This window comes from Chamaea fasciata, unplaced genomic scaffold (genome assembly GCF_029207755.1).
Source record: "Chamaea fasciata isolate MVZ Bird 193981 ecotype frontalis unplaced genomic scaffold, bChaFas1.0.hap1 SCAF_1, whole genome shotgun sequence".
Lineage (NCBI taxonomy): Eukaryota > Metazoa > Chordata > Aves > Passeriformes > Sylviidae > Chamaea > Chamaea fasciata.
In genome coordinates, this window is record NW_027094086.1 from 24,617,931 (window position 1) to 24,762,109 (window position 144,179).

Genomic DNA, 144,179 nt, shown 5'->3' on the forward strand with positions numbered 1-144,179 from the left:
AGTGTAACTCAAACAAACATCTAATTGTTAATGCAGAGCTGATTGGCATAAACAAAAGTGCCTGTAGTCAGATGGAGGGTCCAACAAGGCTCCATGTATAATTGCCTCCAAAGCAAAAACAGATGACCAGAAGATCTGTCCTATAAAATTTATAAATTTAGTAAATACAACTTTTGTATCAGAGATCAAGTACTCCCCATTAACACTGGAGCACATGACAAAACCAATTGTTTCTGGCAAGCTTTTCTCAATTCTGTCTTTCTAATAATGGCTAAAGTGATGAAAGTATCCTTTGATGGAAGGAAAGGAGATAAACTCGAGCAAAGCAGAAGCTCCAAGGAGAACATGTTATTTCCAAAGGGCTTGCCTTCCTGAGCTTTAACAAAACAGCCTAGTTTTCATTATAAAATGTTGCCAAATTTGAAGAAAAACATATCTCAAAATGCTCTTTGCTCTGTGAATGCATGTTTGTGTAACAGCAGCATCTTTATTCTGTGTCATCCCTTGTAGACAAGCCTGTTTAAGTTCCAATAATGAAAAACTATCATGTTGATTTGCTTCAGATTAACCTCATCTTCTTGTCATACTGCAGGTATTTTCCATTACAGGAAACAAATATATGGTGATAGGTAAAGGATTTTGATAAAGACTGACAAATATTTTAAAACAGCTGCATAGCTGCTTACTTTATTTTAGAAAAAGACAATAGCATCACAAAATAGCATCTGTCAGATGTCTTTGGTAATTTTATCATTAGGTGTTGTCATGACTTTCTACATCTGGCTAAAAGCTACAAATGCTTTTTTTTCTGTGTTATAAACATAATTTTGAATATCTTAGAATTCTAAACCAATCAGTAAAAAGAGCTGAAAACAGTGAAATCACCAGCAAAACTAACATTAAGGACTGTAAATAATTGCTCTAACCAATTATAATAAGTTAGCTTCACACTACAATGACTTTGTATCCTGGCACGGAGCTGCTGATTGCTTCTTTTATGTTTTCCCCTTCAGATGTAGGACATGGGAAAAGTGAATTATTCTGATCCTGTAAGGACAGTACTAATGTCACAGTGCAGAAAGTATCAAAGCATACAGAGGTACACACTTGTATGGTGTTTACTTTATAGTTAGCAGCCACCAGAAGAGACTCAAAGTCAGCACTATTTTTGGTTGTAACAAGACTTACCTCTTCAGTCCTTTCCAACACAACAATAACTTGCGCAATTGAGACTTTGGAATTGTGTTTCAGAAGACTTAAAATTACACTTAAAATGTGTAAATGTTGCAAGCTTCTATTTATCCACACCCACTGCCTGTTAGGCAAATAAAATACAAACCCACTTGCGCTAAATGCTACCAGGACAGGGCTGAAATTTGAAGACAGTCTCTGCTCTTTTTCTACAAATTTATCCTTTTAACACATTTTGTTTATCAAGGGATAGAGAATGCTTGGCTGGTAACAGACTCTTGTGGTTTAACCCCTTTGGACTGAAGTGTGGAGCAGAATGTTGCATTGTGTTTGGCTGGGTTCAAGTCAAGTAACTGAGAGGAGAGCTTGAACAAAAATGGAACTGTGGGACTATGTGAAAATCCTTGAGATGTCCTCTACATTCCATAATAATACTGACTTCAGAGATTTTGAAACTACCAGTAAAGCTTGCCAGGGAATCTGCAGGTCTTGGTCTGGTATGGGAAAAAAATACCCAAACAAACAAAACCCATGTGCCTAAATGACAAACCTTATCTCCACTACAAACATAGAAGGAGCTGGTGGTTTAATGCAGAGTGTTTTAAACCTGAACCCTATTGCTGTCTGATGACTAGTTGGTCCATGTGATAACATTTTCTGGTCTCTTTCCAACTATGATCAGAGAAATGGTCCATCTAAAAATTCCAGTACCATGATTAACATTTAATGAGCCATCCTCAGAAAAACAGGAGAAGGGCTGAACAGCCAGCAAGGCAGAGCTGAGTCCTCTGATGCGATACCTCTGAAACAGGATCTCCATCCCTTGACTAAGAACAGGAACGAGATTTACCTTGTCTCCATCCTCTTCATGGTATCACCGTCATGCAATACCAGCTGACCAGCTCATGGGATGTAAGATGGACAGACACCCATCACAGACCACAGCAGCTGAGAATGGGACTCCTCCTCTTGTTCTCACGATGTCCACAATCTCTGGGCACTCAACCCAGCTTGCTCCTTCAGTTTTATGAGCATCCTCTCACACATCCATGATCCCACTCTAGCATCCATTTCCTTTGTCCTACCTGCGTGAGGGAAGCACTTGGAATCACACGACGGTTTCTATTATTTCCACCATGGGAGATTTAGTGCATTTTTAGTGGCATTATCTGTCAGTCCAGGCACGAAAGTAAGGTCAGATCTATTCCTAGGGCCCCGTTGGCATCCATAACTTCCTGATTTGTGCTCTAACCATATGTGACACCCACTGAGTGAATTTATTGTAGCAATCACTTTGAGCATATCTCAAGGATTTCATCATGATATTTTCTTGCTTGCAATGCCAGAGAGAGTACAAGAGCATGGAATGCAATGCACAGAACTTCCCCTCTTATGAAAGAGAAATGAAGGAACAGAAAACAGGCTGAATTTCTCCAGGGTAATTTTATGTAAAAAAAAGACCAGCAACATCCTTTAAGGCCTGAAATGTCAAGCTTGTAAAAATAGTATTCTTGGGAGTTGTATTTGATCATTTGTTAAATACTGTGATATAAAATGTAGAAATCCATGTGTAATGCTTCAAATCCCTAATCTGGTTTAAAAGGTCAGTTGAAGCCTAAAAGGACTTGACATTTTCCCTTTAAAAATCTGACTTTTTGACTCAGAGCTAACAACATTTGAGCCTGAATGACCTGAAGGATAAATACAAAAGCTGATTTCAATTGAACTATTTAGAAAGCAGGGGATCTTCTAATTTGTAAGATAGCATTCAGGGAGGTTTTTCCATTAAGAACTCAATCGACTGAAAAATTATTTCCTTGGGTATTCCACAATCTTTCAATGCTTGTGTAAATTTTACACAGGAGGGGGCAGCGAGTGAGGCTGAAGATATACGTAACACAATGCCAAGAGAGCAGAAAGCCTCTTATGAAACACAGGTAACTGGTATTTGCCTCAAAATGATGTAGTCTTTTCACCTCCTCCTTCACAGCTTTGGCAGACTGGGTCTGCTTCAAAATCTTTTGTGTCCGGTGCAAATGAGGGTTGCAAGTGAGTACTATTGTCTTGATAAGCATGAGCAGAGTCCTTTCCAGCAACACCCCTTCCCACAGACTTCATTTGGGTTGCAGTGAGGGCTCCATGGGGGTTTGATGGCTGCTTTCATGGAGGTGTGCACTAACCGCCTCCCTGGCTGTGTGGGTGAGGTTCCATGCAGAGCCTCTGGCTCTCCTGTCTGGCTCCAGTGGCACCCCAGGTTCACTGTAGCAAATGAAAGCACAGTAACTTTCTCTTCCCCAAGCTTCCACTGTTCTCTGATGGCCTCCCACCCTTGTGCCCTGCAGTGCCAGACCTCTTCCTGCCTGCCTCACACCCTCTCAGCCGATTTTTCCGATGCAATGCTGGAGAAAGTAGGGATGCCTGGTGGTGGGTCAGTCCCAGCCCCTGGGCCACTCACACTCATGGGTGTTGGCCCTGCTTGTGCACAGTCCCCTAAGTGCCCTGTGAGGCAGAGGGTGATGGAGGGGTGACATGCTGTGACATCTCACAAATCCCCCCCAGAGGCTCTGCTCAGCTCGGGCAGGGTGTGAGGGTGCCTGCCTTCCCTGGACAATCACCACATGGCTCCCTGAGGTGTTGGACCAGGACCATTGTGCCACACTGACACCCGTTAGACAGGGCACACCCATCAGTCACTCGCTGGAACAGAAATACCATTGATTTAACAGAGTGTTGTCCCAGGATGAATGTTTCCCAGCTTCCCCTGGTATTTGTTTTTGATAAATGCCTCAGTTTCGGCTCACATCCACCCAGCAGCTGGGAACTATTATGCTGTGACAACCTTCTATTCGATTGTCACAGTGTCAGATGCCTGAAAAGGATAATAGGTAGATATTTCTGCTCTTTGGATATTAAGAAGTAAGTGGCATTCCTAGTCCTTATTTAGTTACTTCTTAATTTTAATTAATGGCTTTAGTGATAATTACCAGATTCCTATATTGATAAAAACTGGCACATTCTGCACGTTAATAATAGCACAAATTTGATATTTATGAACTGCTGTTCTTTTGCAAATACAGACATTTGGTAATCATCATTATGGTGATAAAATTCATTAGAATTTGAGAAACAACCTATTATCCCTTCTGCCCATCATCTTTTAATTAAGTAACACAAAAAGATTTTATAAGACTTTTCTACTCACGCTGCAGAATATTCTTTCTCTAAGGGAGTCTTTCTCTATCAAAACACCTCCCTTTCAGTTTTCATAGACTTAATGAAAAGACCAAAAGAAGACTGACAGTATATTTATTCAAAAATGTATTTCAGACATTTCAAAAATTCTAGCCATGCTTAGTTCAGCACACATTTGAATCTTGTTTGGAGTAGACTGGAGTTTGTGTGTAAACTGGAGACTAACAATGTTGAGGTCTGAAATACGAAATGGTGGTTTGTAATAGGGGAAAACTTACATGATAAATTATTTTTCAGAAATTTCTACCAGTATGAATGCCGGAAAAATTGAAAACTCACTAAACACATTAAAAGTTCACTTGTATCTTAGTAAGACTCTCTTTTAATGTGGATTTGGCCAAAAAACAAAAAAGTATTAGGATGGATTAGATTCAGACACATTTAAACAGTGCAGGCATTTGATGAGATTCAGTCAGAGTTTTCAGTCCTCATCTCCTTCTGAACAACAAGATACTTAAATATTGTACTCTGAATTTTGAATGACAAAAATATAAACTGCATTAAAATAATTATTAATTTTTAAAATATATCTTATATAGTAATATCTGAACAGAATAGATTTCTTAAGTAGTAGGAGTGTTTTGTTATTATGACCATGACCTTTAGAACTACCTCCACAATAGACACAGATTTTTTAATTTGATAATATCCTAAATTCAAGTTTCATCTTGTCAACATACACCTGAAGTTACATTTTTAGAGCACGTATTTATGTGGCTTAACCGAAGACTTATACTAATTTCCTTTGCTGCTTCCTTCTACTGTAATCAGTAGAACTGTCAAAAGTACTGCTGAGAACTTATTTTTAGAGTTCTTTTGTATTTTCCTTTTATTCTTGATCACTTTGGTGCTGAAGAATACTTATGTGGGTAGCACACCACATGGAAATGTTTCAGGGAAAGATGCAGGCTGTGCCTACCCTATCTTTGCCTTTTTTTCTTAACCAGGGCCTAATATACTAACACATCTCGGCAGATTCTCATGCATAGTGTGATATATCATCACTGTGTTTAGCCAAGAGTGAAGGAAGCAATTTTGTGAGGTCACAGGATGGTCAAAGCTCTTCTATTTGAGTTTTTCTTGGGTTCATCCAGGCAATTTTAATCTCAAAAGGTTGTTCCCCTTTACATAGTTAATTCCTTCCTCTAAAAATCTGACATAACTCAGTTGAAGAAAGCTACATAGGCGTTTCTTCTTCCAGAAACAACCTGGTGTCATAGAGAAACTATGAGGACACAGTAACAGGAAAAATATTACAAAAAAATCCATGAAAGTGAGGAACAAAAAATTTCCTCCTGCTTACTCCAAACTTCACTCTCGTGTTTGTTTAAAAATTACTGAGGATTGCTAGGGAAGGAAAATTCCCAATAAAAACAAACAAACAAACAAGGAAATCACAATCATCCACCCACCCAAGAAAAAAGAAACAACAAACAAAACAACAAACTCTCCCCACTATTTTAATAAAAAATAAATAAAAACTCAAGAACTGAAATACTTTGTCCTAAATGCAAGGATTTAAAACAGAATATGATTTTACACCTGGGATTTGCTTCCTTTCTGTTCCCACCATTTTCTGAGGGTTGAATTTCTCTGGAAAACAGGAGCATTCAGTAATGCATGAGAGCTACTTCTGTTTTTGAAGAGTAATGATATTTTCACGGAAAATACCACCCTGTCCCTCCAAACACCAGAATGAAGCAACTGGACTGCAACATTCAGGATGTGCTAAAATTGTACCACAGGCATGGGGTAGGAAAAGAAACCAAAAGAGTTTGATCCCCAAATTGGGATCTCTTCTGAAACATCAAATCAAAGCACAGTTAGTTTTCTCAGCCTTTCTCTAAAAATCATGTAAAATCACAAATTTTAGATGAATTCTGTGATAATCTGCACATCAAGAGAAACCTGATGGATGAAAACTTTCCCATCCCTAAATTTCAGAGTCTAAAGTTACCTGGAATAATGATGAATTTCTGTGCAAACATTTTTTTACAATTCTTGGTAAATACACAATTTCGTTGCTTTGAAATGGCAGATAAAACAAGCTACTTTAGCATAGACAGTCTGTTCAAGTACCATCTTTCACTAATAATAATAAAAAGTGATGGAAATATGATTTATATCTCCAGAAATTTCCAAAGCACTGCCAAATGTTGCCTTCAAGCACCCTGCTTGCAGGCAGCCACTACAGTGAAAACATTCCCAACATCTTTCCAATGCAGCAAGCAGGAATAATGTAATACTCTTCCTCCAGATGCATTACATTGTTAAGCACTTAATCTCAAGGACCTTTTTGAAGTTCAGATAGTCCTACTTTATTCATCATCTAGTGTTTAGTTTAAAGTAACAAATGATTGAGCTGAAAGTCTTTCAGAAACAAAATTCCTTTTTTTCCCATACATAAACAGAGTTGCAGCCTTTGCATTTTTCGCCATCTGGCCCGCAGTGTGAAATGACATTAGTAGCATGTCAGGTTTATTCCCTTTTCAAAGAGAGAAATAAAGAAAGCAAAAGAAAGAAAAAGCATAATCCTAATCTATAGTATGAAGAGTATTAAAATGAAACATCTGCCTTGCTGAAATGAGTGGATGAACTCTGAAGTCTACTAACTGCTGGAGTTTGTCAAGTACATGTTTACATTGCTGACTGCTGTAAATTTGCAGGATGATGACAAGAAGTCCACAAACTGAAATATCTTATTCAAATGTTTTTAAGCATCTGTTTCAAACAGAAAAGGCCAGAACAATGAAGTGGCAGAGTGATCACAGACAGATTGGGGATGCAATAATGTAACTTGGGTTACATAATAAAAGACGATGGCAACAGAGGCTTGTAACAGCAGCCACCAACTTGTGCTCTGAAGTCAATCAACTGGAATGCAGAGGAGGTTGTGCCTTTTGTCAAACTATGTGACTCTACCCAGGGTAAGGACAAAATATGATCAAATTCTCCTTAAAAAGCCTGCTTTTGCTAGAACACCTGCTGATTACAAAGCCAAATAAATTCTGTGCTCAGGAGAACAGCTTTGAACACCTTCAAGAACAGCTTTGAACACCTTCAAGAATGAAAGATGTCAGATTTCTCAAGAGCTTTGAACAACCAAGAAGCACTTGACCAACGAGATTATATTGTTCAGCAAACAGATTTTGTCTTTGCTATTGAAGGGCTTTTGCTTTGCAGAACTTTAGATTAAAGTCCTAGGATACAGATCTTTTTTTGTCACCAACATGAACTTGAGATGTTGCCATGTGCTGAATAGTAATCTTTACTCTCACCCTAAAAAATACTGAGATGATTAAAAAGAAGGTGCTAGATTGTTTTGCTTCTCACTCTTTTGAGATGCAGCCAAGAATGAAGCAAGAAGTCACAGTATCTTCCTGGCTCTTTTATAAACCAATTTATTTAAAAAAAATATTATTACTCCTCTAATTGTCTTTGTGATATGACATAACATTCTTCTGAAAATCTCTGAAGTCCTTTGGAGAGTGCTGAGACCTAAGCACTTTTGATATGGACTAGGGATTGATATAAATCTTGGATTTTGATATAAATCTGGGATTTACATAAATCCTTAGCACTAGCAAAATTAAAATATTACACTGTCTTCAAAATAACTTTGAACCGATGGAGCACAGTACCAGGAAGCTAGGCGAAGTGATCATGGCAAAATATAGCCATGGCATAATTATGACCAGAGTTGTCTGTAGTATTTATTGTTAGCACATTCTCCCATCCATTTTTGGCACATGTCAGTCAGCAAATAGCATGCAGAGTACTGAGGGAGACTGAAAGGAACTGGGATTGCTCACTGAGTGATTATGTTGGACAAAACTGTTCCTTTTTTATTTTGGGAAATAGAAGGCAATGTGAATTAAATTTCATTATATGCATATGAGATGTGCCACTTGCTTGAAAGTTAGCAAATAGTCCTTGGCCCCTTTTATTTCCTAGTATCTGTACGATAATTTATTGCATCTAGCATTATCACATGCAAGGGAATTTCACTGTGCATTTGATTCATCTGAATGGTATAATGGTATATTTGCCCTGTTTCTCCCCCACATTCTCTTGGGAGGATTAATTCCCAGCAACTTCATGTTTATGCACCCGGGTAAGGACACTTGCTCATGTTTGTAAAGGAATGACAATATTACTGACCTCATCAGGACAGATCAGGGTGAACTCTCTACCTGCAAAGGGAGCATGTGTTCCAGGAGTCCTGTCCAGGCTGCTCCACCAGGATGCCCAACCTAGGTGCTAAAACATAAATACAGATGGAGTTTCTTGGGGCAGTCACATAGCAGCATGACCTAAATTGATGTCGGATCTTCAAGGAGAGGAAGTGAGATGAAAGCAGGAAAGCGAAGAGGGGTGATTTATAAGCTAATGATAAAGGAATGAATAAGGCTGCCTCACCCACGCCCATTACAGGGCAGTACAGGTCTTTGTTCTGGAGACATAACTCAAGTTACAATTTATACCAAAGAATGCAGTTAAGCCTCATAGTTGAGCTTAGTTAGCATAGTTGTCTGATTGGTTTCAGATAGCTTTTCTTATTATCTTTTTAATATTAGTGCCTGATTTACTGTATCTTCACATTATCTCAGTCTTGCTAAACTTACAGTTAGTACTATTGATCACAGGTTTTCTCTATTTTCAGGGTTGTTGCCGTAGAATTCCTTCCAAGAGGAAGATCCCAGTAGCCAGTCTTCATTAGACTATCTATGTAAAATAAATTATTTCTCAGGGACCCTGTATGACTAAAATTTTAAGAGTGTGGCTATCCCTTTAAAGCACATTTTCAGCTTCTTTGTGCTTTGTCACAGTCAGATCCAAGGCTAAGGATTTGGCTTCTGTAGCATTTCACTTCATCTTTCAGGGTCCCTACAAACCTGGGCTATATCACATACAGACAGCATAGAAAAATAACAGCCCATATAGGAAATAACACAAGCCTTATGAGTGGTTCAGATAAGGTATATCTAAAGTAACTTAAATGAAGAAATGACTGAAACAAATAATAATTACTTCTGTAAAGAACTTTTTTGTCTAGGAGATTCTTAATAGACTTAGGAGGCTTCTTCATAGACTTAATACCATTCTTCACACATTTAATACCATTACTTGGTCATGCAAATACTTTTTTAAGCTGACATTGAACAGAGAGGTGGTGGACATGTAATTGGAGAGGGAATTTTGGTGGAAAGCAAGCTATGGTTTCACAGAGATACGGGAATAGATTGTTTATAAAGGTGTTAGGGTCCAGCAGTCACTTAAGCAACTTGCTTAAAAGTCTTCAGCACCAGTAAGAACCACTGGTTTGTACTTACTGAAGCAAAAGACTGCAATTTTCAACTCTTCTGGTTAGCTGCCCCAGACTCAGCTCTGTTTCTGGTGAAATCATTGACTTTGAGCACATGATCCCAAGTTAATGTGGAAAAAATTTTCTCCATCAAGATGAAATTTGCTCCATCTCTTTTTTATTAATGTTTTTTATTTCAGTTGAATGTAGTACCCTCTTCTATCTAATTGTTCATTTATTAGGAAAAAGACTGTTATCACGAACTTACATACCAGATTTTCCAGCTCCTAGGTTGTCAGTGAGCAGTGTTCCTAATTTAGCCTATATTCTACCTCAGCTAAAAACACTGGAATAAAATCTTTCAGGGTGAAAATTTAAGAGCTTAAGGGATATGTGGAATCTTCACTCACTTAGTAAATCTATTGCTCAAAAAACCACAAAGCTTACACAATTACCAATGTGCAGGCATGCCTGATGATAGAAGCAACTTAAGCCTAGAAACAAATAATCACACTGTAGTTAATGATTTAAATGCTATTTAGATGGGAAAGAGAAGCTAGATACCCCAAAAAGAATTTTTATTTTCTACCTGGTTCTCACACCCAATGTAGTAATATAAAAATAAACAGCCTTTACACGCAGAGCACAACTTTCTTTAATAGGTCTTCTGGGTTCTCAGCTCATCAGAATGAAGTTCAAACAGAGGGCCAGAATAATGCAGAAAGTACAGCAAATGTACAATCACAGAATCATCTTCTGTGGCCATTATTCCAAGCAGTGGTAAAGTACTGCCTTATTCTGTATTGCGATATAGGGATATCATAGGTATATGTAAATACCCCTTGTGGAGACACGTGAGCACATTGTGTGCAGAATAGGCTTAAGAAAAGGTCATTTGTTGGACTGTATTTATACTGAGGGGAAAATTCACAGGGAAAGAATGAACAAGTGATCTCACTAAAAATATGTTTCCAGCACACTGCCTGGGAGAGAGTGTGACAAGCTCCCATGGTGCAGGGAGGCTAAACTGCATTTCATAAAGGGCTTTCTGAGAAGCTGTAGCAATGCTAACAAAGATTTGTCATTCTGAGCACTCAGAAGCTGCGTCAGCTCCACACAAATGCAAGTACGGCACAAAGCCCACTGGATCATCTGTTGAAGTCAGTGGAGTTACACAAATATATATTTTACTAAAATCTTTATCTAGACACAAGGTTTCTGTTGTAGTGAGGCTGCCAGAAGCATTGTTAGCTTCTCCACTTCACTCTTTGATAAAGTAAAAGGACTGATCAAGTATATCACATGCTTGGGTTCAACTGCTATACTGCATGGTTACAAAAGAACAAAAAATATTCATGAGAAGATAACGTTGTTGGAGAGTTTGCTCTTCATCTGTGAACAGAAAATTATTCCTCATCATTGCTGAAATAATTAAACAAATATTTAATGTTAGAACTGTATTTTGTGTATATGTTCAAAAATATTTGAACATAATTTGAATCAATACCAGCATATATTAACATTAACATTTTTTCTGCAAATTAAACAGAAAACATTTTTACATGAACAAATAGTGGAAGAAATTGTGAACATCAAGATAAAATAAGTAAGAAATCTCTCTTTCCTACTCACTGTTTCGGTTGGGAACAGGGAAGGCTGAGGAAGGTGTCTTTGAAACCCAAACTCCAGACCACAATTTGAATTCCACAGACTTTTAATCTACAGAATTTTGACCAAAAGAAAGCCAGCTGGCAATAGGGCAGCCCTTCAAAAGCATGAGTATTTGCAAAGAAGTGAAAAGTGCAGGGTTACTAAGACAGTTGAAGATGACAGTTTTCTGAATGAACAAGAATTGCATACAACGGAAAAAAATAACAAAATATTTAAAGTATAGTAAAAAAAGAAAATTGAGTTGTGACTAAATACTTTGGGAAATACTTCATCCTATCTAAAAATATTACAAAAGTTGAATAATTTAATGTACATCACTACTGGCAGTGCTCTTGTTAAGGAAAATATCCAATTTGCCAAGTGTCTTTTATTGAACATAGAAACCTTCAGCTTGACTTTAACACAGTAAAACTCTGAGTTTTCCTACAGAGTGTTTAATACTTCCCTGGTGGATTTCTGAGCTCTTCTCAAATGCAAAATATTTTGTGAAGGGACAAGCTTTTCTAATGAAGGTGCTTTTGCTTCCCATTTTATCTAAAAAGTGCATTATTGAAAACCTTTTCCCTTCACAGGAATTTTGTCTATTGTTTATATAGGTATCACAGAGAGATATGTTTGATACACATTGTTTCAGTTGGAAAGTGCTCTGCCAAAGAAAACAGACAGGCAGCTGTTTGCATTGCATATAAAAATTTTGTTAAATATGGCTGCACCTGTGTAAACACAAATTTATTTCCAAGAAATGCCCCTGCAGCTGCAAAAGCTTTCAGACGTTGCCAGAGAAGTTATTTTTATTAAACCATGTAACATACTAAATAGCTCTTTCAGTGGTTGTCATGCCGTAGGAACATGTAACATAAAAAAATCTTGTCCATTTTTAGAGAAGATTTATTTTGTTTTTATTTTACAAAATGCAACAGAGCAATGGATCCACTCTATAAATTAGCATTATGCTGTATTAGGATGAAAATTTAAAGCAACGCATTGATGTATATACTTTATGAACACTATGCATGTGTGTGCACACATATGTAGAATTTAATACTTTGTTAGAGCCTCAGTACCTGCCTGATCCAGAGTCAATCAGAGATGATAGGGAGATTTTTGCTGCCTGCAGCAGACTGTGAATCACAGTTAACTTGAAATGCCTGTATCTGGCATGGTATTGTATTTTCTGTGTTTCACCTCCAAAAAGCCTAAACCAGACATTAATTTAAAGACCAGGCAATGATCAGATGCCCTGTGGTGGGCAGAGATGGAATCTGGGGAAGCCACAGGGCTCCTACTTTCCAGCATTCACCAACATGCTCCTGCTTCAGCAAGACAGGAGAGAGAGCTAACAAACCTCCTGGGTGTACTGGAAACCTGCCTGGATTGTGAGGAACCTGCAACCAAATTAAATGGCCAAAGAAAGCAGCGTGTGCACACAGGACAAAAACAGGACAGTGCTTTCTAGCCATAAGGCAGAATTTCTTCCTCAGCTCTGGTCACCCTCGAAGACATAAAATCACCCTGCCAAAATGGGTAGAAAGGAGTCTCCAGGGAACACCTCAGTGAACAGAGGCCACAGTCCCTATTTACGAGTATACATTCTCCAACCTTTAGTAGCCTCTGGGGTAGGATTAATAGACATGGTGTGCCTCAGCTCTGGGTTTCCCTATGCAGATGCATATCATGTAATTTGTCTGGGATATTTGCACTCACTCTGAGGTCCATCCTGGTCGTGTGCCAAACTTAGGACTGAAAAGACATGTATCGTTATTTAAATCTATACATATCCACATTCAGTCTATGTGCAACACATCAAGAGGTCTACCTGTGCTTAATAAGTTCACAGATCTCCCACTGACATTTATTTTAGTTATTTTTACTAAATCATTTTTAGGGAGAAAATAAGCTCTTTTATGCACTCTGGGCTATATGAATGGCTTCTCTAGAAAGCCAAAATCAACAGTGTTTAGTGATTCAATCAGTGTTAGGTGCAGCACCAATTCAAGGGTTAGAGAACTTCACTGGATGGGGTAATATGGTGCCAATGAACCCGTGTGAGCTTAGCTCTCCTTTCTGTCTCTCCAGGAGGATGCAGGGCACAGGGTGCTAGAGGCACTGCTTCAATTATAAGGTGAAGTAAAGGCCAGTGTTTTAATTTATAAAGTGATCTAGCCATACATAATTATTTTTAAAGCATATTTCTGATAATCAATGTGCAAATGCAAACACACATAGACACACATTATAAAAATAGATTTTAAAGACATTTGTCAGTCATATCTCCCTTGACAGGTGTCTCTCTGCTACCAATTCAAGCACTAGGGAATGGGTCTAGTAAATGCCACAATACTTCTCAGCAGCCTCAATCTCACTACCCATGAAGATCTCAAAGGAAAACTAATTGGTAGGCAGGCTATTATGGACCTGCATTCATTGAGAAATGTAAGTATCAGAGCAGCTTCTTATGCATTTTAACACAAATGCAACCTGAATCAGTGGCACTATTAATTCATCTTTGCTGGAGGAACAAGCCTGAAGTACTGAGGGAAGCAGATTGGATAGAACTGGCATGTACCACCTTGAAATAAAGCAGCCACATTTCACATGCTGCTCCACTTCTGATCAGAAGCTCTAAAATTGCAGGGGTGATAGAGAAACCAGTTTGGAGAGGGGAAAAAAAATGAAGCCTACAGATGTAGGGAAGAAAGAAAAAGCAAAGTAAGCATGATGAAAGGTGATCACCAATGTTTGCTTCAATTCCAAAGGGATGCTTTTTCTGTTCTTCACAAGAAAGTTGCCTTTGGCTCCCACAAGCCTTTGGAGAATGATTTCTTTGAACGTGTCTGCAGCGACAAGCACTTGGATCTGCCAGGCTAGATCAGACAAGATAAGATACATGAGGAAAATGTATATGGAACCTACAAGAGGGAAAGTTAGAAATAATTTGACTTTCAGGAGATCTCAGGCAAGTCAAAAAGTAGGGATTCCTGTAATACTGAAGGCTGAATTTTCAGATTGCTGTAAGAATGAAGTACTGAAATACCGTGATTCTAGAGAATCTTGCTACTAAAGTGAGTTGCACATATGCAGAAAAACAAATAAAATTTATTGTTCACCACTGAGGAATTTTTTATTACTGTTTCCAAATTTCAACAGTTGGTCAAAGAAATGAAATAATGAAACAAGTAATAAAAAAATTTCAAACAAATAGATGTTGAAATAGGGTTATGAATTGAGCCACAATTGAAAAATGAATGTATAAAAATGATGAACCATACATTCACACAAAAAAAAAAAAAAGACAAAAACACAGAATCAGTAGGGGACAGGGGATGGGAGGAAAAATCTCTGATCCAAAGAAACACCCTCCTACATTCATGTTTCTGCTGGTAGGGGAAAAATATGAACCTGAGACTGTATGTGTAGCTCTCCTACCTTGTAACAGGTGAGTTCATGCAGTAAGTGTCCATCGAAGAATCAGACTGTAAATAAAGGAGCACAAGACTGAACTGAATTGTGTCCAGATCCTGGTACCACGATGAGCAAAGAATAACTGCTTTCTCTGCCATCAGTGTTTGAATGAAACTTTGGACCACGGTCTGGGAGTGGCTTACTCCATATCTATGCTGATGGCTATAATTTGATGTTTGAACTTGACTTTTTGTAAACAGCATATTCTTTAATAGTGTGTATGAGGCCGACTAGTTGGAAAATTGCACAAAGCTAACAGAAAAAAAAAAAAAAAAAGACAAGGTCAGTATGTTCCAGTATTCTTGCTAACGAAGACTAAGGAAGGAGGCTTGTCCCCCATTGAACAAACCTTCTTCCACATAGTGCTGTGTCAGGAGGCAGCAATAGGGTGCAATGTAGAGTTTCCTCAGTGGGAGGCATGATGGCATCTGTGATGGAAAAAATGTGGTCATCAGTTTTCCTGCTGAATAGGTAAGGAAACTGATGACAGCCATCAGTTCAGGGGTTTTGCTTTCCTGAAATAGGATAAGACATTTTTCTGACTGTCTCCTATGTCCAAATTGTACAGGAGTCATTTTGGGTTCCTTATTCCTGAGAGAAAGTGCAGCATGATTGCACAGCCAGCACTGTGGAAAGCAATCATGAAATGCATTGTCCATGTGATAATTCATATTTTATTGAAGAAAGCCCTAAAATATAAAGTGTTGGTTGATTATGGGTAACCAAATCATGCTAGATGTCCATAAGCAATTATAATAAAATATTAAAATAGTTTTATAGTCTAGCAGAAAAAAAGATAAAAATATAGAGCCACATACTTTTGATTTAGTTGCTTCAATTTCCATTTTTGTACATTAAAAATGTATACAGGAGCTGCCATTTCAGTTGCATAGGATATCAAGCCACTCTATTTTTTGAGAAACACCAACCTAAGTACAGCTGATTTGCCAAGTCACAAAGATTTGCCCCCACTAAGCTGCATATAACTGAGTTATGCTCATGATCTGTCCTTAAATAATAAATTTAGAATCCTTATTAGAAAAAGTGTTGCTGTCTAGCAGTTGGAGATAAACTATGCTGCAGAAGTCTCTCGAAAAAGATAGAAATAAGTCGCTTAATAAAGTCTAAATCATTCCTTAGGTTAGCTAATAGAAGCACCCGTGGTTATAAAATTAATCAGTCTCTGCTATTACAGCAAATTGGTGAAGATTGTATTGACACATCTTCATCTGCATGTCTCATCAGAGGTGTCCGTGCCATTTAGCTACAAAACCCTGGAGGCTTTACTCTGCACAGAATCTTATAATACTTCAATTAAGGGACACCAAGCTGCCAGCCAGACAGCAGAGCATTTATTTCTTGATGACTCCTTAAGTTGTGCCACAGGCCTATCATTAAGAGAATATTTTTCACAGCATGTTGCAAAGATCCTCACGCCATTAAAAGGAATTGAAAAAGCATCAATTTGTTGTTTCCACCTAACACAGATATTTTTCATTGCTGGAACAGCCATTAAAAACAATCTGTTTTATTGCGTTCTGAAAAGATCACAGGAAGTACACATTGTGATTTATTTTAAGTGTGACATTAGTATTAAAGGTATAGCAAATATGAAGTATTTGCAATAAATACTTAAAACCACAAAGTATTCAATATGTTTTCTTAAAAATTTTGCTAAAAAATCCTTTACTACAATTTCATATGAGACCTTCAGAGATTCTTAAATGACCTTGAGGGGATCTTTGTTTTTTGAGAGAAGATAAGAGTGTTTTGGCCCTATGATATTCAGAACTAATGAACCCCATATAATTATTACAAAACTTAAAAGTGAATTTTTGGTCTCATATGCCTCCTATGGCTATGGCCTCTCCTCGAGGTTAGGTAATACAACATCTAGACCAGGAAACAAGGAAACTTTACATGGAATATTATATATATATATACATATGTATATATACACATGCACATGCACACACACACACACATATATATAAAGATAAATTACATTTTCTCTAATAATTTAGAACTCATCTGTAAAGGGACTGAAGCATTGCTCAGCCACTTGAACTGCTTAAGTTCAATAGCAGGAAAGCAACTAAATCCCCAAGTGCCCACACTTCCTTAGACACCAAGGTTATCACCAATACATCTGTCAGTGTGAGAATGCAATTTAACCATACTGACCAGCTGTGTGCCCAACACCTGAGTAATCTTGAGAGCAGCAAGCCCACAATGATCTCTTACACAAACCCTAATCTAGGGCTCATTCCCAGACTTGCCTCCTCACTGGACTCAAGATGTTAGGGTCTAGCTGAGTAATGCATACTGCACTGACCACTGGGGCCCACAACATGGGAAGGACTTGGACAGGAGCAGGACATGCTGGAGCAGGTCCAGAGGAGGGTCATGAAGATGGTCACAGGGCTGGAGCACCTCTCCTATGAGGACAGGCTGAAAGAGCTGGGGTTGTTCAGCCTGGAGAACAAAAGACTCCAGAGAGACCTTACAGCACCTTCCAGCACCTAAAGGGAAGCCTACAAGAAGGCTGGAGAAGGGCTTTTGACAATGGCATGTAGTGGTAGGACAAGGGGTAATGGCTTTAGGGGGATAGGTTTAGATTTCATATTGGAAACCAATTCTTTACTGTGAGGGTGGTGAGGCACTGGAAGAGGTTGCACAGAGATGTGGATGCCCCATCTGTGGAAGTGTTCAAGGCCAGGCTGTATGAGGCTTTGAGCAACCTGGTCTACCGGAAGCTGTTGCTGCACATGGTAGAGGGGGTTTGGAACAGGATAACCTTTAAGGCCCCTTCCAACCTAAGCCATCCTATAATTCCTATATGATTTTATATGCTTGGTTTTACCAAATTGATGGGTGAATGGGGCTCCCCTGATTTTTCACAACATTCTGCCTGCTGTAAAGCATGAATGTAAGCACAATCATCTCACACATCCCCAGGGGAGTCCCCCATTTGCAAGGGTGTGCTCCCCTCTGGAGTGAGTCTTCTCTAGTGTCCCTTTTGGAGGTATTTTGCATTGCACTGCACTGTAAAGGCAAATAAATAAAGGAAGTGGCTGTCTTCCTAAACCTATGTGCTAGCTAGCACCTCAGGTAAGATTCCAAAACAATGGGGTCAATGGTCCAGATCAGGCAGTATGGAGATCTGAAGGATTCTGCATCCCCAGTGACTCAGTCCCTGTGCTGTTGTCATGGGTTAACCCAGGCTCAGTGACAGGTGACCATCAAAACTGCTCCATCACTCTGTCTCTCAGCACGACAGGGGAGAGAAAATATAATAAAAGGCTGATGGATTGAGATAAGGGCAGAGAAACATCACTCACCAGTTATAGTCACGGGCAAAAGAGACTTAGGGAAGTTAACTGAATTTATTACCAGTCAAATCAGAGCAGGAGAATGAGAAATAAACTGTATCTTAAAAATAAAGTATCATTTCCATTCCTCCTGGTCTTATCTTCACCCCCAGTTCTCTCTCCCTCTGTGCCAGTGCAAGGGGACAGGAAATGAAGGTTCATCACAGGTTGTCTCTCACACTCTTTCCTCATCAGAGAAACAGCTCTTCACACTCTGCTTCTGCTCCAGCACGGAATTGCTCCCATGGGTGACAGTCATCCACAAAGTTCTCTAATGTGAATTCATCCCATGGGCTACAGTTTTTCACAAACTGCTTCAGAGTGGGTCCGTTCCATGGGGTACAGTCCTTCAGGAACAGGCTGCTCCAGTGTTGGTCCCCTGCAGGGTCACAAGTCCTGCCAGCAAACCTGCTCCACATGGGCTGCTCACACCATGGGGCCACAGGTTCTGCCAGGGGCCTGCTCCAACGTGGGCTTTCCATGTGGTCACAGTCTCTTTCAGGAATCCACCTACTATGGGGGTTGCAGGTGGATCTCTGCATCCCTGTGGACCTCCATGGGCTGCAGGGGCACAGCTGCTACACCATGATTTGGACCACAGTCTGCAGGGGAATCACCACTCTGGCCCCTTCAGCACCTTCTCTCCTTCCTTTTTAACTGACCCTGGCAACTGCAGAGATGTTTCATATATTCTCACTCTGTCTCTCTCTCTCTCTCTCTGTCTCTCTCTCTCTCTCTCTCTCTGTCTCTCTCTGTCTCTCTCTCTCTCTGGATGCAGCTGTGCAGCAACTTCCCCCCCTTCTTAAATATGCCATCCCAGAGGTGCTACCACTGTTGCTGACAGGCTCAGCATTGGCCAGTGGTGGGTCCTTCTTCCCCTGGCTCAGCTGAACACAGGAGAAGCTTCTGGCAGCTTCTCACAGAAGTCACCCCTGTAGCCCCCCTGCTACCAGAACCTTGCCAAGGTTCAAGAGCTATGCTGCAGCTCTTGTTTGATCTTCACACTCTACCAGGCAGCTTCTCAAATTTTAATCCTGACTGTCCTAGGTACAGAGATGTGCGTAAGAGCCTCTTGAGAGCCCAAACAATGCTTAAGTTGCCATTTTCTCCTGAATACCACCACTGCTACTTCTGTGTCCTAGGATAGCTTTCCAAGACACCTCATTCTGCTTGTGTATGAGGGAAAACTGTCATGAGTATTAAAGCCTTTCCAATGCTCATGTCCTGGATGATCTCAGCCCTAGCACACTAATGCTGTAGTTTCACGGGCAATTTTGAAGGAAGTACTTCCCCCATTTTGCACTTTAAGAGGAGCATCACCTTCTCCCTGATGGTGGAACAGCTATTTATACAGTCATGGACTTCATCTGGACAAATAGTGGGGATAAAAGCTAAACTGGCCCCCAAAAAATAGTTGGTTAGTTTTCAGCCAGATTGGTCCTTGACATGACCAATGTATGACTCCACAACGGTGTGGGTAGACAGGGCAGGGTGGGCTGAGAAGGCAGGAACAAACAATGTCATGCAGAGCAGAGCAGTGTAGAAATCCTTTCACCAGAAACAGAGACGAATTTATTACTCTCAGGGAATTGTACTGCTGGTATGTTGTTTAATTAGAGCTGATTAAGTATCACATCCCAAATCTTACAAAAAGTTTGCTTCCTGAACACATCTAACACACAGAAATGAAAAGTAGAAGTGAGAGTGTTTGTCACCCAATTTTGATTCCCCAAATCACTGTTTCAGCGTAAAATGTTTGCTTAATATGGACCAAAGAGAAATCAATTATATTAGGCACTTGTTTATCTGGCCTTGATATTGATCCTGAATCTTAACTCATGAGCAATCCTAGTGAATGAAATAACATTCTTAATGTGATTAAAACCTACTTCCTGAAGTAAAAACTTCTGGGATTAAGCCCCTTATCTGTTGGAAGTTGTTTTGGGAGGAGCCATTAGCAAGAGATATCTTCATTTTCAATCAGCACTAAACTATTATGTTAATACATGAGAGATTAAATTATTTGGCCTCCATCCTTATTCATATATGTAAATTTCTGAAAACATATAGAAAGAAGTAGCATTTGCAATTTCATCTCCTCTGCAATTAAATAATTTAAAACTAACATGTATGGCGAATGACAATTTTGTTGAGAAAAAATACATTATATAATGAAGGCCAGACTCTGTAGCTCTAATTCATGTGAATAGCCTTGCTTGTGTGAATAGTCCCATTGGTTTCAATGGACTATTCACACCAGTTCAATGGGATTATTCATACACATAATACACTATGGTATTTGGGATGAAAGACGGTACATAAATGTAAACTGCTATAAAAATATTAATAATATGCATTTTTACTTACAGCAAAATGTGTTTATCCTGGTAGCCATTATAGCTGATAAGGTAAATCACGTTTGAGCTAAGAAACTCCTACTGTACATCCAAACCAATTATTTAACTGTGCTACTAATAAGTAGGGTTTTTTTTTGTGAAAATACAAATACACATTTACATGAATGAATATATGACATGTGTTTATGAAAAAGCTTTTGAGAGCTTTCAGGTAAATACTATGTATGTTTTCTTATTCCATAAAGGCATTATATTTTCTTTTTTCATTTTTAGAATAAACAAAATACAAAGGTCTAAATTCATCTCTGCAGTAGTCCTATTGACTTCAGTTGAGTTTACCCAAACCAGGAAGGCAATTTCACACAAAGGGTATCACAAAAAACCTCTACTGCCAACCATTTAAAGGACTAATTTGCAATGCGATGTATGCAAGCAGTTCTTCCAAACCAGCATGCAAACCCTTCAGCAACTTCAGAGAAGCTGAGCTGCACATTATGGCAACAGTCACATTTCTAATGCCAAAACCTAAAAATCCATAGTTATCATAAATCCATAGAAATTCATGGATATCATTCATAGATTGCAGTAATAACAATAATTAGAGAAAAGTTGACAGACAAGTTACATCTGAGGAACCTTTCCCCAATAAAATGGTGCATTAAAAAAAACTATGTGGGGGCACATCCACAGCCACTGTGGCTCTGCAGTCTTCAATTCAAAGTCAGCCAACTCCTTAAGAATAAAAAAAAGGTGAGAGAAAGCATGTGAGTGATGTACAGCCTTGTGCCTCCCAAACTAATAGCTGTGCAGTGAATTAATATCATATAGTCTAGGAAATTAATCACTGTCATGGAAACAGTATGCTAATTTATTAGCTTGTTATTAGTGTATTTTCTTATTTATTCATTTATTTATTGCCAATTCCTCAGGATGCCCAGTAACGCAGTGAGTATAATGCAAATACCAGCAGTACCCCTTTGGTCTGAGAGGCAGACCTTTTTAGGTAACTCTTACATATTGGTAAAGCCTTATAAAATAAGAGTCTTGTTACCCTTGTAAAATCATGGCTTAGGCCTGCTGCTTAGGCTAAGTAGAAAGGAACTATGGGAAGTGCCTCAGCTGGAATAGGAGTAGAGAGACATGAGAGATGTGCTGCATGACTGCCACATGTTCACACTGTGGTGTGTGGTGGTTGCCTGACTCGGGCTTGTTGTGCCTTAAAACTATGTAAACAGATAACTGGCTAACTGCTTTAAAAGGCATGGTTTTTGCAATAAAGGGGCTCTCCTTTGCACCTGCCTGGGGACTCTACATCATTTTGCTTTGTAAAGGTAACCAGCATGGCAACCTAGCACATGAAACTCAATGTTTGCGCTAGATGAGGCAGCTCCTCAGCTCTCTTCCCACTTCTTCATTCTGCAGAGGAGAGAAAATTGGTCAGAGATAAGAGGGTGATGACTGGGTTACTTCAAATTTGTCCTCCAAAATGCTGAGCACTGTTACTTCCGTTGGTGACACCACTTGGGTGTCAGCTCTTCTGCCAGTGTATTTCATCAGTGTGTTTTTTTGGTGTCTCTGTGTTGTGTTCTGACACATGTGGATTTACAAAGACATGAAAGAGAGGGAGCTGGGCCTGTTCAGCCTTGGGAAGACAACTGAAAGGGGACCTCATCAATATATGCAAGTATTTCAAGGGAAGGTATGAAGAAGATAGAGCCAGGCTCCTCTCAGTGGTGCCAAGCAATAGGACAAGAGGCAACTGGCAGAAATCTATGTATAGAAATTTTAACCTGAATATGACAACTTCTTTACTCTGTGGGTGACTAAGCACTGGAAAAGATTGTCTAAACAGGCTGTGGAGTCTCCCTGGCTGGAGATGTACAAGAAACTTCTGTATACAATCCATTTCATGTGCTCTGGGATGACTTTGCTTGAGCAGAGAGGTTGGACCAACCTGACCCACTCTGTGATTCTGTAATTACCATACATTAGTATGGCACAGAGTAGGAAGGGCTGAGGTTTGATTTGCTGGGGCCTTGAGTGGCTCCAGTATTATAAGTCCACATTTTAGCTTCAATGGTGAGGAGGTCTGGACAAATTTCCAGTCTAGGCACACACTATCTGCACAAAAAAACAAACTGGTGGAGGATTCTGAAGCCACACTGTAGGTGGACCACACCAATTTTGTCACTGTGTCTTCAACTGCCTCCAGTAAAAAGGGAAACTACAAGTGTAACAGTGTGTCTGAACACATGTTGTATTGCCCATGTACAGGTATAAGGCAAACTTACACCCAAAAGAAGTCCTCCAATTCACTATATTGACACTCTTGATTGAGACTTTAACCTTCTCCTTTCTTTCTTCCCTACTCCTGGTGCTGGTGCTGATATGGCTGTGGCACCAGACAATTTTCACATGTTTTGCTCTACTTCTTTCTAAAATCCTTCATCCCATGTGTCAGACTACAGAAGACAGAGAGAAGAAATGCACAAGGGTGAGAAGAAAAAAGCAGAAGCTTCTCCTTGCCATGTTATCTAGGTCCTGTCACTCTTACATTTTACAGGTACTAATTTTCCAAGCTCATTCAAACTATGCTGGACTTTGCAATCTGAGTGAGAGCTACAGCGGAATGACTTCATAGGAACAGCTGAGCTTGAACCAGAAGCATGCTGATCGACATCCCTCTATTTGTCTCCTTTTCTTGGCTTGCCTTGTCTTTGTTTTCTCCCTCCTCAGGCAAAGCATTTAATCTCATCTCTATGTTTTCTTTTCCAGTTTTCCATCTTATTTCTTCACAAAAAAAATCAACCAAAAAACCCCCCACCCCTCAAAAAAAACCCCACCAAAAAAAAGAAAACCCACCAAAAAACCCCCACCCAAACCAACAAACAAAAAAACCCAACCAAACAAACAAAAACCCAACCAAAAATCCCAACCCTCCAAAGTAATACATTATTCTTTAAGTACTTCACAGCAAAATTTACTGGTCTCTGGGACTATTTTTTCTTCCCCTTTCCCCATTTGCAGTGGGGAAAGATGATTGATCAACTGAAAAGAATGAAGTCAATAGGAGGGCTGAAAGTGAATGGAGACAACAAGGAGCTGCACAGCCCAGAGATGAGAAATCTCACACAGTTTCAGTCCTGAGCTTAGTGACTGGGGAAAGGCAGCTGGATGCCTGAGCTCTATCAGGACACAGGAAATGTGTTTTGTCCTGTCAGACACAGCTCAAAGTCTGGGCAGGCTACAGTCTCTCAGAAAGATCAGGCAGACCCATTCCAGTGGTTTCAAGAGGGCCCTTGAAAGCCTGGTATTTTCATCAGCATCCTAGAAAGACTGGTATGTTCATCATCTTTAGGGACTCTTTTTGCACAGGACTTCAACCTGAAATCAAAGTAATAAGCATGTGACAAGAAAAAAAATTAAATCCACCACTGTTCACTGACTTAAGCTAAAGGTCCCATTGGGTCAGTCATGTTTAACAAGTATGGATGAACCAATCTTATATAAAAGTCTAATATCTTTTGGGGAAACAAACAAACAAACAAACAAACAAAAAACCACAACCAAAAAACCCAACAAAAAAAACAGAACAAAAATGCACCACTTTTTAGTCATCACGCTCTTCTAGCAGTGAGCTCCTGAACTTAAATATGTATTTTATTTTAATTCCACTGCTTGATCTCCCCTAAGTCGCCCTAAAATAGTGACCTGAGAGTCACTCTTACTCTCTGCTTTTGGTTAATCTCATCTTCCCCTTTCATCTGAATATAAACCCAAATGTTTTTCCCATTTTAAAAGACTGCTCTTCAACTGTCACTGTACTTTTTTCTTGTCTCTTCCATTTCAAAAATCTTGAGCTTTTCCTGTTCAGACTTTTTTTCTGCATCCTCTTCAATCTGACTTCTACACCACTAAGCCTGGAAAATTGCACTTGAATTTCCCATGAGGCTGTTCTGACCACTGAGGTACTGCATAAGAAAGAAGCAGTGGCATTAATTCCTCTTCCAGATGTGCTTTCTCTGGGAAAAGCAAATTTTCACAAAGCTGCACCTTATTATTCTCTGCACAGCCAGTCTAGAATTCTCCTTTCTTTTTTCGTGAAACTTACAGCAAAAAATGCGAAGACTGCACCTTGTTTTAATGTTCCATTTCACTTCCTTACATCCATCTTACATATATTTTTTTCATCCTCTGAAACTTACTTACTTTTGGTTTTTTTGTCCTGTGCTTGTGCCTCTCTTTGTACACAGAACTGTGTTGTGCAGCTGAGACTCCCAAAAGCTACCAAGCTGCAAGCAGTACTAATAACTTCACATCCTGCAATCAGTTTTTGAATGTGGAACATATACAGGTTTCCTCCTCATATGCAACGGGAATCAAATTTCATCACAGGTAGAATGGTACATTTAAAAAAAGCCAGGCACCTATTGGGAGGATGCTAAGTACAAATGCCAATGTTTTTAACCAAGGGTTGGTGCTGCAGCTGGGTTGGGGAAAGCCACGGTGTCAACACAGGCTGGGGATGTTGAGAGTAGCCCTGCTGAGAATGACTTGGGAGTTCTGGTGGATGAGAGGCTGGACACGACCCAGCAATGTGAACTTACACCTGAGAAAGGCAAACATGTCCAAAGCAGTGTGGGCAGCAGGCCAAGGAGGGGATTCTGCCCCTCTGCTCTGCTCTGGTGAGATCCAGCCTGGAGTCCCCAGCACAGGAAGGAATGGATCTGTTTGAACAAGTCCAAAGGAGGCCATCAAGTGATCAGAGGGATGGAGCATCTCTCCTATGAGAAAAGACTGAGAGCATTAGGATTGTTCAGCCTGGAGAAAGGAGTATTTCAAGTGTGACCTAACTGCAGCCTTTCAGTACCTGAAGGGAGCCTACAAGAAAGATGGAGAGGGCCATCTTCCAAGAGCATGACAGACAAGGGGGAATGGGCTTCAAATGAAAGAGGAACAGAATAGGGAGGGTTTAGATTAGGTACTAGGAAAAGCTTCTTTACTGTGAGGGTGGTGAGGCACTGCAACAGGTTGCCTGGAGAAGTTGTGGATGCCCCATCTTTAGAAGTATTTAATGCCAGGTTGGATGGAGCTCTGAACAACTTGATCTACTGGACGGTGTCTTCACCTGTGGCAGAGGGGTTGGAACTGGATGATATTTAAGGTCACTTCCAGTCCAAACTATTCTATGACTCTGATTTTCTTCCATTCAGTCACTCATTTTTGCAATATTTTAGCCCTCTTTTCATGAAATGGATGAAGCTGAGACACTTTGACACTTTTCCTCCTTTAAAAATAGTTCTGGTGAGTGTACTAAACCATTTTTCATTCTTGGTGGAAGTTAAGGTCATTGTGACTACTTGACTGGGGCTACCACCAAACTAGAGACTAAACTAGGGCATGTTGACATGCTCATCATTCAGCTACTTATTTACATGCACACAATGAAATATGTGTGTTAATTTCAGAAGCTCAAACTCTATCTAGGTACAGAATAAGAATAGTAACATTATACAGTAAATAAACTGAAGAAAGAAAGATGTAAATACAGGTGTTTGTGGGAATTTTTGACACTGAAAGGAGAAAACATTATCAAGACAGACCCAAATCCTTCAGACATTGGTTGGAATTACTCGGGCCCTCAGTGCAAAAATTTGTTTCAGGATCTTAAGTTCTGTAACCAGAAATGTGTGATTTTTCAGCTGATTCTTTCTCTATAAGAAGGCACCATAACTGAGCCATGAAAACTTTTTAATCTCTGCAAAAATATGCTTGTAAGTAGAATAATACCATAAACATAGATGAATGCTCATTCATGCTGCACTTTTTGCAATAGACTTGCAGGTCACTGTCAGATGATTTGTTTCCCTGAGATATCTCATTTTTCTTATATAATTTAGGCAGCTCAAGGTCCGTGTATTATCTCAATCTAGAAGGTAAAAAAGCTCCATATACAGCATTTTGTCTTATTCTGGCAAAACTCCCCCATGAAAGAACTGATGTGTTTCAAACACCCCACTAATGGTACAGTAAATTACATTTTCACATTTGGAACATTGTAATAGATTTCTCTACAGAGTGATTTATCATGCAACAATTAGGAACCCTAGGGAATTAGATGACCATTTTAAATTTTATCAGCTTGTTTCAATAAACTGTTAATGTGACCCTAATGTTTGGGAAGCACTTTAATATAATCAGATTTCGGTTGTTCAATCTACTGACATTAATGGCTACCTCATTAATCATAGGATTCTCACTGAGACCTCAGAGGCTGCACTAAGTTCAGCAGACCAGTCCTTACAAGAATAAAACCAGGCAATTTTCAACGGGGGAAAACTCTAACTGAAAAACACTGGGTTTCCTCCAGGAGTTGACAAGGTCATTTAATAATCCCTGAAAGCATAGAAAAACATCATTTTTGTGTAGTTCATTTATTTGTAAAGCGGTCAATTAAAAATTGTAGTCATAAGAACTGTGATCTCATGCTTTAAACAAATAGTGCAGCCTAAGAGGTAAAACATGGGAGGAACACTATGTAACAAATGGTTCAGAAGGTGTGTACCACTTGTACCCAGCGACAGTGATGTTCCCACCCTGAAAGCACATGCATCCCACTCTGGTGGCTCTCACCTTGCCAAATACACTACTAATTACTAATAAAGCTTACCAATATGTGAGACATTACCAAAATATTGCAGTGGTTTCCCTACCATCACCAACAAAATATCTTCTTGTCCTGAGCCGTTTAATGGAAGACCAAGGGTTTGTATCAGATGGGGTGTTAGAATTTGTGTCTCAAAGTCTAGGGAAATTTTTATGACTGTCCTTATAAAGGTCTTGACTGTAGGTGTCCGTATGGAATATGTTAGGAAACACACAGAGATATTTCAGTGCAAACCCTGAAGAAAGCTGTGGGCAAAGGACTTGAGGAGCTAATTAAGCAATTTCTGAGAAACTAGAACTGCAACAAAAAATACTACTATCATAAAGAACTGTAAACTCATCTCAGTAGGACTTTTTCCCATCTTGCACAAGCAGATTTAGCAGCTGATGACCTGTCTGTCAGCCTTTGATGGACAAGCAGAATGGTGGAAACTTCCACTGCCTCTGAAAGAAAACCATTTTCCTAATGAAAGTGTCTTCTGTAAATGCAGGAGCCAATAATTGCTCTTAACTTACAGCCTGAGAGTATCAAATGGCAGTAAGCACTGAAACAGTTAATTTCAGAAGCTGATTTTAATAGGTCCTGGTTTCCTTATTGAACATGTAATCTATTTTTGTATATGTACTTGATACGTTATTCACCTGACAGTCAATACAGTTAGTGTGTACTTGCCTTACTTGCTGACTTAATCTGTCCAAAACAGGTACACAGTTGCAAGCTGAAGAGGGTATGTACAGTATTGACATACTTATCTAAAAGTTTGCTGGAGCTTCAATAAAATTGGTTTTACCAAGTTAGAGTGTCAGTTCTTTAAGACATTAACAAGAACATGCATTTTGATTCCACTTTGTTCAGTAATGAAGTTAACAAAGACCACTAAATTAAGTCTATTTTTCTAATACTCTTGAAATAGAAAAATATGACTTTGATCTTATCAGGGAGATGTGTTCAGGGGAGGAAATGTTACCAGCACTTTGAATAAACTGGAAGGCAGCAACACAAAGCCATACAGCAGAGGTAATTGTTTACACAGCACCCCAGAAAGGGATGTAGCAATTCACAGATATGTTTTCAAGGTCAGTGAAAAAAAGCAAGGAACAGTAAAAATCCCTGCATCACTAAGTCTACCTCCTGGCTATCCAAGCACCACACCAGGCCCTTGTTTGTCTTGAAAAAGGTCAGATTTCTTGCTATAAATGCTTTCATTGAAAGTTATTCCAGTCCTTCTGTTCTCAAATGGTTAGAAATTTTCTTAGTAATAAAATAAAAGTCATCCATGGCTAGTGTTACCATTGTATTACTCTTCCATAAGAGTATTACCATACTCCTTTTGCTATTTGACTAGCTTTGTAATCTAGCTTAAATGTTTTCCTACCAGGCATTCCCATTCTCTGGGCATACATCCCACCAAACATCAAGTCTTCTATTCCACTGCTATATATATATATATCTTATTTACAAAGTAAATAATTATCCAAAGAGGATCCAGAGAGTATCCAAAGCTTTTCCTTGTCTGTTCCACATTCACATAATTCTTCTGGAACATGGTTGATGAGTCTTGTAGAAGAATGTCATCAGAAGAGAACCCAATATAGGTGTGCAGAGGGTTATGACAAACACATAATGGTGGATTTGTAATCAGTATAGAGAAGAGGCCTCTGATTAAAGACCGAGAGCAGCTGTTCTGAACTAGCCAGATGGACATAGGTGTGGCTATAGAAAAAATTGTAGGAGGACAACAATTAGAGAAAGTAAATTCATGAGCTAAACTATTGTTTGACAAGTTCTCAAAACCTTATCTTCTAGTTCGGAAGAAGAAAAAATACATTTTTTTACCTATCAGAAAAAAATCCTATTAAAAAAACCTGGTTTATTTTAAAATTTATCATTTATAATTTATGTGTGAGAGTTGGGATTAGTGAGGGCAGAAGTAATTCTGTAACAGCCAGCATCAGAAGTTTGAAAGCTTCTTTAATACAGGACCTTTCTATAATACCCAACTGCAGGGACAAAGTGGAGGGAAGAATTTCCTGGAGGTGACTGGGAAGAGGAAAAAGAACTAGCAGAGAACATAGCACAGCGATGAAATAGATCAGAATGGAGATACAGGAAAATGAATGGCCCTACAAGATATGGAGAGATTAAGTAATTTTAATTTTGACTAAAATCCTTTAAAAAAATTTTCAAGACATAATCTGTTAGTGATTATGTATGTGGCCTTGGCTGATGGTCCAGTGCAGGAGTTACCTGATATATGGCTTTAGCATGAAAGGTTACATTTTTAGTACATGTTATCTGCAGTGATCCATCACAGCATAATACGTAAGATTACTCACTGGAACCTGGTCATTTTGCTTCAAGTGTCTATAGCATTATAGTGTATATAGTATTTATAGTTTGTGCAGATGCAAATGAAGAAGTGAGTCTAGGCTGGCATTGGAAGACATTAAAAAAAGAAGCACCTTCTTTCTGGATCATGCTTTGAGATAGAGAGGATACTGTCAGTTGAAGATCTCATGTTGAACAGCTATCGTAAGCTTTAAAGGGACACAACTCCAGGACACAGATCTGGCTGTTTGTGTTTTGAGAGGGAGGGAGTACAGTGAGTGTTGGTGTTTCAAGGGAGGATGGTATTGCTTGTATTTAATTTATTTTGCTCTTTCTCACTGCTGTTTGGGAAGGAATGGCTTTGAACTCTTAATTGTATATTTTGTTTTTACCAGAGCACAGACTTGTCCTGTCCTTTCTCACTCCCCCTCCTTTTCTCCTGCAGCCCTCACTTTACTGCTTTCTTCCTTCTCTCTCGCCTTTCATCTCCTACCCTGACAATAAACAGTCTGGAGCTCAATCCAGAGAGCAGAAATAGCTCCGATTCCCTTCCCATCCAATACAGATCCCAATAAAACTTTAAAATGGCATCCAGATCTTTGCTGCGTGGAATAGGGTCTGTCTCTAGTGCAAAAGAAAGCACACACCACAATTAGTCAAGGAGGGGGATTTTCTTCAAGCAGTCTTCCTCACTAAAGAAAGTGCTTGCTCCCACATTAGCAGGGATGTTTATGTATGAGGAAATGAGCACTAGGAATGGAAGCAACTGCAGCTTGGGAAGGGGTGGAGCTTGTGCAGAAAGGATGATGAAGATGCTAAGGATTAAGAGCCTGGATGCCTCTTGATGCACCAGGTATTTATGTCAGCAATTCTCATTAGATTTAATGTGAATAACAGTCACAAATCCCCCGAGGACTGAGAGAACAGATTCCTTAATGTTTCCATGAGGAACACTTTGAAACCTTCATAAAACATTCAGATTTGATGGAAAGGAAAACCTACTTTAATAAAACATGTTTACCACTATTATACACTCAGCAGTTGGTATTTTATTTACTTGAGTATAACTTATCACACACTTGCATTGTTATTATATATTATTAGGCTAAGATTGCTTTACTTCATATTATTCGTTTATCTAACATTTACAGTTCATTTTACTGTAACCTAAAAACTGAGCATTTTAACTAAGAAAGCCAGAACGAACCCAAGTTTACAGAACAGCTTCTTCTTCTTTCTCTAAGACTCCGTTCTTTATGTGGTTCAAAGGCAGACACAGAACTGATAAGTTTGAAGCAATTGCTGTTTAAGATTTATTTTACTGCCTTAGAGAAAGTCGGAGTCAGTTTGGGGTCCTTTGTTCTGGGCACTGAAAAAATGCAAGAGGTTTTCAGAGAGCTAGTTTGTTGACTACAAAGGTGTGGCACAAGACACCTGATGTGTCCCAAGGTACTTCACTTGGCTGCTTCTGAAGGCAAAAAATCCTGCAGGCTCTTAATACACCCCAGCATGCAAAATAGCATTAGATTCCTAAGTTCAGGCATCTTAATTCCATCTTTTAAACATTTGATGCTTCCAGAATACATCCAGGGACATTTTGCTTCTGACTGCACACCCGCAATGTCCTTTGGCTACAGACTAGCATGAGACATTCATAAAACAATGCACACAGCTACTTAAACTACTCCAGGTGGCACACACACTGGTACGGAAATAGATACAAATAATTCCGAGGAGAGCAAGAAAAACAAGCCCTGCTCCATAAAAACCTTTCTCTGCCCCAATGTAATCACCTTTCCACAATATTCCAAGTCAAACTCATGAGTACCTTTTGTTGATGAAATTTACTTATCATGGGTTATTTTTAACTCATGTGTTTACATTTTAAAAATTGAGGATAAAATGTGTGCAAGTTCCTATGCAGCTGGGTAAGTACAGGTGTGTGATCCCAATGTTTTATATACCTTCTAAAGGTTGCTGGCATTGCAACCTTTGTGAAAATAAGAGTAGTACACATTTAAAGCTCACATATCATGAGTAAAATCTGCAACACTTCTTGAGGAAATGTTAAAATGTTCAACATCCATGTTCTCAACAAGTAAATAACACATTATAGGGCTACATTATGACCAGATTATATCTATTAGTTACTGCTGTGCACCATGTAAATCTCCAGATTCCCCTGGGAAATGAGAAAAATCATTTCAGACTTCAATAACTAACAATCAGTTATTGCTCTGGGCAATAATAAAGCTGAATGCAATTACCTAAAGTGAAGTTAGCAGTGTAACAAATGAAATACAGATTTCTTTCTCTCCTAAAATAAATGTAGCATCTCCTCATCACACACTACTGCATGGTATAATAGGGTCTTCTAAACAGCGTTTTGTCTGAACAGCCTACTTGAAATTTGAAATATATGTAATTAAAACTTATATAAAAAGTTACTTTTTATAACACCACTTGCATGATTAGTGCTAGAAAAAGACTAATGGCTATGAATCTGAAAAAGTAAAGCAGTCATTCTAGAAAAACAGATTTCAAAAAAAGACTATCTGCTCTCAGTAGAGAGCATCTTCTTTCCACAGCAAGGACAATTTACCCCAAAACAGAAATAGAAAATTTTTGTTCATAAAATGCCTTTGATCAGATTTTTCTCAAAACACATTAGAGCTGTAAATACAGCATTTCAGTCTTCATACTCATCCGACCTCCTGTCACAATAATTTATTATTTATTCTGTTAACATGAAAATGTTCAGTCTGTTAAGAAAGAAAAACTGTTTTTATTTTAAGCTGATTTTTAAATAAAATGCTTGAGAACTGAAGTCCCTAGAAACTAGAACTTTTCTTAACTTAGCATAAGATTGTATAATATACATGAATGTTTGCAGGATGAAATTTTTTTGCATATAACTCAGGAATTAATAATATTTCAATAAGAATAAAGATATTAGATACTGGATGAAAGAATAACATGCACAAAAATATTCATAACTAAGAATAATAGTATTTTCAGCTATTTCAGCTACCTTTCAACTTATTATGTAGAGTATTAATTATCCATGCTGAATTATTGCTAATTAATTATTTGCATGTACTTTCTCTTTGTCGCTACAGAATTCAATTATCCTGGAAAAGATTTCCCAGTAGAAAGTTAATCCTAATTCCTGATCTTTAGAGAAACCAAATTTTATTTATAAATACAGATAGGGGTTGAACCATGAATTTTCCAGTTATTTTGAACTACTTGAGACTTTATTTACACCTGATGTTTAAGAAATAGCTCCTTAATATGTAATGGGGTGTTTTTTCCATATTTCATCTTACACTGGTGTTGACATCTTTTACCAGGTCCTTGGAAGCTAATGACCCCCTTTGAAACTGTGTCCACTTTTTAGTTGTTGGACATTAGCTCATAGTGTTACACAAAGCTCATTTTCAGATATTTTCAGGCAAAGAATATCTTTCTTGTTGTATATTTATATAACACATAGTTCAACGTAACTTTAGTACTATCAGTATTAGTAATGATGTATTTACAAAATGTGTTGAAGTAATTCCAGTCAGATCTGGCTGCCCTTCATTTTGGTACATGTTTTATTTGACAAAAGATATCAAAAAAAGATGGCTCACTTCAGCTGTACTAACCTTGAATATCTTTTTGACATAATTTTAGCTTATATTTAGATCATTCTGATACAAATCTCATTTTTAAAAAAATCCACACAGCTACGAAAGCAAGGGAGCATCAAGAAGAGTCTCAATATACAGCAGATAGGATAAAACATTACAGTGCGAAGCTGCATCACTTTGGTGAAGTATTGTCTCAGTTAACTGGAACAGTGCTTGGCAATTATTTGTAAGGTTTGAGAAGTTCCAGGTTCTTACTGCTCTAATCTTATTCTACCATTGCAAAACAAGGAGGAGAACGGGGATGCTCTCCATGAATGCTGTCTACCACTATGCTCTTAAGATTCAGTGTCTGAACTCTGGGTTTGATAACATTTAGACACAGGGGAGAATGAAACCCACAAAGCCGTATCTCAGTAAAGGGTAATGCAGGACCGAATTACCTTACATCTTTGGACTCGAGGACAGTCAGGAAACATGGGTTATGTCTGTACTTACTTTACCGGTTTGAAGTGCTGACAGAAAAAGCATCCACATTATTCTTGAATTCAGGCTGTGTAAAAATCCCATCTGTTTTCCCTCACAGGTGATGCCAGGATCTTTCTAGGAAGGATCCTTCTGTCTTGTGTCAATCATTACCAAAGGGAAAAGGTGTTGGGATGGGCAGCCTTGCCAGGAACAGCATGCCAGACACACAGCAAGTGAGCTGGTGCCTGCTTGGCTGCAGAGCACTTGCCACCACTTCTGCTGTCATCTCTCCCAGCAGCAGAAAAGGACCAGCAGCAAACGTGGTCAATGGGACACTCCTGAAGTTGCTCTCACACTTCAGTGGCCTGTAGTCACAGCACATGCCATAAGTAGGCAGAGGCTGTCAAGCTAAAAGACCTGATTTCTAATTGTGAATTTGTTATTAAACTTTTTACAGAATTTTGTCAGTCCACTTGTGTTTGTGGGAAGAAATTGTGAAGGGTGACTTTTCTAGTAACAAATCAACAGAGCACACAATAAAGATATTGAGAAATAGACAGTGAATCCAAAAAATAGCTATTACTGATGATGCACTCTAATAAGGTTTTTCAAGGAATGACAGTGAGCCACAGATGCTTTAAGGGTTTTGCCAAAGCTCCAGTTAGGAATATAAACCCATTTTTGATAAAAATATTAGAACAAAAAGTTGTTTAAAAGGCTGATGACAAATAACATTGAGGATGGAATTAAAAGAGTGATAAGAATCTATTCCTGGTCTGGAACCATGAAACCATTTTTAAATGAAGCCAAACAAAGAATTAAAAGTGATACTTAAAAAGGTGAAAAGCTTTATTCTGAAAATTAATGTTTTGAAACTATTACGGCCACTGCTTCCAAATGGTTCAATGTGGTTTGCCAAAACAAAGCTTTGACAAAGTACATGCTTAATTGTTGGATATAAAATCATGTAATAAAGTAACTTCCAGGCTTAATGACATACTTTAATTCTGACTTTGTCACTGATGGGATCATTTTTGGAATCAATCATGCAATTCCATCATCTGTAATTTGGAAAGCATTTTGATAAATTAGGCAGACTGCAGCAGACAGCTGTAAAAATTATGTGAGAGCTGAATGGAATGCCTAGTGGTAAGAAATCTTAGCAAAACTTCCCAAATCTCAGTTTATTAAAAGTATGTTAGTCTGTGGTCTGACTACAGTATATAAGCACCTTCCCAGTGAAAAGATGCTGAAAACTTCTCTGATAGATAAAGACAGAAGAAGAGCTAATAGCTAAAAGAGGGAATCAAACAGATTCAAATGAGAAATTAGGAACAGTTTTTTTATTATTTATTGTTTTTTCGACCTTAATTACAAATGAGATTAACCTTAGGAACAAACCACAGCAGAAAAACATCTAATTCTCCATCTCTGGATTTCCACGGCTCTTTCAGAGAACGTACAACACATTTTGTTCAGACTTGTGTTCCCGTGCTCAGCAAAACTCAGCACAACAGTGATTTGACAAGTTTTCATAGCACAGCATATACAGTTCTGATCAAATGATCTAACATTCACTTCTGACTGTAAACTATGAATCTGGGGAATGCAGACAGCATCGTACTGCTGTCTGTGACAAACTAAACCTTCTCTCAAACACATGTCATGAGGAGTGAGACAAACCTCTGCAGGAGCCTCACTTACTTTGGCCTGTATAATGCAATTTAATAGAGTAATTTTGTCAACTGTCCATAAAATTTATTAATTATATAAAACTTTAACACTATTCACATTAAACAAACATTAGGTGGGAAGAAATATTTCTAAGTAGCCTTAACCACTAACTATAATATAAATGCTATCTGATGGCATTAACCTTAAAATAACAGAAAATCTTCTGTAAAAAAGAGATGAATGCCACATTTATCCACTCAAGATGCAAATCTATACATATACAGAGTTTTAACACACATTGAAGTATGGCATTTCTGGCTAAATTAAAAATTTACTGTCAGAAAGGAACAAAAGCAGGGGTCATCCACATGGCACATTGGCTAGGAGCTGGAGGGAGCCACAGGGAAGGAACCGCCCTCACCAGCAGGACCCAAACCCATGGCATCTGTCATGATAGGCAGAGAATGGGAGATAACTGGGTCCACTGATCACCACAGAGAGGGCAAAGCAAGAAGGCAGGTCCACAGTCCAGGAAAGACCTGTGTTTTTAACCTGCTGCCTGAGTTGTTTTTTCTCACTTGCAGTCCTCTTTATTTAGGTTTGGAAAGCAGCAAACAATTGTTCCTTATTTACACACTCACAAGCAATTATTTTCTCACGTTATCTTTTTTTCCAGGATGAAGAGTGTTCATCTGTTTAATCTCTTTTATAGTAGCCTCATCGGATCATTCTTTCTACTCACCTCTGTAATGTTTTTAGGTTTTAGGTGTCTTTCCTTAGACAGGATGATAAGATATAATGATACACGCTGTGGTATAATAAGGACTTCTATTTTGTTCTGTCCTCTGTTCCTTTCCAAGCAACTATGACTATTCCGATTTTTTAATCTGTGCCAGGGTCTGAGCTGAAGTTTTTAGATAACTACCTGCAGTGACTTCAGGATTTCTTTCTTGACTGGTAACACAGAGACAAAAGTAAAATGAACTCTGCCAAAGTCTGATCCTGGGCACTTGCATTTGATGACCTGTGCTACTAAGTAGCTACAAAATCACCAACAAAGTTTTGGGTTGGATAGCTCTCTGCCAAACTATTCCCAAATGTAGTTCAAGATTCCCGAAGCACTAGTCATCACCCACTAGGGATGATTACTGACAGGTTGCTTGCCTGTGGACACACTGCTCTAGAGGGTTAGAGGGCGTGTGCCATGACCTCAGTGTCAAAGTACATCCTGAATAAAATGTGCAAATATATTTAGGTGACAAAAGGAAGACAGAAAATGTGAGCTCATTGTTCAGTGAGATAGGGGTCCTGGTTACACAGGACATGGTAAAGGTTGAGGTACTGAAGGGATACCTTTGCCTCAGTCTTTACTAGCAAAATGAGCCTTCATGTTCAGAAGTCCCAGAGACCAGGGGAAAAGGTTGGAGAAATGAAAGGTTGGAACATGTCCCCTCTTTCTGCTCCATTAGAAACAAAGATGAGATTTCAGGTCCCACCCTTGCTAGGAGAGGGTCTTAAGGATTCTGCTGCTGGATAACTGGTGTAGGACAAAAAGCTCTCTGTTTATCCTACTGATGTGTTCATCTCCCTATTAGCTACTGGGACAGTGATGTAGAAAGGGGGATAGTGCATACTTAACGTACACGTCTGAGCTGGAAGAAAATTAGGTTCAAGTTCAGACTTAATAGAATACTTTATTATTCATACAAATTGGAGGGAATTTCTCTGGGAAACTGAAGAGAACTTTGTCAGCCTAGTAATTTGGGGCAATATCATGCAATTTGGAGAGTATGGATCCCAAATTATTACAAATAATTTATAAAATTGTAAATAGGTTTTTGTTTCCTAGATGAACACACTAATATTTGGAGGCAGAGCATTTCTTAGGTTAATTTTGGCAAAACCCACACTGATTCTTGGAAGTTGAGATTTTTGTTTGATCCTGTAATAGATAACTATTATACTGATACATCGCAGGTTAGCTTTTTTAAATAAAACGAACCAAACTAGTGTGACAGTAATTTTCAAAATATGCTATTTTCCCCAATATGGAATACATCATTGCAATTATCTAATCAAATCAGTAAATAAGAAAATTTTCTTCCATAACAGAGATAACAGTTGTCCAGGTATAACAACTATACTTACATAGAATAATATTTGCAAGTAGAAATCAAGTGGAAAAAGATTTTACTATAAAACTATTGATCTTCAGTTGGAATCAGAACACACAATATGATACGTGGCAATGTGTATATATCCATCCATATATATATATATATATATATATATATATATATACACACACATATATAAGTATCTTTGAGGTGAGGATCTCTAAGTGCCCAAATTTGCTTCATAAGAATGAAAAATGTCTATCATACAAGAAATCTGTTAATATAGTAGAATATAAATGAAGAGTTTTTTCCTTTTTTATTCTTCAAGGTCCTCACAAAAATCACAGTTCAGTTCGCTCTTGTAATAGGGCCTGTTCCAAAGACCTTTGATGCTTCCTATTGACTCAACAGGCTTTGGATCTGGCCCTAAAGTAGTGAAACCTTTGTGGAATGTTTATAGATAACCACTTAGTCTGTGCCAGCTTAAAGAAAGCAAAAGGAAATAAATTAAATGCATCTTCCAATGACATAAGTCTCATGAAGAATTAACTAGGATAAGCACTTACTCTAGTTGATGCACTGTCGATCTGAACAATGCAGACAAAAATAATAATTAAAACATAGCTTCATGCTGAGATGAAACTTTCAAGAGTGTGTAGTGTGTTAAGCTTATGATTTTTTTTGGTTTTGTATTTGCAAGCATAATTACGTCCCAGAGGCAACAGGAGCTAAAGCTTTTCAGTCCCCATTCTCCCCTCCGATAGGAGATTAATTTCTTTACATAGAAATCCAAAAGTTGATGCCAGAGCAATAATAATAATGTAAACAAGTCTCTTATTCTTTTAATCTGGAATGCATAATTTAATGGCATAGTTGTATAAATAATGAAAATATCGTGTTTACTTTAGACAATTAAGGGTAAACTGAAGGTAACATTTAATGTGGTATTGATTGACCACATCGACAAAACAACGGCAGACATCTGTATGGATGACAGCAGTTAGGAAAATGCTACGAAGTCTATCAATACAGATTAAGCAGGGGTGGGATGGAGCAGACTTGATGGCTCAGAGTCCTGGTAATGGAATATGACGCCTTTCACCTCCAGAACGCTGACTTGAGCCAGCCTAGGTCAGTCTGTCACTGAAAGTCATTACCATCAGATGGTTCAGTGAAATGGGTTTGTCCTAATGGCAGGCTGTCTGTGTCACAAAATGCACCATCTATCATGACTGACATCACGTTGAGATTTTCAGCTAGAAAGCTGGGAGGAGAGAGGATGGGCTTCACAACCCTCCCATCCCCGCAGGAAGCATGGGTAAGGACAGATGTCTGGGGCTATGCTGCAGGGATTTCAAGAATGTCTGATTTTAGGGATAGTGGTGTCAACCACTAACCTAACATACAGCAAGAGGAAGGTATCTGCACTGAAGAAATTGGAACTGAAATGTAAGACCAGACATGAACTAACACGAAAAAAATACTAAGTAAAGGAGAAGCACGATAGGAGTAGACACAGCACACCAGCAGCATAAAGTTACAGTAGCTCACTTTTGGATGGATATGAAAGAACTAGTGAAACATGGGGAAAGCAAAACAGGGCTTGGGGAAAAAAAAAAAAAAAAAAAAGTAGTGGAATCAGAATACTTTATTAGGCAGAGGTGAGAAATGATATATAAAAGCTAAGTGAAAACAACACAGGATAGGAAGAAAGGGTTTTAAAATTAAAGCAATGTACAGAGCCAGCATAGGGAGACATTGGAGAGATGCAAAGTGAGGAAATACGCGGATAAAAGGATGAGCTAAGGCGATTATTTCTTTCAGCAGCAGTTCTGCTTGGATATGAGGAGAGCAAGACTGTATCTGTCAAAGCCACCAGAAATTACATTGTTAGGAAGTGACAGGAACATGAAGAGAGTTTTAGCTTTGTGGTTAGATGGGGAATATGGTACCCTTTAGAAGTTCTGAAGTCAGGGATTACCTGGAAGTTTCAATGTTAGCCTGAATAGTAGCCCCAATCAAATAGCTGTTTTATTGGCAATATTGGCTACAGTTCAGGATAAGAGATAGGACAAAACTCTTATTTGCTGATAGCAAAATTAATGGAAGAAAAATAATGAGAAAGACTGTTTCCCATCTTTGAGATTAACTTGGTGTTTAGACATACATTAGGAGACATCAGGTTAGACAGTAGACAAGTTGTTGCACTTTGGGGAGATAGTTTTCTGTATGTTAATTTAATCTGTGTTGTCAACTTGGAACAAAGATGTTGAGCATCATGTCCCAACCTTTTACCTAAACTAACTAAACTCTAAAAGCTCAGGAACAGCTTCTCAGAGCTTTGCAAAACATAAATAAAAAAGAAAACCTATTTTCAATGGACTTGACTACACTTCTGTTGAAAAAAAGTTTCACAAATCATAAACTTAAAAATCATTGCATATGATGAGAACAATAAGGGATAGATTCTTGTCAAATTGTCAGAAGAAGCTGAAGATCTTGTGAAAGAATGAAAACAGGAGGAAAACCAGTCCCTGAAAACAATGGCTGATACATTTCCTTTAAAAAAATTGTGAGATAAAATTATGTAATTTAAAAACACATTTAGAATTTCACACTATTCTGATCCAGAGATATGACAGCAAATTGATGGGTGTGGCAAGATCAACAAAAATCCCTCTCTGATTAACATACATTTTACTTACAGTTACGTAATAGCAATGGTATTTCTATTACTACCTGTAAGAAACAGGTTAAAAATATCCTAGCACACATATATAACCAAGCCTCTTCTAATCCCACAAAACACAGCAAGCTTGTCAGTAGCACCTCATTGTCTAAAAGCCAACTGCCCTTCTGACCATTCTATTCTGACCAGTGTGAATCCCTTCTTGCAGAAAAAATCACAGTGGGAAACAAACAATTTTCTCATAAAATGAGGATTAAGAATGAAGACATAAAAGAGTGAAACTCAAATGGTGAAAACATCTCAGTGCTTATAGAGCTCTTTTTCACGAAGTCGTAATTCCTTATGGCTTCTATGCAGATTAAGTATTGAGGCTGCTGGGCATACACTGGTTTATTACTTAGAAGAACAACTAAGTAGTGGAATGAATATTGTGATTAGGTCAAATTAGGTGAAACTGAACTAGAACCAGATGTATGTTGCTACTAGGGCTCACATGGACAAAGTCCTCAGCAGTGAGTCGTTCACATAATACAAAATAATGTAGTCGAGAACACTGATCCTGATATTTCTTCATGCAATTTTTTGGTTGTGATTCTATTGTCAAAAATCACACGTAATGTCTATTTGAATGTGATTGCTGTTTTTTTATACAATACTATATTCAAACACCCATGAGCATAATCATGACTTAGGTTTAAGTGAATCATATTAAAACAATAAAGGAAACAAAATTAAGTATTAAAATATTTTACATGTATATGGTTTCTGCGCTACTGTTAAGAGTATGGATGAAATAAAATTATTGTAGAAAATTCTGAACACAGAAGTTAGAAAAACTAGAGAAGGTGCCCAAGATGGTTGTGGCAACTCCAGCCCCAGAGGATCACAAGATTTCTTGGGAAGAAAACTTGAGGTTGTGTCCAATGATCTGCTACATTCAAAGCAGCTAAATACCCTTAGTGTGAGATTTCTTGACAAAAAAAGTATTTTGTCTCATCTCTCAAAATCAGGACAGGCTACCCTTCTAAGAAAGCTGTATCATTTAAAGCATCTATTAAGCTTGCTGTAGAAATGACTGGAGGAAACTGGTTTGGTATGCAAGCCTGACACAAACTCTGAGTAATCAACTTTTCTGCAGGCTCAATCTCCACTCAGTACACATGTCATCCAGAAAGATGGGAAAGTTCAGCTGGGTATGGCTTTCACTTCCAAAGCTGTAGAAGTAAATAAATGCATGTGTTTCTTTTTCTGTGTATCTTTCTTAAAGGGGAGTACTACACATGGTTATCAAGGGCCATCTTGCAAGAGCTAAGGCATGCACTTGCAATTTTAATCAGTAAACTATTCTGAGAGTCAGCGACTTGCTTCTTGCACAGAAGTAAATGAACTATCTGTTGCAGAAGGCCTGGCACCATCTCAAGATAGCCGAAGAATGACCTGTTGGAGTTCATAATTTCCCATGTGTTTTGTTTCTAGAACTTTGAATGGTAAGTTCCCACTTGACTTGTGACCAGTGATGATGGGGTGCTAGAACTACATGATTTTTACAGACCCTTACAACCCAAACCATCCTGTGATTCTACAACGTGAAAGCAGCTGATTGCTTTTTGCTCTGCAAGTCTGGAGCAACATATCTAGCACAGTCAAGAATTACAGTGGTAAAAAGTGAGCGGTGAGCGGGGTATGCTGAAACATCCCGTGGCTGAGCTTTCAGGCTGCCCCACAGCATCTTCCCTGGAAAACCCTGCAACACACTCGAGGACCACAGACGAGCGGGAGCCACCGTTCCACGGCAGGTGCCGCGGGGCCGGGGCACAGCGGGCGGGACCGGGAGGCGGGGACGCTCGGGCAGGAGGTGGCGGGAGCCCCGCTAGCACAGGAAGTCGCCGCGGCGAGGGAGGAGGGAGGAGGCGGAGCTCTCCGCTCGGCCCGAGGTACCGCGCCGCGTCCCGGGGCGGGCGAGCGGCGGCGACCGCCGGGCCCGAGCGGGCACTGCCGCGGCCCCCGCCCCTCCCGCGCCGCGGGGGCGCCGCCATTGGCCCGCGGCAGGGAGGGCTCGCGCCGGCGGCGCGCGCGGCCGGCCCGCTGACCGCCGCGGACCCGCCCTGCCATTCGCCGGCGGGAAGCGCGCGGCTCCGTGATTGGCCGGAGCGCGCTGTCATTCCGGGCGGCCCCGCCCCCGGACCGCGGGCTGCAGCGGCTGGGGTGGGAGAGGGTCGGCGGTGCTGCCGCCATTTTGGGCGTGGGCGGGAATAGCTGCCGTGGGGCTCTGTCCTGCGGTCGCGGTTATTGTTCTGGTTCACCGTGCTGGGATCCCTCGACTGCCAGGGCTGTTTTTCTGTGCTCGGAGAAGTACAGCCCTCACGAGGCAGCCAAACTGGAGGGAAACAAACCCCTCACCAGGGTCTTCTCGGCGGGGCCGTGTTCGAGGCCTGGGCCAGGCACGCCAGCGGGGCCGAGCTGGCCGAAGCCTCTGATGCCTCTCTGCGAGGATAGCTCACGGTTTTCCTTCGTGAGCACGATTGCTCTCACGATGGTGGCCCGCGCGGTGTGGTTTGGTGCGTGCGTGAAAACCCGTCTTGTGTGAGGTGTTAGGGTGTCTGGAGCTGGACAATCCGCTGCTCTGTGTTCTGACTCCCCAGGTGCAGCGTACTGCTGCTGGATGTGTTCAGCTGGCAGTGGGTGTGCAGTAAATCTGATCCGACCCGGAGTGTTGAGCTGGCTATGTTTGCCTTACAGGCGTGTTGTGTTCCGGGTACATTGGACTCCTTTGTGGTCTCTGCAGAGTGCTTTGGTCGTGCCTGTGCTCAGAAGAGCCTGGACAGAATTATGCGAGAATATGTGAGCTGCTAAAACTTCTAAATGTGAAGTGTTGGCAGGGGATTCTCTGCCATGCTGTCCGAGTGGCTCAAGCTGCTCCACCTTACATCAGCCCACACAGTTACAAGGACAGATCACAGTAGGATCATATACCTTCTCTGAAAGAGCTTGTGGTGTAGTTGGGTTGTATATACAGCACACACCTTCACACTCAGGCATTCAATTGCATGTCATAGGTTTTGAGTTCCTTCCTGTTGGGGCCCAGGCTCATTTCTAAAGAGCTAATCAGAATGGAAGGGTACCTGCTGTTCAAGATACGTTGAGTTCTAATGCAGCCTTTGCTACTGGTACGTGAATTCTATAGTGGAAAACTGTATAAAGTGGTCTTTAAGAGATACAGAAGATTCTACAAATCCGGGGAAAATTTAACTGTTTCTTAGGTAGTGCTGCCTGGCATGTCATCCTTGGCTGAGTCACTTCACTCTTTGATACAAAATGGGCTGGGGACGAACCATTGTTCAGAAAATAGCTTGTCCGCTTGCCTAAAGAAAATCTTGGCCAGCTTTTTTGTTGTTGTGGTTGTCTTTCATCATGCATGAATACAATTTACCCTCTAGGACTTCTTTTCTGTCATTGTGGAAGTTGGAAAGGTGTAAATCTACTTCAGATATAATTTATGTGTAGTCTTCTAGCTCAACGTGGTTGAGCAGGAGTAGATGAGCACAAGTAGAGACCCCAAGAGGTCCGTCAACAATCTTGGGAATTCTCTGAATTTGGTTTATGTAGCCAAGAAGCGATTACCGCAATATTCTACTGACTTCTTATTGTGCTTAAAATAGTATTTTGTGTCTGCAAAAACAATAAAGGAAATACTTTTCCTATGCAAATGTGGGAGCTCTTCAGACCTTCAGGTTTTGAAAGATTATCTTAAATCAGATTACTAAAGCAGAGATGCTTGTTAACAGTGGTAAAATTCCTTATGTATTTAGCTTTAAGTCATATATTGAGTTTAATACTTTCATTCAAGGACATAGGTGTGGCTTTTATAAAGTCATAGACAGGACTATGCCTTCCATTTCAGATACAAGCAGCTGAGTTCCAGAGTTTATTACTGCGTCACGCTGAATGACCAGGATTTTTCCATACGTCTTTCCTTGAGAACATACTTTAGTGAAAGGTAATATGCAAGGAGATACATACTTTATTAATAAAATCGGGAGCAAAGGCAGTACCTTTATTACTGCTTTTTGTTTGGTTGGGTTTTTTTCCTATGAATTTGACCTCTGCAGAGTAAGTTTATAGGCATTGAAAGATGCTACACTCACTTCTGCCAGTTCTGGATTTCGTACTTCTTGCTGTTGGACTCTGCAGCCTCTTCAGATAAGGAAGACAATTTTTGTGCCAGTTTGAAAATCTTCTACCTTACTATTGGTCAAAAATACAGAATGAAGTCTAGTCATGTAAGCTAATATATTAATCTGTGGTACCAACCAGGGTATCTTTAGGTTTTAGTTAATTCAAATATTTCAGCCAAATTCCCGCAACTCAGTATAAAGGGCGCCTGAAGTTCAGTGTACTTTATGGCAATAGCTCCAGAAAATACCCAGTTTTAGTAGACCCTTTGTAGAAAACAAGACAAGGGTTGTTTTCTTTGGACTATGTTTTTGCAGCACAGTGAAGATATTGTCCTTGCATTTTTCTGTGAGATCTGTTTCTCTATGCCATGAAATAATTTTGGTCAGATAATTTTAAATACCTTTCCAAATGAATTGAAACCATCAAGGCATCGTAGTTACTGTTAATTGCAGTTTGGATTTTTGAATTTATGTGAGATTTTTATCGTAACTGGGATGTTGTTGGATTTTTTTCATTTGGGATATTTCCGTAATAATCTAAGTTTTGCATTCAGCAAGGCAAGCTGTGAATTCTAGGAGAGGATAGTAGTGGGCTAATGTTACAAAATTGAGTTGCTGTTAAAAAATCTAAACCAGTTTAATATCATTGTGGGGAGCTGAGTCACTCTGCTGTGAAGAAAAAATGAAGTACTATGTTTGCATGTTATGAGATATGTAAGGAGAATGCAAGGTAGATGAGTGTGAGGTGTAGACAAAGAAGCCAGTGACTTCTGTTTGCAGTAGAAGTCTCCCCCACCCCCCAGACTCTCATACAATACTATTGTTGTAATGCAGTTACTCCTGGGAAACAGAAGTGTGAAAGTCAATGTTTTCTGACCCAAACTCTGCCTTAAATTTTTCTGCTCTTGTGATTTTTTTCATTTCCTTGCAGGTTTACTTTGCTTGAGGAAAAAACGTGAAAAGATTTACAGAATAAATATTAGCTGATCATTTTTCAAAATAAAAAATGAAGTGCTTTTCAGTGAATGGCTGTCCTCATTCCAAGTGAAGTCTGCAATGATTAAATATTAAAATGATCCATGGTTTAAATGAATATAAAAAAAAATTCAGGAGATTATTACAAAGATTAACATTTTTGATGTTTTAATAGTCTCATAGTTTATCAATCACAGGTACAGTGAAACTGCTTTTAGCTAACAAACCTGATGATCCCATATATCATTGCAGTAATATGTACAACATGAACCTCATAGTATGGTAGGTAGAGGAGATGAAGAAATGGTGTATCTTATAGCTTAGGTTTATTCTTGAAGTACTTTTTAACACACAAAATAAGCAGGTAACATTTTTTTTTCCTTTTCAAAATAAGAAGGAAAGTTAGTTCCAGAGAAACTGTGATGTTTGCTGTAGAGGAAGGAGCTGATGTTTCACAAGCATAGATGGTCACTGGTGTGGCTATGGAAGAATAACAAGTTCTTGCATGTGTGTTTTCAAATAAAACTTCCATTAATGCAGCTTTGATATTGCAGAATTATCTGCAACAGCCTATGATTCCTGATACATTTTATTCTTTAGAATTATGTTTGAAGGTCATGGGAAAATGTCATGGAATCCCAGGTGCTTTTATATCACTAACTGTGCACAGATACCCCTGTAAGCAGTGAGTTGAGTAAATACTTGAAGCATTCCTGACATGGACTGTGCTAATTCCTTTGTTTCCCATTTGTTTTGCATTTTTTTTTTAGCTACAGGGCTAAAAATCACCGTTAGTGATTTTTTGAAGCTTGATTCTCCCTTTCCAAACACACGCTGCAGTGATACACACAGCTTCGCACAATATAGTTTATTGTGTCGTGAGATTTTTTCCAGTTTTATATATAATTCATAGATCATCAAAATATCGTTCATTCATGTGTTGTGATTGTTCTTGTCATCCTTCACTGAGTATGTTTTGCAGTCAAAAAAGAGGCAGAATTGGGAAGAAAGGCTGATGAATTAGCCAATGTAAACCCAGAAGGGTTTGTAAAGAAGGATTGGAGATAGGAAAGGAAGGGTGCAGTAGAAATCCAGGCCTGGACAGACACTGAGCTGGTAAAATGAATAAATAGGGAAAGACTGCTCTGACAGCAGAAACTTATGGTGGGGAAGTCACTTACCGCAGAAGGGACAAGTGTGAGAGGGGAAAAGAGCAAATATTGGCAGTAGGTTAGTGTTGGGAATGATAGTTGGAAAGTTAAAATCCAGAGGACAAGCTGAAGCACACCATTTTCTAAGTAAGTTTTTTGTCACTTATTAATGCTGTTATTTCTAGCGTTAGGTAAGACAACAAATCAAAAATGGGGTTGCATTGTCTGTAGTTGGTTGCCTCTAACCCGAAAGCTAAATTAATCCTCATGTATTTCTATTGAAATAAAATAAATAGTGGAACAAAATAATAACCTTTTATGTCATGAACTGTTTTTTATATTAGTAAAACAGATTGGGTTGAAAATGTAGTAGATTTTGAAGTCTCAATTGTTTTCTCCGTGGCTGTGCTCTGTGGTGTAAATGAAGAAAAGGTTAAGTTTGCCCATGATAATTCCCTCTCACATTTACATTATCAATCAGCCTTTGTAGCTTTTTGTGCTTTTATCTATTGTGTTTTCATTGTAATCTTTACATATGAAGTTCTCAATTCTACAAACTCTTATGCTGAAATTTATTCACAAATGGCTCTGACAGATGTACTGTGGAAACTTTAAATGCTGTAGTTTAAGATGGTGCCAGCTGGTCGCTTCTCCCCACCCCTCAGATTGCAACCTGTATGGAGGAGCTGGTAATGCCTGCACCTCAGTTCACTTCCTTCACCTGAGCTCACATTTCTTTTAGGGTGCTGTGTGCTGATGTTGACACTGGGAATCAGATCTGGGTCCTGGGCACAGAACACATCCCCTTATGTTGTCCTTTCTTACAGCCTCCTAAACTGTGGCAGGAGTTTAAGCACCTGGGTCAGCAACATCTTAAAGCCTCTCAGACACCCAGAGCTTGTTGATGAGACTCCTCTGTAGCTTTAAGGGTTTTAAGTTGAACATGTTAAAAATTTATTTTTATTAATTACTTATATTTTCAATTTGTCACTGTACCAAGCCAGTGGGAAGGACATTTCCAAGCTTGGCTTTACTGTATCACCATTTCTGCTTAAACTCTGACTTTTGTCTATTTTTAAAAGTGATCATGCATAAAAGCTTATAGATCTTCCATGTAATGTGTATGCTATAGAAATTGTTTAGTAGGTGGTGTATTTTGTTGCTCCTGACTGTTTGAGGAGCTGATTACACTGCCTCCAATTAAGATTCCGTCACTTACTTTACTGCTAGACCAGTTTTGTATTTGCGCTCTTGCCAAAAGGAAATTGTTAACCTGAAGCAGCGGATTATTTGTTTTGTTTTTGTGTCTTGGCTGCCAAACTGAAAGCACACTATTTATATAGTTAACATTTAAATTTCGTTAGGTCCTTGATTTACTGTTACTCAACTAAAATTAATTTTAATATTAGAACTGTACAGTAACAATAAAATGGATAAAGAGCTGGTGAGGTGCCGGCACTCAGAAGTAATGTCGAGGAGGCCACTGGCAATGGTTGAGGGCTTGTGGGGACTTCCCCCAGCATTTACATCAGGTGTGATGTGCTTGTCCTTTTGGTCAGTTGTCTGTGTGTAAACATACAAGCAATAGTGGCATATGATGAATAGTTCAGGGATGGCTGGATTGATGAAGAAGGGATGAAGCTTAAAGCATGGCTGAGATCATGGTAACATGAGTCTGTTGGAATGTGGTTTGTGTGCACGTGTCATGGAACAAGGAATGCTGGATGTGTGTGCAGAATGGAAAATTTTTATCTTGTAAAGCTCTGGCTGAGGGAAGACTTAGAGGTTTGTGAGGAAGGTCCTGTAGACAAAGGGGATTCCAGTGCAGGGCAGTGTCAAGAAGGGCTGGTGCTGTCGAGGAGAGGTAGGAGCATGGTTTAAATAATAAGACCAGTGCACCTAGTTGCATCTAGAATGCATCTATAATGTTACATGTAGTTTTATTTCTATGGAGAACATGCCCTGAAAAATTTGATGGCATTCTGTGTCCTGAAAGACACAGACTTAGTTCTGTTAGTAGAACTGCCCTTGGGAGGTGGATTGGAGGCTGAGTTCATGCTTGCCGTGGGGTTTCTTACCACACATCTGCCTTACCTCAGTCAGCCCTGTTAGCTCTGCCTCCCACCTGGTTGCTGCAGAGGCCCTCTTGCATATGTACTGTTTAGTGTCCCAGGCAAGGCTATGCTGAATCTGTCTGAATTTGTCATTTCTTCCCTTTGCAGAGAACATGAAAAGCATTGTTTCTATTTTGTTGTGTATATATGCAGCATGGAAGGCTTTCAAGAACATATTTTTTTCTACAAATTTGAGTATTATTTTAATGGAACTGCTAAGAATTGCAGCAACTAATAGTTGACTGCGGGATTTTTTATTCTGAAATAGTGAAATGGTCAAAGCAAGGGTGGAGGTTGCTTTCCTTGGAATTTTTTGACATGCTATTTAATTTATGAATTAATCTTTCTGTAATTTGGAGTGAAAAGGTTAATCAATGTTCTTAGATTGATGCTTTTTATTCTGAAAGATAGGATAATTTGAAAGCCTGGGTTATTTTGGTATCTTTTTGTGTACGTGAAGGTAGAGACCAACAGGCTAAACAGGAATGGTATTCTGGAAAAATTATTATATACACAAAACCTATTGAAAAAAACTTGAAACTGTTCTCATTTTAAGTACACCAGTGGGGTTAAATAATACTAATAACTTCTGTTAGAGTAACAGATCATAATAATTTAAAACTAAAGTTCCCAGCACACTTGCTAATATCTTTTATGGCTTCATTAAAATACATCTGAAATAATTTACAGAGCAGAGCTTCTGCATGAATTCTTCCAGTTCTGCATGGGAAGAGTGCCTGTTTATCTTCATGCATGTTTATATAGACCCGTGGAAATTATGATGTAAATGTGGATGCCGTACTAAAACATAGCCATATATGCAGAGTGAAGAATTCAAAGCACTTGTATTCTGTCATTTATTGCACATAAGTAATGTGTATTGTATAGGCTTGGTTCAGTTCTGTATCCTGACCATAGAAGGACACTATAGAATATGTACTCTACCTTGAGGGGACCTTGAAGGGGAGGGAATAATGTATGTAGGAAAAAGCTCAGGGCAATGGCTCTCTGACCAAACTTGTCTCTTTCCTGGTTTTGAGCCTTCACGTTTATGCACTGTCATTGCTGGTAATAATGAAGAGCTGGAAGGGTGTTTCCCTTGTACTATACTGTTACACATTTTTATTTACTCACCTTATTAAAATAAATAAATAGATGACTGTGGAAACAACTGGGACAGCTGTAAGGCTGAGTGCATGTGATAAAGTCTTCTGAAAGGTAAAAGAGGAGGTAACAGCTTCATTTTCAGAGCTGGCCCAGTTCTCCTTAAACTTTTTAACTTAGCTACAGAGCTGTACAGCTGTTGGTACTATAGTGGCCAGACTGGGCAAATGTAGCAGGAAGAGAACAGACCTGCTGTTTCTTGTGGTGATGCTGTGTTCTTAAAAAAGCAATCTGAACTCATTTTGCTGTCTAGATTACCTCTACCCTCATGCTCTAGAGGGTTTTTCATTGTCATATGTCATCTACAAGGCTAGATTTCAGGCAGTGCAATCACCTTCTCCTAATAAAACTTCATGGCAGAAGAACACATTCTGCTTTGACTCCAGCCAAGGGCATGTGCAAACCCCTTGTCCTGGTTTGTCACCCCCGGATGCCCTTAGTGCTTAGAGAGATGGACTCCGGAAATTTGAGCAAATGGAGTGGATTGTCATCTGCCATTTTATCTCAGGCTAGGTTCCTTAAGAAATGCTCACAAACTGCTTTTCAAATGATGTCTTTTAGCAGTCTTACAACTATTCTGTTTGTAACTGGCATTTGGTATAGGAATCTCTCATCAGAGGTATCTTTTAGGCCAGAAAAGGCCAACCTTTAACACGTCAGAATCCAGGATCTTAAAAAAATGTGCTGTCTCCTAAAGCAGACACCCATCAAAGTGTGTTCAGTTCTGTATTTCACTAGTATTTTTATGATAAATAGAATTTTGTTCATACTGAATGACTCAAAACAAAAGGAATGCTTTTTTTAAAGTATGTTTGTCTCAGTGTCATCCTTTCTTTAGGCATTCTTCTGGACAATGGACCCTGAAGCAAAATATCTTCCTGCACACTATTCAGGAGTAGCGGGAAGAGATGGGGATGCAGTCTCCTCCCACCCTGTTCCCATTAGTGGGAAGAGTCATGAAAAGGGTGCAAACAGGCATTTTCACAAATGGTTTCATCCAAAATCTTCATCTGTTCAGATGATGTTCTATTTCAACTGATATTTTTCTCCTGGTTGATGATTTTTCTTTTTGCTGCCTTTCTTCTCAGCTGCACTCCACAGTTTTTTTGTGCCTTAAAATGAGGCAAGAAAACAGTTTACCAGATTTTTTGATGGTTATCAAAGCTTATTTTTCATTTGGTGCATATAAAGATTTTAGCCCGATTTTGATCCATTCATTTTATTCAATCTTTGTTCAAAGTTCAGATTGTCGATAGATAACAGTGATCTTCTACTCCCCTTTTTGCCCAAATATAACATAAAGTTCCCAAAGAGATGGTATCATGTAAGCTATTACTTTATTCTTTATCTTAAAAATCATTGCCTTTAATGGGATCTCTGGGTAGCTTTCAGGAGAGCCAAGCCTTGAGCAATTTAGATAAAATCTGCAGAGAGTGTGCTTGGCCTATTGTTTTGAACTACTTTGGAAACTACTGAGCTGATATTATTTACACCGTATTAAACTTTTCACTCAGTTACAGTCTAATCCTTCAAAACCAAGTAGGACTTGGTTTTGAAAATGCTGCTGTTAACGTCTGTGGGTCTGTGTTCTCTAAGCCTGACTGTCAAGCTCATTATTAAGTGTTGTAGGGCTGAACTTTACATTTTATCTGTTAACACTAAAGTAGCTACTGATTATCTACTAGTTTTGTCTCAATTTTAAAGAAAGAAAGTACAAAAAGGCTGTATTGTGTTGACGCTGATGAAATGCATGCTGGCTTTATGTTCTGAGCTTTATGGGGAAGATCTGCATCTGGATGCAGTCCTGTGCCATGTGTTCTAGGAAGACCCTGCTTGATCAGGACCCACTGTGGTCTCTTCCAACCTGACCGATTCTGTTACTACTCTGTCTATAATCAGCTGTTGAGTAATGGAGGAGAACATAAATAGAAAACCCACCAAATTAAATCTCCTTACATTTCGTATTTTATTTGCCTGGTGACTAGACTAGATGATTCTTTTTAAAATGCTGAGTTGCTTTCCTGAATGCCTAATACAGCATGTGAAACAACAACAACAAAAAAAAGGCATAAAACTATTTTTTTTCATTCTTAGATCAGCCTGTTTAATACTTATTGAGCTGCAGTGGCTTCAGAGAAAGAAAGGAAAAAAATGCACATTTGTTCTGAATGCTGGATGAAGAGATTACCCTTTAAGTCCTTTAGAACACCAGGTTTAGTAATGGAACTAATAATTCAGTTTTGCTAAGTGTTACAATTAGGTTTATGTGAACTGAAGTATTATTTGCTGCTGTCATTTGTAGAGTGCTTTCAACTTTTGCAAGCTTGCTCAGGGTAAGGAGGGAAGCAGTCATTAGGCTGTAAATACGGTGACCAGTTTCGGCAATTATTATAACTGGAAGTTGTGTGATGGGACGTTGTGTTATACTACAGTGAAATTTGTTACAGGAGGGCACATTTGTCTGCCTCCCAGCTTTTTGCGTGCATGGTGTATTTGTGGCTGTTTTTTCTTCTGGTTTTCAGTTATTAAGATAATTTTATTTGCCAAGAGTTGGGTTTCTGCTTGAATGATAGGCATAGACATATTCAAGGAAAGTGGATATCAATATTAGAATTTAAAGGAGAAAAATTAAGCTCAGAGTTAGCCTCACATACTTTAAAAAAGTTTTATAAACAGTGTGAGGGCAGGAAAACAAAGGAAAAATTACAATAGTTTCAAACTGTCTTGTTTTGATATACTTTAAAAAAACTGTTTCAGTTTTTAAGTAATTTGCTCTGAAATCTTGTGTTTTTAGTAGTCTTAAGGTACGGCAAGTAAAAAGAAAGGCACCATAGAAACAAAAGCATGATAGATATGAAATTGCTACCTGTTCCAATTTTTGTGTGTGTGTGTGTGAATAATTTCAGAAGTTACAAGATTTATTTTCAATAAAGGTCATTATCCCACTTTGCAATACTGAAAACTTTTTGAAACACTGTTCTCTGGATGGTTGAGAACTGTAGTTCAAGATGGATATACTAAAGGAAAGAATAATCCCTAAATACTTCTTCTCACTTGAGGAAGAAATCGAAGTTTCATTTCCATCAAAAATGAGTCTAAGCTTAAAAAATCTACAAATGAGAAATTAACGTGTGTGTATAATTAAAGCATTCAGGCTTATAGCAAGGCCATGGCTTGTGACAGTCCCAGGAAAGAAGTAGCATTTAGGAAAAATAGAATATTTGTCAGTTCCCAAAACTAAAGGGGGGAAAATAGAGGACTTAATTTCTCATTTAAAGAAGGGAAAGAAGTCAGCTCTTCCCTTGCTGTAACACCTAGGAGGGCAAATCAGAGGCTCTGAGATTTTGGAGTAAGACCAGTAAAACCATATGGGACTCTATTGAATGGCAGCTGCATAACTTACTGGAAGTGCTTAGGCAGACTTTAATGATTTTGAGATTTAAGGTCTTTGACCTCTAGCTTTATACCTGTTATTTAAGTCAGTCCCTACTTTATCAAAGGAAATGAGTGCTGGAGGGGTATGTGGCAGGGATCTAAGAGGGAGTATAGTTGCTGGGATTTAACTGCAAAATTGTCCTCTGCTGACGTGTCAGTTACTGAGACAGACCAAATAATTGTTTCTCATTGTTCCTTTTGACACAATGAATTTTTTTACTCTTGAGGCAGGGAGCTGTGCTTCATTCTGTTTTGTGTGGTGGTGATGGTGATGTCCTCCCTACACCTCGTGGCACAGAGGTGTCTATACAGCATCTGCAGGCGCTCCTGTGAAAGCTGTATCCATCCTTGGTGGATCTGCCCCTGGGCCATGGGGTGGTCTGGATATCTATTCTCCTACCCTTTTTAGCTCTGATTTCTGCCATTGTCCCATGTCCTTCCCACTCCCCCCAAAAATGGTTAGACAGATTCTGTTATTTCGAAGAATGGTACTCTGAAATACTTCATATAGTGTCATTCACTGTGTAATTTTACCTTTAGCAAAGATTACTCTGCCCTCTGTGAAGTACTACATTTTGAACTGTTTGGCAAGGCAGAAGTGAACCACATGTATGCTTTTTTCCTTCATGAGCTACTTTAAGGATATTTTCTTGACCCGTCAGTGCCATCATAGATTCATAAAAATGGGGGAGAAAGTTTCTCTTTGAACATTTGGAATTTTAAATTTATTCAGATGAAGATCTGTCTTCATATTTAATTAAATATAAATTTCACACATGCTACAGCTCTGCTCATCTCTGAAGTAAGTAGGGAATCTTGTTCTGAAGGCATAGCAACCTAATAATGAAAATTAAATGTAAGGTGCATGCAATCACTACAGTTAGGAATATTCTTCTGGAAAATTTCCTGTTTTTTTACAACAAGAATAACAACAATTGCTAAAAAGATCTCTTCTGTGTAATCAGTGCTTTTATAAGTGTGTTTTGGCCTACTACATTTGCATCCTGTAGAAGAAGACACAAACTTTACTTTTCTGGGAATGGAAGGAGCCTTTTAACATTTTTAATAGTCTGTTTTTGCTTAAGAAAGCAATTTTATGTAAATATGAAGTCCTTTTAAAAAATCTTATTCAGGTTTTCCCACCCTTGAAATTTTCACTCTTCTTCCAGCTGTGAGTACATTCAAGGATAATACTTTCAACTCCTCTGATGTTAAAAAAAATTATGTTTAGCAAAATTATGTAGACTCTTCACTAGACAAAATGCAAATATTTGTGTGTAAATAATCCCACCAAATTTTAGGCACTCTGAGGAGGTTTAGGAACATAACAATAAAGCAAGATTGCTGTAGGTGATTTGAATTCCTAACCATTACATGTCTTTCTTCACCCCTTGCAAAGGGAGTGGAGATGGTCTCTTGTGTAGCTTGTGTGTCTCAGTTACGTTCCTGAAATTTAGTGGAACTAATCTGAGTTGTTGATTAAATTAGTTTTTGACAATATATTGCCTTAGGATTTTGAAACATTCAAGAGAATATGCTCAAAATTCCTATGAACTATTACCTGTTTATTAGTTCTGTTAAATAAATGCAGAGCTAATTTCATTAAGTTTGTGGGTACTGTATAGCTAAAAAACAAGAGAGCAGCTCCTTTCCCTGGAGTGCAGAGGGTACTAATTGTGAGTAACAGTGTGTGTTTTGTTCCTAGTGCTTACATGAAGCTGTGAAACAGCTGATAACACATCTGAGTAAAAGTTGTAGTTCCTTTATCATCTGAATCTTGGGATGTGGTACAGTGTTTGTTGTCCTTGTGTAGAACGTTGAAATTATTTTAATATCTGTTCTGACTGGCATTATGGATCCTGTGTTTTTGATTAATTTTCCTAAATTTAATTAAATTTAAATCACCTCTGCTGCTTTCAAGCTTAAATTAAGTAAAGAAATATTACATTCCTTTTATTAACCGAAAAATAAATAAATCCCCAGATAAAGCAGAAATAGATTTGCAAGAAGCACCATGGGCAGGGGACTCTTTCCTGTGAAAGAATAGTCTCATTCTTAGAGAAAGACTTTCCAGAGGAATGGAAGACTACTGTAAGGCTTACTGAAAGAACGTGAATATATTTTGTTTGTAGAAGTTTGGTTTTTTTAAGGTAGTAGTAGTAGTAAAGATTTTAAAATTATTTTTCTTGGCTACAGTATGGTTAAATAATTAATCTACATTATTTTAGCAAGTTTGGCTGCAGAGTGCTTCCACTGCTGTGTAGACAGACATTAGTTACTGTACTTCAGCAGTAACAGAAAAAAAGCCAATTATAATAACTAGCAGCAACAGTTTCCAAAATACCTACATGCAGATGGCTTCCCACTTTAAATGTAGTGCTACCAGTCCTTTGGGGTAATTCGATGTTTGCGGATTATCTGATGTACTCCTTGAATTTTACCTGAGGTGGATAAAAGGCTGGTTTTGCTCTCTTTTAACTTGTAAATATTAGTTATTAAACTGTCAGCTATGGAGTTAACTGGGAAGAGACCAGTTCCTTCAGTGGTATCAGTAAGTTTTCATAGCATCTTTGAATCATGTTAAAAACTACTTGATTTATGAGTTCAGATGATCAACCTGCATTACATCCAACAAAGCAAACAAAGGAGGAGTTATGTTTAAGGTAGATATCTATTTGCAATTAAAGACAAGGAACTTCTGCATATGTACAGATGCCAAAGACTTGATCAGTAGCTTTACATTCTCTAGTGGTTCTTTTCTGTTCTGAAGTTTTACTTGCTTTTTTCTCGCCTGACTAACTATATTTCAGCTACAAAACCAGTCATTTCATTGATTACTTCTTTAATGTGCCCACTGTGAATATTTAGGCAACCTACTGTTGAGGAGTGCAGACGTGCTATCAAGTGTCACTGCTAAGAAAGTTTGTACACATGCAGACATGCATGTCAGTGTTCACTGATTTACATTTTAAGACTTATCACTGTTATTAGTCGTTTGTATTGCACCAATAATGTACGAAGTGCAATCTCTGAATGTATAGATTCTGTTCTTACTTTTTATTAGTATTTCTAAAGTCATTCGTAGTAAGTTTCTATTTCATTAAAGTAATTGCTTCAATTTTTTTTTGAAATTGGTGTACAGGATGCTATGTATACATCAAGAACAGTGAATTAGGATTTATAGTTTAGCCAGACCTTGAATGGACATTTAGGACCAGTTTTAATCTCACAAAATGCTACTGACAGTTAGACGTGATAATAAGCAATTTATTAGTTAATTAATTTATTACGCCACTGCTTAGGAGTAAAACGAGAAAAACAAAGTTCTGTGTTTTTCTGAATGTGTAACTTTAAGAGGTGAATTACTAGAGGGGAAGCCAAAGGGGGTGAAAAAACAGTGAAGGGTTCCACAAAAACAAAGATGTCTTGTAATCTTGTAGTATCTCTGAACCAGAAATAAATTCAAAAAAATCGTTCACTTGGGCCTCGCTTTGTTTTCTTAAAACCATCTTTTATGAAAGCTTGAAAGTTCAGGAGAGCTCACATTGCTTTCATATTATTTGAAATTACTTTTCAAGTATTTTCAGTAGCCAGGAGAAGGAGCAGTGACAAGCTCCTTTACAAGTGTTTTTAAATGGTTATACAGTCATTAAAACTCCAGGGACTTGAAGGCTGCTTGGGATGCATGCAGCATTGCATGCTACCTATCTCTTTGGTTTGGCAGAGAAATGCAGGAGAAGCCAGATCCTCCATTTGCTGATGTCAGAAGCAGCAAAAGGGTCAGAGATCTGAGTGTAAATTTCTTTTACAGTAAAGATGACCAGTTATTGTAGGATGACCGCTCCTGTTTTAAATGGGGAGAATTAGTTTTGTAACTCAAAAAGATTTCAGGCTTTTTCTTTATCACGGAATGGTTAGAAAGTTGCATTGAAAACCACTCCTACAACAAGGTTTATAAATAATAAATATTACCTCTTATTAATCCATATTTTAGTTTAAGTCCAGCTCATGGCAAGTTGCCTCCTTGGGGAATGTGGGATTCTTTACAAGAGAAGGTGATGAGCCTTAGTCCCCAAGGAATTAAATTGTGAAAACAATCTCAGTTTCTTACATGCTAATATAGATCTGTTACTCCCTTTCCACATCTATCACAATGCATTCTAAATGGTGGCTGATCTTCTATGCAAATAGCTCTCTTATTAAACACTGGGCTCTGTGTGCCAATGTCTCCATGGGTTTCTCAGGCATTTGCTATGTAACCATCAAAGCAGTGGAAATGAATGATGATTACTGCATCCCTTTGAAGAACAAAGAGGACTCGAGGTTCTAGATGCAAGAGTCGTTGACGCTGAGCCACGCAGGCAAACGCCAAGTATCTCTGTGGCTTATTTTGAGTCAGGAAATAATTTTTGCTTGTGTTTCCTTCTTCTGTTTTATTGGCATTGCTAAAACTGCAAACATCTTTCACAGCTGATGTTTTGTTATAAACCATTAGTAGACTGGAAATAACAAAAGGCAAGTCAGAACAGTCTCTTAAGAGTGGCATAAAAAAGCCAAGAATTAGTTTTGCAGTGTTATCTGTTACCTCCTCAATTAGCTGAAAGTTCAAACGGTACTTTTATTTTTCCTTTCTAGCTATTATGATGTGAATGTTATGAAATCCAACCCAGTCTAGAGAATTCCTGTGAAACATAGTAGAGGGGGAAAGAAACACAACCCAATAGATTACTGTTCACTGCTCAAGTGTTTTACATAAAACAGGGAGTATTCTCTGAATTCAACCAAAGTAATGTATGGAAAAAATTCAAACACTGTAATTGAATTTTCCGTTCAGGTTAGTAGTGGTGCTCTTCTCTACCTTGCTATTATTCCTGAGTACATTTTAAAAAAGGTTGCTGACTTTGGAGCATCCAAGTTCATTTTATGCCATGTGTCCCTCAAATGAAATTAAGGAGCCTGGATTTGTCACTTGACATTAAATGCCAGTAATTCCTATAGAATAGATAAATATAAAATAATAAACTTTGTGGTATTAAAATGCACAAATAACTAGTGCGTGCCATTCCTGCAACTATGTTTTAAATCATGTTTGAAGCTGTGGAGAAAATAATGGTGAATGCTATAAATTTGGGATGCTGGCAGTAGTGTTCAGCAGTGCCATGGCATGCTTTTTGGGTTGTGAGATGGCATCTCAGTCCCTTCCAGGGCTGCTCTTCCAGAAAGCGTGCCTTGGCAGCGACCAGGGATGGTCGTCTTGCTGTAGCACAGCTGGTTATGCCTAACAGAAAAGTACAACTCTTGCAGATACTCCACAGCCATATGTGCACAATCTGCACGTGGTTTGTGGCTACCCGGGATGATTCAGCCAAAGTTTACCCTTGGCATGGTGCTCATCAGGGCCAATTGGGAAAAGGCAGGAATTGGCTGCTGTGCATTTTCTATGCTTGAACATTAAATCTGGCACTTCTCGAAAATGTCAGTCCTCTCTTCAAGTGTAGATGTTGATGTTGGGAGTCTTGTGTTGTAGAGGCAGTCACATGGTGGTGCTTATCATCACTGTGGCGAGCAATGTCTTCAGCCCAGCCAAAATGGTTCAATCCCAGTGTTTTGAGCAATAAGCATGACTGTACCAGCCAGTTATTTCTTAACCAGGGAAAAAAGAGGTGAAATGAGCATGTTTGTAGAATCTGCCACTTGAGTGGCAGCCCTGTGAGGGATTAATATGAAACCATAAGGTTTCATATAAGATTCATCAAGAATTTGCTGGAGGACTGTTCAGATGATGCTTGTTCAGTTACATGAATGGTGTGGAAGCACCAATATACCAGAAAGAACATCTTTGTATGGATGATTATACAGTTCCTTGTGCAATCCTAGCGTCACCTCCTTGTGAGGAGGTGTGCAACATGACTGTGCAACATGAGAATCCCATTCAAGTGTCAGGATGGTTGTTACTTTAACGCAATGAAGGTAATTTATACTATCAATACCATGCCTGAGAGGTGTAAAATGCATACAGCCCCAGCTCTGTTCTTTTTCTCCACTCCTTTTCACTCACAGATAGCTAGAGTCCATGTCAGGAAGATAGGAGAGTCTGGGGTTGCTGTGGTATCTGCTCCTCTCTTTTTTCATGGTGGCTGGAGGGCTGCGTCTGCAGGTGGGTTTCCTGAGCAATTTCACCTGTGGATGCACACAGCCTAGTCCTCCCTCCAACTCCTGTGTGTGGTGTAAATGTATTTTCAATAACGGAAGCAGCTCACAATACATTCATTCCCTGGTTTACTGAAGAACTAAATTATATGGGAATATGATTCAGTGGTACCAAATGCTGAATTACAGTGCAATCAGTTTAAATCCTTTCTTTTTTATTTATTTTCATTCAAACTAACAGGCCTTCTGTAATGTTAATAACCCATGCAATAGAGAAAAAGGTATGTTTAGAATGTATTTAATAGTCTTCAGAATAGTGATGATTAACTCCAGTGTCTCATTGTATTCTGGGAAGGCTTATGTCTTTGTGTATAATCATGTAAATGTTGCTTGTTGCCATTATTCTGATGTTATAAGCAATTGATTTTGTTAGTAATTTATTTAGGAATAATATTGTGGTTTTTGTTTTGGTTTTTTTTTTCTTTTTTTTTTTTCTTTTTTTTTTTTTCTGATAATGACAGTGATTTTTGGATTGAAAACAATGGGTAGAAAAGATGCCTCTACATCAAGGACTCCTGTTGACCAGTACAGGAAACAAATAGGTAAGAGTTTGAAAGAAAAATTTGTGTGCTTAAAATTAAAAATTTTTTTTTTTTTTCAGCAGGGCCCACTAGTGTAACAAAACATAGCATTCCTCTTCAAAAACTTCATTTTGTTTATTCTGTGTAGTAATTCTTTCAGCTTTATGAAGATAGTATTTTGAGTGACTTCAGATAAAGTCTATGCTGTGTATTTGGAAACAACTAGTGAAACACTGCAGTGATGTGGCTTCACAATGTTTCTGAACTGTTGGAACTTTTCTGATTTTCCTGTTTGTCTCTAATTTCATATGTGGGCATTTCTAACAAGATAACTTTCCTCATTCGTAACGATTTTTGATACACTGAATGTTACAGACCTTTGCATTGTATAACAGCATTTACTGTCACACTAATGGATATTTTAAACATGTTAATTTTTTTTCCTTAGGACTTTTTCTATCCTAACCTAGTACACGTGTAGGTAACGTATACAAAGTGTGTACATGCACACATGTTGCCTTCACATAGATACTTATATAGCAAATGCAAATCCCTCTTTCTTTGCTTAAATGCAAAGGTGAATTATTTTTCAAATCCAGTTATGAGGATTCTGTATGCTAAATAATATAAAAGAGTCACAGTATTTTGAGAGTTTATATATAAAATGAAGTACCTTAGTCTGTACTCAGTTATTTAAGTAAATTACTTTGTTTTACAGTTGCTAAGCACACACATCAGTTTAAACATGCAGAAAACAACAAGTGTCTGGGAAAAAAAGGTTGTTTACAATGTGTATTCTCATGGTGAAAGAGCTAGGGTTATATGAACTGTCTTATTTTTATAATATCATAGGTTTTTTTAGTGCTGCATGATTATTTTAATATAACTGTTTAGTGGTCTTTTCAATATCTCATCAAGTTGTAAGTAAGGGATTCTTTTGTATTTTATTTGTTTTAGATAGGTATGGAGTGGTCTATGTTTCCTAATCTTGGGCAGTTGGTGTGGCTGATTTCCTAACCTCATTCTATGAGAAACATGTCTGAAAGCTTGTGAGTACCTTTTTGGATGAGAAGCAGATAAAATAGAAAAAAGTTTAAAAATATGAATTCTCTGCTTTTGAATTTTTTAGGTTTTGTGTAGAAAATCATGCAAGGAAACAGTTATCCAGTAGTAGGTGACACCACAAATATTTCACCCAAATGTGTTTGGTGAGAAGTGGGAGCCCTGCAGCTTGTTTTTGGAACAGCTCATCCTGTATAACTGGCTGCTTGGATGGAGGATAATTATATCAGCTTTTTGGCTTTTTCTCCATTTGTTTTTCATCATGATCACTTGTTTTTCAGTCGATACCTTTAGGGTTGGGTTTGTTTTTGGTTTTTTTGGGTTTTTTTTTTGTGAACACTTTCAGGTGACCATGGTTGGAGTTGTTTTTTGAAATCCTGTGCAGAGTGAAAGTGTGGTGATCAGGAGGATCCCTGGAAAGACCAGGGCAAGTGTAAAGCTTTATTGAAGTAGGAGGCTCAGATAATTGCCTCCCACTCTTTCGCAGCTTGTGCTGTTCCTTGCACATGACTGCTGTGTAGCACAGCTGGACTTCGCAAAACTGTGAGATGCCAGGACTGATCAGTTATGCCTTGAGCAGCTGAGAGGACACTGTGCTATTAGCAAGGTGCTAGGAGTATTAGTACTGGGGTCCAGCAGTCAGAGGTGCTGTTATGTTGCTGACTTGGCAGTTTTGGCCTGGTGTGTGCAGAATATGGAGGGTGTCCATAATCTCATTTTCTTTAGATGCAACACATTGCTCTTAACCTGGCGAAAGCAACTGTTAAAAATTACTGTAGGAAAGAATGTCATGCTGGCAGGCAAATAAACTATATAACCTAGGAAGTGTTTCTGTGATTGTAATACTCCTTAGAGGACAGAGAGCACAAATAGACTATGCTCTGCCTTTTGCTCTGATGATGGTTGTTTCAGTTCCCACTCTGGTCATTCACTGATACCACTATAGAGTTTGCCAATGGAAATCAGTTTTCTGAACTTAATGAATGTATATGGAGGAGTTTGAAAATTTATGTATACAATTTTAAACTTAAGTTTTGCAGGTGTGTTTGAATTTTATGTGTAACCATTTTGGGCTATCTTTAGGCGTGGTAGCTGAGCTTGGTGGAGTGAGCTCTCCTAGTCTCATTATGCTTTTAGGTGTGTTACAGGACAGATAGGTGTATTATTGACAAATATCATCCAATATTGCCCTAAGGAATATGAAAGTGGTGGTGTGGGGTTTTTTGTCATTACTTTTTGATATTTTTTGTTCTTATATAGCTTTGCATAACTGGTAATAATTGATCCATTTGTCACAGGATGGTTAAGGTTGACAGGGACAATTGGAGGTCATCTCATCCATCTGTCCTGTTCAAGCAGGGCCACCTAGAGCTGGTTGCCCAGAACAGTGTTCAGATGGCTTTTAAATATCTCCAAGGATAGAAACTCCACAACCTATCTTCCTGTGTTTGACTATCCTAGAAGTAGAAGGGTTTTTTCTTACGTGTTTCTGTGTGTGCCCACTGCTTCTAGTCCTGTGACAGGGCATCACTGAGAAGAGCCTGGCTCTGTCCTCTTTGCACCCTCTCTTCAAATATTTGTATACACTGATGAAGTCCTCCTTGAACTTACTCTTTTTCTCCTAGGTAAACACTCTCCGATCTCTCAGTCTTTCCTCATAGGAGAGATGCTCTATGAGAGATTCTTCATTTGAACTCCTCTTGATTCTTCTTGGCCTGATTTCATTTGGGTATTTATTAGAAATTATACAAAAAGATTTTTTTTTTAAACACAGTCAGTCATTAAGACTTAGCTTTGACATCTTAGGTACTTTTGCAGGGATGTTGTAGCATGAAGCTGTTCAACAGATGATCCCTCAGAACACAAACTGCCCTAATGCTCCAGACTCATTTGTTTTGCAGATGGACATTTGGTCACTCGTTCTGAGGTAGATTATATCTAGAAACAGTAAACAAATTGAGGCTGCACAGGCCCTGTCCTTAAAAAAATTAATTTATCAAATGCATTTAAAGCTCAAAATCCATGCTTGGAGTGATTGCCGGCCTTCTTTTCCAGGCATTTGGTATGTATGAATTGTTGAAAACATTATGATAGATGCTGGCTGAATAGCTATCTCCTGCTGACTAATGGTGTGATGTTATTTTTTAGCTTACAACTTAATGTTTACCAGCCTTGCTGGATGGAAGGTAACCAGATTGAAACGTTTTTCATACCTTTCTTTGATGGAAAATGGCAGCCTTCAAGGAACAACATGTCACAAAGTCATATCAACTTCCAACACAATTTTCAGTTGGATGTTTAGTGGAGTAATTTGAAATAGAAGCAGATTTTTAATTTAATTTTGTTCCAAGCTTTCTGTTTTGTTCTGAATTTCCATACGGCATGCCACATGTTTGCCCTGTGCCATGGTTCAAGTTCATGTTGATTACTTCAATTCAGCCGTTTGCCTTTTTCTCTTCTCCATGAGAACAGGATCACTCATGTCTTGTTTGCCTCTGTGCCACTAGCGGTTGCTATTTGCTTCAGTAGCATTTTCAGAGGATTTCCCCAGCACAGAGATTGATACTGCTCTTCTCTGTCAGCTGGCTTTCAGCCATCTCTCCTGCCACCAGCCAAAATTTGTCTGTAGTGCCACTTAAGCTAGTGCTCCAGTATCTGTCAGTGGTACTGCCTTCTCAGTGGGGAGCAGAGGCAGTCATTTAGTTATCAGACCACACTGGCAATGGCTTCGTGAGGCCTGTCCCCAGGGGGACAGGGGTCAACCACAGCAACCTTTTCAAAGGTTTCAACTGGCTTCAGCTGTGCCTGGAGGAGGGAGGATGGCACCAAGGGATCTCTCCCTGTTCAAATCTCCATGAGCAGCCAAGGCTGTAGAAGAGACATGAGGAAAAGTAATTTTAACACTTACTCATCTCTCACTCACATCCCCAAATATACACCTGTGGTGCAGCAGCAAACAGGGAAGCTCTTCTGCAGAGCGTTTCCTTCTCCCTGCTGCTGTTTGTGCTGCTGTGCTTAATTTGCTGGAATCTGAGGAAAGGTGTGAGGCAGTATGCATCCTTCTGCATTTATGCAGCTTTGCTCCACAAATGCTGTGAAAATAGCAACAGGTTTTGTACCATATTTGCTTTGTTTACTGTTATGTGTGCTTTAAGTTCCCAGAACAATTCCACATGTATATTTTCCATCCTTCTTCATCTGGTGTGTCGCTTGCTCGGCATGGAAGCTGCAGGATTTGTGGGTAGTGTTCATGACTTGTGTGATTGTGGGATCCTAAGCAGGCATACTGAGAGGATTATAGCATAACTAAAACCTGGTCTACAAATCAAGAATAGACATACTTTTGGCTCCCATTACTATTGTGTTGCTGTAGCATAATTTTTCATGAGGAGAGGTTGTTTGCCAATCATTCAGCCTTCAATTCATAGACTCCAAGGTCTGCCTATTGTCTGCTCTCTATCTCCTGACTTGCCAGCTTGATCTTTTAGGGGGTGGAGCTCATATAGGCATAGCCCAGGGGTTCTTTGGAGTAAAAAAGGCTCTTCACATTCCCTGGGAAGGAGTTAAAGTTATGAATGAAAATACATTCTCTTTTTGTTTTGGAAAGCACAAAGCTACTTATTTGGTAGTAGTTTGTACAGTGACTTGGTGATGGAGGTGGTGCTTGTTGGCATCACACATGTGGAGCAATAGGGAAGGGTATTGGGTAGGAGTCCTCAGTCCTGCTGTGGCAGTACAGGAATGGAGAGAGCAGTGCCCACCCGAACTAACAGATAAAACTTTGTGGGTAAAGCTGGGTCTTTTAAACATTCCTTGGTGTGGAGACTGGTGACTTGTCCAGAAGGAAAGTGCCTCATCCTAGGGCCAAGGCTGTGGGATCACTGTAGCCCTGAGATGGAGGAGAGCTTGGGGACTAGTGTCAGCACGAACATCTCTGGGGTTCCCACCTCCAGCTACCAGCTGGAACATGGACCTGTTGCCTTCTTGTCTCCAGAGAGAAGCCCTTCTTGTGGCAGATTGCCATTTCCACCTACCCTTCTGCTAAAGGAGTTGTCTTTACTCTCTACCACCTCACCTTTTCTATGTTTTCTGTTGCTGTTTACCTTCTCTGTGTTTTTATGGAGTTAGTGTGCCTCTACCTTCCTTGTTCTGAGTAGTGCCATTGCATACTCAAAAAAGTGGCTATTACCAACCTTCATTTTCAGCTTGGAAAGAGGGAAAATGTTACATTTTGATGCTCTTCACTGAAATACATTGCATACTTTGAAGTGAAATGTGGTTGTTTTGTTTTGGACCAGGAAATGCCTGTTATCAGAATAAAACTTTTAGATATAATTTCTGAAATAACAGCAGCAACAGCAAAAAATGTTTGAACTGAATTTGTACTGAAAATTTCAAAATTTCACCCATTTGTCACAAAACAGCAACTCCTCTATCTTTTGTCTGTTAAGAAAAGGCACAGAACCGGAAAGCAACATCTTCATCGAGATTGCTCTCCTCTGCCATAAACAATGATGTAGAAGGACAGATGTCAATGAAATAAAAAGTCTCTGGTCTCTGTTTTAACTAGTCATATTTTTTCCCCTATTTTAATGTCAGTCACCCATTTACTGTGGGAAAGAGGAGGAGGGGAAAATTACAGAAATTAATACTGACTACTCAGAAAGTCTTCTCCTACTATTTATAGTGAAAGAAACCCCCAAGAAACAGACAGTTCTGGTATACTCTTTTTTTTCTTTTTTTTTTTTTTTTTTGGCATATGGAACATGACATTTGCTCTCTTGAATTTTTCTAATAAAAATCTGTTGCTAAGCATGTAATAAAGAGGAAAAAAGTCCTCCTTTTGCTATTACGTGGGACTGTTGGCAAGTTTCGGAATCTTAAGTTTCATACTTAACAGTGATAGGCCACTGATACCATGTGTAGTTCCTTTTTTTTGGGAGGAGGTTTTATGAAGAATGAATTTTGATGTCACAAAAAATGAACTACATCCTTTGGTCAGTTAGTGCTGCTTTGATTTTAATTTTTTGCCAATGGAATCACTTTTTGGAAACTAAAGTGGGAGCAGCTGAGGAAAACACTGCTGTGAAGTAAAGCCTAGTCTGGCTGTACTAATTTAATCCACATTTTGTGACGATTGGGATGTTTTTAAATATGTTCTGTGAAGACTGATGATGGATGTTAAGCACATGCATCTTATGATCACATAGTTTGTAAGTCCAAAGCAGCAGGGCTGTGTTTTATTGCCTTGGCTGAGAGCATAAAAGGTGATGGAAGATCTGGATATGTGCTTATGTTTGCGTGGATATTATTTAGTTTTCATTTGTTGGGCAGACATAGACTCAGTCTGAGCAAGAATGGGAAGGGTGCCTGCAGATCCGGAGGGCTGCGGGAATGTGTTCACATGCCTTGAAGAGAAGCTAAGGAGAAAGGTTGTGTATCTAAGGCCTTAGCTCTCGTCCCTTCTCCACAGCAAAGGTTTCTTTGAGCTTGTTTGATTATACTGCTTTTACTGTATGTTCATACTACTCTTGTTTAGTACTCTTTTACAGATGGAGGCTCATAGTCTGCTCTTATTTTAATCTCATCAACAATATAACTGTTTCACTTAGTGGATTTGCTACAAATTTGTTATAGGTGTAAATGAGAGTGAAATTTGACATATTTCCAGTTGCTGAACTGGCTTTCAGCATGGTGTTATTTCAAGCACTTGCAATTCCTGTAAGGTATCCAGTGTCTACAGGGCTGTTGCAGTGTTACTTATTTGTGTTTGTAGTTACTCTCAGCTTCATTCAGTTCTTCAATGAATTTATTTCTGCAATCGAAGTCAGCTGAGAAAAAACTCCTATAATCCTTTACAAAATACATAAAGTTTTCACTATAGACACATATAAGCATGTATATATTACATTCAGAGGCAGAGCAGTTTAACATTTTTAGATATTCTTTCAGGAGGCTTTGAAAATCTTAGCTCATGTGTGAAAGCTGGACTTCAAAGTACTCTCATCTCAGTGTGAATATGTAAATCTAATTTTAGACACCCATTTCTAAAAAATCTCAGACATAATTTTTCGGTGTGTACAGTGTTCGTATATACACATTCTGTACATGTGGTGCATGTGCTTATATTTGTAGGTACTATTGCATTAATAAAAATGCAAGGAGAATTGGGCAGTGAACTACATATTGGATTTCCTCTCGTTTCATCATAACAAAGCAATGGAGCAGGCATTAGAATGAAATGCCTAGCGCAGATGCATCTCTCGGGATGTACTTGATAGATACTTAAGATGAACATAATTCATAGTGTTAACTACATTTCTTTAGCTACAGTGCTATGAAAAGTAACTGGGTGTTCTGGATGCAGTTAAGTTTTGTCCAGCCATTGTCCTACCATGGAAAGGGATGGTTTGTTAAACCTCTGCTGCTCCTCCCCTGTCTGTGCTAGCAGGAGTGAAGGCATTGCAAGGGCAGTGCTCTAAGAAGAAAGACATGAGAGTCACTTTGGATCAAGTCAAGAGGTTTAAGTGAAGGGATTTTTGTATTTCATGCTTCAGGATGTGACCACATGCATTATGTAGTTCATCAGGTATTGTACTTATTTATGGCCTTAAGAGAGAACATGTTAGATGTCCATGTTCAGGGAAAGCGTGACCACAGAATAGTCTTCTGGCTTTTGTAATGAATTAAATGTAATGAATCATGTTGGTGATTGCTATCATGCAGTCCATTAATTTCTGAAACTGGATTATATTAAAAATATTTTTATTTTCAGTCGATGCTTTTGCTTGTATTATGCCTTATTTTGGAAGAAAGTTAGGAACTGGCTACATTGTGCTTTTCAAGGTTTTGAACTATTTATGGGATTGTCTGCTTGGCTCTACATATTGCCTGCAGGCTTAAAGTGTTGGATAAGAAAAGAACTTACAGGGCAGAAGGAGAATGGTCTTAGGAAGCCCAAACTGCTAGAATGAAAATAAGAAAAGGCATTTGCTTGATTTGAATTACAGTTACAGAAATATCAAACATCATGTGACTGGCTTTTGCTTTTACTTGATGGTAAAGGCTGATTAAAATAAGCACTATTGAAAGTATTCACACATTCAAAGTTATTTTGAGATATTTCATTTGTATAGTAGTTGAATCAGTACAGAAAAGTACTGTGAAGTGAATGAAGAGCCCTATAATAAGTGGAATTTGGGAAAACAAATAATTTGTCCTGATTGAGCACTCTGGTTTCAGTTAATAAATTTACAGATAATATAAGGCAAGTCACTATTCTGTTCTTGTTTTCTGAAATACTTTACTTGAAATCTGGTCCTTGGCATTATCTCAGTTCCATTGATACCGTGTTCACTGTGGGATGAATGGAGGGAATTTTGCTCAGCTAAGCTACTGATACTGTTCTAGAATAACTAGAAGAACAAACAACAGTATTTTCAAGAATTTTGACCACCTATTAAATAGGGAAAGTGGAAAAGCCTGGCTTTTTGTTAATTTATTTTCTGTGATTATCTTATCTTTATCAGCATATTTGCATTGGTGCTGTAAGTTTTCTACCAAAACTGATATATCCTCAGCTGCAATGTTTGATTTTTCATTAACTAAGTAACAGTAAGTTTAGAATGCATGAGAGGTTTTTTTGTTAGAAATAATTTTCCTGTGATATTTTAACCAAATACCTGTGGGCCATTCATAAGCATTGATGTTTGCATGATCTAGGGTGTGATAGGTAAGAGGATGTGACACAGATTGTCAGTAAATCACTTGCTCAGGTTCAGCCTGGGTGATAGTCATGGGAAGATGGTAACTGCCTGGCAGATGTTGGGTGGCATTTATGATGCGATGTTTGTGCATTCAGTTCCTAGTGGAGAAGTGTTGAAAAACATCATTATTTGTTGGCAGTCAAAACAGAGAGGAACTGGATAATGAACTAGCATATGGAGTGAAACAGCGTCTCAGCGTTAGACATGGTCCCTTCAGCTCAAGGTTACAGCATATTGGTAAGAGCGCAGTGCAGATTTACTGAAGCTGTTTTGAGTAAGTCTGAGCTCACACTGTGCATTAAACCCTTCAGCTTTGGGCTTCTTGAGCACAGTGCCTGTGTTGACCTGTCTCTTTACAGCGCTAACTAACTTGGCTATGATGCTGTGTACTGTGGAAATGCATCTCCTGCTTACACCTTATCAGTTCACATCATGGGCAGAATGAGTCTGCAGCTGTCAGTTTAGACCTGGCCTGAGGAACCTGTGGTCACTGTGAGCTGAAGAGCAGGGAGAAGTTTTAAGTTAAAGCAGAATGCAGGTGGGGCCTTTTGCAGGCACTGGGTGGAGATGTGTAAGAATAATCTCTACAGACTTCTGTTCTGACAGGTGAAGAATGAGAGTTTGGGCTGGTGATTCATATCTGCATTTGTAGGTTAAACAAGCATTGTACTGCTTTCCGGCACAGAGGTCAAATAACCCTGATAGTACTGTTAAACTCTTTTTTCCCTAAAACAAAGTGGCTGTTTGCACACTACTTATGGAAAATTGCTCCAGGCAGTTTTTAATTTCTTCTTGAGCCATGTCTAGGAATTACTTGGGAGAGAGTAACAGTGGGCACATGTGTCAGGGACTGTTTTAACAATTGGAGTGAGCATACCCTTGAATTCCAGTTCCTGTTCACACTGTCTAACATATTGGTGCACCTGCAACTAGATAATCAGAGGGTACAGTTCAACATTACAAAGTAACCTTTAGCAACACCTACCACTCTCTTCTTGTTCCTGCTACCATGTCAGGGTGTATAGTATACCATCCTCTGGGATGGCGGAATGTTTATATGCCATTTTGATCCAGCTTGAAGTAGAATATGTGCTGAACAGTTTGTGAGTTGACTGAACTCCCTGATCTGCGTCATCATCTGGCTGCATACACAAACTAATACACATCAAAGCCAGGACACCACACTGCAGGAACTGAAGTGTGTGGCAGAACTCAGGCCAGCAAGTGCTGTAAACCAATATTGCAGTTGAACACTTTGCAAAGCCAAGCCACATGTCAGCTGAGTTTAAGAAGAGTCTTTATTCCATATAACATGCAGATTGAACAGATTAGGAAGTGTAAGAAGGAATTGTGTGCCCTGTGTAAGTTTTCCTCAGCTTCTCAGAATCAGTTTTGATTTCAATCCAGTGGCTTCTGTAGGTCAGATCAGGTCTGCAGGCTGTGTTACTTTATGGATAATAACTACAATAGTTTAAATCCATGTATTTTTAGAGGTATTTTACACTGTCTTCAGTGAACAATGATGTCGCCTTTCATACATGTGGAAGGCATAACAAAACCTGAATGCAGTTCTGTTTTTGATACAGCCTTTTCCATAATGTTCAGATGTAGTACAGTGGTGTTTTGCCTACTGGACAGTGGAAAGAAGTGGAGTGAAATGACTAGTGGGGTTGTCTCTGAAGAAATACTTTTACAGAAAAGATAGGCTGCAGTCCTCTCTGTCTTTTCTGGAATAGATGAGGACTGTGCAAACTAGAATGCACAGAGAGAAACATTGAAAAAATTGCAAATCAAACATAACTGAAGGTACAATCCTTAACATGCTTCATAGTGTGAAATGTCTCAGAAAAATCCACCTGTTAAGTACAATACCAGATGGAAAAGATTGGTAGAGTTACAAGAAAGACTCATGTCTGTAGTACAGGAGGCTCTGTGTGTCTTGATAGGCAGCTTGGAAAACCACAGACCTCGTGGCATATATACTCCATGGAAGAGCTTCTATCCAAATGGTTTAATGGAAGAAGGAAAAATAACTCATGTTTGTGTAGGGAAGGTTATCAAATTCTAATGAGTAATCATTGTGTAAAGGACAAATTGGGAAATGCTTTCATGTATTCCTTGGAGAGGAAGAATAAAACATTTTGGCTCTTAGAAAAGCAGAAAAATGTATCCAACAGAGGATTATCTTCCTCATCTTATTTCTGTCACAGATGAAAAAAGAGAAATTAAAAGCATAGTTTAGTGTTAAATTTTTTTGCTTTATTCAGCTACCTTTCAGGTAATTTTTAGTCTGAAGAGAAACACTTCCTACAGTCAAGAGACCATGAGTAGGAAGGTTGGATTTTCTCGTGGTGGAAATTTGGGACAGGTATCACACTGCTGAATTTAGCAGTTATTTCAGATGATTATCCTTGTAACTGGGAGCAAAATCCAATCCATAAGTGTGAAGATAAAATGAATAACATTTCTGTGCTGGAAAAGCTAATTATGTTTCTTCACCATTTGTTGTTTATGGCCAAAGTGGTATCAGAGAACTGTGCACACTGATGACCAGCTAGTTCACAACCAGTGATGTCAATTCATCAACTGGAAATCTTAGCAGAAAGGTTCCCTTGTTCCTAGTGATTACTCATGGTCATGAAAAAAGTGTACTTTATCCTTGTATGTATTTAAAGTAATGATAAAAAATATTAAAGCCATTAAATAGGGTACTGGGGACAGTGAGTTTGAAGTAGTGAGTACTGTTTTGCTCATCTGTGTTAAAGAAAGATAAATTGAAAGTGAAAGAAATGCTGAAAGAACTGCTAGGGAAGTCCAAGAAGAGCCTTGTTTAGCACAGCTGAACACAAATTAAGACAAATGTTGTTCCTTTTGGAACTTCCCAAGTGAACACATGGGAAAGACACAGTCCAGATATATATCCAGTCCAGAACTGTGTAAGTTGTCCATAAAGGAACATTACAGGAAACAGAAGGCAGTTTCTTTCCTATAGGAGATTGAGCTTCTTGGGTAATGTCAACCAGTAGTAGGTTAAAGAAAAAAAACAAAAACAAAATAAAACAAACCGACCAAAAATACCCACAAAAAAACCCCCAGACTGAAAGCTCAAACTTGTTTTCCAACTGATCGTTTTCTATGATCAGTTTTAAAGAAAACAGAATGATACATGTGCCTTCTCTAGCAAAGTGCTGGATTTCAGTAGTTCACAAAGTCCTTCCTAGTCATATGTTCCATATGGACAAAGTTTCGCTGTGAAGTGGAGCAGCTTTCTGAGATATTTATAGCTAGAGAATGCATTTGGAAGGATTACCATAACTTTCTGACTGAAGTTTTACTTGTGGAAAAATTAATACTGAATAATTTTACCAAAATCAAGATTTGAGGAGAATTGACAACATAATCTTGAATTTCACAGGCTTTTTCCTTTTTTTTTTTTTTTGGAGAGAACGTGAAATTCATGCTGAAAGAAAGATAAGGGAAAAGGGACACATTTTGATCATAACACTAAACTTTATTTTTTAGTGCCTGTGCTCTCAACACAGTGTGATGGAGCTATCATAGTATTTCCTCAGCATAATTTTTTTCTGGTTTTGGGGGTACTTCTTAATAAATTGTTGAGTGTCCATTTGGTGTTAGTGCAATTTTTGTTCTTTGTATTACAGAAATGCAGTACTTAACAGTCTTGTAGTAAGTATAGTGTGCAATATATCAGAGTATCCCCAGTTGTACATCTTATGCAGGACTTTCGTATGTTACCCATTGGTCCCAGCTTTTCCAGCATGTCCCAATGGTAGGATGTGACACAGGCATTTTGTCATCAAAAAATCTTACTAGGAAAGTAAAAGGAGCTCATACCACAAACTTCCAGCAATTAGCTCATCTCCAGGGAATGACAGGAAAGGAAAACACATAGTGTCTGTAGGTTGACCAGGAACCTGGGAAGATATTTTGTTTAGTGAGTAAAAAGGAAGGTTTTCAAACAGTTTACAGCAGGTGCCAAAGGTAGTGGCATAAGGGCAGGGTAATATGTTCTATCTGCACTGCATACATCACGGACTGAGGTGCTTTCTTTTGGTGGAGTTTTCTTTCTCCACCCATTTATTTATTACACAGCATGTACAAAATCAGCCATTTGCCAAGTGTTAATTTGACTTAGTTTATCACATTTTGAAAGAAATTTATGCAGGTGCACAGCAGTTACTGAAATCTTCCCCAGAGAATCCCTCAGTTCTTAGAAGTGTACACCAGTATGGGGGACATTAGAAGAGCTCTGTTCTCAGTAAATCTTGGAATAGGTTGATGTATTGGCTAGGGTGGGTTATAGGAGAGTAAACACCTGGAATGGAAAGTGATGAAAGCACATGCATGTCTGGGGACTGTTGGTCAATAGCATATCACACTGGTGCGTTGACTAGGGCTGCCATTTGAACAGTGTTTGAACTCAAATGTTGTAGTAATACTGCTTTAACAATTTAGTGTCATCTATTCTGCATTTGGAAAATCCCTTTGCTAAATTCTTAAAACTTGGCATAGTGAGATTCAGTGGCTTTTTTCTGGCTTTAGGAAAAGCATGTCTGTCACAAGGACCGTGTTGTTACTGAGAGAGTTGTGTCTCTTTTCTTCTGAGGAATGGAGCTGTTGAAAAATGGACCATGAGGGAGTGTGTGTGGCTTTTTTTGTTGTTGTTCTGTGTTCTTCTATCTATCTATCTATCTATCTATCTATCTATCTACAAAATAAGACATTCAGAAAAACATTTCATTCCGGATGTGAGACAAACCTCTAGGTTGCAAGGAACTGAAAAATTACTTTGAAAAATAAATGTATTGACTGTTTTTCACTCTGCATGTTATGTATAATGAAAGTGTCCTTTCTGGTGGGTTTAAAAAACAGAATCAGCCAGATTGAGGAATGTCAATAGAGGACCATTTAGAGAGTTTACAAATAAGCTCTCGTGCACAGATCAATGCCTGTCCTGTCTGCTGGGAGCTCACCTGGGAGATGGGGGGAATTCTCTGTGCCAATGGTTTGCATCAGGACTCTCTCACAGGAGATGGAGTTGAACCAAGACCAAGTCACTGGCCACCTAATGGTGCATGGCTGATGTTCTGTGTCCTATGTCACATGTTGAGACCACATTAAATTTAAACTCTAGACAGAGGGACTTCATCATGGGCAGGCTGGGGTTGGCACATAAGGACTTTTGTGATCAGAGAAATGTCCATATACAGTTTGTGAGGAACAAAGCATAGCTAAAAGTTAGTTTTCTGTTTAATTCTGTTTAATTTTGTATGCTTTTAATTCCAGAAACTGAAATTGCTTCGTCCATGGGTTTATAAATATTTAACACACATTTTTAATGAATAAGAAATTGAATTTAAGGGTCAGAAGCAGATTCAGTTACTTTTTCAGGTACTTGTTTAATTATTTCTCATTATATTTGTAAATGTAATTTTAAAATATTTTAAAATTAATATAGATCATCAGAGAATCATCTCTAATAGATAACATTAATGAGTGTTTTTTAGTTTTATTATACCATTAGACTAGGATCTCGAGAGTTTTTGATGAGTACCAAAGTCTTGCAAGGAAAAGAGATTTCCCAAGGTTGTACAGTAATTTTGTGGAAGATTCAGGAATAGAAGACAGCTCCATGCTTTATCTGATCTAATCAAATAGTTTCCCAGATGGTAGAATTTTTTCCTTAACAGTCTTTCCATCTTTTGTAAATTTCCTACAAGAGACATCATACTTAAAAGATCATCCTGTGGAATAAAGGTTTGGAAAAAAAGGATACTGGGAGCAACCCCTGATTCTTTGGATAGATTGCCCTAATACATGCCTTTCACTATTTAAATAATTTATAATATAGTGATGTTCAAAGTAAGACTATTACTGAAACCAACTGATTTTATTCATTAAAATATCAACAGCAGTGATCCTCATGCAAATGGTGAAATAAAGAGTTTCAGATAAAATCATTACCATCACTCTGATGTCAGTTATTGGAAAAACTGCAACATATAAATTACTTGAGAAATTTGTATTTCTAAAGAGAAGGCTTGAAGTAAAGCCTGGCGACTCTTCACTGTGTATTTTAGATTGCAATATTTATGAAGGATTCCAGACATTCACCTGTCAGACAGTATGTCCAGTCCAGAAGTCAGAAGTAAGATGCCGTTATTTTACTATAAACACAAGCATGTGTAACTCGTTTTCTGTGAGCCTTCAGTTGAAGGTCTGAAAAATTAACTTTAAAAGTTAGCCTAGGTCCTCTATCCTATTATCTTAACACCCATCTCATCACTGACAGAATCCCGGTTTGGCTCTTGAAGGTAAAATTCTGTCTCCTAGTATGCGTTCAAGATATTATTGCACCTTTAGTTCTCCAGTCCATAAACCATTACTCTGGGTGCTCATAAATATGCATTTCCTTTACACTTTTAAGTAAGCTGCTGTTGCTGTCATTCACTTTTAGTTAAGACCTGTCAGGTGGTGTTTCTGTTGAAGGAAAGAAGTTTAAATTACGGGCGAACTGAAGATATGTAGTTCTTAGGCATGCTAAAATTATGAGGGAGTTGGAGAGATTATTCCTCACAAGTAATTTTAGGATCCCAAGGGATAATGATGATGTGTACAAGAGATGTTCCCTTCTTGGCTAATTCCATTAAAAGCTTCTGATTCCTGCATTGCTGGAGTGAGACTCCAAAAATCTGCTTTTCTATCTTACATAATCACTTTCACAGTATCCTGTAACATCCACCTCTGCTACGACTGTCAGAGCATTGACTTCTGGAGTGACAGTGATATGTAGGTCTGACGAAGCATCCTTTTCAGTGTGCTTCACTGAAGTGAGAATTGCAAATACTGTCAGTATGACTGGAAACCTTTTACTTAGGCAGAATTAATAAATTACAACTTGTATTTTGGGATGGCCTTGTCATATACAGCTGGTCCAGAATGATATGACTTACTAGTAAGAAATTACTGCATCTTGGCAGACAGCATTCTATTTATTTTCAATTCTGAGAAAAGCATTATCCACTGGATGAGACGCTGGATCAGAAGTTAAGGCATTTAGGATCACATTTGTTCCATTCTTATGGTACCTGACTTCTTGCAGGTCTCCTCACTCAGATATTTTCTTCTTTTCACTTTCCAAGCGTGGTTGTGACTTACTCATAGGATATCCCCCTCAGCTCTTGCAGGTCTTCTGCTCCTAGGTGAACATGAATCCTGTACTTGTACTAAATCCATAAATTGAGTCTGTTCCCCACAAGTTCTAGCTCCAGTCCTGGCTTTGTTTGGTTCAGAGCTAGGAAGCTTTTCTTTAGCAAGTTGTGACCAGTGGTGAATTAACGTAGAGTTGGCAGCAGTCTCAGTTTAACATTAAAAGGAGTTTCTGCTCAACAAAGCAGGTGTCACAGAGAAATGACCTAGCTTCTCCTGAGCTGGGCTGTCTCTGGTGCTCTGTCCCTGGTTCATCGTGCAACTTTGTTGACCTTTGTTTACTGCAACACTTTGTTTTTCATAAAATCAGCTACATGCTTTAATACTGTTCAAGTAGTGCCATCCTGTTGTGTGTGAGAGCAGAAATCTGAAGCTGATAGAAACAGCTGTGATGTGGTATTTGTGGTGAAAGTCGTGTGTCATGTTTCATTTGGCCTTATCAGCTCAGGTTTTCTGTGCCACCTCCAAGGCCTCTCTGTTCCTGTTGGGGAAAAAGAAGGGGTAGGGGATAGATGGTGTCATTACCTTCCTAGATTAGTTGTCACCATCCCTTCTTTAAGCAAAGCCCCCCAGCAGAAAGGTTGGAGATGTATTGTTGGGGATGTCTGTGGATCCTTGGAAGGTACTTGAGGAGGAGCATTAGACATGGGAGAAGGGATGACTCCAGATTCCTATGCTGCCACAGTCCCACTGTATCATGCCCCAGGGCCTGGCCCCAGTCACCTAATAAGGTTGGACATGTCAGGTAGTGTGATCTCTCTACAGCAGAGAGACATCCTCCTCTCCTGAAACACCAGTGAGTCTTTTATCCAAAAGGTTTAATAGTGTTGCTACGGTACTTGGTGATAAGATACTTATTCAAGCAACTATTTTTGGGAATGAGTTACTAGTGTTGTCTGGCAGTAGCATGATACATACCAGAGTAATTAGGAATAAATTTAAAATAAATTTAAAATTACTGATATCGAAGACATTTTTCAGGCGGTGGTTGGTTTGGTCCTGCTTAATGCCAGAGATGTGGGCTGCAAGAATTTTTTGTTAGTTCAGTTGGGCTAGGGCTGCTGAAGAGTTTTTCTTCAGTGGGGGTAGAAGGAAGGTGGCATCCTTTTGACCAGGATCCTTTTGATGCTGGTGCTACAATTATATACATGTATGTTGAATTTTTTCCTAAAAACATAACATAATCTGACTTCTCCCATGTTTTTAGTTGCTCCTGTTCTGTTTGAGGGCAAAAAACACTAATTAATATAAGACAATGAGAGAAATTTCTCGCTCTGTAGTTGCAGAGATAAGAAGAGCAGAGAAGATCTTTTATGGAACTTCTGTTACATGGATATACTTGATTTTGGGCAGTTGAATAGGATGACCTGGGTATCAGTCTCTATATTTTCCTTTGTTGTCTCTAAGTGCTCTCAACTGTCAGTAGTGTTTTCCAACCTTCCTGCCTAAGCACAGGCCAGTGTTTATGGGAGCTAACCTCTGGTAATGATAAAGCCAACATCACGGTAACAAGCAGATAGATGGAACATACAGTATTAATAAATTATTGAATGCGGCTTTCTTATCCTTCACAGTAAGCTCTCCAGGATAGGGACGGTTTCTTGTAAGGATCCACAGTCCAACAAGGAGATCAGCAACAGCCAATGTGTTTTGTGAAATCATTCAGTTTTCTTCTCGGATAGAGTAGCAAACTTAGCATTGCTGGGGAAGAGGAAGAGGTGCCATTTACCTTGACCTTGTCAATGTATTCTGGTAAACAAACTGGAGGTATATGAATATGAAGCTACTGCAAGATGGGTACCAAACTGATATGAAAGGTGTTCTCAGTAGTTCCTAATGGATCCACAGTGGCCTGGACCCAGTATTTTAATTGCCTATGGGATGATGAATTTAGTCTTCAAATTATACCAGTATGAGAGGCAAACTCAAACTAAATTTGAGAAATCAGTGAAATGGCTTGGAAAACTAGAATATAATGCAACAGAAAAAGGGCAGGTTTTTTAACTGTGGCCTAAATATTCAACCTACAAACTGAGTAAGCATAAGAAATGCTTACGCAACAATCTTGGAGAAAGGGTTTGTAACAATGAGTAGAATCACAGGCAGGCTGTGAATGTGTAAGTGGAGTATGTACAAAAAAGATATGAAAAAGATCTGTTTCCACTTTTGGGGGGGATATATCACATTTCCTCTATTTGCAGCGAACCGTTAATAAAATCAGGGTAAGCCAAATTGCTGCTGTGTGCAGCCTGAATCAGAGGCAGAAAGACTCATTGTGTTCTGTGTGTCTCTCTTACCACACCTTATGCTGCCTTTTTTACACCTCTTATCATCAAAGAAATAGTATGATAGTTTGTGTTGCCCAAAAATCGTCTCATCAAATGTTTGATAAAAATATGGCTTTTAATTGCATTGATAGTGAATACTTCACAGAATCATAGAATGGTTTGTGTTGGAAGGGGCCTCATCTTGTTCCATCCCCTGCCGTGGGCAGAGACACCGCTCACCAGACGAGGTTACTCAGTGCTCCATCCAGTGTGAGCTTAAACAATTCCAGGGATGGGGCATCTGCAGCCTCTCTGGCAAACCTCTTCGAGCTCCTCACCAACCTCACAGTAGAGAATTTTTTTTTCTAATATCTAATATAAACCTACTCTCTTTCAATTTGAGGCCATTCTCTCTTGACCTGTTACTACATGCTCTTCTAAATTGTTGCTGCAGTAGTAGTTTTGGTTTGCTTTTTTAGTTTTCTGAATTTATACTAAAATATGGTTGTTTACATGAAAGTGTAACTGTGAGCAGTTGTTCCATAGCAAAGTACTACAAATGTACTCAAAACAACATGTACAAAGTAATGTATGTATATATATATTATGTAGGTGGAGAAGAAAGAAGTGAAATACTCACCCAGTGGTCTTTTTCAAATTTATTGTGTTAATTTATTTTTAAGAAATGTATTTAATGTTTTCATAGTTGTCTGTTTTAGTAGGAAATGAGGTTGTTGGAAAAGTTACTTGAAGAGCTGCCATTGTGTGTGTGGAAGCTCCTTTTACATGGAGCCAGTACTTTCTAATGGCTGTAGCCATGCACCTGTTGTACTTCAGCACAGGATTGCAACAGATAGTTTAGCACTGAAAGGCATGTAAATGGACTGCCTATCAAGTAGTAGTAGTAAGCATTAATATTTTTGTGCTATTTTTCAGATCTTTCATTATAGTCTTGCAGTTATTTGAGTATTACAATTCTACAGGTATTGAAAACAAATTGCATGAATTATTAGCTGATGTAAAGTGTTGTTTTTATTTGTTGTTCTCTATATTATTGATAATTGGTTTCCTAAATTTGTTTTCTTAAATGCTTGTATAGATTTTTAAAATATTCCTTAAGTATCAGAAAAGGTGCTTATTTTAATATGTTCTTAATTACTTGTTACAATCAAAGTATGTCTAATACAAATTTTAAATGGAAACCATTTTTTAAATGAAATGCTGCTTTTCATAGCAACTCACAGAAAATTTGAGGGATTTTCTTCTTCCAGTCAGAATATTATATTTAACAAATATTACCAGACTTCTGATTTGGAATCAGGGAAAGATAGCAATAATTAAATGGGTATATTTTGGTGTACTTAAGAACGCATTATATTTTGGGGTTTTTAAATCTTGCATGCAGCATAAAATGAAGTTATTCATTTTAATGCGTCCTTCTTGTTGGCTTAAAGCTGAAATATAGTTGCTTGAAAATTAATTTACCCCTCATGAATGACTGGTTGGATTATCTTTGTAGCATTAAATGTCAGCCCTGAGCTCAGAGCACATTGTGTCTACAGTAAAAAGTTGTCCCTGAGCACTTAATGTTGTGTTAAATGATGATGTGTCCTTTGCAAATGTATTATTAGTGTCAAGCCGATCCGTCTCTCAAGATTGAAAAATGGTCAGTGATTTGAGCTACCATTAAACCTGAATAAAATAGAGAGGCCGTGGGGGGTTTTTCATGCCTTTTCTGAGTACAGGAAAGGTAGTGTAGGTATAAGACATATAAAAATCTCCCAGTTAACCTAAGACTCCAAAACCTCCCTTTGGTAGCACAGCAATTAAAAATAAGAAAATCTCACTTCTGCTTCTCAGGAAAAGAATGATCATTGAATTTATCTGTGTGACACTAATGACACAAAATACAATAATAAATACTTGAGAGCTTGGTCTTGTTTCCATAGATGTGAGGTAGGGCTGTGTTGCCAATTCTCAGACATAGGTTATAAAACTGTTACTGCTGTGTGGTTTGCCAACTGATTTTTACTGAAGTTAGGCCTGAAATTCCTATGGAATTTTGTTTTTCTGAGGTTCCTCAACATTCTAAATAAATAGTTATTTTCAGAATGAAGCCGGCTTGTTGAAGATTCGTTCTGTGAGAGTAGAGCTTCACAGAGTTTCACTGGGTTGAAGTTATGTTATTCAGTCAATATACAACGATGGCTTTAAAATCTCTCAAAGATCAAAAAATTAAATACTTGTTCGTGCAATTTAGGAGGCAGGTGTGTAGGTATTTCTATGCTTTTCTATGGTGTTACAAAGCGCTTTACAAAACGCTTCTTTTTCCATGTCAGACACCTAACTTGTTGGCATTTAGAAAGGCACCTAATGAAAAGTTGTACTACTACGTAAGAGATGATAGAGCTCAGTTTTGGATTCCCAAGGCATGTAAGAAAATAAATGCTTGTATTTTTTCCTACTAAAAACCAAACTACTCTAAAGTTAGGGAATTGGTGGTAGTGCAGACTGATTTGAACCTTTTAGTCCATTGCCTTGCTGTTTACAGACCCTTCTGGATTCCTTTGGTGCACTTCAGTTCCATTGCTATGCTGACATTAAAGTACTTCAGGCAATGTGATTTTATAACTAAATTCTCTCTCAGCTGTCAACCATTTAGCTGGTTCCACGGAATTGGTTCCCTGATAGTTGAAAAAGGCAAGTGCAATGCACGTGCACAAGAAAACAGGGAGAACATGGACATACTAGTGTGAGTCCAGTGAAGGGTCAGGATGTCCATCTAGAGCATAGGATGTAGAAGAAGAGGCTGAGAGAGCTGTCTTTTCAACTTTAAGAAGAGAAAGCTCAGCTGAGATGTTACTGCTGTCTACAAATACTTAGTAGGAGGCGACAGGCAGGGTGAAGCCTAACTTTTCTCAAAAATGCATGATGGTAGGACAAAAGGCAAGTTAGAACATGAAAATTCTCAGTAGGTGGGTGAAAAATAGTTTTACCAGAGGGATGGCCAAATGTTGGGAAGAGTTTCTTAGGGCTGTTGTGGAATCTCTACCTTTGGAAATACTAAAAACTCAACTGGATAAGCTCAGCTACACTTGCTTCCAGAGTCGCTGGAGCTAACTTTCAGGTTGAATGCATTTTAAAAATTGTCTCTGTTCTGAGCAGAGGAATAGATCATATGACCCCCAGGAATGTCTTCTAACCTAACCTATCCCCTGAGACTGTAGCTGAAAGCAGGACCATAGCTGGTGCATGGGAGCAGTTCCAGAGAAGCTGTGAGCTAACTGTGGTACAGAGCACAGTGATTCTGTAGCACAGGCATAACTAACTGGCTTGGGAACCACCATATCATAGCTGAACAGGGATGGAATTCAGGCTGTGGTTTTCAATGCAATTTACAGTCCCTTCGTGCCTCTGTGATTTTCTCTTTGTAGTATTAGTAATACCCAAGGAAATTACTTCAGAGGTAATTTGGCCACGTCTGTAAATGTCTTGAATCAAGATAAAGTCATGTAGGAACTGGTTCTTCTCCATTTGTCCCTTAGAGCTATTTCCTTGGTTCATATTTAATCTGTTTAAACTTAGAGTTGAAGCCAACCCACCTGACTTGGGTTCTGAACATCTCTAGTTGTTTTTGACAGTAAAACAGGCAGTACCAGGGAGCTCTTCAGGCTGTGCTAGGCTGCTGTCACTCACTCTTTGGAGAAGTCTCTCTATGGGGTCTAAAGAGAGACACAAACTTATCACCTAAAGCAATCACCTGTAACCAGGTGTAATGGGTGTGACCTTCTGTGTCTTGCCTATAAGGAAGTTGTGGAGAATGGCGTGACTGAACCTTCCTCTATCTTTGGCCTTTGTCCCCGCTAATGAGATCTATTTCTCCCTTACCTGTTGCTGCAGGGAAAAGGACAGGATGCTTCAAGTCAGACTGTGGAGAACCTGAAAAGACCAGAAGTCTGTTTTCTTGTTCTGTATGTTCTGTGGAGTTTTGTGGAGGGTTTCTGGAACCTTCACTAATTCATATCAATAATCATAATAAACCAACTGATTTCAGCTTAACTAGGTGTGTGATTTCGCACTTGCAAGTTCGTCAGTCAATCTTGCCACAATCTGTCTCTAGTTTTATTTTAGTATGGTTTTCAGTATCAGTTACAGTAAGGTACTTTGGTTAAACTACTACTGGTAATTGAAATTTACCCTCTAGTTGTAGTTTTATTGATCCTTAAGCAGTACTTTAACATATGAAATGGATTGCTAATGCATGGAAAATGTCTTACTAATGTTTTGAATATGACTGTAATACCAGCACAGAAAGATTCAGGATGGCAGTTTGTTGGTTGTTACGAATTATACTGAAAGTGTTGAAAGGAATTTTAAATCTGTAGCATTGATTAAAAAATTTAACTATCTGTCAGGTTTTTTTGGCATGCTGTAAATAACTCATCTTCAAATTATTTGTCTGAGTAATTAAATTTAGATTGCACATTTCTCATTTAAAATATTTTGACTCTTATCTATTTGGTTTTCCATTGTGGCTTAATTGGTGTGGTCTGTATAAACGGACAATAAATTTATATACCTTTGTTATAAAGATCAGTCAGTGAATAGAACTTGGTATTCATCCCAGACAGAATTATGATTGAATGTATTTGCAAGATTAAAGCACTGAATTTACTTCTTTCTAATTAAAGTCAATTAAAGATTTGCAGACACAAATAAAAGACAATGAATTGAGGAATAAGTGTAGAAGCAAGTCCATTTGCAGGTGAAAAGAAGTGCCTTTGAAGCAGAACCAGCTGTATTTTCATTGAAAGAATAACAGTTTAGGAAGCTTTTCTGCATGTGCTTGCTTGATAGCATAATGTACTCATAAGCAGCTTACGCAGTACAGTATTCAGAAAATAGCAGTGCATTAATTTTTAAAGTAGCAAATGCAGGCGAAGAGCAATGCTGCCACATGATGATAATGAAGGTGGATATTGTAAAGTCTGCTGAGAGAAAAGAAAGCAGGGAGCTCCTGAAATGTGAACATTTATAAAACAATAACTAGATATTCATATGATAATAAGCTTGGACAGCAGCATCAACAAAGACCAAAGATGCAGTCCTGTTTCTGCTTAAGCCTGATGAATTGAAAAGCAGAGAGGCAGTCTTTAGTCTCTTATTCAATTCCAGTAATGAGCTATTGTTAGAATGAAAGAGTAAATATCTGGAAGGGTTGGAAATACAATTTTTTTTTCTCCTGAAGTTATTCTGTAGGTTTTTTCAGGTTGTGTCTTAAACAGAAGTGTCTTTAAACAGAATCCTAAATGTAGTCAGTTTTCTGAAATACAGTGCTCAACATTCTGCATTCTCAGTTACATGTATACAGGAGCTTGGTATGTATGCAGAAGTACAGTGTTTTGCATACTACCAGGCAATGCCACAGTATTTCTGTAGACTAAAAAAAATTAACCCATAACCTAAATGAACTTGCCCAGCTTATACATATTATTTAGTTACTTTGGATTTATCATCATGTCATTGGAAGTTTAATTAAAAAGAAAATATATAAGATCAGGTCATCTCTAATATGTTATTGAAATAATTGAATAGATGTTTGGGATCTCAATTTCCTTTATAAGCAGTTAAATTAAAAAAGAAAAATCTTGAAAAATCCATAGATTTTTATTCCTAGTTGCATGAAGAGAAACAAACTCACTTTGCATATTGTATGAATCCCTCATGTCCCCTCTGAAGAAGACACCCTTTGTCATTTTTCTCAGTATAGCTGTTTTAGTAGCTAAAAAGCTCCCTTATCTTCACCCTTTTCTAATCCTACAGCTAGTAAAATAGTCTTCATTTCTACCTGGGGAAAGTTTTCCAGACAGGATCTATAAACGTGGCACAGCTCAGTTCAGGTGCTACTGAGGTCACTTTGCCACCAAAGGAGAGAAAAAGAAGGATGGAAGGAAGGGACGAGGTGCAAGGTTAGCTCTGTAGAGTTTCTGAAAGGCAAAGGCTACTTCAAGCACTGAATGGGAAGATGGATGGTCTTTGGAGGGACTGTCAGGAAGCAGGACAAGCAGAGAGCTGTAGTCAGTAAAAATAGTTGCCTGATCATGGAGTACTTCTTTTGCCTTAAAAATGGAAAGGAAGTGAAGGACCTGAAAAAGAAGTGGCGCATTTGTTTAAAAAAATAAATGGGGGTACTTATTAAAAAAAGGTAGCTGGCACTAGAGTTTAGAGTTTGAGAGATGACAAATTGGTAACAATAATGATTAGTGAAAGAGGTAAGAATTTTGTTCTAAGTAATAAGAAAAGTAAGATTTGAGCTGGAAATCTTCCAGTTGTATCTTTTTGGCTTCTTCTTGCCTTCATATATTCCATCAGAAAAACTTGGTGTCTCAGGCATTGGATGAGGCAGACAAGTGGGGCTTTGTCTGATGAGTCTGTCTCAACTGGCTGTGGTGATCGCTTCCTGAGAAAAAGAAATAGCTTGAACTGATGACTGTGACAGATAAATGCACGAGACCGCTTGCAGGGGGAGATAAAACTAGAAGACATTGAGAGTGTGAATATACTTATCCCAACTGGTTGAATTTGCTAGCCCAAAAGAAGGGAGGCTGTAGGAAGCCTGTATTACTTTTTTCTGCTTGTTTTCCAGGTGGTTATGATCAGTATTCACATGGCAGGAGCTTTGCATTTCATTGTTCTTTATAGTCCTGTACAGCAGATGTCTTTCCCAAGGCCTCAGAAAGTTCACATGTTTTAAGAGTCTTTTAGTACAATTGCTGAATCTGGTTTTCATTACAAAGAAGTCCACAGATGCCCTTTTTAAACTTTTGCACTTGGTGGACTCAGACTGTTCCCTACCGTATTTTTTTCCTTTTGGCTATTACATTTAGCAAGGAGAGTGGTAAATTAATGGCAGGTCCATGGATTTGGAGAACTACCAGCTCTAAAATCACCACTAAAATAGCCTGTTTGTTATAGGAGGGTTAGTTGTTCATATCAGACTTAATATAAATCTGGAAGTATTCTCTAGATAAGTAGAATCCAGTGTTAGGTATAGCAGTAATACTGGAATAAAGAGTAGCAAGGTTCCAGAAACCAAGGAAAAGAGCACCAATAAGCTCTCAGTTGGATAAACGTGGTTCTGCCCATACATGTATTTCACAGACTGAGTCTTCTATGCAGTATTTGCCCCTGCTCATGTCACCTTCACACTTGAGCTGTGGAGGAGGGAGAATGGGCAGTGGGAGGAAAGGGAGGTGGGTTTTACTAGCTGACTTGTGTCCCTTTCCTAATGCACCTTACCAGGCTTTCTAGTTTTCATTATCTAATGCTGTTGTGTCACTGGAAGGGAAATCTCTGACTGTCTGTGTTTCATTTACTCCTGATAGAAGAGCAGCAAACCTGAATTATGAGAACGGAGATTGAATTTAGCGCTTGTCAGTTATAAAGTTCTAAACAAAGATATTTTACTTGCTTAAAACATTTCAGATGGATACATTTCTATAGTTTGTTCACAAGTAAGTAAGAACAGCTGCATCACTTACGAAAGTTGGCTCCCAACAAACAAACAAAAAAATTCAAGGCTGGGGTGTGTCTACGCCAAATTTCAGCCTGGAGTGTGTTTTTATGGGTAATAAACTCCTGCCATTTGTAATGGAAATTCTGAAAGATCTTTTAACTATTTCGCGGCACAAGTATGAGTGTGAGACTTTAGGGAGAAGAAACACTTTCTCTCTCTGGCTGGCTTCATCTCATGACTTAGCCATTTTTGTGGTTTCTGCAGGTCTTTCCCCAGCTGTTCTAGAAAATTACTGTACTCCTGTTGCATCCTGTTATCGGATATTACTGACTTTTGAAAAATAATGCTGCAGTGGTCCTATTCCGCTAATAAGATGTATTGTTTGGATGAATATATTGGAGCATCTGACATAAATCATATTTCTGTCGTCCTTTCTTCCCTCTATCTTTTGAGTTTCCTTGGATATATGCTGCCTTTTTTATTCCTAATACCTATGGCTTCAGTTATTTTTCCATTTGTTATTGGGTATTTTTAAGTTATTTCATGTCTTTTATGAATAATATCTGACCAAAGAATAGTAAAAGAATAGTATAGAGACCTTCACAATGTATAATCCATATATAATCCATAGGACTGAGGAGAGATTATATAATGAAAGCAAATTTGTAATGTGAGTTCAGCATTCATGGTATGCTACACAGATGATCTCTATATTGAGTATGAGTGGGGTGATAGAAGGAGTAGACAAAGTCAGAAGTGTGTTTCCATGAATCCTATGTATCACTGGAAGAAGATATTCACATTTCAGAATTTCATTACTATACTATAATATCCCAGTTTTCAAGGTAGTCATAAAATGAGAAGTTTGCATTATTGATTATGAATGTAAAATCACATCTGCTTGGACAAATGGGATTTTTGTATACAGAACCATTGGACAAAGTTTTAGAGGAAAGTTTTAAACTATTTGACTGTAACAGTAATGAAAGCTAAAGTACAAATAGGTAGACTTAGTGATTTGAAAAAGGCCAGACACTGCTTTAAGTATTATATTTTAGCATTGGAATTAGGCATAAAGAACAAAAACGATACGTACGCATTAGGAGGGAAGAAATGAAAAGGACCTTTTAAAAAAGCCAGAGCAGTTGTACTGAGGCTCTGTCCCTCCGAGCAGTTTCTTCACAGATTCCTCTTTTTCTCCTCCTTTTGTGGCTGTATCTGTACCTTGATTTCTGTTAACTTGAAGAAGCTATGATTAATAGTTCATAATACAACACTAACAGGCCTTTCAGACAGCAGAAATATCCCTGAGAGATATCAAGTGTTTTATGCTTCATTATTAAGTTGAGATGAATGATTTATACCATTTCTGCCATTTCTGAATACTTATGTGTCCTCCTCTGAACTCAGTTCATATGGACTTAAAGTGATGAAGCCCTGGGCTGCACACTTTGTGGCTGCAAGAGATAGTCCCTTTAACTTGTAGAAAGTTCATGTAGAGGGTTTTGTGTAATGTGTTTCTACAAGCAGATGGTGTCAAGCAGTGGTTTTATTAGCATTTACTTAGACTGATCTCCATACCTCTTGAGTTCTGATACCTGCAAATAATGTTCCAGTTCAGAATTATGAACCTTTACATTCACCAGAATGTCTTGTATTGTGCATTTATATGTGCATTAGAGATGACTAACCAAGAAAAATTTAAATGAAAATTTTTGTTTTGATTTCAGTAAGAGGGAAAAACATAATCTACCTTAAATCTACTTATTTGCTGGCTGATTCCTATGGAGCAATTTATTAAATATTGTTCTGATGGATATCTATCCATACGTGTATTTTGATGTCACTCTGGAGTAACAGGTTCTACATTGATTTGTCAGATCTTGTTTCTGTCACTGTCCGTGTTAAGCATGGTTGTTCCTCAGTTTGAATCCCTATGTTGCGGAGTAGCTGTTGTTTAAAATGCTGGACTGTGGGGTGTTTTAAATATGTTAAATCTGACTTTTGAACTGAAATAAATGCTCACGTTCTTTACATTATTTTTGCCTCATTTTCATTAAATATGCTTTTTTACTCTAGGGAAACAAGATTATAAGAAAACCAGGCCTATGTTAAGAGCTACAAGATTGAAAGCAGAGGCCAAGAAAACTGCACTAGGTGTAAAGGTAGAGACCTCTTTGATAGCACAAACCACCTTTGTGTTTGTTTGTTTTCCCCATAGATGTACTGTGTGAATATTGATTTCTGAGAGATATTGTTTATGACACTTCAAAATCTAAGTTGAAACTAAAATATTTATGATGAACTTCTTTTACTTAAGCCTAAAATGACTTGAATATTTGAAGTGCTCTTAAGAGTTTACGTAGTCTATGTCCTTGTTATGATGTATGCTTACTTTAGGGTTTAAAGTACTGTGTGCTTAGAAAACTGATGGTTTTAGGGAGCCTGTCTACACATAGAACAATTTTTTTAACCATTTCATATAGTTAGACAAATTACAATAAACATCTCCCATGTTTGTCTTCCCATCCTACTCCAGTAGAAATTTAAAGACTGGGTTTGTTAAGTATTGTTAATTCTCAGCATTATTGTCTCAGTCTGCATCCTTGTGTACTGCCTCTGACTTGGAAAAGGAAGGCTTAACTAACAGCAAAACATATGGAAAGGTACTAAACTTTATTTTGAAAATCTTCCCTTTTCAGGCAGGTATGAAGTATAACAATTACTTTTGATCACAGCTGTGAATATGAGCAAGGAGAACAATTAGATGTATTTTCTGTTATCTGCTACCCAGTGTGCCATCAAAACGGGATCTATTTGAACACACATTATTCATGTTGCTTACAGTATTTTTTCCTCAAACTTATTTTTTTAATCTAACTGGTACACTATTAACTTAACAGTGAGTAAAACCTGAGGAAAATAAAAAAGTCCATCCATTACCTGGGTATTCTAGTAAAAGATACTTCAGAAATGTTAAAAGGAGAAAATTTTCTTGTTTCTGGCAGATGAGAAATCAATTTTTTCAAGTTATAGCTTATAGCAAATGCCAAGGTATTACTACCAAGCTGTAACAGCTGTTAGGCTGCTAGATGATGTATTTGGTTGTCTTCCAGAATTTGCTATTATAATCACGAAACAGTGCTTTCTTTTTGCTCCTGATTGCTGATCTCGATCAAGCATTACCATGCGATGCAGTATGTTTTCACAACATAATCTCCTCAGTTAGTGCTGTGTGTCAGGTTTTAATGAGAAAAAGTAGATTGCATTTTTTGTTTAAAGGATAGATTATTAACCTTTTGAGTTCCTTTTCCTTCCTTTCTTATTACATTTCCCTTTTTCTTTTCATTTTTCTTTCAATGACGTGACCTTTTAAAAGTGATGTTCTACTTGGAGACTTAGTGTACAGCCTAATTCTTTTAAAATATACACGTTTTTTGCATGTCTTTCACAAGTGAGAAGAGTATGAGATTTGGTGTATCAAAACCTGTTTCATTTCCTTATTTTCTTAACTCTTTCCTAAAAAATGTGGGTGAATGGGAAAGTATATGCATAATTGTATATGTAATGAGGAATTGAGTATTAGTAAATAAAGGATTTTTGCCATTAGGTGTGCATGTGCTCTCCAGGTCTTGAGTGGGTGTGTTTCTGGGGTTCTGCTAGTTGCACTGGGTGTTGTCTCAGGTTTACAATTCTGCTTCTGCCTTTAAAAAAAATTCTTTAAAATATTTTCTTCCTGCTGTAATACTTTTTTTGTGTTTCTGGACCTTAAAAAAAAAGTCTACATCATCCCCAAATAGATCACAGTAATTTGTTTTACTTCCAAATTGCTGAGAAAAGCTGACAGAGCTGAAGCAAAAAGGAAGGTAAGTTGGGCACCTTTCCCTTTGGGGATTTGCTTGTAGGGGCAGGAAGGTAGGGCTTTTGATTACATCCTTCTTCACTGAGCCTGCTTAATGCCAACAACCTCAGGCTTACTAAATGTTACAATACTTCTCCAAAACATGGGCAATTTCTGTAGAGTAAACTCTGCACTTCTGCTGACAGACCCTGCAGTGCTCTGCATGGAAGTGAGGTATATTTAATGCCTTGGGGTAAAGGTGGACCTCTTCCCACCTTGCAGTGACAGCTCTTCACCTTGCTCAATCCCTCCAGCAGCAGAACTTCACCATGGGCAGTAGATGCTTCTGGAGTGTCTGCAGGGAAATATCCTCCTTAGCCCTGGAGAGGCTGCTTAGTTATGAAGCCCCATAACCTATACCTCTCTCTCAAGCATGGCTTGTTCTGCTCAGCCCAGTGTTAAGATCTTCCCGCTGTCCAAGTGCCATTTTTTTATATCCATCCTCCACACCGATCCTAAATACTCCTCTCTAGTTTTCTGGATCATTTTTGAAATAATTCTTGACAACTTACGTTTGGTATGACAACAACTGGCAGGACAGAAGAGAACACAATTTGTTCTTCAGATCCCTTCACCAGTTATCCCAAGGCCCTGAGGTCCTGCTTAGTCATCCTTAGTCTTGCTGGGACTTTGTATGTGTCCACCTGGAAAACGAGTGGGCAGTAGTCAGTGGGCCATGCCAAGATGGGAAGTTTCTTGGTGATTTCCCCAAGGCTCACACACCTCCCTATAGGCTGAGTCAATTTGGCATATTGGGCCCTCCATTCCTCTCAAAAGGGAGTCACCAATGACTTCTACCCTTCTTTTTTCCTTAATTGAGGAGGTTTTGATGTGGGGGTTAGGTTGCCCTGCCCTAGGAAACCCCTCCAGCCTGGATGGATCTTCATCTACATTCACATCTCCCTGGTCCTCAGATTCCAGGACTTCTTAACTGTTGTTTAAGGGTACCTGGAGAGGTGAGGTAGGTCAGGAGGGAATTCACCTGCCACTGCAAGCAGAAACCCATTTCCACTCCCCACTGTCTCTTAAGAGCTCCTCCTTTTCCCTGGGATGAGTAAAAAAAAAGCAACAAGATTCACCTTCCAAAGGTGGGTATTTTAATCATTTTTTTATTATGTAATTCTAATTCTGTGCTGTAGCAGTTGATTAATTTCTATCTGTGTTGAGAGAAAAAAAAAAGTGATGTAACTAAAATGCAATGTGATAATTAGGCACTTTAAATAGAAATGTCCAAAATTCTTGTAAGTCTTTGAGAGGAAACCAGACACATACATGTATTAGGAATGTATTTATTTGTTTATATTTGTATCTATTCAGTACATGATGCAGTACGCAGCATTTCAAAATAAATTAACCTTTTATTATAAAAAGCTAAGTTGAAGCTAATAAAAATATTGTACAGGAAGGATAAATGTGAAAGTGTAAACTCTGTGGGAAAGGGGAATATGTTTGTAGTTCTGTGAAATACCTACACAAAAAAAGCAAACACAATAAGCACCATACAGCCACTTAAAGCAATAGGCTTTTTTATACCATTGATAACTCTAGGGTTGTTTTGCATTAGTGTCCTGAAGAACTTAAATGCCTGGCTGTAAACTAAGACTTAGTGTAGTATTTAGAGCAGAAAAACAGAGGACTAGAAAATAGCAAAGGGATTTTAGTCCCTAATTTCTACAAGGATAATGAAATTCAACTGTTGTGTATTTCACCATGAGAGCTGACAACATTAGCTTAAAAAAAGGCCCTGTAAATGACATAAAACTTTTCAGAACCAATCCCCTGGAGATTCTTCACATTTCATCGCTGGCATACTAATTAGCTTGTCTTGTCAAACTTTGATTGCCTTGTCATTTTAATGCAAGGTTTAAAGTAACAAAGTTACTTTCAGTCACTGGCATTTAGTACTTTTTAATTTCCCCAATGAGGGATTTTTATCTGTGTTGATAATGTCAGAGAAGCAGCTAAGCACTAATAGCTATCCAAAGTTAGTTCAAGCAGGGTGACCATGCTAGTACTTGGTCTGTGGTGTTTGCTCTTTGAACATGTTTAAAGATTAAATATTGTAGCAGAGCTATTGTACTGGCTCTGTTTGCATATGTGACACTAATGTAGACAGTGCCAAAATACATTGTGTCTCTTCAAAAAGCAGGACCCCTGTCTGGAGAAGCAACTCCCAGTGAAAGTAGCATGGTGTATGTCTCGTGGTGTTTGGATAAGACAAAATTCTTTGTAGCAGTACCAAAAAGGGACCCTCTGAACTTTTTCTGGGTCATTTTGTGGTCCCCCCACATGGGGCTTGTGCCCATCCTTACCAAGAAGAGCAGGAAGGCCCTTCCACCACCAGTGCTGGCTCTGCTCGCAGTGGATGAGGAAAACATGCCAGCAGGAGGGTGACAAGCAGAAAATGGTTTGAGAAGTGTGGAAGCTTGGCCCCCAGATAGCTGGAGCTTGGTATGCAGAGACCAAAAGTTGTGAGAGTTCTTGGGGAGAGATTTTTTTTCACAGACTGCAAGAACAAATCAGTGGTCCATGGGACAAGTGATGAAGTTTTCTCTCTTCTTGAAAGGTAGGCCCAAATCTTAACAGTAGTATTTGCAAAGTATTTGCAAAGATATCATTGACTGCAGAATATCACTCCACAGAGAATTATTAGCAATACAGTGCATAGATTCAACTAAGGAAAAAATGTTTCCTAAACGAAGTGAGAGCTTACTGTCTGTCAGTCTTCTGCTTATCTGCTTAATCTGTTGTGTAGTTAGATACCTCACTATGGAGACTTTATCACATCTGGAACAAGTTAGATAGGAATAGATAACAACACATTCCTAGTGTATTTTAGCAAAGGATATTGTCCAATTTCATGCTGTTCATAATCTGCTAAGTTACTGAACTACATTTGCCAAGATACAGTTTCATAGCTTTGTAGAAATTAAGGCCACAAGAGACTATTAGATCATTTGATCTGCCCTTCTATATGTTACAGATCATAAAATTTCATCCAAATACTTTCTGCAAAGTCCAAGAACTTTGTAGTGGCCAGAATACTGGGTCTTCAACTTATGTGTCTCACAAAATGCAGAGCAGCTTAATGTGCCACCAGTGGATAAAGTGTGATATTCCCAATTATCCCTGTAGTCAGGCTTTGATCTCTGACCTTGAAATGAAACAGAGGGGAAACAACATGTACAGAGGGAAGAACAAAATCAGACCTTTGCCTGACCTGAACACATAAATATCATAATCATTGTGGCTTGAGATGTGAAGAAGATGGACCAAGCAAAATCTCAGGAGGATTTTCTGTACCAGCTTGGAGCAGTAGACCATCTTTCTCAAGCCTTCTTATGTCTCTACTTAGGACCAGTCTGTAGCACTTGAAGGAATAATCAACAGGAAAACCTCAAGTCGTAGAAATAAAATCAATACAATTGGAGGAAAATGTCAACATCAGAAAACTTTTGATGCTATATAAAAAAAGTCTGAGCAGTTAAACATAGAGTCCTATTACTTTTAATAAGTAACTTTTACTTCAGAGGTTCAGATGTAGCACTGACCATGGAAATAATCAGAGTTTTCCTAGGGCCCTGAAGGAGAGGAGCAGATGGGAGAGCTGAGTTTGCTGACTCCTGGCAGTCAGGTCCTTCTCACACAAGCCCAAGTTGAAGTATTCTCTCCAACTGCTAAATAAAAATGTACTTTTTTGAGAGAGATCAGATGATAGAAGACTCAAAAGTATGGGATTCCATGTTTTCCTGAAGAACATTCAGTCATTCTTTCTTCTAGAAAATGGCATCTTAGTTCAAGGCTGAACTTACTAACTGCAGCTGGGCCTTGAAAGTTTCTTGTAAACAGGATAAAAGGACCCCACACTGTGAAATGCTTTACTTAAATACAGGTGTATATAATTATATGCTGTAACCAAACTACCTCTCATTCTTCTCTATGATAAAATAAATACCGGTCATCTCCCTGCTGGAAATCCCTCCACCTTTGTACATCCAGAAATCACACTGAGGGAGTAGCTACCCATGAAATCCAAAGACTTTCTTAGAGTCACAGTTTTTCAAGGCAGAGTACTCCACTTTATAAGTACTGTCTGCATCTTTGCTACCTGTATATATTATTTAGTATTTAGCTGTTTTTTAAATGAATCCTGTTGCTTTGTGACATACAGCCAGGTGTTTTCAATGACTCTCTAATAGTACCTTGTTCTCATTATTTGAGACAACGAGCTTTTTTCCATCTGAAATTTTCACACTAAAAATTTAGAACCTAAAAAGTGTGGCTAAAAGTTTATAAATTACTTTTGTTGACCTCTGTCAGCTGTAGAATGTCCTGCATTAAGGAAATAAATGTTCATTTATAAATATGATTTTATTGAAACTCTAAAACGTGGTAGCAGTGAATATCCACCTAAAGTCTTTGGTTAAAAACTACATCAGATAAAAAGATTGTCATTCCCTATATATTTATTTTTACAGGTATCCTTGGTTAGCATGGTTTTTCTTTCTGTCTCTTCAGAAAGAGCTAGGGAGAGTTTAGCATTTCAAATAGAGCAATTTGTGGTACTCTTTCACTTAGTTCTAAACAGGTTTCAGGTAAAAAAGATGGGACTCTATTTGAAAGACAAATAAAAAAACATGTAAAACCCCCCTGACATTTCCTAGAAGTATGATATTTCTCTATATATGTAGCATATGATGCTGCTGTACACAGTGTCCAGATTTGTGTTATCATAACATTTTTTCCTCATCCCCTCTCCTAATTAATCTTGTTTAGATCCCAGCTCTGCCACTTGCTCCATCAGTGTGAATTTGAGGACATAATCCAAGTATTTTGGCATGAGAGATATAAAACTGACAAAAAATGATAGGAGAATTAAACTACATTATGCTGTAATGGTATGCGTTTCCTTTATGAAAAGTTTCTGGAAAACTTAACCAAACTGAAATCAGTAGGGTTCTACATACGTTATTCTACATGTAAGAGAATAAAATAGAAAATTCTATTCCTTTTTAAAGGCTTCTATGACTGTACTTTGGGATTTGAGAGTAGGAATGTTGTTTCCTGGTGTTCTGTACCATGATATAAAAGAAAAAAAAAGGAGAAAAAACCCTCTGATCATTTCAAGTTTATTTCTATAGGACTTTTTCTCTATTCTTTAATTATTCATGGTGAAATCCTTTGAGTAAATGGATTTTTCAGGGGATGATGGGGATGATCCATAAAGTGCAAGAGAAAGGGAGCTATATATGCCAAGCAGGGAGTATTTTAACATTTCATTTCTATGCATGACTTAAAATACAAATAGCAAACCTGAAAAGTATAAAACAAATTAAAATGACAATATATATCTGTTGTTGCAAATACAGTACAGTGGTGTAGCATCTCATTTGCTATTTACCTTGCAAAATTTATGTTTATAAAAGTTCATAAACTGGATGCAATTCTTCAGAGACTGCATATCCCTAGCTGCAAGCCAGATGTCTTTTGTAAGGCTATTTATTTTAGGTTTTTGTTACTCTGCTTTTTTCAGTAACTCAAAATGAAGGTTCTTGCATAATTTTCAAACCTGGAGTTTTAGTAAGACTTTTCATTCCCAGGAATAATAAATACTGATCCACCCATCCAGTTCCTAATGGCTGTGCAAGGAAAATAGTATTGTTATCACAGTGCTACTCATTGTGAAACTTAGGCAGAGGAATTAAAGAATTTCCTCTGTCAAGCAGTTAATGAGCAACCTGAGAATAAAACTCAAGATTTTCCCAATTCCACTTCCTTTGAAACAAATCTTTAATGCAAAGGTTCCTGAAAAGTTTGCTGCTGCTACCCACAGCATTTCATACAGGAGACTGGGGAGAAGGGAGGGGAAAGATAAACCTATTGTAAAGCAGAAAGCGTGGGAAGTGTGGCATCCAAACAAGGGAAAAACTTTTTAATACTGGAATGAATTTGCTCTCTGTGTCAAGTGTGAACGGTGCCTGCATTGTATGGTTTTGTTGTCCACTCTCCTGAGCAGATGGAGCCTGCAGTTGTATGTCACTTGTTTATTACATCCTCTTAAGATTAGTAGCTGTGTGGCCAGATGGGTCTGGGAGCACAGCTGTGGATACAAGGAAATAAATGAAACCTGTCTGATGCTGCCATGCCCTTTTGTGAGATACTGACGTGTTGCAACTGCAACAAAGCAAAAATCACTTTCCTTTAATATATGAGTGAATTAGATGTACTTTTTTTAAAAATCAGATCATGAAATCAGGAGGATAAAGTTCAGGGGATGGTATAATTCTAAGAGGAAAATGTAGTTGAAATCTGTAGCAAACAGCCTCAGCAAATTTGCAGGTGCAATTTTAATGTGGTAAAACAAATTTAAAGTACATCTCAATCATCCATATAAAATATAAAGCAAAGGTTTCTATGGAATAAAGAATATGCTCCTATAGAACATATGCTAACTAGGCAGTAGTATTTCAAAATTTATTAGATGGCATATGTTGAATTATTGATCCAACATTCTGATAAACTATGTAATACATTCATGTAAATGCAAATTAAATGCTGTTCTATAGAAGAATGCCAGATTATGGGCTAGACTTTAAAAAATGAAATGCACAGTTTTAACTCCTTCATGTCAGTGGACACAATGCTGGTCACAAAGCCACCACCCAGCTTAGAGTTGCTGGGTAGGATTAATCCCACAGTGCACACAAGGGGTACCATCTGCACTCCCTTCTAGTCTAAGAGGAGAAATGGTCATTTTTGGGTAGAATTCACCTGGCCTCTCTTAGAGGACACAATGAATCTTACACCAAAGATGGACAGATTCTGTCCTTGGGCAGTGAATGGTGTCTTGTTGTCTTGGTTCAGTGTAGGCATCTCCTTTCAGTCCCACTGACAGAGCAGGTTTGGTGTGACATCTTCTGTACCAATTCAGATCAGTTGTTATAAAATCACTGAACTTTATTTCTTTCTTACCTGTTTTTAAATGTACATTGGGATTGTTCTGATGCAATTGTTTTATAGCTCAACATGAAGCTGAGAATTGGAGGGGAAGTTTCGCCTCTTTCCTTAGAGGGAGAGTGGAGTTTGGAGGTACAAACTAGCCTTTGGAGCATCTAGAGTGCACAGTTACAAAAATTGATCATGATGATCAGCAGCCAAGCAGTAGATGTTATTAGTTATAGAGTCATACTTTCTGGGAGCTGAAGGGACATAAGGATTTTTCTCAAACGTATATTTCATGTTTCATTGTCTAGCAAAATGAGAGTCAACACTATAGGAAGTGTGCTGTGCCTTACAGAAAAATTAAAACTTAAAAATGTGAAATACAACGTCTTTGAAAGAACTAAAAAGGAAAGAAATACAGAAAATAAAAGAAATATAATAAATAAAATAAATATAATAAAATGAATATAAAGAGGATGATAATATTATGATTGTATTTTTACAGAGTCCAGCCTTAAGATGATAAGCAGTCACATAATGAGTATAATTCATAGTATAAAAACATTTTTCTGCTTCTGAAAGCTGCTATAAATCATGTATACATTGGAAGTCTCTTTTTCGTTAATTAAGGAAGATGCAGCAAGTTGCAATATTTTATGGGAAGAGAGGCAAGTGCAAATGCAAATTGTTGTGCTTTTTGCCTTCTTGCAGAGTGGAAGAAAGAAAAGTTTCATCCAATTCTGACAGAGTTTGTAGTTCCATATTGTATTGCATGCCAGGAGGTTGGGAGGTAGAGGTAGCAATTTTCATTGACTTCCACCATACTGTGTTTGCTTCATTAAAAAATTACAAATTTTTTGGCAAAAAGCAGTAACATATTGCTAGAAAACATCAAAATTCACAGTGTAAATTCATAACTTAAATTTGTGTTCAAAACTGTGGTTTGTGAATTCTGTCTTTTCCTTTAAAAAAGAAGGAATAGGATAATAAAAAGATACAACACTCCTATTTCTAGGTAAGACTTAAGATTTTTCAGCTAAATTTCCTCTTTCTGGTCAGACTCACCAATATCTTTATTAAGTGAATGGATTCTGCAAGATTTGGAATGATAACCACAACAGAAAAATCATTAAAGTGTCAATGCCTTACGCAATTATATAGGTCTGATATTATCTTGATGTGCATTGTAGAAGGGAAATAATATTTATTCCTGATTTATCTGAAAATATGGTATTATTTCTAACAGGTTTTTGTTTTTGTTTTCTTTTATTTCTACAGGAAGTTGCCCTTGTCCTTGCAGCTATACTGGTATTTTTGTTGGCTTTCTATGCTTTTTTTTATCTTAATGTTTCCAATGAAGTTGACCTTGATCTGGATCCAGAGGAAAACTAGCAGATGCAATGAATCTATCATCAAGATTTCTTCAGCTTCAACAGGACTACATAGGAACACACAATCCGTTCGCTGTAAAGCAGTAAATTATGCCATTTCTTGCAGTCCAAATTCATAAGAAAGTTTTGCAATACATCAGTCACATTCCAAGTCTCCAAAATAAGAACACTTATGCCTGGCCAAGTGTATCTGTTTAATACCAAAGCCAGGAGCAACAGTACAATACATGAAGTTTATTGTTTACATTTTTTTTTCTCAGGCAGAGAACTTTGATGTCAAAAGACAGGTGCTACTGTTATCATGGATATTGATGCTGACTTCACAGAAGGAGTGTCTGCCTTGACCAAATTTAGGAATTAGAGCTTCCTAAAAACCAAATTAGTTTCGTGTTCCTTTCTGAAAAGAAAGCAGAAATACTGAATAAAAAGTCATTTCTTCATTTGTGTTTAAAATATTTCAAAACTCCCTCGTCCTTTCTCTCCCTTTTAATCTTTCTTGTGCATGTGTGCACATGCATGAAGATGGAAGAAATTGTAGGAAAAAAGTATCTTCTTACAAGCAGTCTGTCACCTTCTATATGGACTTAATTTTCTGTCATTCCAGATTCTGTGTGCCCATATATCTGCAGTAATCTTTTTCATTCTTTTGCCAACTGTTCAGCACACATGTGTTCTGTTAGAAATGGCACCTGGATGACAGAAGCTCTAACATTCACATATGCTTCTGAAACACAGTTCTTTGCCTCCTGTGCTGTCTGAACTAGTGTAAATAGAAAGTTGAGTCGATGTTGGTTTTAATTAGTGTATTGGTCTACTATTAATATAAAGTCAAAATTGTATTTTAATTATGCTCGTCCTGATGGTTTTGGTATCAACTTGCTCTACCTGTTAGGGGCATGTTGTATAAAAATATTCCTTTCCAGCTATACAATCATTTTAATCATCAAACTAATGTGAGAGGCTGTAAGTAATAAGAAAACACTTTCTTTTTTCTGGCATACTAATAACTGTAAATCTTGGCTCCATTACATCCTTCAGTTCTTGCAAAGTACTTTTCAAATTAGGCACTGTAGATAGCATTTTTGCTCCTTTTGATAGCCAAAAACTACTTGAAGAATTTGGTGTGTCAGAGCAGCTGCAGGGATCTTTAAAATTATGGCTTTATCCTGTTCTGCTTCGAGTTTGGCATATAACTGAGCTTGAGGATGTAAAGACTCAGTTTTGATCCTCTTAAAAATGTGGTCAGTCTTTCTCTGACTGAGATTCAGTTCAGATTCAGTTTGGTGTCAAGAACACCATAGAGCCATTGGTGCTGAATGTGGCAAGGAAATTTAGGCAGACTGACTTTCAGAAAAGTTTTTTATAATTCTGTAGTTAGTGAACTAGCTTGGTTTTATCTTTGACATAAATTTCAAAGGTGAATGTTAGGTTTAATTGCAGCTGAGGTATTTACTGTCTTGTTCCTGAGATGCCTGACTTAAGATTTCTTATAGTGGTTTTGAAGACAAAGGGATACAAATCACAGCAAATACTATAATGGAAAATATATTTATTTTAAATTGACACAGTCCCATTATGACCACTTAAGAAACTTGGATCAATACAGTTAATTTTTAAAACATACAGTAACTATGACCACATACATTATGAGTCTCTTAAGGATCCACTTCATATGTGTCATAATATTCATTCACTTTATGCCATGCAAAACAGCTCCTCTAGAAATTCAGAGTACAACAGTCTTCCGAAAAATATATGAAAGAGAAACGTATATATGCAAATATATCTCATTTTCTAATTACGACTGTTACAGAACAAAATCCTAACATTTATGCATGCATATGACTTGCAGTCCGCAACTAGTTGCACACATGACCAAACACCTTGCAACTTCTTGAATTTATGGTGGAGCGTTATCTGACACATGGCCCAGCTTCCGCTGGAGGGAAAAACGTATCACAAGCTGTCTCCTTGGATGTGACATGCCTTTCACTTCACCGGCACCCAACCACGTCACAGAAGCTGCAGACCTCTCCTGTTACTTTACATTAGCAGTTTTCATGTTCTATGACATGCTGGAAGGATTCCTTCCTTAATGTCAGCATCATCTGGGTCATGTATGGTCTGAGAAAGAAGTGTTGTTACTCCCTTCTTGCAGGTCTTCTCATAGCCTGCTCTCTCAGTTGGTTGCGTTAAAAAGCAAGCAGTTCTTACTGTCAAATTTATGAACATGAAGTTCCTGGAGCAGGAATATTCCATTTCCCATAACTGTGAATCAGACCAAATCTGAAGTGTGTGTGTGATTCTATCAGCTTACCCAGTGTGTGGCTTATGAGTTCATATTGCCCACAGTTTGCAGTTTGTCTATTGGCTTTATTTGGATTAGGTCTTTTCATTTGTATAAAAGATCAAAGAATCATGAAATCATTGAATGGTTTGGGTTAGAAGGGATGCAAAAGATCATCTAGTTCCAAAACCTCTGCCATGTGCAGAGACACCTCCTACTAGAGCACGTTGCTCAAAGCCCCGTCCTAGTCTCAAACACCTCCAGGGATGGGACTTCCACAGCTTCCCTGGACAACCTGTTCAGTGCCTCACCACCCTCAGAATAAAAGATGTTTTCTTAATGTCTAATCTAAGCTTACTGCTTTTTAGTACGAATCAACTCCCTCTTATGCTGTCACTATATGTTCTTGCAAAAAGGCCTTTTTTTGTAGGCTCCCTTCAGGTACTCGAAGGATATTCTCATGTAACAGGAAAATTTCTTTTTGCTTATACTGGGTAGACTTCTGTTCAGTGTACTTAGAAATACATGGTAAATATTGCAGCAAATACACCTCTAATCAGTACAATAATTCCTGATGGGGCATGTGGCTTATTTTGCCCTTAATTATATCTGAGATTGAAAAATGCCTTTTAGATTTTGAACCATCTATCTTTGTATGAGTTGCTCAGTGTCTATTTTATTAATAAACGATTTTTTTTCTATTTTGGTTCTCGTATTAATGTTGAACACACTGAATTATGTATACATTTGAAAGGACATTAAAGCAATCTAAACAGCACGATATTCTAAAGCACTAATGCAAATTTTAGAATATCTGGATTACTTTAGGCAATTCTGGCTTCTCAACTCACATTAAAACTAAACGTGGCCTATGAATACTTAAAAGACAATGAAGAGAACTTCCTTTGGCATCCTAACCAATACTAATAAATCACATCTTTTTCTGGAGTTGATCCATGCAGCTTTGTCACTTCAGTCGTACAAGACTTCTTTTATTATAAAATTAGTAATTTTATATGTTTGTTTCAAAGAAGGATTGCTGATCAAATAATTTACACAGCAAACCTGGCTTAATGAGTTTTTTCAGAGATATTCACCTGAAGGAAACAGTAGACATCAGTAGTTGCTCTCTACTCCTGGAGTAAACTGAATTTCTTTCTAGCAGAGGTTGTGGAGGAGATGCCTATACTGTGTGCTTGTGCTGTGGGTGGGAGCAGATGTCTTGTCTGGAGGAATCTCTGGCTAGGGAGGCGTAACAGTCTTCCAGCAGTGACTTTGCTAAGTAGATCTTCCTAGGTGGTTTTCCTTTTCTCTTTGATTCTTCAAAAGCAGAACCAGCATGTAAACCATCTCAGGTCAGAAGCCTCAGTCTAGTATTTTTACTGGAAGCTTAAGAGGCATGATAAGCATTTCTCTAAAAGACCCTAGAGATACATTTAATATTTTTTTTTGAAGAATGCCATAGTTAAAGTTCACTGTTGCATATCATATAGTAGACATCAAGTGATTCAGAATCAGCTCCTTCCATGCATCAGACCAGCAGTAGCAGGTCTGTAGCAGGAAATGTAGACTGGGAGATTGTGCTGCAACACCTACCTGCAGATAGCTACAACATGAGCAAACTCATCTGTTTACTTAGGTGTCCTCTAGAACAGCTGACGTAAAAGTTTTGTTTGAAAACATAGGTTTTGAACAACTCTACTAAAAGAAAGCACAGTGAAAGCCCTACAAAACTGTTCATGCCTTTTCCATGAAAGTTGCCACCATGGAAGAGGCTCATCTGCTGACTTAGGCCCAAGTTTTGAATGATGCCATTTTTAGAAGGAAAATGCCGCTAGGAGCTCCCAGTAGAGTGATGATTGATACAGGATTGTCCCTGTAAGGCACAACTGAGCCAGTTGGTGAAGGTCAAGTGCATTCAGGAGATTCTCTGTAGAGAACTGAAAAGCAGAGTAGGCAAGTTAGACTGCCAACAAAAAAGATACTACAGATCTTGATCACATTTCAAGTTCCACTTACAGTAGCATAGTAATTAGTGGTGCTTATGACTAAGAAAATAACAATATGGCACATCAATAAGACTGCAGAAATGTGATGTTGGAACTGCATCCTAAAAGATTTTACAGGGGATGATGCCTGCACTTTGGGAAGTGAAGCCATGAGATGAATAAATTGGCAAAGATTATCTGTGATCTTATCCTTACAATATTTTTCCCTGAAAGAGCTGGCAGAGAGATTTTGCAGTACTTTTCCCCATCATCCTCTTAGTTTGCTGTAATGCATTTTTTTAGATGTATTTCTTTCTACACATTTCCAAGAGTGAACAAAAAGATTTTTGTGGTTCATCTATTCATTTAATTGACAGAATCCTTTACTCATCCTTTTATCCCCCCTTAATCACAATCAAATTAGTGGGGAGACAGCCAAAATGTTAGGTACCAGTGTCTCTCAAGCAGATGTCACACCACTATTTTTTAGCTCGTTTAAATGAATAAACATGTTAAACTGTGAAGTATTACATTTTAGATTTTTTCATTAAAAAAATGGGACAATCTGTTTACTGTCCTTAATTGAGACAACAATCCTGGTGGTTGCCAGTTTTGGCAGTTGTAATGATGAACTATAAATATTGGGACAGACTGACTGATGATTGTGGAGGATAGTTCAAGTACAATACTCATTCTGCATGAATACTTTTTTCAGTGCTACATTTTTTCTAGCTTCCATGATTGTTGTACTGGTTTTGCATGTTAAAAACAAATAAATATTTGACTAGTCAATCGATAGGCTTGATTCTGTTGTCTTATTCTCCATAGCTACATACAGCATAGAAAAGCTGTCCACCCTGGACTGCAATTCATGCCTTGCCCAAACTCTCCCTAAAAGGTGTATGTCCACGTGTTGGTCAAGAAGAGCTAAGTCTGATACCAAGTCAGAGCTACCACAAATTCTTCTTTTTCATAGGATGAAAAAAGGGCCACAAGGAGAAAAAGGTGCCTGGAGCAAAGCAGCTGCTTCTTGGACCAACGGGTCATTTATTTAAGTAAGAATGAAACAGGGTTTGGGGATTTACACAAAGCATAAGCCAGAGTAGTTGCTGCTGCCTTCCTGTGTAAAAAAGTCACATTATGCCAAGCTAGAGTAGCTTTGTGTGTCTGTTGCAGGGTTAAATGTAAATGTTCTGATACTGGCAATGTCCACAGAGGCACCTTCTCTGTGAGACTATTAGCAGAGAGGAGGGATGTGGAGGGCAAAGGCTGAGGAGCCCTTTTGCTGATTCTGCACTCCTAATGCATCTCTCCTGCTCAGTGGGGAGCTGCTGGTGTTTAGAGTAGGACTGCAGTCCTGGATTGCTTTGGACAGGCTACAAAAAGAATAGAGCAGAGCTTAACCTACGGGGTAAGTCTCCTACCACTACTGGTGTCTGATTTGTTACCACAAGTCAATAGAAGCTGAAACATTCAGCCTTTTCACTTTTATTTATTAGGTTCTCAGGAAGGTGCCAGAAAAAAATGTCTTTTGTTGTCCTTTTGAAACTGTTCTGCATAGTTGCTTTGCTTACTGTCTGTGGGATTCCTATTCAGTCAAAGAATGCCTCACTCATGCCTACTGCTCTTTGGTAGTATGAGGCCTACTGTCTTATCCTTTGCAAGGATGGGCTGGGGAGTGACCTGTCATCTCCCCTGATCTCACCTGGCTGAAGCGGAAGAGGCCTCAAGTCACTATTGCTGTGTAATATATTAAAACCTTTTCTGTTTTGGTGGGGACAGCAAGTTGTGAGTTCAGGGCATCTTTATTTAGCCTTTCCTGCCTGAGGAACCTTTAGGGCCTCAGGCATGGTGAAACTCAGGTTTGTCCCTGCTTCTCTTTTGCTGTCTTCCTTTAGCTTAAGATGGACTAAGGTACTATGCTTGTCTACTTAAGGCAGGGCTGTTTTAACTTGGGGTTTTGCTGCCCTAAGGAGCTCATGACTGCAGGTGACCATGTTTATCTGCTCATTAATCATAGCCTGTCTTGAACTGCTCTTCTCAGGCAGTATTCTGCCTTTGTTCCACTCTAACTCTGCTGCTCCAGTAATAACAGGATGCACTAAACAGGAAAGAAGAGAGTAGAGTGGCTTTTTTAGATCATTACCAAAGCCACAAATTAATTTAAAGTTAGGTAATATATGTGGGGGCATTCTCCCAGTACACAGTATAGATGCTTATTTTGAAGAGCAGCCTGTTCTTGTGAATTATATTTGACAGTCCTTGCACTTATACATAGAGGCTTCTGAGTTCACGTTAAAATAAGTTACAAACATGACTGTGTTGTTCATGAGAATACATCTGAATTTTTTATTTTCTCATAAACTGATCATCAGCTGCCTTTAATTAATGGAAGAGGCCTTTATTTTTCAGTGATACAGTTCAGTCAAATACAGCTTCTCATCTGAAATGTTACAGAATGATAATTGCATCCCTTTGGTTAAGGGTTACCTCAAAATAAGAATTGTAGTATGTATGACTTTTTCTAAAGACTGCAGTGATGAAATTTGATAAATTCTCCACAGGAATATCAGATGTATGACTCCAACAAGAGCAATGGTTTTGAAATTTTTCCTTGTCAGTGGGTTTTATCTTCTGTCTTAGGAAATTCTCAAGTTGCTGTCACAATGGAGTAGGAAATGCCTGAAGGACAAATGAAAGGACTAAAATAAATGCTCAAGAGACTGTTCCTATGCATTATTCAACCTCTCGTGTACACATGGCTGCGACTGGGCTTATGTCAGTGTTATGGGGTGATGGAGAGGCAGCACATCTGAGGCAGCCCACTTTGCTTCTGAATGTAGCACCGTCAAACCCACAGTGGCAAGTGTTTCTTCTACACTATATTAGGCTCCTGTACACAGAAGAGATGTCTTTTTCTAAATTAATTCCTATCTACAGAAAAAAAATTGTTTTATTCGTCTTTACAGATAGAAAAAAGAAAAAATGTTCCCCCTGAGCAAGGGCATTGGAAATAAGAACCATTCCTGCAACACAGGAGTTGTGCATAGGCATCAAACATGTTCAATTTAAAAGATAATACAAATACATAAACGAAGATGTCATTGATCCACCATTCCTTACAGTACAGATCTGTAGAGTAGTTTCCACAAAGCTATTATTCCACCACTAGTTTAAGGATTGTCATTGCCATCTCAGAGTGAAAAATGATCTTGTATTTCCCAGAACTTAAACAAGAAAATTAATGTATCTTTGTTAAACATTGAGTTACTCAATTGCTTTGAAAGGGTCTACCAGAGGGTATTTACAATAATGTATAACTCAAAGTGATGTAGAATAACAGAAAAAAGTATATAACTGGATTTCAGCCAAACAGCTATGGAGGTGGCCTGGGCACCTTCAGCACTTCCTTGCTGCTCCCTTGCAAAGCCTTGAGGATCTGATCTGTCACATCCACTCATTGACATTTAGATTAGTTACTTAGTTTTCCTGTCTTTGTAAAGAATTAAAACTCCTTGGTCATTGGCCTGGAGAAGCTTAGATTTGATCTTTGTACCTAATCAGGCTTTCCAGCTTGCTCAAATCAAGGTTCTTCATCAGGTTCCTTCCAGAGAGCCTAAGCAGTTTGAAAAGAGTCTGAGTAGTCTTCCATCAGGTGAGCAATGAGGTAACACAAGATAAACACACTGAAAAACTGACACAGCCTCCCTTGGAGAGAGAAGTATTTGCTGAGCTTGTCTGGCAGTGGGGTACATGATCTGTCAAGTTCTGTATGAAAGGAGGAGTGAGCCTGGGCAGACAGATCTCAGGATGTCAGCAGGGACTTGATGCAGATGTTCTGCCAGATGCTGCTGCTTATGGACTCCCTCCTCCAATGGCAGAAGCCCAAGAAAACTTATGAGAGGAACCCAATGCAATCTTTTCATGAGTAAGATCATGAGAAATGTTTCTCATACTAAGAAGGAGGAAAGTTGTCCAGTTCATTAACATCTCAGGATTATGGGAACTGCAGGTGCTGCAATAAACCATTTTTAGCCTAACAGCAAAGGTTCCTTTGTATAGATTCATAAAAGTCTATGCACATTACAGATAACTAAACAATTTGATTCTTGTAATCAGGAAATCGATGCAGCTGGATGTGAGAGAAAGAAAACACACACAACAAAAAAATCCCAAATCCCAAACCCCTAAAACATTTCAATAAGAAGTATGCTAATTCTCTTCCAGAGGAACCACAGAGGCCCTAACTCTGATGGAGTCTGAGGAAAGAGTCATGTACACTACTGTTGTCTCCTTTCATCATGTGGTAGTCACAGGGTAACACATCTTTCCACCCAGCTAGAAGGAATAATTTAAGTAAAACAGGATTAGAAAACACTAGGCCACCTAACTGCCCCCTGCAGAAATAAAATTCTCAGTTCATTGAATTATAGCTTATATAGATACCCCACTATTACATCCCTCACAGCCAAATATCAAAAAGAGATCCACCAGCAACATATTTGTGCTCTGTCAGGTTCTCCTGTGTCTTAGAAGTCTTGAGGAATACAGAGACACTGTGGGAGATTTTGTATTATGTTGGTGCTCTCACAAGGTGTTTCTTGACCTTAGCATGGGCTGAGAGATGAAGTTGGCAGGCTAATGAGGAGGAAAAAGAGGATAGTCTGTAAAAACCTCTACTTTATGCTGAATTATTTGGAAGCTGTCCTGGTTTGGAATGACTGGTATCTGTTAAGGAGCCTCCCTTGGAATGGAGAATATAAACCTCATCCCTCCAAATTATTATAATTTTGAAATTAAGGGGCTCTCAGGAAAAGATATAGGAATAACAGTTCTTTACTAGGAAAATTTTAAAAAAATGCAGCAGTACAGAAAACCCCACCACTGACAGAGTCAGAATACAACCTGACACCCTGTTGGTCGGGGTGTTGGTAGCAGTCCACTTAAAATTGTGGCTGCAGCCCTCCTTGAGTGATCGGTGCATTTCTGTTGAAATAATGATCCTGTAGGAGGGTGTAGTTTTCTCTGAAGGTTCAGTGATGGTGTAAATGGGTCCAGTCTTCCTCTGGGAATCCTGTGGAAACAGTCTGTACTGGTGTTCTGACTCTCAGATTTTTTATCTAGGTAGGATTGCTTGGCTCTTCCCACTGGGTGGAGCATCTCTCAATGGGATGATGTAATTTTAGCAGTCATGTGGTGAGCCTCAATGGCCCATTAACAGAAGATATCCCCCGGAGGGAGGATGGGTCGTGGAAGAGGTAAAGAACACTGCCCCCTCCTGGTTTCAACTGATGGTGATAGAATACATACCCCAGTTACATTTTGCATTGCAGCCCAAGACAGAAGCAGATACCACAGCTGTCCTCGGAGGTGGAACTGGAATAAAGTATTTCAGGAAAGAGACTGTTGCTCCTCTTTGGAAAGCACAGTGGAAAAACCTTTGGGCCATCTATGTCCCAATGAAGGAATAATCAGTGATGTGGAAGGCTGAATAGATGGTACTGAAATGAAGAAAGCAACCAGCAAGCAGAGCAGGCTCTTCTTCCAGAGCCTCAAATCCACAGCAGTGCCATGGCCTGGAGGAGCAGCATTTCCTCTCCATCTGAATACCAACCCTTTGGCCAGTTCACTCTGCCTGGGAGCTTGGGAAAAACAAACCTTGTGTGACCTTCAGCAGCAATTATGCAGGAGGTCACTGCAAGGATGAAAATTTGCTCACGTGGAAGAAAAGAGCTTGGAAAACTGCGTAATGCTCCCACCCACTGACACTCTCTATTTGTGAACTGTATCACTGCTTTTCATCCCTCTGAAAAACAAAGTTCATTTGACTAATAACTGCTATGCTCCTAATGACTTGTTTTTTGGATATATGGCAGATGCGTTTAAGGGGAAAAAAAAGCCCACACAGATAATGGCTTGATTCACTGTGGCTGGCACAGAGATGGGTACAATGTCTCTGGCAAGGCAGCTTGTTTTGGAGAGGGCAGGAGTCTGTTCATGGTTACACCATCATGACACACTTCTCCCAGTGGTATTGCCTGCTCAGGAAGTCAAGAGTCCCTGCAGGGTCAGTGCAGATGATGTGTTCTCTGCTTCTGCATCAGCCTTCCTTCCAGGCAGATTTAGTATTGACAGGGCTGGTCTCTGCAGTGGACATGAGCTAGCAAAACCCTGGAGACAAAACCAAGTCAGGAATGCACATGGCAAGATGAGCAGAAGCCACAGGGGACACAGAGCCTAGATTTGCTGAATTGTCTGGAGGCTGGTGTCGAAATCCAATCCTGGTCAGAAATTAAGGGAATTTAGAGGTTGGTTTGGTTAAGGGCTGATTCTCAACTGATCCTGAATGTACAGTGAACAACTGGGCACACCAGAAGTCTCTATAGAGCAGAAAGCAGTCTGGAGTTGCAGATGTGTGAATGTGCCACCAAAGGGCCACCACCTGCCGGGATGTCTGCTGCTAGTCCACAGGTGACTTTTGCAACAGCCTGTCTGGTAACATACTGACCCACTTCATGCCATAACAATATTAAATTTACTTGTGGGTGTGCTTGGGTGTGTGGTCTCTGAAGGCTTCTCCAGCTGCTCCCAGGCTAGCCCATGTTTGTTGCCTACATGAGGAACAAATACACATCATTATGCATGATATTGTGCTGAGCAAGACTGCGGGCACATGCATAGAAGCATAGGATGATTTGGGCTGGAAGGCCCTTAAAGATCATGTAGTTCACACCCCCCTGCCATAAGCAGGGACACTTCCACTAGACCAGGTTGCTCAAAGCCACATCCAACCTGGCCTGGAACACCTCCAGGGATGGGACATCCACAGCTTCTGTGGGAAACTTGTTCCAATGTCTCATAGTGCCACCCTCACAGAAAAGAATTTTTTACTAATATCTAAACCTATCCATTTCCAATTTAATGCCATTACCTCTTGTCCTATCTCTAGTGGTATAAAAGTTGTAAATTTTCTCTGGCATAATTATAACCTTTTTGTTTATGGCTTGTGATTTGTTTTCTTCCAGTATTTTTACTTTTTTTATAGTGTTTTCCAGTGTATCTAATCACCACTGAGATTTTAGCAGAGTTCTAGGAGACCATGTCACTTTCTTTTTCCCACAGGTATGTGTGTTTTCTTGGGCTGCATTAAATAAGATGTTTTGCAGTCACTACATTTTGCAACAAGCCAGTATAACAGAGTTCCAACTTCTAAACAGTGCTGAATTGAAAATACAGGGAAAAGAATAAACCTAGACCATTATTTGCAAAAAATGAAATTAATAATATACATTATTCAGTCACTGATTAAAATACTTATTTCTAATTATTAAATCATTAATAATTTAAATACTTTAAATATCTTTAATTAAATCCACTGTGCTGAATAATACCAAATTCATTAAGATGAAAGTGATAGGTTGGGATGAAAAAAGTCCTCTTAAAAAGCAGTTCATTCAGTGCATGGTGCCAACAAGCTTCCTCCTGAAACCTCCTCAGGATATGTTTTACAGCCATTGGGAAGTTACAGTGCAGGTATGTCACAGCCAGGTTTTTTCCTTCCTCCAGTATGATGTTGGGATCACTGCACAGCTTAAGGTTTTGCCATTAGGTTGAAGCAAAACTCAAAAACTTAACAATTACTAAACACAATATGGGACTTTTCTCTGAAGCAAAGAGGTTTTAGGGTTTTTTTTTCCTACAAACCTGAACTCAAATACTTTCCCCCTCATTATTACATAATAGTAATAATGGCTTATTCCTTCTCCTGATCATACAGGATTGACCTTACCCATTTTGGAGCAGATGTTGTGATTCACTCCTGAGGTGGCTGCCATTCAGTAACTGAGTAAAGTGGTCCCACTGCATCATTTTGCAAAGTTTATGGATTTATTTAATGGAAACATTTTATTTAGATGTAAATTATTTCACTATTATCATCATGATCATCATCCCTATTATTACTGTCATTGTCATCAACTACTAGGGGTGAATACTAAGAATTTTTCTATCCACGTTAGGAGTAGAAAGAAGTACACAGGAATACAGCAGAGGTAGTTGTCTACCTATTCTTTAGTGTGAATGGACTCATAGTTTACTGTCAGCTTTGTATTTTTTACTTAGGTATTAGTAAATGTAATGAAAACAATTCAGAGGTATTTGAGTTCAGTGAACAAGTTGTTTTGAACAGATTTAACGTGAATTTTACATTATGTCTCTTAATTTTCCTGGCAGACTTTATTATTCCTTTGTAGGACATCATTACACTGGCTCTCTGAAGCCTTCAAAGAAATGTTTTACAGGTGCATCTCACCTGTTGTTCATTGTGATGAAATTCATACCATTAAGACAATGGCTGCAAAATGTTCTGCGTGGAAGTGCATTACCTTGTTATCTAAACATAGTGCATAAAATTTATTCCTAATAAAATCTGTTAGTCATTATAAACATAGTCTGTTCTCCAACAGTGGGGAAAAGTTTGTCCTTTGTACATTTGAAGCATGCTGGCCACTGGCAGAAAAATATTTTGAGTTTCCCAAAAATGCAAATCCCAGGATTTAAGAGGATTGAGAACCAGTGCAGGTTTTACCCATCACAACACTCTACCACTGATGTATGCAATTTCTCAGTCCCTGATCCTTGATTTTGTGTCCAGGGCCCATGAACAGCACATGGAGGTGCTGGTGGGTAGAGCATACCTGATGACAGGACATGGAAATGTGGAATTCAGGAAGGAGTCTGTCTAAAATCCCATGCTCTTCCCCACTCTGAAATGGCTTTTAACAGGCTTTTTAAATTTCAATGCCATCAGGAAGACTTGTCCATTTCTCCACCTTGTGAATGCTCTCTTGATGGCAGTAGGTGCCAGCTGTCAAAGGTGGAGCACCTTTTGGATCTCTTAATCATGGTCGTGATTGAAATTACCCTTCCTTTTCTATGAGAAGGGATGAGAAAATCTCACAATGACTTCCAAGGAGATGAAATTTTCTGACTAGAGTCTATCACAAGAGGAATATGTTCCTCTGGCGGTCTTGGTCAGTAAAAAGTTGAATATGAGTTGGCAGAGGCCCAGCAGCCGGGAGGGCCAACCATGTCCTGGGGTTCATCAGGCACAGCATCACCAGCTGGGCAAGGGAGGGGATTGTCCCACTCTGCTCTGCACTGGGGCAGCCTCACCTCAAGTCCTGTGTGCAGTTTGGGTGCCACAATATAACACAGATGATAAAATATTAGAGAGTGTCCAAAGGAGGGCAACAAGGATTGTGAAGGGTCTTGAGGGGAAGCCGTGTGAGGAGCAGCTGAGGTCACTTGGTCTTTTCAACCTGGAGCAGAGGAAACTGAGGGGAGACCTCATTGCAGTCTGCATCTTCCTCTTGAGGGGAAGAGGAGGGGCAGACACTGATCTCTTCTCTCTGGTGACCAGTGACAGGAGCTGAGGGAATGGCCTGAATTTGTGTCAGGGGAGGTTTAGGTTGGATATCAGGAAAAAGTTCCTCACCCAGAGGGTGGTTGGGCACTGGAACAGACTCCCCAGGGAACTGGTCACAGTACCAAGCCTTGCAGAGTTCAAGAGTTGTTTGGACAATGCTGTCAGTTAGATAGTGTGACTCTTGGAGATGGTCCTGTGCAGGGCCAGGAGTTGGACTCAATGATCCTTGTGCGTCGCTTTCAACTCAGGACACTCTGCAGTTCTGTGAGCTCTGACTGGACATAGTAAGGCATTGAGCTGCTTCTCTCATATCCCATTCAAATACTACAGTAGCTTAGACCAGGGGAGGACTCCAGCAGCCATATTTCAAAAGAAATCAATAGCTGCCTTTGTGTTTTATGAAAAATCCAATTTCAGAGCTCTGGTAGAAATTCTTGGAGTGCTCAAACCAGCCCTTGGGGAAGATAAACAGAGGAACTTATTTTTGTGTCTGAACTGAGGTGGTGCCTGAAGTGGATGCTGAGCAACTTGACCTTCTTAATACCAAAGAACTCTTGGGTATGACCTAAATTCAAGATGCCTGGGAGGCTTTTGTACTTGCAACTGAGCTTAGAGTTTGGAAACCTCCTGACGCAGACAGCAGAATCTCTCTTTTGGATGTAACAACATAAATTCCAACTCTGACACATTTTAAGCACCTAAATCCTCTTCTGAGTATAAAGCCATGGCAGATATATGCACAACCTTCCATCTGAACTTCACAATTTCATTCTTATTGCACAAGTCAGGAGACTTCTAAACCTTAATTTATGCTGAATTTGTATTGAAGAGTGTGCTGGTTTTGGCAGGGGTAGAGTTAATTTTCTTCACAGTGGCTGGGCTATGTTTTGAATTTGTGCTGAACACTGGGCTGACCATACAAAGATGTTTTAGTTATTGCTGAGCAGGGCTCACCCAGAACCAAAGCCTTTTCTGCTTCTTGTACTGCCATGATGGCGAGGAAGTTGGGGGTGCATGGAAGACTGGGAGGAGACACAGCCAGGAAAGGTGACTTCAAATGAACAAAGGGATATTCCAGACCATGTGGCATCATGCTCAGTGTATACAGTGGTGGGATGAAGAAGGAAGGGGGGATGTTCAGATTGATGGTGCTTGTCTTCCCGAGTAACTATTATGTGTGATAGGGCCCTGCTCTCCTGGAGATGGCTGAACACCTGCTTGCCCATGGGAAGCAGTGAATTAATTCCTTGCTTTACTTTTCTTGTGTTCATGGCTTTTGGTTTCCCTGTTACACTGTCTTTATCTCAACCCATGGGTTTTCTACCTTTTGTCCTTGGATTCTCTCCCTGATCCTACTGGTGGGGGAGTCAGCTAGCAGCTGTGTGGGACTTGGCTGCTGGCTGGGGCTAGACCACAACAAATAGCATTTTCACCCCGAGTTTTCCTTTCACCATTTCTTGCTAAACTATCATACAGCAGACATGAAAACACATGAGGGGTTTCTATAACAACACTGTGAAATAATAAATTCCACAAAGCAACTCTGGAATCTACAAATGATGTAAATGTGTTTTTTTCATTTAATTACTATCCACATTTGTGTCCAGCTTCAGAATAATACAGCTGCAAAAGTAATTAATTAATATAGGAATGCAGTTTAATAATAGCGCAAGGGTTCTGTGTTCACCGGTTGGTTACGGGCACTAGCATGTTGATAACAGGTTGTTGCCATTGTTGCCACCTCATTAGAAAATTAGCATTTAATTAACTTAGGAAGATATGGAACAATTTTGGTATGGGAAATATTTGTACACATTGTCTATTGGAATTAAAATCTCCCATCCAGCAAAAAGCACAGCAGCCTCTACAGCTGGTGGCTGTTGGCCCACAGAAACTAAACAGACTCGCTGGTCTGTGCAGCTGCAGCCGCTGCCTTTGATTTGGAGGGGAAAGGGAAGCTGTGAGACTGTTATCCGAGGCACCAGCTGAAAGGAGCGATCCAGCTGTGACGTCAGTGCTTGTCTTGCAGACACCCAAAAGTATTAATGCATAGACATTGCAGGCTCCAAACTGTTGAGCAAAAGTTTTAGAGGAAAGATGGCTCTGCGTCAAACTGGACTTGATGCAGCCTCCCCTGAAGCCAGTGGGAGTATTTCCACTGACTTCACTGGGCTTTGGATGGCCTCACTGGTGTTTCCTGGCCGGAGAGCATCAGTGCTGATTTGAGCCAGGTGCAGGGAGAGGCAGGTCAAGCTGCTCGAAGGTTAACCACTGCTGGTTTGGAGGGGCAGAGCGTGGGGAAGAGAAGGGGACAGCTAGAAAGGGAAGAGACTGCTGAAAGGCGGCTGAATTTTCTTGCTGTTGCTTTGTTCCTGTTAACACTAGCTGAATGGTCTGAAGTTTTGTATGTTCTTGTGGATGAAAAGATCCTCTTTAAACTTCAATGTTGAAAAATAGCCTTAAACCTCTTGCTATCAAACACACACACACACAAAAAAAAAAAAAAAAAAAAAAAAAAAAAAAAAAAAAAAAAAAAGCTCCTGGTTCCTAGGATGAATTATTTTTCTGACCATCCTCTTCTATGTAGTTAGATGCAAAACCAGAGGAACAGTCAGATGACATTGAGCCTCTCTCCTGCGGGGTAAGGAATTCACACTTACGTGTGCCAGCTCTGCCATGGGCATCTGTGGGGGATTCCTCCAGGCGGGGGTAAATGGTTATATCACCTCTGTCATCCCTTGGGCTCAGGAGCACATACTGCAAACCCTCTGCACGTGTTTAATGTTGCACATGCAAAGCCATGGAGTCGTGCCAGCATCCCACAAGTTTCTCCCACTGACATCCCCTCAGCTGCAGCTGCAGCAGCAGGATCCATCCTAACCCCAGGCTGAACCAGCGCTCTGCAGCAGCCAGCCTGCCTCAGCTGCTCTGGCAGCCCTGCTCCAGCGTCTCCAGGTACTTCTGAGAGAGATGTCACTGCCCTTGCCAGCAAAAGCGGTGCTCCCAGCTCTTCATTTGCCCTTCCCCCGTCCTGCCAAGCAGATTGCCACCTGCCAGGAGCGCTGCAGCAGGACATCAGGGTCTCACTGAACAGGACGGGCGGGCTGTATTCTGTAGGGCTGCCTCCCCTGGGGGATCTCACTGCTGTCAGTGCAATGAGCTGACAGGTAGGGACCGACAACACCCATCAATCACACCCTTAAGAGCCTGAAATGCTGCCATTTCTCTTGTGGAGAGCAGCAGCCAAGCCGACAGGCTGTGTGGGGCTGTCAATGAGGCAAATGTCCTCGTTGACAGAGCCGCTCCTGAGAGGATGTCCCACAGTCATTCGTGTTTATCCCAAGCAACTGCCCCCTATTCTTCCTCCTAGTGTGAGGTGAACAAATGCCAGAGCTGGAGGGATTAAGAATAATTGTGTTGTGACTGGCACAGATGCTTTTTTAAGGCAGACGCTGATGTGTGTGACACTGTTCTGCACTGTGTCAAGCCGTGAGGGAGGCAGATAAAATGCAGTGGTATTCCTTGACACAAGGACAGACAGACCTCGCACACTGAGGGTGAGGGGTGCATGCCTGCACTACACACCTTTAATTGGTGGCAGCAATTAAAGGCTCTTTGTGTGTGTGAAGGAAGGGATCTAGATGAGCATGAGTACTGAAGCTTCCCCATTTCTTTGAGGAGAAAATTATTTGGGCTTGAGAACTGCAGAATAATTTTATCACCCTAAAATCAGCCAGCCCATTCACAGTAAGATTAGTGCTGAAGGTCAAAGGTGCAGGTAATGTAGCTCAAAGTCTTTTCACTGCCCAGCAGCAATGGTTAAATACATGAAGGTGGGACTTATAAATTAGGAAACAGTGCAAAAAGCCACAAACAAACAAAACATCTCATTTAAATCTCATTCTGTGTCGGTTGTATTTTTTCCCATCACTAATTCAGAAGAACTGGCTAGCTTACCTTACCAGTAATCCCACAGGCTTATTGTATGGAGCACTCGTTGGGCCCTCATGGAAAAGTGAGTGTTGCTGTGTGTGTGGCTCTGTGGGAAGCAAAATGTCCTGTCTAGCAGGACCTGATGAGCCACTGTGTGACACAGACTGACGTGGGCTGGGGCGTTCAGAAGAAAACACCACGTAGTCAAGCACTTTTATGCTGGCCTTTCCATTTACATTTTCCTCTGTTTACCCATTGCTCCCACAGCCAGTAATTTATCTTTGATCAGATTTGGACCACTGACTTTGGCACTGAAATTCAAGAATATGATTTAAAAACGTACAGGCCACTGTAATTTAAGCCTAGAGGTACCTACATCCATTTTAGTAGAACCCCAAACTCCCAGGAGCAAATGCCTTCTATTCTTGAAAACATTTGGGCATTTAAAGGAGTAGAAAATGGAACACAGAGCCATCATCTTGTCACATCCCTGCTCCATATACTCCATTCCCCACACTCTGAATACCTGTGGGACACATCCACATAAGCAAACCATGCCAGGCCAGAACACAGTTGTGCCTCCTGCAGTTGTCCAAAATGCTTCTTCGGCATGTTTCTACCCAGCAAGATTCATGCTTCAGCCCACCTGCTATCACCAGTCAAGGTCTGGTGACAATCTGGGACACTGTGTCCGTCTCTGCTCATCCTTTTATCTGAGCCACCTCTGCTATCCCTGGGTATGGACATGCAGTAGCCAAATCCTTACAGCCCATCCAGTGCCTCCTCTCAGAAAATGTACAGACAGTTATGCTGCTGAGCACTGATGAAATTTCAGGTAGTGCTGAATCTCCCCACTACACACTACCTACATTCTGGTATTTCACTAATTTGAATTGCTGATCTATTTAAAATGTAAATTGCTGATCTATTTAAAAGACTACAGCAGGAGCACAGTTTACATGGAGATCCAGCTGGGATAGAGGGTCAACATTCAAGTTCAGTGTTTTCTTTCTAAACAACTTGGCTGCTAGAACAACACCTCAAGGATTTGAATTTAGTAGATCAAATTTTCTTCACAGTACATTCCCACTGACACCACTTAGGTCAATGGACCAGCTTGTGAACTCAGTTAAATCAGCATGCATTGGGAGTAACATTACAGAGAGCAGTGGAAGTATTCCAGATTTAAATTGGTGATAATGAGACCAAAATTTGGTCCAATGTACTTGCAGAGATCTGAGAGCAAAGCATTCATTTCAGTCCTCAAGTAAAATATACCACCCTGCAGACTTTTATAAATACTTGAACACAAGTCTCTGTATAACAGTAAGCATAAGCAGAGTGAACACTAAGAGAATAAAAGGTTGAAAGTTATCTGCTAGCTTATACCAAAACTAATAAAACCTGGGAATGTTCCTGGGTAGATTAAAAAAAAAAAAAATCAGATAATCTACATTAATTTTCAGATTATGAGCTTGCAAATATTTTTGCATGTTCTAGTTTAACACAATATTTTGAGATGAGAACTATAATTCAAAGTTCCACCCTTACAATAACTAGGTACACTACTTTTGTTAATGGCACCAGCATGCCATTTATTTTATCCATTTTTTATTAATCACCCATATGATTCTTTGTACTTCTAGACTTTGGACTTCTGACTAAATACCAGCCAATTCCTTTCCTTTGACTTTTCTCATCTTAACTGCTTAGTGATTTACCAGCTTTTCCAGTGATTGTTTCAGAAAGTGATTTTTTTTACTATGTGCATGAAAATTTTATTGTTGATAGTTCAAGTTCTTGAATTTTTATTCATAGAAGGGACCTCCCCCTCTTTAGCTTATTAGAAACATCTGTATTCTTCCTGTTTGGACAATGAAAAGTGGTAACTAGCACTCTGACAGCTGAGCTCCCACAGTTAATACATATGTGATGCAGTTGTAGAAACCAATATGCCAGCCAAAAATAAAGTATGAACTGGAAAACAACCATAACAGCTTTATGAAGCTCAAAAACCCCTGTCTATCTGGGCAGAAGAACGAAAATCTCTGTACTGCTTTCCACCAAATCAGTTACTTTTTCCAGGTGTGCAAAATCATAGTCTAGAAGGGTGGAATCAAAAAAAAAAAAAACCAAACCAAAACCCCCCTAAAAAACAAAAAACAAAAAACCGAACCAAAACAAAACAAGCCCCAAAAATCCCCCAAAAACACAAAGCAAAACAAAACAACAGAAAAAAACAAACAAAAAAACCCCCCAAACCCCCCCCCCCCAAAACCCAAAACAAAACAAACAAAAACAAAAACAAAACCCCCAAAAACAGCAGGAAAGATTTTTTGTGATTTGAAAAACAGAGAGAGAGGTATAGCAAACATATATAGCTAAGCTCTCCTGTCCCTTTCTTTTCAAATTAAATGAGAACACAGAAGTGGGTGGTATGAGAGGGAGGTTAGGGCGGGGGAACTGGGTAAAGTTGAAGAAAAGTTTTAATTCCTTTTATTCAGAGGTACCTCTGAGGAAGGATGTTTCCTATCCTCCTGTTCTGGGAATCCTGTTTCTTGGGGCTTGCCTTTTTTTTTTTTTTTTTCTCTGCTCTTTTACTGTTATATCTACATGGACTGAAATTCAATATAGAAGAATGTATATACACATGGGGGAGGCTCAGCTGTGTAAACCACTACAGTTTTTAAGTGGAGTTGTGCTGATCTACATGACAAACACCTTTGTACCTGGTGTTTAAACTGAAATAGCAAACTAGTGGTGGCCTAATTTGGAAAAGTTGGTATTTCTGCTTTAGCCAGTTTCTGATATGGACTGGGGTAAAAAGCAGAGATCTTTATTATCATCTTAAATAAAAATCTGAGCTCCAAACTTGATAGTATGTGACGGTGCATAAAATTAACTAGATGTGTCAGATAGCAGATCTGGCTGAAGTTGTGCTTGATTATATTCTGCATGCATATTTGTTTTCAGTCATATTTACAGGGGTGCCTCTATCCTGATGCTTCAGTTAACTGTTACTTTGAGGAAATAAACAGAGGTGAGGGTCCAGTCACCTTCAGCTGTTGGAAGTTAATAAGGTGTTAATGAAACGTTGGCAAATAGCAGCAGTTTAGCACTTGGTTCACACTTGATTTTTAAAAGAGACAGAGTGTAAATAAGCTGTGTTTGCAGTGAAAATTAGAAAAAGTGGGTGGTGGGGGAAAAAAATAACACTCTCACAGCTTATTAGTTTTAAGCAGGAAATACTCGATAGACCACATCAGGGAGAGTAACTCTGATGCTGCAATGACTGGCAGCAAACAATGCCTGAAGGCAAAGGGGTCTCTTTTCATACAGGCTTCTTAAGACACTCTTCTAATGTAAGACCAGCCAATGCATCTAACGAGTGTAAGAGGACCCTTGCCACCGCTGCCTCTGACCTCTGGAAGTGCTCTGAGGGAGCATCTGGCCCGTTTCAGACCACAAATCCTATGGACCCTTGTGGTTGTTTATGAGGGATGGGCAGTCTCTTTCTGCAGGACACTTAAGGCTGTCAAGGAACATGAACTCTGCTATTTCTGGCTGCATCAAGGACAACAAACTGCACCTTGAGAAATGGTAGCACTCTGAAGATTTATTAACTACTGTGTGCTGTAGCAGGGTTGTGGGAGTGATCTTTGGGATTCAGGGAGCAATTTAGGCTTGATATATATTAGGCAACTCTACATAAGATGGTACATCATCATCCTGAGTGAACCTCGCCTTTTACACCTCTTGCAGTATATGAGTGTGTACAGGAGGTGGTACAGCCAAGCTTTCTTTACGTGGTATCTTGCTCCTAGCTCTGAAGAAAGAGAAGGATAGTGATGAACCAGGCCCTTCCCTGGTGTGGGAGAATTAAACAATGGTAGTTTAGCAGGCTGGCATTTCAGTTGCTAATGGTCTGGGAAGATCATTAGCAACTTGTTTCAGAATGGCTTATTTGAATAAGGATCACTGACATGGACACCTAGCATAGATCTAGGCTCAGTAGGAATATGAATATTTGTAACTGGTGCATTGAGAATTTTCTGTTTATGCAATATAATCAGAAAGATTTCTTGATAAAAAGTTCAACGACAGAAGAGTTAATGCCGAGGCCATTAAAAAAGGGAGATACCCTGGGGACATCACTTTTTCTGCATAGTTACGAAGACACGGTTTGTTTTTGCAGGTGAGTAGTGTGAAAGTGATGTTTCTTTGCCAGGCTGGGGAGATTGGTGGGTTCTGGGAGATTATCAGCCACATCTACAATTACTTTAGCAGTGTGGAGTTGTTATAGTCAGAAGCTGGAGGTACTTGATGTATCTTTTCCCTCATTCCCATCTTTTCCCTCATTCTCATATGTCACATTCATTCACAGCAGTCCTTACTATGGTGTACTGTACCAGCATAAGGTAGCTCTTTTGGCACACATACTGTATAATAATCTCTTACAGTGCATTATGATTGCAAATTAGAGCTACCTTTAATTTAAAATGTAAAATTTCATTTTTCTGAGGTAAGCATTGTCAGAGGAATAAACCTGTGGGTGTAATATACCCATGGGTATTAGCAATTCTAAAGTGTTGAATAAATGAAAAGTACAAAGCCTATATTTTTGTGTAGGGTAAATAATGCCATACATAAATATTGAAGTATTGAACATAAAATACTCTATACAGAGACATAGCCTTAGTTTGCTTGCTTCTCCTGATGTGTTAGAAAAGCTTTAACCCAAGGGGGACTGTAAGTGCAGTCTTTAAAATTAATTCAAGTGTCGCATGTTGTCTATAAATTTCTGTATTGAATTACTGTCTTATTTTAGTTTGAGGCAATATATTGTTTTGTTTATGAAGACTACAGTGTAGCAGGGATCTTTTTAGTATCAACACACTGTGAGATAAACATCTTGCAATATTTTTGAATGCATCTGCAAATCCACGTTTCCCAAATGAGGCAGAATCTCAAAATCTGTGATGTACTTCCCAGTAGTACTGGAGTTTGGCCACAGTTAGAAATGGGATATTGGGCAAGGCACAGGGGGTGTCCCAAGCTGATTGTGGAGCAGTTTGGGTACCTGGCTGTTCAATCACTAAGGACTTGAGGTCAGGATTTCCCTTGACAGGCTGGCAGAGAACATTGAGAGTCCTTTCTCTGCCTTTGTAGTATATGGCAAATTTCCTAGGATAATCCATTTTTTCACTAGCAGCTATTATGGGGCCATAAGACACCAGGAGGTGCACTTTGACCTCTCCTGTTCTCTTCTGTCATACACAGAGCATTTGAAGCTTTTGGCCTTTTGTATCAAAGGTCCAGTTTTGTTGTAGGGTGTCAAGGCTCCTTTTGTTAGGGACACAGAGCATAATTCCTATGATGCTTTTGTCACAACAGTGTATTTGTTTTAATGACAACTAAGCCACCTTAAGCAAAACCAATTGACCCTTGGTGATGGATTGACTTGCTTGCCATCAGAGTATGGAACATTTGTTTTGACATTAATACAATAATACCAGTACTGCTACTTTATCTAAGAATTTTTCTCTTATTGTGTATCTACAATTTTCGAATGCAAACCCCTCATGTTCAGTAGATACAATATAGAAACTGAGTAAAAAATCTTTTGCCAGTGGAACTTTCATCCTTTTTTTCCTTGTTTAGCATTCAAAATATAGAATACAAGGCCTGTTTTCTTCAGATCCAGGTCAGTGCAGCAAAAGATTGTGTAATCATTTATAAAAAGAATCATTTGAGGCCATGAAACGAAAGTGAAGCAAAAATGCTATAATTTATGGTGCAGCAGAAAGTAAAGAGGGGATCAAGATGAATAGAAGGAAAGAAGCACTAATGTTACTTGAATGAAATTATTTCCTCTGGAATATTTTAAAGGCAAAACAAAAATTAATAAGGGATTAATACTTGAGGAAGAACTGCTCTATGATTTTGCTGTGAGTTGCTATTTGCTCATAAGGCTGAAAATCTGAAAATAACCCATTTGGGTTAATCAGGAGCTTAAAAATTCCTGCACAGACTTCTGTTTGATTGCAGATCTTGGGGAAGATTATTGCGGGTGTACCTTTTCCTCAGCCCATGAAAGCAATATTTTCCTAGGCTAGGCTAGAAGTTCAGGGCAGTGTTCAGTCTGATATTAAGACATTCATGCTCGAGTACTTAAATGCAAGTGTCTTAATCTAAAACAAGTTTAAACCATCTGACCTTCCACGGCTATTCTGGACTAATGTTTAATTTCCATTTATGCTCATTGAACATGAACAGTCCTCTCCAGAGGAAGTGGTATCCAACCAGTGGTCAGGATTTCAAACAAAGTGGGAACAAAATTCCTGGATGTGCTCAGGTGGCTAATTTGTACTGGATACCTATGCAAATTTCATTAAGATGACTTCTACATCTAGCCTTTGAAATTGATTTTTCAGGTATTCCAAATTCTTGTCAGTTCTTGAGCATCTGTGAAAAACATGTTGTCCTGTATTGGTATACATGTCTGTCACACCACAAGGACACTGGTGTTTTACAGACAATTCTGATGGGCAGGATGGCATATGTTCCTGGGAACAGATATCAGCCTGTGAACAGCTTTGTGCTGGACATGCTGGAATTTCAGCTTCTGCTCTGGGCAGCTCTGGAGGAACTTATGGCCTCCCCTCATGGAATTGCCACTAGTTTGCTTGCAGTGTGCAGTGGAGAGTTGTTGTTTCCCTTGCTCTGTTTAGGACTTTTATTTAGCAGTATCTAGAATGTACTGCAATTTTGCTGCCCTTCTATACTATCTGTGAATTTAGTTCTTGGACACTCTTGGTGTTTGTTAGCTGTGTTCCTTGCTAGCTGTGGCACATGGACTACATCTATAGCTTGCATTCAGGCTGCTGTTTCGTAACTTGTCAGGAGGTCAAATGTCTTACACAAGCCCAGTCCCCCCATGCAAAAATCACCATTGCAAATGACAGGAAGGGAGGCAGACCTGGACAAATGGGCCAAGTTCCTTAACTGGCAGTGATGCAAAGGACGTTGAGACCTTTCTCCCATATGTAATAATACCTTGCGGTTTCTCTTACTCTGGCTAGTTTGAAGTTTACACAGGTGATTTTCTGATGGATACCTGTTAGGGTGCTCTGGTGCCAAGCAGCGGAACCACTAAAATTGGAAGCTCTGTTTAACTGCATTCTCCATGTCCAAATCAATAGTCAATCTGTTATGAAGCAACAAGCATGACTGTGCACAAAGGGTTGAGTTCTTTTTAATTAGGTGCTCCCATGATGATTATTTTCCTGACATACAAAAAAAGGAAAATTAACCTATGCATAGTTTGCCTCCAAGCACTCGTCAAGGGTTTAATTTAATTTGTCAATGATACAGAAAGAGGACTAATTTTTTAGTAGATATTTATCTGGAGGGAAGAGGTGGTAAATAGTTACCTATGCCTGTGAAGTGCAGGTGTTCATTAAGTGTACCCTGACATAAATATCTTCCTTTTTTTCTTTTGTCTCTTCTGTTTGTTTGCTCTCTGCTGTTTTATTCAGGAGCAGCCAAGTGTTACCCAGCAGGGATATCCACCTGTGGTCACTGGGGTAGATATGTCATAAATGTTCCTGGAAGGTCATTAAAATTAATCTAAATCCCAAGCAGCTTTTGTTTCCTTTTGAGCATTCTCTGAAGAAACTCTGTAGCCAACATTTTTCTAATATCAACTCTCCTTTTACCCCTTTCTTTTACATGGACTTGTCTTTCATATCACTTCAAAAAGAACTGGCTGTGCTCTTTCTTCAAAATGACAGTTAAAATTTCATTTGTAATTACAGCAAGACCACGCTTCCTTTATAGGCTAGAAAAAGAGCCTTAAAAGAAGTTCAATAAGAAACGAAACAAAACAAAAAAATACCCCCATAACCAAAAGCCAGAACTTCAGAGAGCTTTAAAATTTAGTCTGCAGTTTGCATTACTAACTTTTTGTTTGTTCAAAAACTGGCCAGGCAAACCCCCCTTTTTACTCTTTCACATTTTTCTCAGTTTGACTGTCTGTGTTTTTCTGGTACAAATATTTTACAGGTAGACCTCTTAAATAATTGGGAAGCATGGCAGCAAAAGCAGGTTTAAGTCAAAAGGACCTTGAATATGGAGTCACATTACAAAATAGTTGCACTTTGCATTTTTCTGACCTGTTTCCAGGTGTTAGTTTCACAGCTTCCACCTCTTCAAATATTCTACTTCCAAATTTCAATGGTCTTCATTATGGTTGCAACCATTTATGGTAGACTTTAGCACATGGAGTTGCAGCTACCTTGGTGGTGCCTGAGTTGAAAGCGGCTATTATTATGGCAATAACTTTACCTGTTATCTTCTTTGAAAATTAGAATCAAGGCACTGACCTCATGGAGTTAGACTGAAAATTAGATATGAGTTTGGAGCACAGAGAAACCCCAGACTTTTATTGCCTTTCTCTTTCATTAAAACTATAATTCCCATATTTCTATGCAATTTCAAGAACATCTTGGGATTTCTGATAGATGCATGAAGCTTTTCCAAAAATAATTTAATTTGTTAATAAACAAAGTTATCATACAATAAAATATTGTTTTCCTGGTTTGTTAGGATTGTCGTGTGTGACACAGTAATAAAATCCAAATATTTAAAACAGAAAACTCAGAGTGTTTCTTTGTCATATTCAAGTTTGCAGAAAAGTGTTACTAAGGGACTGAATGCCATTAATTTTAAAGTTCTTTGGCTCTTGGTCAGAAGAGAATAATGATGGTTTTGTTTGAATGCATATGGTTGTGTCTATATTTCACCAGAAAATAGTACTAAAGAGAAGAATAAAAGCAGTAGGCATCAAAACTCAGTTTTCATCAACTCTGAAAGAATTTCTGAAGGTGGATCTGAAAGGCCAGCAGAGAAGACCACATAGACCAAGATGGTGTCAGCAGTTAAGGTCTGGGCATGATGAACTTGAATCAAACACAACTTGAACAATGGATTCTGCAAGGCCTGGGGACCCAATGTGGTCTACTGGTGGACTTTACCCTTGCAGCTGGAGAACCCTGGGCAATGATGTCAAATGTAAATCAGCTACAGATGCACATGGACTATCCAAAGTGTGCCTATGCTCAAGGCATCACATTGCACACAAAGCATTTCTGCTGGGATGACACTGCTCTTTTCTGCCTGTAATGGGCAACTTCTCTAGCCTTGCCTAATTGATAATGAAAAGTTTGGTCAGCAAACAGATATTGGAAAAGCATATTTGTCATTTAGATATTCATATAGTTATTATTCAGCATATGTTATATTCCAGTGGGGAATAACAGGCTGGGGTGTTTGGGGATGAGTGCATAAGCCATTCAGGAACTGTTTGATAATAATTAAGGAAATAAGATGCCTAGTGTATATAAAGTGGGCTTTTAATTATAGTAGAAAAGAAATTCTTCAGAAATAATTTGTGAGATAACTTATTTCTCAAGTATGTTTTGGCAGGGTTTCAAATAATGTGTGAGATAGTGATCACATGTTCTGTGAATGGATTGCAGCTAACCAAACACATTATGCAGGCCGAGCTACTGAAGCCCAGCTCCCATGCAAATTTAATGGCATTCCAGGGAGATATTGGAAAATTTCAATCTGTGTGCAAGATTTTCTGAAATTGAGTCAGAAGTGGAGAATTGTACTGTTTGCTCTGACGCGCAAAATCCTGAAAGCATGTGGACAGGATGGTCTTCGCTGAGAATGTGAGAAGCACTTACTCCCCTTTGCAGGAAGGTGGTGGCTGCAGAGGACAGTATTGGATCTGTTAAATCCACATCTGATCTGGATCAAATACCAGTGTTTGAGCATTTCTAATAAATTAGCCAAACCATACACTAGGATTTAGACCTCATTTTTTATGTCATTCCTTGTCAGGACAGAGAATAGGACAAAGGCATTAAGACTGTTAAAAAGTTTTGTTAGAACTTTTGCATGAATTTGTACTGGGAAAGTGAAAGTTTGATTAGCTCCTTTTATCATATGCCTACTGCAGGTTTTGCCCCATCAGAACTTATAGGAGGAGGTTTGTGCATGCTCTGTTTAGTGAACTTTGGTCTGGTGGGAAACTAATGCTGACCAGTGCTTTTGCTTATGAGGAGAGTTGGTGCTGCTGTTTTCTTTACTCAGAGAGACAGAAGTTGGAGAATAACTGCAAAGATTGTCTTAGGTTTAGCTTCCTCTTTGTTCGTTTGCAGGGATATGACACTCTACCAGCAAACTCCCAGGAGACAGCTGCAAGCGTCTGAAGACCTGATGGGATCTGAAGGCAAGCTGTTGGCAGTTCCTGGGACAAAAAACCAAGGAGGTTCAGTGGTTCTGGCATCACCCAGGAAAGAAATACTAAATTTCCTGAGTTCCAATACATGTTGCAGTGCATATTTTGGTGTTTCATATAACAACATGAGTGTAGCAAAGATGCAGCTAATCCTGTTGTGTTCATGCTTTCTACTGAGCACAGGAAGCCCAAGCATGCTGTGTCTATTAATTTACCATTAATACCATAGTAACACCTATAGAGAAAATAGGAGAAATTCAGAAAATGCCACCTTAGATTACAAGATGCTGATTTAGGTGTTTTCTTGAGAAGATGAAGGTGAAAAGGAAGATACCTTGGATTTGGTATGTGAGCAGCCATTCACGTGGCTGTGACAAGGCACAAGGCTGTGTACCATAGCTGGTTGTATATCACAGTTGCATGCCCATCACCTGAAGGCTAATTATTAGAGAATCATAGAACAGCTGAGGTTGGAAGGTATCTCTGGAGATTACCTAGTCCACCCTTTCCCTACTCCAGTTTTGGGAATATTTCTACAGAACAGGGAGTCAGTCCTACTTAGCTTTATGCTTTTGAAACCTCTAAACCTGTGATACTCTTGACAATATGACCTTTGCATATAATACCTTGAAAGTAATTATAATAAGATCTCCCTCTTGAAATACATATAATTCTTACTAATTCTCTGACTTGGCTTAGAAACTAGTGTAGTATTTGCAGTTGTTGTAAACTGCCCTTTGCAAATGGTTTCTTCTCTTCAGCTGTGAATCTCAGGCTGTATACAAAGCCAAGTGTATAGCCCACAGTTTGCATTAAGTAGCATTTGATTAGGTGGTAATAACATTAATTGGCACCCAGAATCAGTTGGCTGTAGGTGATCTGAAGTGATAATGTACTAGAGCCTCTAACATTCTAAGTCAAAATGCTCCCTTAGCCTGGGGAAACATGCAGGTGTTTGGGATAAAAGAGTGTTTTGTAAATGAAGGACTTGAACACTGTGATTCCACTTCATTGCTCCTCTCCTGATGCGTAATGTAAAATGATTACTTTATTGCCACCTCTCTTCCGTGTTTTAAAAGTATTAGAAAATTAAACAGCAAACTTTAAAGGTAAAATATGTCCCAAGCTATTTAAAAAATTCAACACAGAGAAGCAAAAAGGATATTGAATAACTAAAAAAAAATTTCAAAACATTTCAGATTCAAGCCAGCGTATCTATTACCAAAAGATACAATTATAAATGATCAATTCTTGATTATCTTGCTTGCCTTTGTAACAAAGAACCCCCTCAAAACAATTGCCTTTCCTGAAAGACTGTTTCAGCTTTGTGGATTAGGGATCTTCATGGAGATAGAGTATACGTATGCAGCTGGCAAAGCAAGTGTCTTAGTGAATGGTAATTGTTCCCCAGTTCCCACAAATCCTTTCATAAACCTTAGGGCTTGTTCTTTTTTTAAATGTTCTTTCTTATATTTCATTAACAGCTGAGCCATTGCTGAATTATACTTGATATAATCAGGAGTTAGGCGTTAGCAAAAATAGCATTGCCAACTGAGGGAGTGTGAGTGTTCCAGTAATTTTGCACTCTTTGGAAAAGGAAAAAACATGAGCAAAAAATATGGAAACTTCTAAAATTTGTCTATGCTATATATGGCCATATAGAATATTGGCATAAAATTAAATTTGACATTGTTGTGAAACTGCAGGTATGCATTTCATGTCTTATTGTCTTCTCTGAAAACTTTTTTCTTCTATTTTTCAAGGCCCAGGACCACGTCTGGGAGAGATGCTCTGTGCATGTGCAATGACAGAACCGGAGCAAACCTGGCAAGTCCAGGGCGGTGGTCTGAAAATAGAGAGCACAGCGCTTGGTGCCTGAGTCAGGGAGAGCGTGGCATGGGGTGGTCAGGCAGTACAGAGGGGGTCTGGCTGAGCTGCCTTTGACAGGTTTGTGCAGCAGTGTGGTAGCAGCTGGTGCTGGATGGGTGGACAGCGCTCAGAGCATGTGGTGGAGGTGAGTGGTGTGATCTGCAGGATTAAACACATCCCTCTTCTTAAACGTATGCACTGTATTTGTCTGTGGTCTAAATTATTCCCATGGACTGTTCTGAGCAAGGTTTTGGTGTCCTCGTTGTGCGCCAGAATAAAACTAATTTTCTTTATTTTTAAATAACAGGAACGAACAAGCATGATAGAGAAGAACAAGCTAATAATGAAGACACATGGGGTGAGTAAAGCTGTGCAAGGAATAAAACAGCATTTAGACATGTAGATCAGTATTTCTTAAATTATGCTATCGGAATATCCATGGGGTTCTGTGGGCAAATCATTTGTATAAAACACTGAAGGGAAATGTGTAGTGTAAACACAACAAAGATCTGATTCTTTTCTTAAAGACTACTATGCAGTTTACATAGCTTGTGATTCCCAAACAAAGACTGGTTTTGTCAGACAAGGAACAATGTGCATTGCTGCAGGCATGAGAAAGGAGAGCTGCATTTGGAAAGTATTACAATTATAATGGGAGTAGATTACGAAGCAGATAATTAATGGTAGGGATACAGGATCTTCCCTTCCCACTGGGATTCATTCTCACTCTGTTGGTGTAACTTATAGCCCTGAGGAACACTCTTTTTAGTTTCAAGACTCTCTTTTCTAATCTCTAGGTCTTTAAGTGTTTTATTGCCTTGGTCACAAGGTTCAAGGAGGTCACTCCAGAAGATATTCTCTGCAATGGATTAAAGTGACTCAGAGGAACAAAGTAATTTGGAAGTTTTTGCAGAAGCCTTCTTCCACCTTAAACTAAAAAAGTATTCTTTTCCACCCCTACAAGACCACTTCTGAAGTATTTTGCTCTTCTGGTTTATATAATTCTTCCTTCAGGAAGATCAGAAAAGAATACGTAAATCTAAATTGACTTCATAGTTCTCTCTAAACAATGGAAATGGTACATTAAAAAATGTACATGCTTGGAATGATGAATCAGTTAATGATATTATTACTGATAAATATAGCATCGTTCTTTTCAATTACATTAAATAATATAATTCTCTCCCCCAAAAGTATATTTTGTTATCAAGAAAGATGATTTTGAATGAAAAAACCTAATTGACAGAGGATAATACTTAATAGAATAGATCAGTGTGTGAGATTTGTTCCTGAAAAACTTGGAATAGGTATTGAACATAGTTATTCACAAAGACTTAAGAAAGCACCACAAACATTTGAAGCAGAGAAATAATTTTTAGATTTTGAATTGTTCTTTGAATTGACTGGTCAATATATAAGCAATAAATAAGAAGCATAAGTTACTATATTCTTTAGGTTATCTGATACAGATTGTTTTTCACTTAGTGTCTAGCCTCTAAATAGAAATCTTCCAATTTGCATGCTAAGCACATATATAAGAACAAGAGAAGACTTGTAAGTGGAACACAGCATCACCTTGAAGTCTTCAAAGTTATTCAGAGTCATCAAAACAGTAACTCAAAGTATCATCAAAGCAGTAAGCAGCATAGCCTCCATATAGTAAAATGTAAATAATTAGCAGAGAACCATCTGTAATGCATTATGAGCAAGTGTGTGCTGGGTATTGATCTATTAACGCATACATATATTAATGTAGTCAATGTGTTGGGATATGTCACGCTGTACAGACTGCTAAAAAAGAGGAAAACTATTTCAAAAGCTTTTATTTTTCCTGTGTATGCTAGCATTTCTGCATTTTTGTCTTACATAATATTTAATTTAAACTTCATTGATTATATTTGTGTGAAGATAACTTGAGTCTTTCAGTAGACCAATTGGTATGGCCTCCTGATACAGGTAAAAAGGGCTTTTATGTGGTCATTCAGCACCTTGTGGTCTAACAAGCATTCATATTGTCCATTCAATTAATGTATTTCAGTGCAGAGAAAAAAAAAAAATAGGCAAGTTTTATAATTGCTGAGGTTGCTGGAAGAGAAGGTATATATATTCATGAAGTGGGCCCTGTAGTTTGATGTTTTGCATAATATAAACCCTAGAACCTCACCAAAACACAGTCCTGCTTAGAGAAAAATGCTGACTATATTGTTTAATAAGAAAATGGAAAATATTATTGATTTTATAGTAAAATTATATATGCAGACTTATTTAAGATTGAATAATGTTTAATTCATAGCTGATTCTATTTATTTTGCAGTAAGTTTTTTGCAGTTCAATATTACTGAAAAAATAGCATTTCTACAGTCAAGCTTAGGGCTTGTGATATGGTAAGGTTGAACAGTGTTGAAATAGGTAATATCCTCATATACATAAAATTCGTGTTTTATGAATAGCATATACATATAGTTTCACCAAGTCCTCAGCATTTTTCTCTAGCAATTCAAACAGATTTTTTTAAAAACCAATCTTACTGTCAAATTTTGCGTTTCAGATTCCTTTAACCTAAGTGCCATGGAGTATTTTTTCATGAGAAGGAAAAAAAATGTAACAGGCATTTAGGAGAGAGAACCTCCCATGCCAGTGTTTCTGTGGGTGAAGGTGAGGAAAGAGGACAGAGAAGCAGAAAGACAAGCAGGTGCAGGTATTATCATATATAGGAAAGTGATATGGAAGAGGAATGGGCCAGCACAAAGTTATTAAAGGGAAACTTCATCACAACCAAGAAGCAGGTCACTTGTCTGGTCCCAAGTCCTACTACATGTTCTTAACCACAAGACTGTTTTCCTTCTTCAGCTGCAAATATTTAATAGCATTCTGAAATTATAATTTCACTCAGCCATATTTCCTGTTGTGCTGGCTGGTGGTTTTCAATGTTGCTGGTATCTTACCTCTTATTTTTCATTAATTGGTTGGCATTTGATTAGCCACCAGCCCCCCAAACCACAGGGAGTTTTGTATTTGAGCAAGCTGAGGTGAGAATTGAGTCCAATATAAGTCATTTGAGTGCAGCTGAGCTGGAGATTCAAGGTGTTAAGTACTTACTGAAGACTGTTCTTATAAATCAGGTCAGTCTGTGTGTGTACAACTGTGCAATTTGAATTAATATGCTTCTTCGTGAACTGTATTTTAATAGAGCTGGACAAAGGAGGTACAGTAAGAAGCTGAGTAACTCAAGGAAAGCCTAAGCTGCCTTAATGCCAGTGGGATAAAAATATTGCCATATTTACCTTCAGTGTAACCAGACATTTTTTAAAAAAAATTAGTCTACCCTGAATGTGAAAATGGAGGTGATACGGGACATTATGTTTGTTACTGTGCTTTTCTTCTATTTGCAACTATCATCTTTCTTTTCTCCCTAAACTAATATTGAGTTGAGGACACTTTATAAGAAAAGAAGTTCTACAGCTGCCTGCTCTGTTCCCTAAAGAAAGATTTTTTTAAAGGTTTTTGCTTTTGTTTTTGTTTTCTTTATGTGTGGTAGAGCAAAGGGCTCCAATTCACTTCTGGCTGGTGTTGAAAAGGGCTTCTTACAGTCTGTGTCCTTTTATGTTTTGTACCCTCTGCAGTGCTCTTTTGCTGCCTGAATATTTACTGCATGGCAGAGGAACAGAGATCCCGTAAATGTGAGACAGAGTTTGTAATGTTTTGGAATCAAAATACTTTAGCACTAAAGCTTCTTGTATTTCTAGCAGAAAGAAAAAGAGAGGAGACCGTAAATTTATAAAGCAAGTCACTAGTTTGAATGTCGTAGGAACTGTGCTTGTCACACAAATTTAGAAACTGATTTATAGGCTGAAAATGTTATCAATTGAGCTAGACTATTATGTAATACCTGAAGTAACTGCTCACCCTGCATTATTCAGAAGCATGTATTTATTAAAGAAAAACAAGTTGAGCTCAAGTTTGGTTTTTTGTTAAATTTCAAATGGGGAGGAAATTGACAACTAATCAGTCCGAGCTTGTGAAAATAATTTGTGACTAGAAAAGGGAAGGGAAAGGGAAGAAAAAAAAGATGAGGGGTGAGAGGTAGACATTGTACTCTGCAGATTGGTTGTGCTGTATTGTGAAACAAACTTGTCCAAATGTGTTATAAATGTGGTAGCTCAGTAATAAATAAGAAGCAGGAGAATACAATCAAAAAAAATAGGTGAATTCATAGAGTCGTCTGTATTTTAGTTAAGTGGATGCTGTAATGTGGTAATAGAAATGTGTTACCTACATATCCTGTTGTAATGAACATTGCTTCATTATACTGCTGTAGTAAATGTTTCTCATTTCCGAGAACAGAAGAGGATGTCTTTCTGTGGGGGAAAAAATATGCTTATTAAACTGCAAGTTGCCAGCATACCATTCTTGACAACCACATACACACACACATTCGCATACATATGTGTAGAAAGCATAAAATAATTAAAATATTCCTGAACCCATGCATACAATTTCATTTTTGTAATATTCATTTCATCTGTTGTAGAGAAATGCTGTTTAATTTGAATGAGGCTGTGAATTTTGCAAAATGAGCTGGTAATAGCATTTTACTTAAACTTATAGCATTTCTGTTCATATTGTATGGTTCAGGAATGGTTTCTTTATAATTAAAGTGTCAAAACCCCACATTTGAATCAAGAATGATGAAATTCGTTCAGGATGATTTGCTAAAGAATAATAACTTTAAACTTTCTCCCTTTAAACAGAATTGTTTAGGCTCTCTCATCAGCTGTCCAGGGTCTCCTTATTTCCTTTTCTAGCTGCCCTAGCAAATGAACTGGTCTGTTACAATGCTTTCTTTATTTCCATATGCTCTGCATATCATACACATTTTATGGGTCAATTTTTGGAGACTGTTGTACCAATGATTTACATGAGCATCAGTAAATATTTTTTAAAACTTCACTGTGTAGGTAAGAAGATGCAACATATTGCACCTCCAGTACAGAGTATAATCAGTGAAAGTTCAATTTTTTTGCAGAAATGTGGAGACTTGCAAGAATCCAAGTTAATAAATGTGAATTTTTCAGCATGTTGAACTTGACTCCACAATATTTGGCTTATTACTTCACTGCTGAGCACAGGATGGTACCTCTGGCTTTGATTCAGCAGTCTTTAAATAAATGGATAAGTGCTCTGCTGAATCAGGGCCAGACTAGTGCAGTATCAATATAGGGCATTTTGGGTGAAAGAAAATGTTGACCACAGGGGTTGATTTCTTCTTCCTTGTAGGGGAACAAATCTGAAATAAATATACAGAAACATTAGCAGGAAAGAAGATGGACTGAAAAATTTTACCTAAAATTAACTTTAGGTTGTATGTTCAGAGCAACAGTGCTTGTTCTGTGAGAAGGAAAAGATATGCTTGATCTTCAGCATTATTTGTTTAATTACTCACTGGGGTTGTATATAATAAGGGTGGGATTTGCTGCACCTTAACGGCTATCTGAAAGCTGTCTGGTCTGAGGTTCTGTAGGTGGAAAGAGTCAGCCTCTCTCTAGGAAATGATTTATTCTGTTGAAAGGTACATGTGGTTAATTACCCCCAGAGATGCTGCTTCATGGAAGGAAACTACTGGACCCTAATCAGACAGAAGTGAGGTGAGATAAAGAAGATGCTACCTGACTGAATGAAAGAAAAAAGTTTATTACACAGGTGTCTGTCTTGTCTCTTGCCCAGCAGAATTAAGACATGAAGCAAAGGGAAGAAATTAGGTTTACAATTTACCCCTGTGCCTGTGTGAAGCAGGTGTCTGAATGCGAGCCAAATAGCCAGCTCTTAGATCCAGCTTAATTTCTGGAGAATGAACTGCTGTAGCAAAAGCTCCCAGTGTTCCTCACATTGACCTAGTTTTCAGTCATCTAGTGACTCTGTGCTAATGTGACCCAGTATTTCTTTGCAGTTCCCTGTCTGGTGCATTTAGATTTTTTCCTTTTTGTTTACCATTGGTGTCTATACTCACCAGGCACCTAATCCTGCAAAGTCTTAAGTCCTACGCGGGAGGTAAGGGCTGCTTTCTTTTCTCATCTACTAGGAGTCAGGCTGCCCCATTTCTCCCAAGATTAGACTGGATAAGAGACAGGTACGCATAAACAGCATTGTAACTGGTTTTAGGATCGTACCCCAGCAAAGGTCAAGCATAATGGTGCAGTGAAAATAAAGCATTTTGAGTCATTTATTCCTTTAGAAAGGTTTGTATCATCCATGCAGCTGCAGAGCCATAATGCTTTCATTAAAAGTCACATCTGTGCTGAATTAAAACAGGAGCCTTTTCCAGCCAAGGAGTATTTGTCAGCATGAAAGTTTTTCTCTTAGCTCCTGAAGCTTTTTTCCAAAATCCATGGGCTAAGACAGAGAGCAGACCTTGTCACGAGCTGGTACCGAGGTTTAAGTACATTCCTGCTCTGTTATTCACCGTCTGGCTCCAATTTAGAGGTACATCTCCCTTGTGTTCACTTTATTAACCTACATATGACTGGCTTTTTTTGTTTAATGTGGAAATGAAAAAATAGACGCTGGGCCCAAGAAAAGTAGTCTGAAAACATCTTTTTCCAGATTTTCTGTTCCTTGTGGCACATTAACCACTTGCAAAGAATGTTTGGTGAAAAAATATTTTAAAAGACTTTTTTTGAGAGCAGGCATTTTTAGCTTTATGTGAAAAGATTTAAGCAATCACAAAATCTTAGTCCTCTCCTCTCCCCTATCTTTTTTGATCCAATTTACCACTTTCTACAAAAACTGACTTCAAAGATATGGATGTACCAAATCAATGAAAACTTAATAAGTGGATAGAAGAGGATAGCCAAAATTAATTCCTCAGCTGAGAGTGTGTCTGCAGCAGGAGCCCAGCAGCTGTGTGCTGTGTAGCTGCACCAGTGGAGAAACAGATGTGTTTTCCTCAGCACACTGCTGGATGCCTGTTCCACAAAAAGCCACCACACAAGCTACTACTGGGGTGTCCCTCTGATGGGGATGAGACCCGGCAATTGGGAGGACTTGAAGGAAGAACTGAAAGTGTTGTGGGAAGATCTGTGGTGGATGTGAATGTAAGTGTGGTTTTCTGGAAGTAATGTTTAGGACAAGAGACTTTGGGGTTCCACAGCTCAGAGGCTGGATGACTTAGGAGAGGGTTAGAAAGCTTCAAAATTTGTCTTTTCAGTGTGATCACTTCGGTTAGAAAAGGACAACAAGCAGCTGTCTGTAAAACAACTGTAAACAGAGGGTCCAATTAAGGTGGGTTTCTAAAGCACAGCAAATTATCTTTATTGATTTCCTGAAATTTTCTTTTTAAATTCAAGAGCAGGGAAGTTTTGAGAAGTAACTAGGAAGAAAAAAATGGGTGTATCTTTAGCAACACGAGTGATAACAAATAATGCAATGGGACAAGAAAGGTGATCTACCTTTTATGCAACTGCTGTCCAGGAACCACTGGTATTATCCAGAATTCCTTGTGCTGATCTTTGACTGAGAAGAAAAATGCTCTACCCTCAAGGATCTTTATCTATTTTTTCTGGGTAAAATTAACAAATTTCCACAATTAGTTAGGCTTTTAATGCCTAACATACATAATATATTTGCATAAATCATCTATTTATCTAGACATGTGTATACATAAAATATTTGAGTGTGTCTTCAATCCTTTAAAAAAGGCCAACAAGCAAAAAGATCATATTTTATTTTAGAAACAAGAGCATTTCAAATGTCTTTTCCCTTTCTTAATCTAACACCCCACATTGTTGATGTCAACGTCTTCCCCAGTCACAGAATTCTGCTCTTATTTTTCCCAGTAAGGACTGCCATCTCAGAGGGAAAGTTGTACCAAGGTTTCCTCCAGGTTTTTGGCTGCACTGCTTCACAAGGGAAATATTTTGTTTGAGGAAGATATTTGGATGTAATACAAACAGTGTGAGGAGCTTCCCTCTCTGCAGAGGAGAAGGGGAAACCACCTCCAATTCTTTTTTCATGAGACGTGGCAGATTTTCAGGATATGTTTAACAGCACTGTGCTGAATCTTGTATCCTGGAGAGAAGTTCTGGCTCTGTGGAAGCTCCTATCAGTGCTCCTGCCAGCTCCTGTGAAGTCAGGCAGAGGCAGGACTCCCAGGAGCAGGGAGGAGCTCATTTCTTCCTCGGTACTCTGGTGTGTAGTTTGTGGGGGGGTTTCCTCCAGAGCCTGTGTCATGCCAGGTCTCTGAGCTCATGCAGCTGCAGCTGTCCCTTCCTCTCTGTTGTGGAATAGATAACTTGTTTCCGTTGCATATTTTTATAGAAATAAAGTTAAGGAAAATACCCCTGAAGGTAACCTTTGACTTAGGTGTTTCCTCAGGGTTGATTGCTTAACCTTCTCCTTCTGAAATTATTTAAAACGAGAAAAGGATGGAGATAAATGTGAGGGAAAGTGGTATTCTTCTAAGCAAAACGAAGAGTATTGAAAAATAAAAGTTGATAAAACATTTCTGACACAGTCTAAGCTGGCTTTGCAATGATGCAATTTCCTTCACCCTGTAAGGTTTTACTGCCCCATATCTCTTGGGAGCAGAGGAGGAGATGGGCAGCCTATGCCCATGTTTCTTCCAAGAGATATTCTTGGAGTGGTGGCGGCAATCGATATTGAAGCACACTTTGATATTTCTAGATTTCAGTAATTGAGAGTTTTTGAATTTAACTGTCAGGTGCAAACATTACAGAGGATGAAAGGATTTTATTATTGCCAAGTTGCAATATTGTTCAGAATCCACTGTCTCTGGAGGCTGACTGGGCTCTTGTTCTTCTTTCCTTGCAAATTAAAGCAGAGAGCTTCAACAGAATTCCCCACTACATGGATTTAGCTAGCTACAAGCAGGCATCTAGAAAATTAGAAAGAAGTAACATAAGTTAAACACTGATGTCTGTAAACTCATAGCAGTGGAAATTTGTATGCTGGAAAGCGGTTAATTCAGTGTTTGTTTTATCTTACTGTTTATTGGCTCATTTTAATTTCCAATAAATTTAGCCTTTAGAGCTCTGAACACAGGAAGAAGTAATTTTTTTAACAATAAAATAGCTTTCTTTATGCTCACCTTTCTCCTTGTGCCTCATCACACAGGAGGGGTTGGGTAGTGGGTCAGGGGTGTCACTGTAACCACTCCTGCATTGAAGAGTTATTCATCTGAAGAGGAGATGCAGATGATCTCCTGCAGCTGTTCATTATCACTCATTGCCTTCACGTGTTAACTATTGGAAAGAGATGGAAGGTGGATGCTGCTGTCTGATGCAACTTTGCTTGATGGAATAATGTGTGTTGGTGAAGACTTGGGTGTAACATCTTCTTCCCTGACAAGCTTACTGTGAGGAAAGCACTGGGAGAGCTGAAAACCTATGGCACATAAACATGAAATCAGATAGAGTTATCTTTATGTTTGTAGGATCACAGGTTTGGTGCTTAAAGGATCTGGAAAGTGGAGGTAAGAGATCCTGGCAGCCCCAGGCCACCAGTGCCCAGGACACTTGGCAGTGTTTTGGCTAGTTAGCCAGGAAGTCAAGCAGAAAGGGGAACCTATGATCTTGAACCTTGGGGATGTTGGTTCAGGTGTCTTTCCTCTGTAAAGTCACTGACTACTGGGTGGAACTTCGTATGTTTCAGACCACTGTCAGTTAAAACTGCTTGAAAGTGATCAAGTTGATTCTCGGCAGCAAAGGTGGACAAGTGCTTCTGGGTAGAAGGTTAGCTGTCTTTAGGTGCTTGGGCAGGGGTTCTGGGATTGCTATTTTGAACAACAGCATCTAGACTTATCAAGTGGATAGCTTAGTGGTTTGGATCTGAGTACAAAAGCACTTGCTTTACAAAACTTCAGGTGTTTTCCCTGCATCTCCAAGCACAGGTTCAGATTCCTCTCCTCAAAAATGCAATGTTGCATCCACTTGCTTTGCAGTTCTCCTTATCTGTCATCTGCTAAGGATGTCCCTGACTGTTTGCATGTCTGTCAGACATCTGCGTTGAGTGATCAGGATTTGCATTTCTGGACATTATTTGGGACTAAGAAAGGTGATGTTTTCTGTACCTTTTCCCACCTGTAGGCTGCACTTTACCACTGGTTTTCTCAGAAGAATGTTTTTGACCCCTATTTAGTTTTCCTTGCAATAGACTTTTGTCTAAAATTAATGCATACCAAACAAGTAGCCTGCTTAAAAAGAAAAAACAAACAAACAAACAAACAAAAAAGTTAAGAAAAAGAAAAAGAAAAAAAGAAAAAGCCAATCTAACAGTAAAGTAACTGCAACAATAATAATAAAATCCTAGTTCTTGCTAGGTTGCAATCTCAATCCAATCCACTTTGACTGTAGCCGTGGCAAATTGCTGTCTAAAAATGACTGCCCTATTCATCAGTTAATATTGTTAGACAGAAAGCTACAACTGTACCTATCAGTGTAACTAAATTAGAGCAGGTTCACATAAGGCAGGCACACATAAAAATGTACTTATGAAACAGATGTATCCCTCAACAGGAAAATGACAGCAATTCTGATAAAATGCTTTTATTATTTACTTTCAACAAGTATCTATAGCTGCAGCTTGACTATTGTTGAATCATTTCAATAATCTCGTTATAGGCCTGGCAATAAAAGGAAAAGCACTTCAGCACAGTGAAATGGCCTGGCTTTTGACATCTTCAGTGGCATGTCAGTGATACTGTGACAGTTTTTTAGCTGTCAAAACAAACAGCAGCATTATTTATCCAGGTGATGAACTGCTTCAAAGCAGAGCACATCCCCTGTGTGGAAGGAGGCAGCTTGCAGAGGTTGGGCCCTGCTGGTAGGGAGGGATGGATGGATGTGAGGGTGGGTGGATGGACGGATGGATGGATGGACAGACGGACGGATGGACGGATGGATGGATGACTCCAGTGTGAGGGAAGCCTCAGTTGTGCTGAGTGCAGGGGTTGCACTTGTGTCTCTTGGAGGTGCACACAGCAGTGTGAAAGATTGCATTTGGAAATTTAAAAAATTATTTTGATCTTAAACTGAGCAAGTGTCTGCCTGGTATTAGCAGGTTTCTGCTTCTTATATGCTGTAAAATTTATGGTCCACTGAGTTCCTCTTAAGCTAGTAGTGCTTAGAGCATATCCTGTTTCCAGCCTAAAGTTTTTTGGATATGGATTGTGTGCATTTTGAAAATGGATGTAAAAGGAGATGGATAGTTAGCATTTATGCATTCAGTGTCTTTCCAGGTTTTCATAGATTTCGGAAGAACTGTGAGATGATAGCTAAGTATATGCACAAAGCACTGCAGTTGGCAAGTATAGAAGTATCTTTTGCTATCTATAGGAACACAGAAAATTAGACTCAGTGGCTTGAATATAGTCATGTAGGTTGTTTGTGGCAAACTAAGGACTATCTTTAGAGTATTTAATTTTAATCTGCTTCAAAATAAAATTGATTCCACTTCAAAAGTGTGAAATAGCTTATTTTCGTTTGTTCTCAAACTTGCAGAAATTTTCAGAGCAGAGAATGAAGTTCAGAGCATTTTGGAACAGGAGCTCAAAATGTTTAAAAATGTTCAATAGTGGACAGTATCTATGAGAAGTGATATGAAATGCAAAATCTAATGTCGAAAAACCTGTTCTGATTCTTCTGGTAATTCTGGTAATTGCTCCAGGTGGCTATAAAAAACTTACTCTTTAGCACAATATGTTAAATTACAAGTTCTGGTAATGGAAGTGCTAACATTTCTGTAGCAGCGTCACTTTACTTTTTATTGTGTATATTATTCTAAATAGTAGAACCTTTATTTTAACGTTTCTGAATATTCAGTGTAGGAACATACTGCAACTGAAGTCTTAAGCTTTTTATTCTTTAATATATTTTGAGGATCTTGAAGTGAAATTGGCTCTACAAGTTCTGCTTTTTATAATTGTTTAAATTTATATTTCCTCTGCTATATTTATATCTCTACTTCTAGTAACTATTTCTTTTTACAGTTTGCTTTAATGTCTGTTGATTGAGAGACAAATAAATGCATTTTTAAAATATTTGTTTGGAATTCATAGGTTTCTAAAAATTTTTCCCCTTACTCTGAACAAACTGTGATTAGATCCCACCCAAAGGAAAATAGTTACTCTGAAAATTAGAAATAAACCCTGTAATCATTTCCTTTTGTTTTCTTTTCATTTCAGACAATGGCAAGTGAAAAAGTACTCCATATGTCAAAACTGTACAATTTTAATCTTTGCTATTCCAAGAAGCAAGATAAATTATTGAATTTTGAACTGTTGTCTTCAGTGACGACCACATACTTGGACAGTTTGAGCAGAAGCTATTCACAGATATCTCAGGCAGTTGCCTAAGCTCTTCCCATGCATGCTTAATGAGTCTCTGCCAAAATATTTCAGGCAGCAAATAAAATTGCTTCTCTTTTGAGATTCCCCCATTGCCTTGTTTCCTTGTTCAGCCAGAGACCCCCAAAGGAGGGCTTTGAATGGGAAGATTATAAATATCTGAGCAGAACAGATGTAACACCTACAGTGAAAAGGTAGTGGTAGAAGGAAGGAGGGAGATAGGAAATTTGGGATATCTTTGGGGAAGGGTTTTTTTCTTCCACTTTTAGCAGGTGCCCTACTGATCCTGACTCAGATTAACTAAGGTTTACATCTAGAGCTCTTTTTCTAAACCACATGTAAACTTCATCATCAATTTTACCTGACTGATAGTTCCAAATACTTTCAGCTCTAGAAAGATATTTTCTTTAAGGTGACATGAAAATTGATTTCTGCTCAAACCAAATATTCTGAAATGCCCATCCAAAGCCTCTAAATGGAGAAGCCAATACTGTATCAGTGAAACCTGGCAAATGCAGGGAAAAAAAGGTTTACTCATTCTGCCCACAAGAGCTGTGTAAACAAAAACAAAACAGGCTTTCAGGACAGAACATGAAGAACTGGCAAGCAAACACAAGTGTAACGGAGAAGATTTCTAGGTCACCCAACTGCCTAATTGCTGGCAGCATCTCTGGATTTTTACAGCCTGTCTCTCTAACATAGTCCTTTGGAAAACAAAACACTATATATTTCAAAGTGGTTACAAATCTAAAGCATTTTGTGCCTTGTAGGCTTCAGCTTTTACCTACAGCAGGGTTTTTGAGAGACTTGTTCTGCACATTGAGCTAAATAGAGCACCCTGTCTTTTCATCACATATTGAAATTTAATGATGAGTGAACTGTAAGACTATTTTCATTTTCCAGCTTGATCTGGAGGACAGTGGTGGCATTACTCACTGTTTTCTAGGGACAATAATGAAAACTCTGGATTTTCTATAGCCTTGTGCTTGCAGTGTCCATGCTGTACTGCTGTGGAATGATTTAGCCATTCTCATGACTGTTGGGATCTCATCAGCAATGTTTGATATCTCATTCTTTAAGAGTACTATTAAGACTTGATGGGATGGAACTAGGATATTTTTAACCTCTGTGAACAAGCTGTATCAAGATGAAATACCATAATTAAAAAGCAGAACAACAGGGAAAAATCCCCAAACCTCAAGCCTGCAGGGACAATAAATAGGTTTTATTCAGTTTCCTGAACATGTGGTCCTTCCTGCTTATACACAGAAAAGACCTTTGATTGTTCTAATGTTGCCTTCCCAATTGTAAACATCTGTATAAAATAATGCAGATGTACGTAATTCTAAAAGTATTTAATACTTATTTAAGATTTCTTGTTTTCAATCTTTTCAGTCTTTTGGGTTTGAAAGAAAACCATGAAAACCATGTTGAGAAGTACCTGTCTTTATTAGGATAAATATATTTTTTCCAGATTTGAACAAAAAAGCTTAACTCAATTTGTCCTTTAGTTACTACTCTCCCATGATGCATTGTTGATGCTGTTAATACTTTTTCTATGTATTAAACTTTGTTATCACAGTATTACTGGGGGAGTAATTGCAATCCATTTAGTAAAAGCAAAAAAAAAAAAATAGGTGAGTTACTGCTCTCTCCAGTGACTAGTGCTAATTAACTCTGCCTTCATCTGCATTATGAAAATGAGCTCTTTTTAGATGGTTGTGAAATAATCTTGTGACGCCACTATATTTATAAAGTGTATTTCCATTCTTAACTCAGGAAACTATCCAGTAATTTGAACATTTTACAGATCACACCAGTTAAGGAAAAAAAGTCATATTTCTCAGGTGTGTACATTTACTTCTGCTTTCAAGAAAATATCAATATCCTGTTCCATGGACACAGGAAGATCAAATTACTCCAGATTGTTTAGGGGCTTTACTTTGTCCTCTCTTATCTGTATCTTAAAGCCTATCCAAGATAGCACCCTTTGCTCCAGATGGGCTTTTCCACTGAGGCTCACTGCAATCCTAATTCTGGCACTAAGCAAATCTGCCTTGTCTGCCTCCAGGAACATTTCTTTCTCTTTCAACCTCATTCATTCCTACACACAGAGATCAGTAAAGCTTTGACATCTGTGTAAGTTAGGTTTCTGAGGGCATTTGCATACTTCTGTATTTTGGGTTAAGAAGCTGTTTCAGTCGTTACCTGTTTGCCCAAATATGCTTGTTGCTTCCACCCAAACATCTGAACGTTGGCTCAGCAGCTACCTAAGTCAACTTTAAAAATGTTTAATACTAACTCTAATGGTATATTAGTTTTAACCCTGTTCATTGGCAGGAAAGACTATGTTATTGGTGCTTATGAAAACATATTTAAATCTTTTTAGATGTCTAGTTTCTGTGCATAGCATCTATAGGTCAGAGTTTGCAAAATGGTTGTCATCTGATCCCTGTCCAATGTAACTCAGTTAGTTCAGCACAGGAAAAAAACCCTCTAATGATGAAGGGAAAAAAAAGCAGTCAAACTAATGCGATGTGACAAAAGCGTACATTGCTTGTGTGAACTGGCTTGTACGTCATTTTTAGATAGAAGACACAAAACCAAACCACTAGCAATGGTGAACGCCCCAATATATTGAAAAGCTGAGCTCTGACAGATTACGTCATCCCCAGGGTATCAGAGAGATTTCAGGGCATGAGCTCAACAAGCAGGAGGAAAGTGTGGTACTCTGGCTGATCATACTCTCTATACTTTCCTTTGCCTGATTGCCCAAATACATTATTCACACAAGGTCATGGCATGGCAATCAGTGCATGTTTCAGAGAAGGCACTCTGAACTCATTGTCTCAGGTGACTAAAAATGTCATTTCACTCTGCCTGCACGTATAGATTAGTTACTCTCAACAAGTTCTATTACAAATAGCACTGCTGTGGTGGTTGCCAAATAAACATATCCGAAGGTATCCTCAGCCTTAAGCCCGTTAATTCACGACCTGACGCAGTTCAGATGGGATAGATACAACGTGGATGCCCAGACCTCTGATACATAAGTTCAATTAGATCAAACATGTGTCAGTGGGTAGTGACATACACCAAACCTATGAACTACGCTGTTATGAATGTTGCTCAGTCCTTTGAGATGCTGTAGTGGTACCCTTCAGTGATTTAAAACCTTTAGAATGCAAGGGAGACAAATGCTAGCTTGCAATACGTACTGTTGGTTTGCTAATTGCTACTTATTGTGCTAAATCTTTGGTATTTGTGCATAGCTTGCATAGAGTGGGTAGCTGTGTTCTGTCTCATTCAAAACAAAAGACAGAAAATATTACACTGTTGCCCTACACTACTTGTGTTATCTTGGGTTGCTATGGCATTGCCACACATAATACAACATAATGGCAACAGAAAGCGAAAAAGCATTCTGGCCTGTGAGAGTGTTGATGTAAATAGATAATGAAGCTTTCTGTTGTATACCATGATAATAGCAAAGTAATGGAAACAAGGCTTCATGTGATAGCAGTTTTGATTTATTTACTGGGATTTATATAAAGCATTCTTCATGATTCTCTCCTCCTGCACAAATAATTGCATACAAATTCCTCATGCCAAGATATCAGAGCTGCCATCTAATGCAAGGTCTTTTTCACTTGTTGAAACCATTTAGCCCCTGAATAGGACAAACTTTGTTTAACTGCAACACTGCTTATGATCCCAAACCTTTTGGGATGCTGGCTTTTGGACCTTTCTTTTTAGTCAGGTAAGGGGATAATTTCATTTGGGCTCTTTGCACAGGCTGTTTGCATGTCTTTTCATGTGAAGTATACTGGTGGGCACCCTAGAAGTCACTTGCTGCAGCAGTATGACACCAGGAGAGAGACACGTTCCTTTAGTACTCAAGTTTGGGTCAATGTGAGAATAATTTTAGCCACACCAGACAACCAGCAACACAGCCACACAGCCAGTGAATGTCAGTTGCAGCATCAACCACAAACTGAAGGCTC

At 38.7% G+C, this 144,179-nt stretch overlaps 1 protein-coding gene across 4 annotated transcripts; it reads left to right on the forward strand.

The window, feature by feature from the left end:
• Nucleotides 1-42,043: 42,043 nt before the first annotated feature.
• On the forward strand, nt 42,044-103,067 carry TRIQK (triple QxxK/R motif containing). Of its 4 annotated transcripts, none has more exons than XM_066178870.1 (5): nt 42,077-42,118; nt 44,086-44,181; nt 59,870-59,950; nt 87,850-87,935; nt 97,892-103,067. In XM_066178870.1, the coding sequence occupies exons 3-5, from the start codon at nt 59,890-59,892 to the stop codon at nt 98,003-98,005; spliced, it is 261 nt and encodes an 86-aa protein (XP_066034967.1). In that variant the 5' UTR covers nt 42,077-42,118; nt 44,086-44,181; nt 59,870-59,889; the 3' UTR covers nt 98,006-103,067. The 4 variants fall into 4 exon arrangements, with proteins under 4 accessions (XP_066034957.1, XP_066034967.1, XP_066034983.1 ...); XM_066178886.1 differs by lacking the exon at nt 42,077-42,118 and adding an exon at nt 42,947-43,025; XM_066178878.1 differs by lacking the exon at nt 42,077-42,118 and adding an exon at nt 43,264-43,351.
• The last annotated feature ends 41,112 nt before the right edge of the window (nt 103,068-144,179 follow it).

Bases quoted from the DNA above. Each gene is read 5' to 3' on its own strand.
- TRIQK (XM_066178860.1), top strand. From the start codon at position 59,890: ATGGGTAGAAAAGATGCCTCTACATCAAGGACTCCTGTTGACCAGTAC. The intron at 59,951-87,849 runs GTAAGAGTTTGA...TTTTTACTCTAG, and splicing joins CCAGTACAGGAAACAAATAG to GGAAACAAGATTATAAGAAA. The intron at 87,936-97,891 runs GTAGAGACCTCT...TTATTTCTACAG, and splicing joins AAACTGCACTAGGTGTAAAG to GAAGTTGCCCTTGTCCTTGC.